Raw genomic sequence first — 144,179 nt, 5'->3', positions numbered from 1 at the left:
ATCCTTCCATTTGGCAAATAATTATTAAGGATCTAGTATATCACAGATACTGTTCTAGATGTTAGGGATAAATAACAAACAAAAAATTCCCTACAGTCATGGAGTAACATTGTAGTGGGTAGAGCAGAAAGTAAACAAATTAATAAGGAAAATATTTAGTATATCATATGGTGATAAGTACATGGAGAAAACTAAACAGGTGAGGGGAATGGAGAATACAGAGATGGGGGTGGAGGGGGGATTGTATTAGTTTCCCAGAGCTGCTGTAACACCTTACAATAGACTAGGTGGCTTAAAATAACACAAATTGGTTATCTTACAGCTCTGGAAGGCAGAAGTCCAAAATGGGTTCCACTGGGCTAAAATCAAGATGTCGTTCCTTCTGAAGGCTCTAAGGGAGAATCTGTTTCCTTGCCTTTTCCAGCACCTAGAGGCCGTGTACATTCCTTGGCTTGTGGCCCCCCTCCAGCAATCACGTCACTCCAACCTCTGCTCCTGTCATTTACCCTTCTCTAACTCTCACCCTCCTGCTCCATTTTTAAACATGGGATTACATTGTGTCCACCCAAATAATCAAGGAAAATCTCCCCATTGTACAATTACAATGGGGAGATTACATTGCGTCCACCCAAATGATCAAGGGATTACATTGGGATTACATTGTGTCCACCCAAATAATCAAGGAAAATCTCCCCATTGTAAAATTCTTAACAGGCCATGGATGCTAGGTGACTAGCATTGACTGATCAACATTTGGCAAAGCTAGAACCAGGATTTTCATCTACTCCTCTTTCTGCAGACAATCCAAGTCTTTGTAATGCTCTTTGGCAACACTAAATACTCAGCTCTGGGTACACTATCTTGCTGGAGATGACTGCTTTAGGGATTGGGGTGTTATCTTGTTTCTAAAAATGATGGATGTGAAGCCAGTGCTATGGAAATCTTGTGTGTCCTATTGACTTTTGGGGTTTTTTAGAGAGTGAGAGATTTGACATTAAACTAATACAACTTCTGAGGTCCTAGAAGAATCATACTCTTTCCTGAAAACATAGCCCAGGCTGCACATGCTCAAAGAACCTCACCTCTCCCAAGTTACCTGGAGCCCCACACACCAAGACTAATATGCTGAATAATAAATCAGTGAGGATGGCTTTTGAGCTTCAATTTATGTAAGAATCTTGAAATTTGGGCTTTTAGTTCACAAGGATAATGACATTTATTGTAGAATTCAATGTCTCTAGATTTAATATCTAAGGATTTTCATTTAAAAGAAAACTTTGTTTATGGGCTTTAAAACTTCTTCCTAGGATTGTGATCATTGAAAGGATATTATATTTACATTTGGGAAATCTTTAAATGGTTGGAATTGTACTAGCAGAATTTCTAAACATTTAATTAGTGGAATATGTTTATGATATTGTTTGATCTCTGAAAGACTATTTTGGATGACCCCAGATATCCATGTGGGTTTGGAAGGAGAATAATTGAACATTCAGCCTTGGATACAAACTGGCTTTGGAGTTAACTGAATTAATGCATTGTTCTGACCCACTTCAGAGCTTTCTGGGCAAATTAACCTGCCCAGTGGAGGTCCCAAATGGCTTTTCAACGGAAGGATGATTGGTATAGGGTATGGCCTATAAAGGAGAAAGCAGGACTGTCCCCAGAGGGAAGCAGCCACACTCCTGGCTGCCCATGGGTTTAATGGTTAAGAGAACTAAGAACCAGAAAACATGAGGTAGGAACTTTTTCCACATCCATGACATTTCCTTCCAGATGGAAGTTGTTCCACTAGCTAGGACAGTCCTGGCCTTTCTTCCTCCCCCTCCCCAGGTCCTCAGGGGAAGAGTGACTTACCTAATTGGTAAATTTGAAAAGAATATATTGGGTACATTCACTGGGGAAACCTACTCACAGAGACCCCTTTGGGAGGCCTAGCCCAGTGCAGCACCGCCTGGACCCGGGACTGGGTACAAAAGTTTGCCCGATTCTATGGTTCATTTTAGGAAATCCATCTGACTCTAATGCCAACTGACCTCTAATGCCAACTGGTAGCCTTCATCAGTAATAAAGGTGATAGCTGCCTCCCTTATTATTTGTCTTATTTCTCAATTGGTTCAGAAAATGAAAGAATGAATAATATTTACTAGGCCCCCGAAAGATCACATCAATGGAGAAAGAGGCATTCTTTCTGCTGGAGTTTCCAAATTATTAGATTAGAAGTCTGGAGCTGCTGGTAGACATCTTATCACTGTATCTGGGGTGGGGTGGGTCGGGGGGAGTCCTTCCTGAAAACAAGCCAATGAGAAGAAGGAAGAGCCAGGAGTATTGGAAAGAGACTATGTCCTGATGACACACATTAATCAACTGGATCCAGCTGTATCTGATGCCCGTGAACTTTACAGTTATAAGAGCCAACACATTCCCTCTTTTGCTCAGGCCAGTTACAGTTAACTTTTGGACTCTTGCATTGAAAGAGATCTGACCAATATTGTTTAAGGATGGGCTGTTTTTCTTGAATCTCAGTCACGAAAACATCTGCTTCTTAGTCTGTTTCTGAACTGGATAAAATGTAAATTTCAGAGTTGCAAACCATTAGCTTGAGCTGAAGATCCTGGTAGACATAGTTAGTAGCTGCTCCCAGCCCTACCCCTTTCAGAGATGTTCTTATGGGGTACCTGGAGGGCGCAGGTGGCCAGTGTGGCTGAGGAATATAATGTTCCTTTCCCAAATAACAAAAAGGCTGCTTGCTGGGTAACTATATAATGTTATACTTTCTCTTTGGGTTTTTTGTTGTTGTGGGGTTTTTGGTGGGTTTTTTTCATTTGTTGTTTTTTAGCTTTTGTAGTAAGTTAATTTTCTTCACACATGAATATATATTTGATTTTAAAATGTCTCATGACAGTAGCTTTAGTAGCTCATACTTGAAAGTTTAGAAAGAGTAGCACTTCTCATCTGGGGAATGTTAATGAGAATTTAAAGAAATGTGATAAATTAAATATGCTTCCTTCAAGAGGGTATCAGAAGAAAAGGCACATTAATTAGAAATTAACAGCGCTAGGAGTTTAAAACTGATTTCATGTTTGTCTTACATTTTAGGAGTACAAATATGCCTGTCATCATAAAAGAATTTCCTCAAGCCTCCCTTATCAAGACTCAATGGCAAAGCTGAGAAAATTTGCTCTCGGGCAAAAAAAAAAAAAAAAATCATGTGGAACAGCAGGTGGTGGGAATTCTACTAGAAATGTTCTCCACTAGGATCAGAGCCACTGGATCATATATCTGAAACGAGATACTCACTGTGGTGTATAATGTGGCGATCACAAGGGAAGAAGACAATAGGGTTTAAGAGACCAAAAGGAAATCTAAACACAGACAATTCACTTCACTATGAAACTGGTTGCTTAATGGTTGGTATGTCTAGACTGAATCCACACATAATCATGCGTCAGGACAGGAAGAATTTACCAACAAATGGGGGTGAGGAACAGGTTACATTTATGGCTGAATTTATGAAAAGAAGCCATGTGTAAACTAGGCAACTCCTACTGTGCATAATTCTTTTATGTGCTTTTCTTTCTCTCTTTTAAGTCCAACGGGTTATTTACACGTTGTTGAATCTACCTCTGAAAATCACTGTCAAAACTGAATGGCTTCTCCTTCAATCCCAGCTCCTGGTGCTTTTTCTACTGACCAGTCAAATGCCCTTGTGGGCCACACCTCTGTGCCATGTTTCCTGTTGTCTCCTCTGTCAGGCTGCAGAGACCTCTTCCCACACCTGCGTTCAGACTTCAAATCCTGCCTGTACTTCAACACCAGTCGCTCGGGACACAACCCCTGCCTCCGGATTACCCATCGCATTCTGCCTGCTCACTGACTGTTTCCATGTGGTCCATCACCACCATACATACTTTATTGATTACTGTGGCTTTATACACAGTTTGGAAGTAGAGTAGTATTTGTCCTCAGACTATGTTCTTCGTCAATATTGTGTTGTCTTTTTAAGTCTGAGGTCTTGCATATAAACTGTAAAATTAGTTTGTCTATATCCAAATAACAACATATTGGGATTTTAAACAAAATTGTCTTGGATCTGCAGACCATGTTGAGAAGAATGGCTATCTTAAAAATAATAGCTCTGCTTATTAATAAATGTGGAATATGCCTGCATTTAAAGAAAAAATGAATGGCTTCACTTTCTTAATTTTGCCAAAACCTCTTCATAAATATGTGTAGTAAGAGATTTTTCATAGAAATGATACCATCTCAATCTTGAAGTGGACAAAATGGAAAATTAATCTACCAAAGTAATACAAGTTGAGAAGAAATTCATCTCTTATCAAAAAGAAAAAAAAACTGGAAAAACTCAGATAAAACAGAAAAACAGCTAAATAAAATGACATAATTTACTTCTGGGGAAAAGTATAGCTAATTTGTGCTCATCCATACTTACCAAATGTTAACTGAGGTAAAACTTTAAATGTTAAATAACTTTAAAAGTTAGCTTCCCAGCATACTCAGAAAAAAAAAGGCTTTTAATGACTGTAAAAATGAGACAAGTTTGATAACTTTTTAGCTTTTTAACTTTATATCTAATATATGTGACTTGATATGTTGTAGTAGATATTTCTTTAATAAAATTCATGCACAGTGCTGACACTGGAACTTTTTTCCTACACGATCCTTAATTTTTACAACTTTTATTCTTAATTACAACTAATATGATCTATTTTAAAGAGAATGTTTTACATTTCTTTCCCCCTGAAGAAAACGCAAGTGTAATCTTTCACTGGTCGCAGAGGCCTTGCAGGCCAGGCAGCTCAACACACTCCCATGAGGGATGCAGTATTTAGTAAACACTAGGCATTTTGTTCTGTTTCTTTATTCAATAAATTAAACTGAACCGTCCATTTTGTGTAAATCAGTGCCATCTTCATTGTTACTTCCATACTATTTTATTAGAGTTTCTTCATTGTAAACAACAGAAATCAACTTGGCTATTGTAGACAGAAAGGAATGTTTGGGAAGAATATCAGAGTTTCCTAGAATCAGCATGAAACTGGAGAACTGGGTTTGGGGTCAGACTCTTTTCTGAGCTCCAGACCTGTATCACCTACAACTAGATTTCTTAAAGTCATCTTAGGATCACTTCCTCCCCTTTATAGACAAACTTCTCTCCTTCTGTGGCTCTCCATTGTCCTTAATATCATCAAGTATCCTCAACAAGGCCTCTGTGACCTTAGACAAGTTAAATGTGTCACCTGTTCTAACTTCCCCTTTCCTACCTCTCACTCACGTCCCAATCCTCTCCAATCTGGCTCCTGTCTACCTCATTAGCATCCTTTCATGCCAAGTGGTAGCTTGAATGCCAGGCTGGAGCTTCCCAACTGGTTAGCCAAAGCTCAAAATACTTCTGTAGACTGATGGCAGATATACCAAGATATTGAGCCCTTTGGGATGGCCAAAGGCACAGGCTGGCCCGTTAATTTACCCTTAGGTGTGACGATGTGAAAAATAGCAGGAAGCACTGCTCTACTCCAGCCGTGCTGATCCCCTTCCAATTCCACAAATGCATCAGCCTCTCCTCCATTTCAGGGCTTTTATCCATGATGTTTCCATTGCCTGGGATACTATTCACCAACTCTTCACTCAGCTCAGCCTTTGAGACTCAACTTTTGCTTCTGTTCTTCTAGGAGGTCTCCCCTGACTGCCAACATTTGGTTAGCACACCCTATCATTCAGTCCCACAGAGCTCTCTACTCCACCTTTTGAAATATTTGTGGCACTTAAAATTACTCTCATCAATGTCTCCCACTCGCCGCCCAGTGGAGCAGGGACTCAGTCTGGTTCACTACTAGATCCCCAGCAGCAAGAACAATTTATTGAATGGACATTCAATAAATTTCTGTGGCTGAATGATTGTTAGCAATCTTGATTTTCCAGATTTAGTTAATACAAATAATAGCAATTACTATCTTATATGCATGTGTTCTTTTAAAACTGTTTTTATAATTAAAATCCTTTCTTATTCGGAAATTTTTAAAAAGTGAATCACTGAAAGCAAGAAAATCAACAGCATGCCTAAGGCAGCCCAACCCTCCTGTGGGAGCTAAGTAGTGAGAACTCAGGTTTCCTGCCTTTCTCCTGTGTTAATGAGAAGATGTTTGAGAAAGCTGTGGGCACATCTCTATAAGGCTGAAATCCTGTAGGGCAACTAGAATTCTTTTTTTCAGAAAACATGCGTGACTGCCACAGTCAAAGACAGACTTTTTGGTAGGATGATGTATTGGCCTGACCCATTTTAACAATCCCCACATGCTCATATCACTTCTTACTGGTCTGTTGGAAATTTCAAGCATTAGGAGAGATTTGGCTATGAAAATTCTTGATTATCTGTCATCTATCAACTTTGTGTTTTGATTTGCAAACACATGCCAAAATGTGTTAATTAACTAGATGGGGGGAATTCTTTCACAATGTATACAGATATCAAATCACCATGATGCACACTTCAAATATCTTAAAATTTTGTCAGTTATACCTTGATAAAGCTGAAATTTTAAAAAAAAATGTGATTGGAAAAATTTCTTTGGAAAAAAGAAGAAAGGAAAGGATAGAAGGAAGGAAGGTAGGGAAAAGGAAAAAAAAAGAGAGAAAGAAAGAAAAAAAAACATCCAAAAAGATAAGGAAAAGGTTAAAAGATGCTTTACTATTGTGATGGTCAAACAAAGAATTTTTACAATTTTGTGAAGTTGCTGGCTCTCCACGTGGGTTTTTCTGTAATGATTCCTCACAATTTACAGAGGCAACTAGCAGAAGAGAAACACTTCTGGTAAGAAATACAAGGAAGCAAATATAGCAGCCATGTGTAATTCTGATTTCTTTTCAATACATCATGTGACATTTCTGATTATAAATTGATCATGATGAGCCTTGGTATGAAAAATTTACTATTATGTAATGTAGACATGTTATTCATAGCAATATGCCAAATGGAAAATGTGAGTGCTTTAATTGGAAAGTGAGTTATTTGGCCTTTCCATTTTGTGTAAATCTTTAAAGCATAAATTAAAAACAGAAGATATATTGTATGGATTCAGGATCTGAAGACCTCTACTGTACTCCATAAATCTTTCAGCAGCATGGAAGACAGCATATTCAACTGGCCAGACATACACTCTTATCTCTTCCCTAATATTGTTGTTCTTTTTTGAGATGATGAGGTTAAAGAAAAATGTACCCTGAAATGGGTATTTCCCACTCTAAATATTCAATATGAATCTTATGTCCAGACAGGCCTTATTTTTTTTTCTGTTCACAATGCCCTGTGTGTTGCATCATCTTGAAACATTTTTCATTCAGAAAATATTTCAGTCTTTTATGGTTTTGCAGTGTCTGTATGAAAGAGGACTCAGTACTCAGAGAAATGATCTCTTAAATGGCCACTTGAAATGTATTTATTTTCATACCACCTGAATAATTTATGCGGTATATTTTGCTACTCACAGAGAAGAGGAACTCAGAAGGTGATTTTTTAGAGCTAAGAAAACTGTTTTCCCCCATAAACATCAAGCTAGTACTCAGAATGTCTTGATAAGCAATATAATAAATTAAAAGATGAATATTTAATACATAAGTAGAAATATAAAAATTCACACTTACATTATTGCCATCTACCTTAATGAATAAAAGAACTACAGAGCATGAAACTGAAATGTCAAGATGACAAAACATCCAAAAGGGAAGTAGCTCCATTGGCCTAGAATGTATAAATTATTTCCACCCTAAATATCAGTACAGGAAACCATACAGCTATTTTAAAATTGAAAGGAGGAATAATTTTCACATAGCATATGTGACAGTAACAGTGGCGAATATTAAGTGTTTGTGCTGCACTCTCCCACCCTGTCCCATCCTACCGGTAATTGCCAGAATCACCTTCCAAAAAGCACAATTCTGAACATGTTGAGCCCCAGGTTAAAAATATTAAAATAGTTAAAAACCTTTTTTTTAAGAGATATATACTGAAATCCTTATAGATAAATTGATATTATGACCTAGCTTTGCTTTAAAATAATCTGGGGGCTTGGAAAGGAGGGAGGTAGTGGAGGCATAAATGGAATAAGACTGGCCATGAGTTGGTCATTGTGGAAGATGGGTTCAAGGGGTTTGTTATCAGATTTTCTCTACTTTTGTTTGTTTTATAAAGTTTTTTAAAAAAAAGACTCAGCATTGGCATTCAAATCCTCCTATAAGTTGGGCCTAGTGATTTACCTTTCAGTTTACAGTCAATTTCTCAAGCACCCAAAGCCACGTCAAATCATTGTCGAAATTTTGTCCCTGGGCATATCTTTTCTTAAACCACTGTTTTTATTCAAGTTGTTTTTCCTTCCTGGAGTGTTCTTCCCTCTTAGCTTTACTTTTTGGACTCCATTTTCTAAGCCTGAGTTCCTTCTTCTGTAAAATGATGGGGTTGGGCCAGATAACTTCCAAGGTCTCTCCCACCCTATAATTATTGATCTAGGTGGACCACTCGCTTCTAAGGAAAAAGATCTACTTAGGAATAAAGTCTAATAAGCAGAGGACTCGACTAGACGTAGACTGAGCTGAAACTTAAGTACAGCAAGATCAAGTTATTGAGGGAATTTTGATAAAATTAAGTTTCCCCCCTTTTGTGTATTTTGCTATTCCTGATTTCTTAGAAACATGATCCCAAAAGAAAGCTGTTCTAAATAATCTCTAAGTTCTACTTAGCAATAGATTAGATGATTTCTTGGAGCGAGTTGTGCCTTAGGAAGAAGGGGTAGTTAGAGACTGAGAATAGATCTTATAACAGGTTGTAGGAATTTGACTAAAGAGTGTGAGACTATGAGACATAAAAAGGAAGAATGACTCCAGTGGTTTGGCTTTCCCTGTACCATATGAGCACTGTTCTCCTTATTTAAAATGACTTGGAGGAAACATTTTTGTTTCATGCATTTCCATTATTAAATATTACCTAAAATTATTCGAAGAATAAAAACTCCTAGCAGTCAGTGAATTTAACAAAAGAGGAATTTTGTTTCTTTCTTTAATAAATTGTTCTTATTCTGATGATAAAAGTTACACACATTTTAATTGTGGTAGTTTATAATAATTAGAGCAAATTCCCTTTATAATTACTCTTTTCCAAAATGTCCTTAGTGATTAAACCAAATGCCTTTTTGGCATGTACCTCTGCCCTTCTTTGTGAGAGCTACCTCTCCTTACCCACCACCAGGGTGAGCCCCAATGACAGGCCTGTTTATGCACTGTGAGCCTGTCTGATGCTAAACACAGTTGATTGGACCAGGAGGTAGAGATTCTCTCCACCAGGATTCTGTAATTGGTACTAAAATTAAATAATCAATCTGGACGGTTAATATGGCAATATTAAATCTGTGTTAGAACTCTTTTTGTTGATAGTGACAGAAATGAAAATGTGCTTAAACAAAATATAAATAATATATTGGGCTCATTAACTTAGAAGTCCAGAGGGATGATGTTACTGCATGGCTGTTTATAGGTGCTCAAATGACATATACAGGGCTGAGTCTCACCATTTCTGAGTTCATTTTCTTTGGGTTGTTCTCATTCCCAGGAAGCCTCTTCCCCTATAGAGGAAGTCATCCACCAGTAACTTCACACCTATGTTCTACCACTTTAGTAATCCCAAAAGGAAGCACAATTATTACTTAATTCTACAAAAATTCTTAGGAAAGATTTTCACTGGCCTAGTTTGGATTGTGAGTCCATGAACCAATAGCAAAGGCTAGAACATGTCCATGCTCTCATTACCCAGACCCAAGTCAAAATCCTACCCTTGAGGTCAGCCATGCCCAAAGACCATGGGCTGAAAGTGGAGAAGGAATGGTTCTTTAGAGGAAAATTGAGGTGCTTTATTTCATTACAAGGTCATATTAGAAAAAAAAAAAAGGTGATCACTGATTGGTTAATTGGCTGATGCTTAAATGATCTGTGGATTGACCATCTAGGACCAGTCTTGGATAAGTCAGCTCTTGGATAGGAAATATATAAATGGAAAGTTGTTTGCAGAATGGACTGACTGGGTGGCTATACACCCAGGCTTTCTTGGTCTCAATGACTGTGATGTTTTCCCTTTCTTTTGACTGAAGGTTGAGCCTTAATCATTTGTTGTTGTTCATCTTAGCTTGGGCTGTTTTGGAAAAGAATGACTAAGGCACTTAGGTCAATCCAATGATGGTGAAGAAGCATACACAGGGTTCCTTCCTAGTCAAGGTGAATATTCAAACTCAGTTTACCAAGTTCCCCAGGGTGAGCCTCATGTATCAGGAACAATCCTGCTTCTCCAATGTAGCATGTTGGCCTAGAGGTCTAGTGGACCTTGTTGGTTTGTTCGCTTGTTGCTGTGGTCTGAATGTTTATGTTCCCCCAAAATTCATATGTTGACATACCAATGCCAAATGTGATGGTATGGGGCCTTTGAGAGGTGATTAGGTCATTAATGCCCTAATAAATGAAACCTGAGAGAGTTCCCTAGCCCCTTCTACCATGTAAGGACACAACAAAGAGATAGCAGTCTGCATTCCAGAAGGGGGCCTTCAACAGAATCCAACCATGCTGCCACCTGATCTTGACTTGCAGCCTCCAGAACTGTGAGAAATAAATTCTTTTGTTTATAAGTCATCCAGGCTGTGGTATTTTGTTATAGCAGCCTGAATGGACTAGACACTTGTTTACGTATCTTTGAAGAAAATGAAATTTACACAGATGTGGGATTTGCCAACAGGCAGAATATATGGATTGTCTCTAGTCCCAGTCACTGTCCAAAGAAGCAGATATAATCAGTTTCTCACTTCTACAAAATAAAAACTTTTTATTGGCAAATTTGAAATAATTTAGAATGAATAGACTTCCCCTCTTTACCAATTATAAAAATTCAATTTAATTCATTCCAAGTGAAGCTTCATCTATAAATCTTTTCTTGATCACTTTGCCTAGTTCAATTTCCCTATGTTTCTTTTTTCTTCCATCTTCCTTTCCTCCAATAATAATAATAATAATAATAATAATAATAATAATGTGTTACTCATTGAGCAATTACTTTGCACCAGGCACTGTGCTAGATGTCTTTCATGGATTATCTCATTTAATCCACTCAATAAGGTAGGCTATTGAAGACAATGCTTGTTTTGCAAAAGCACAGAGAGGATAAGAAACTTTGTCCAATGTCATATAATTCATGATTAAGCATGGCATTGAACCTAAACAGTTTGATTCTCAAGACCACACCTTTGGCCATGGCACCACACAAGTTCTCACAGCATTTTTCATCTATGACACTTATCCACAGCACAGTGCCTGGCATGTAGTAAGCACAATGATAAACACTGTGTAAGTGTAAGGCATACAGTGTAATGACTTGATACATGTATATATTGCAAAACAAGATTGATTTTATTTTATCATAACATTTCCCAACTATTTTTAATACTAATTCATAAAATAATGGGTGTTATTTAATAATTTAAAATAAAACTAAGATTCAAATTGAAGTGTTTTAGAACATTAAGTACATTTAATGCATAGAAAAATCCTTTAAGGCTTTGCAAATACACCCCATCCTTTCATGGGCATCTTGTACCTAAAACTATTTGAAATGTCCCAGGTCATGGATAACACAATTCGACAGTTGAGGATTTTCCAACCAAGACATTTGTGGTCATGTTTAATACACATGGTAGACAGAATTCTAAAATGTCCCCACCCCCATATTTCCCACTCTAATATGATGAGCTATCAAGACCTGATTAGTTATGTTTAGACGGCAAAAGGGAGTTTGCAGATGTAATTAAGGTTATTGATCAACTGACTTGGAGTTAATCAAAAAGAAGATATCTGGGCAGGTCTAATTGATCACATGAGTCCTTAAAAGAGAGTTTTCTCAGGCTGGTGGCAGAAGAAGTCAGAAAGATTGGAAGCACAAGGATTCAACACACCACTGCTGGCTTGAAGATGAAGAGGGTAACATCCAAGGACTCGGGAGCATCTTCTAGTTTTTGAGAACAACCCCTGGTAACAACCACAAGGAACTGAATTCTTTCAACAATCTGACTGGACTTGGAAGCAGATTCTCCTCCAGAACATCCAGAAAAGATCCCCACCCCATGGTGATTTGGGGCTTGTGAGATCCTAATCAGAGAATCCAGTTGAGCCCACCCAGACTTCTGATCTACTGAACTGTGAGATAATAAATAAGTGTAATTTTAAGCTGCTAAATCTGGGGCAGTTTGTGACATAGAAATAGAAAACTAATGCAGATTTTTATTGATTGACCCACATGAAATTGCCAATATTCAGTTTTTGCTCTATAATGATTTCATTTGGTTCAGCCTAATATTATTTGGATGCGTTCCATTTAGTATTATTTGGTTGATAGGTTCTTACAGCCTTGACATCTTAGGAAGACAGCAAAAACTAATGTTCACAAACTTTACTCACTCCCTTGTTCTTTACTCCCCCAAATGCACACACCAAAGAATGTATTAATATATACGTTGATCATTTTATGAGTCCTATACCAGAGAAAATGTCTCCTACCTTTAATCAAGTTGTTTCTAACTGCTTCTGTTACCAATTATGAGCCATATTATACCTCGTATCTGTTCTCAGATGTGATCTAAAGTGTTTTGAGGTCAGAAAGTATGTCTTTATTTCCTATACAATTTTTTGTACATACTCTCTTAACAAATAAGCAATGCAATGTTCAGGTTTACAATGATGGCTCTTTGACATGTAAAGATTGTCTGATTCAGTTATGCAGAGTGATATGCAGGGTTTTGTTTTGGCATGACCACTGGGGAGAAAAGATGTTTTACAGTTTACACCATAGATTGAGACTTTTAACGTTTTTTTTCTTCAAAGTAAAAGAGCAGTTGAGGAGTGTAGAAGTTCCCACCCATGCACAGAAACAGAATCCCGAGGGGAGAGCTGATGATTGAGCTGAGAATTCAACTAGCCATCCTTTCAAAACAGCTCATGAAAGCATTTGAGAACAAAAATGGACAGAGGAATTTTCAGAGGGATAAAGAAGCCAGCAATCGTGTTTTCATTACAAAACAAGTATTTTCCTTTATGAGTTATATGTGTAGCCCAAAAGACACAACAGTGAACTCAGTGCAAGTAGGTGCAATGTTTCTCTTTTTCTTTTTTGTAATTTCATGATTGTAAAGGGCAGAGATCAAGGGGTCACGTTTTGAGGTAGGTATCACACTGTTTGGTTGTTGTTTTTTTTAAATAAATTCATTTATTTTTGGCTGTGTTGGGTCTTCGTTTCTGTGCCTGGGCTTTCTCTAGTTGTGGCGAGCAGGGGCCACTCTTCATCGTGGTGTGCGGGCCTCTCACTATGGCGGCCTCTCTTGTTGTGGAGCACAGGCCCCAGACGTGCAGGCTCAGTAGTTGTGGCTCACAGGCCCAGTTGGTCCGCGGCATGTGGGATCTTCCCAGACCAGGGCTCAAACCCGTGTCCCCTGCATTGGCAGGCAGATTCTCAACCACTGTGCCACCAGGGAAGCCCCAGGTGCAATGTTTTGATTCCACCCAGAGGGTGTTGAGACAGAGTAAAGACTGAACAGCTCCTCCTAGTTGTCATTGAGTGTGGCATTTATTATCGAATCAGGAAATACGTTTCTAGTGAAGCCCAGCTTGAAGATGGAATAAAGAACTTAGTCATGCGTCCTGACCATTGTGTAACTCAATGTTGCTTCATCCATCCAGATAAAAAGAAGCTGTGATTAATTTATAAATTATGGCCAATTCACTAGAATCTGTGCTTCTAAATCCTCAAATTCTTAGGACCATGCTTCCAAATCAATACTGTCCATTCTGTGGGCAGCATTTTTTTTTTTTTTTACTGAGTTTCCTCTTATAAATTTTAGAATGAGCCAAGTAATTTTACCAAGATCACTTACAATATTGCTTCAGGAGTAATATTTTCAGAAGCAAAGGAACACTAATACAATAAGACCCTTCATACACAAAAGGATCCTTTCAAAATATCTTTAGAAAATAGATATGGTTCTCAACACCTTAATTTGTAAAGAAATTATTTCACATGGTCCCCTTCTTCCTTATTTTAAATGTTTCTGTTCTTTTCTATTATTATAAGCAGAGATATGCTGAGTAGTTTTAGTGTATTTTATTAACTAATATAAAAGAAAAAGAAACTTTGAAAGGGCTTAGCTCTTATAGAATATAACTGAAAGAGAACTTAGAAATCAAGTTCAATAAAACCCAGTACAATACAACCATGAATGAGTCTCCTACAAGTACCATAATCAAGTGACTGTACAGCCTTTGTTTGATTACTGCAGCCCATTTCAGTCTTGGATAGCTTTTACTATTAGAAAGTTTGTCTTTGTGTTGAAATAAAATCTATCTCCCTATAATTTCCATTTATTGCCATAAAACTCAAACTGTACTTAAGATTGTAGCTATTCTGTTCTTATCTTACTAGTTATTATTTAATTATACGTCTTTATCTGGTCACCGTGAAAATTCTGCTAACATACTCATTGAATCAAACTACATTCTACACTGTACATCAGTATATATTTCCACTGAAGCAATTTCCACAAGTAAGATTTTAAGTTCCAAGTGTCATGGTCCTAAACTTTGTCTCAGAAGGCATTTCATTACTGAAATTCATTCAAATCCATTTCTGAAGTGTCTTCTAAAACACTCACATGAACTCATATTATGGCAATGAATTAAAGCTCCTTTGAGGTCATGTTTTTTTTTAATTCCTCCAAATAGAAATGTTAAAGCTCAAATGTCAAAGTAAGCAATAGTAATACTAACACAGTTAATATCAAAGATAAATGTTAAACACATGCATACCTTTCTTTGCAAAGAACATCTGCAAATGTATAACCAAGAGTGGTTTCATTACAGACAAATCTGCTTGCAAAGTTGTATCAAATTATTTTACATGCCATATCTTGGCATTTTCTAAGATCTAAAGAATTTCACAAAGGTTTATTTCTAGAGAATATAGCTAATAATGGTTATGACTGTAGATTAAGAAAGGGGACATCTTTACTCTGTACCTAATGATTTTCCACAAGCACAGTCCTGGTATAACTCTCTTTGACATTTTTCTCATTTTGTCTCTCCTCTGGAGAAATGAAGTGACTTACTGAATTTGTAAATTTGGTAAGAAGAACCAGACAAGCCTGCGTTCCTTTTTTCTCCCCTAGGCATGGAGCCTGGCCATTGAAATCTTTATTGCTTCTCTGCTCTTCCATGCAGTTGACCTTGCTGGGGCTGTCACATGCCCTGTGTGGATCACTCCAGTCCCACGGGACTTACAACAGGCAAATGAGACTCCCTAATTCTGGGCACAGTTAGCAGACTTACCTGACTCTCATACTGAATCGCTTCCTTCATCTTTGCTCCCATCATTCATCTGTTTAGAACTCAGGCAGGGAAGAGATAGCTACTTTAGGAGCTGTACTTCCCACCTCCAGGGATTCCAAATGTGGGACATCATGAAGTAAAGTAACAAAGATCCTTGGATTACTTAAACAGAAAGGAGAAACAGTATTTTTATTCTTGCAAGATGTAAAACTTCAGCTCTTTGTCTTTTCTTTTACTTAGAAACAAAAGCAAGTTGAGGATATATAGTATTCCAGGCCAAAATGTATATTCTAATATTCTGACATATGTAAAATACGTGCATGAATACTTAGCAGGTGGAATTTTGTCATTATTTTATATTCAGATATTTTTAAGTGACATTTAAAAATTGTAAATTGGCAAGAGCTATTTTATAATCATAAAAGTTTTCACCCAAGAAGTAATCTAATTCAACATTTCTGTTTTACAAATAAGAAAACTGAGGCACAAAGAGATAGCAAGGTCACACAAATATATGACCAGAGTGTAATTACATAACAATGCGAATTGATAAATATCATGAAACCAAAAGTCATAAATGCTACTCTGTAGACCACTTATGCATCTTTGCAATATGCTAATGACATAGGCAGATAGAATTTTATCCAGTTTTTATAAAAGAGGATGATTAAGTTATAAAAATAAATACTTTTCCTGCAATCATAAGGCAAATCAAGAATAAAAGTAATAAATAACCTAATTTGTATCAGTGCTTCCTACACCAGATTATACATATTTAGCATTTGACAGTAATTATACACTGAGATGTTACAAAATGTCGGGTTAATTTTCAATACAAAATCATATTTTTCTTAGAATAAAAAGGAAAGTTGACTAGACTGTAGTACTACACATTCTTAATCATATTTCTGTGTAGCTAAAAATGAAAATAGTTAAAGCAAGAATCTATAAATTATGTATAATAATTGCCCTGCTAAGAGTTATTTTTTGTTGTAATGTTAATGGCAGCTTGTAACTTGATTTTTGCACAGTGCAGTAAGCTCTCCCATCTCACTTTCCACTGCATCCTCATTTTTGTCGTGAACGCCAAACAGTGTCCACATTTTCTCTCATATTGTTTTATGCGCCAAGTGGTCATTTGACCCTTTAGGTCTTCTTTCATATCAGCAATTCTGACAGGAGAGCTTTCTTTGAAGTTTGCTGCTTAGGCAAAAGTTCAATAATGAACCCATAGAAAGCATAAAAATGAATCATGGGGCTTCCCTGGTGGTGCAGTGGTTGAGAATCCGCCTGCCGATGCAGGGGATCCAGGTTCGTGCCCCGGTCTGGGAAGATCCCACGTGCCGCGGAGCGGCTGGGCCTGTGAGCCAAGGCCGCTGCGCCTGCGCGTCCAGAGCCTGTGCTCCGCAACGGGAGAGGCCACAGCAGTGAGAGGCCCGCGTACCGCAAAAAAAAAAAAAGAAAAGACGAATCATGAAAACGGACAAGTCATTTGGCAGAATGGCCGAAAAGAATACAGCTTCACAAATCAAAACAGATTGAGGTTCTAAAATCCCTGGTTGAACAAAGCCTTCTATGTGGCCATGAGAACTGACTTACCCCAGGAATTGTCACCTCTGGCTTGTGGGTACTTCATCATCTAACCTCCCAACAGGTATTGTTTGAGCATCTGTCATGTGCTCCATGCAGTGTTCTATGCCTGGAAGGTGAATATACAAAAGAAATGTAAGGATGATCCCTGCCCTTAGGGGGCTTATACTTTAGTTCGGGAAAGAGAAAACCAAACAGCTGAAACAAGCAGACTACAATTTCAATGGAAATTGAAACCCCTATACCAGGGGTCAGCAAACCTTTCCCTAAAGGGACAAACAGTAAATATTTTCAGTTTTGTGATCCATATTGTCTCTGTCACTACATAACTCTGCCGAAAGTGGAAGCAGCCATAGACAATATGTAAAAATATGGGTATGGAAGTATTACAAAATAATTTCATTTATGAACACTGAAAGTTGAATTTCATATAATTTTCTCCTATCATAAAATATTATACTTTTGACTTGTTTCAACGATTAAAAAAAAAAAATCTAAAAACAGTTCTTTCTCACAGCCTACCCCAAAACAAAACATAGGCTCGATTTGGCTCCTAGGTTTGCTGATCTCTGGGTGAGGGTTATCTTAAAAAATAGAGGAATTTAGAATTGATGCATTGCAAGGCATGCACATTTTGTTTCTAGTGTCCATTTAGTTTTATTTAATGTAATATATCTGAAGTATAATTTTGTACATTTTTAATAGATGCACATTAGACCATTAACACATTCTGGAAATAACTGCTAGTCCTCCTTTCTGATTTCTGATCTAGAAATAGAGCTCTAGGCTCACGTGCTTCAGTAGTTGTGGCATGTGGGCTCAGTAGTTGTGGTGCACGGGCTTAGTTGCTACACGGCATGTGGGATCTTCCCAGACCAGGGATCAAACCCGTGTTCCCTGCACTGGCAGGTGGATTCTTAACAACTGCTCTACCAGGGAAGCCCCTCTACCATAATTTTTAATAACATCAATATTCAGAATTTCTTCCTGTAACCTTCTTTTTTTTTTTTATTTCTGAGAGTTATTTCTTGCTCTCTGAATACCCACACACATATAGATGACTACTCTTGTTTTATCCTTGCGGTATCTTCTTTTCTCTCTATAGTCACTGATTTGCCAGATTTAATTTGCTTTAGTTTTTCATTTTCTTCTATTCTCTGTATTGTCCTTATTCAAATCTTTCTGTTCTGTTTTCTGTAAGTCCATTTTGATCTTTCTTCAAGACAGAGGCTTTCATCAACTGCTTGATGATTGTAAGCTGTCCATTCATATCTGGAGTGGAGGCACCGATCTCAAAGTCTGATTGGAAATTCTGTGCACCTGGTAAAGCTTATTGACTGAGTGGCATCAGTGTAGGTGCTTGGGTTTGGGATCCAGCTATTTCATTACACTACAGATCATTCTCTCCAAAGAGACTAAATCCAGAAGGAAATTCTCCAATCTGCCACATGGACATTAAACATGTAGATTTTCACTCAATCCTCCTGTTTTCAGCTGTGCTTCACCTCTACACCTTCTTACAATATGATTAGGATTTGTCTGGTTCCATCTATCCAGACAGTAAAATTCCTGGCTCTTACCTGGACAAAGTGAGGGAGGGGTGGACCAGTCCTTGGCTGGGTAGAACAGGGGAGGGATTAGAGATGGTGTCTGGTTGCTTCTTATATAGAGACTTTCAAACACTTCTCAGCCCCACTTTTCTTTCCCATCGTCAGAGGTACCTGGTACCTCCCACTGTTGTGCTTTTTAAGGTTTCTAGAATGTGAATCAACTTGCTTCTTATTGGCTTCTTCTGTGACCTCAGTTATTACTTCTCTGTCTGCTTTCCTTCTTCCAAAGTTTTGTTGATATTTCTTACCTTCTGTCTTCTTTCTTATTCTCTTCATTCTTGTGGTTTTTTACTGTTGTTATCTCTGAACTATCATATTAGTGTGGTTTCAGGAGAGTGTAGAGGAAATGCATGTGCTTTGTTTTCTTTGTTTTAGTAATGTGCCTTTTGAGTGTTACCAAAATGCCCTTTGAAGACAATGCATCAATTTACATTTCTAAAATCTATGCACATGCATACCTTTTTGCAATGAACACACTTGCCAATAGTATGTAAATCAAATTGTTTCATCTCTGCCAATTTGGCTAAATTTTACATTCTTTAAGAGTGAGACCTCTGTCTTACCTGTCTTTGTTTCCTACATGCAATGTTTGGCACAGAAACCTCTGCAGGAAAGAGCATGGACTGAAGAGTCAACCCTCTCAGCCCTTCAACTGACTAGGAGTTTGCCTTTGGTTATGTTATGTTATGGCTCTAGGGCTCCATATATTAATCTGAATTCATTGCTACACTCTTCTTAGCATTAATACTCTAGCTGCATGCATTAGTGTGCCAGGGCTGCAGTAACAAAGCACAACTAACTGGGGGGCCTAAACAACAGATACGTATCATCTCACAGTTCTGGAGGATAGAAGTCTGAGATAAAGGTGTCAGCAGGGTTGGTTCCTTCTGATGGCTGTGAGGGAAGGATCTGTTCCTTGCCCCTCCTCTAGCTTCTGGTAGGTTGATGGCAATCGTTGGCATTCCTTGGATTGTACATACATCGCCCTGATCGTTGCCTTTATTTCCACATGGCATTCTCCTGTGCATGTCTGTCTTAATTTTCCCCTTTTTACAAAGACACCAATCATATTGGATTACAGCCCACCCTAATGATCATGTTTTAACTTGGTTGCCTCTGTAAAGGTTCTATCTTCAAATAAGGGCACATTCTGAGTAACTTGGGGCTAGGACTTCAACATATGAATTTGGTGGTGGGGGGGGACACAATTCTACCCATAACAGAGCTCTTAACAGATGCCCAAAATATCTGATGGATAACGTGAATTTATTATTTCTTAATAAATGGTGAGTACCAGGAGAATTTAGCATAGAAGCTGAATTCTGTGTGTGTATATGGAGGGCCAGGAAAAGAAATAAAAATGGAAGCAGACTTAAAAATAGCAGGGCAAAACCGATAAACAAAACCCATGCAGTCACTAGGAACAGAGTAGTTCAACAACTGGGCATCTAAGGAAGACAGTGACAGGTCTTGTATATTGGTTAATGTGACAGATAGGCCTGCTGTCACAAAGATGATCAATAGCTCAGGGGCTTAAAGAATAAAGGAGTGCATTTCTTTCTCTTTAAAAATTTATTTATTTATTTATTTATTTTTGGCTGTGTTGGGTCTTCATTGTTCTGTATGGGCTTTCTCGATGCTGCGCGTGGGCTTTCTCTAGTTGTCGCAAGCAGGGGCTACTCTTCCTGGCGGTGCACAGGCTTCTCATTGTGGTGCTTCTCTTGTTGCAGAGCATGGGCTCTAGGCGCAAGGGCTGCAGTAGTTGTGGCACACAGGCTCAGTAGTTGTGGCACACGGGCTTAGTTGCTCCATGGCATGTGGGATCTTCCCAGACCAGGGCTCGAACCCGTGTCCCCTGCATTGACAGGCAGATTCTTAACCACTGTGTCACCAGGGAAGTCCAGGAGTGTACTTCTTTCTCATGCAACAGTCCCAGGGTCAAAGGTCTAGGTCAGTGGAGAAGCTCTGTTCTTCATGATGATTCAGGACCCGGGCTTTTTCTAAGACATTTTTATCATTTTCTTGGTAAAAGCTGGGTGCTTTCCATGTCTGCATTTCAGCTGGTGGGAAGGAATAAAACAATCTGGAGCAGACATGCTGATTGAATTAAGTCCCAGACCCAGAGCAGGGAGACATCACTTCTCACATTCCACTGTTGAGAACTGTTTCCACTGCGATGCCTAACAGCAAAGGGGCCTGTAAAATGTGGTCTAGTTATGCACAATGGGACTAACTGTGGAAGAAAAGCATGGATCTTGGTGGATAACCAGCAGTCTCCACCATACTCCTTAAAGAACTTCAAAGGATAGAAAAAAAATGTCTTCCTTCTAGGGCTAAATTCAGTGCTTACTGTCAAAGAGTATATAGTGCTATTGGGGAGAAAAGAATCAGTGTAAATTTCTTTCAATGGGCTATAATAATATGCCAGTTGCTGTGGAAAAGAATATAAGTGTAATCAAAATGAGGAGGAGGAAATATCAGAATGGGTCAAAATAATCAGAGACCTATAATCATTACTACCGTCACTAATAACCATCAACTTTCTGTTGGCTTTCTCACTTGCACGTGAGAAAGGGGGATAGCCATCATCATCAGTAACAGCTTCACACAGAACACAATTTATGTCACCTTAGTTAGGTACTACTTATGTAAAATGATAACAGATCCCACAATTACCTACCAATTAACTTAATAAACATTTAGTTCAACACCTGGAGAAGCTGTGGTTCTAGCGTTTGTTTCCTGCGGTGTCTTTTTTCCCTTGAGGATTCAAGCTTGAACTTTCCTCCAGCTTCATTCTTTGACATCATGTTCCAAGAGAAATAAAATTTATTCTCAAAGAGCAGACAGGTAGAAAAGGGTATAATAAACTAAAAGGAAATATTACAACAATAGTCAAAAAGTTATGTAACAAAAAGCTGTCAAAAGTAATACTTTTATCGGGCACAAAATAAGAGACACAAAACCGGCTGTCTAAAATATATACAGAAATTCCAAGTTGTATTTGATGTAAGGTGTCAGAGGATAGGATTTTTTTCGAATTGTTGGTTAGTATATTTAAAACCTCTGAAAACTGAAAGGGATTCTTGCTTCCAGCCAAGACAGAGTAATAGGGAGCAAACTTATTGTCTCACTTGAAACAACCAAAGAGAGGGGGAGAGAGAGAGAGAGAGAGAGAGAGAAACCTCTGGAAAAAGTATATAAAAACCATGGTCTTCAAGACACTGGATATCAGGCAACAAGGGACGGTGATCTTTGAGAGACACAAGACAAATGAGGTAAGAAAAATTTGATAAACTGTACTTAATCAAAATAGAAAACTTTGCACTTCAGAAGAAGATACCATCGGGGCAAAAAGACAAGCTACACACTGGGAGAAATATTTTCAAAGCAAGTATCTGATAAACAACTTGTATCTATCAACAGAATATATAGCATTTTCAAAAAACTCTATAGAAAACAAATAGCCAACTAAAAAACAAGCCAAAGACTTGAACAGCCACTTCGTAAAAGGAGATACACAAAAGGCAAAAGGCACATGAAAAGATGTTTAACATCACTAGTCACTAAGTCATTGCTAATGAAAACCACAAAGAGAAGTCACTATACACCTAACAGTATGGCTAAAATTAAAAACACTGATCGAACTAAGTGTTGACAGGATGTTAAGTGACTGGACTCCTCATACATTGCTGGTGGGGAAGTAAAACGGTACAACTTTTTAGGAAAACCGTTCTGCATTTTCTTAAAAATGTTAAAAATATATATACCTACTATTTTATGATCCCTATTCCATTCCTAGACATTTACCCAAGAGAAAAGAAGGTATATGTCCATACAAAGACTTGTACACAATTTTTATTGTAGCTTTGTTTCTAGTCACCAAAAACTGGAAACTACTCAAATCAGCAGATGAATGGATAAACGTACTGTGGTATAGCCAATGGAATACTATTCAGTAACAAAAAGAATGAACTATGGATACTAGCAACAGTGTAGGTGAATCTTAAAATAATTATTCTGAGTGAAAGTCAGTACAAATCAGTATATACTGTGTGGTTCCAATTATATAAAGCTCTAGAAAATGCAAACAAATCCATAGTGACAGTAAACAGATGAGTGGTTGCCTGGAGATAGGCAAATCAGGAGGGAGGGATTACCAAAGGGTGCAAAGAAACTTTGGGGAGCAATGGATATTTCACTCTCTTAATAGTGGTGATCATTTCTTGAGTGTGTGTGTGTGTGTGTATATATATATATATATATATATATATATATATATATATATATCTCAACATGTATCAAATTGCATACTTTAAGTTTGTGCAGTCTATTATATGTCAACTATACCTCAATGAAGCTGCTTAAAAAAATTGGAAGAAGACAATATATCCATGTTTTTAAATTTTTTAAATTGTCTGTTATAATTTGGGAACAAACAGAATCACAATTTGTCAAAATTTTCAAATCAGTTCTCTAAGTTGTAACTTTCAACAATTCTCATTAGCCTCTAATTAAAAACCAAATTTTGAAAAGAAGAGACAATTAAAGGACAAAGATTTTCTTGAGTAAAGGAAAATACTTTTGAATTTGGTATATAGTGTACCTATGTTGAAAAACTCGGTTCTGGAGTTTTTCAGAACTGGAGCTTCAGAAAACTGCCTGGCAAGAGCTGTTCATCCAAAACAGTATTCCTCCCCATTCTTTTTAGTTATTATTCCCACGTCCAAGAAAAACTAAATATAATTTAAATTCTACCTGATGAGATAAATTAACAACTAAGGAATAAGATTTTATCAGGTGGGGTTGGTAGGCGTTTTTTTTTTTTTTTACTCCCCACTCCCCACCACCCCCAACAACCAATTTTCCCCCTCTTGTGGGCAATATGGCTCCCACTGAGCATGCATGTTTTACGCAGAGGCAGCTGCCACCAGAACTGTGGCCCTAAAGACAGGCTTCAGAAGAAACACCCTGCCCTCTTTGTCCTCTTCCCCTGCAGCAGGGAGAGGAGTCTGCCAAACGGTCCAAGGGGTCAGCCCCAGATGCAGAGCAAGGCAGTGAAGAACACAGCAGGAAGGTCTGGGGGAAGAAAACAAGTAACCACCAGAGAATTTGTTCAGATTTCTTATAACTTAAATGGGGCAAAATCTTGAGGGGAAGCCTTGTATGTCTTGGTAAAGAACATAAATTTTGTGTCTAGACTTTAAGTTCCAGCTTTGTCCCTCTTTCACTGAAAAAGCTTAAGGATAAGGACCATCTTTAAGCTTTCTGAGTCTCAGAGAGTAAAATGGGGCTATGGATATTTATTTTTGGCAGTTGCTTTGAGGATAAACTAAAATAACATATGCAGAGCGCTTAGTGATATGCCTGGCTGGATAAATAATCATTAACTGTACATTTGAGCGTTTATCATCTGTCCTTCTTTCCTTTCATTCAAAAGTGTCAAGACAGAGACTCTGCCCCATCAAGCTTGTGGTCTAGTAGAGGGTCAGAGGTAGCAATCAAGGTACCAAAACAAAACAGGTTGTTTGAAGGACGTTGTTTCGCAAAAGAATGGCGAATACAACAGGGGAAAACTGGTAACATGTCAGTTAGCGGAGTTCTGTGTGAACATCTTCTGAATACATTAGTCTCATGTTGAAAAAGTCATTCACAAAGTCCTTTAGCCAAATGCTTTGTTCATATTTTTCTTCCAGAGGGAGATCATTAAGTGATACTACAATTTCTACAAGTCTGGTGATTCAGAAAGCTTCATTCTAGCTATTTTTCTAAGCCTTGTAGCCTCATCTGTAAGAGTGCGAGGATAGTAGTACTTACCTCAGAGGGTGGTTGTTGGTTGGATGAAAAACTGAATATAAAGTACTTGGTACTGGGTCTGGCTCAGAGAAAGTGCTTAATAAAATCTAGCTGTTTAGATGTATTTCTCCGCAGGTACTGAAACCTTTATGACCTTGTTCAGGTGCTTATGCATGCCTTAATTTTTCATGTTTAACATAGTAATGATTTGAAATATCCATTCCATCTCAGTAAAATTTTCACGGCTAATGAGAGACTATATCAAATTTATTAAGAAAATGGTTTGGCATAAATTTAGGGATAGTTGTAATTATGCTTTTATTGCTATAATTCAGTTGAATATGTCCTTAATTTTTAATAACTAATTAATCAACAGAAAGAGTGTCTATTGGCCACCTATATCACAGTAGTCTATTGTTGGTATAAAAGTTTATTTAAGAGATAATGTTTATGGTTGTTTTTAAGCACCTGATGCAACCTTCAAAGTTAGCTGCATATAACATGCTTAAAGTATGTGAATGTAAAAAGATAGAAAATAATTTAAATCCCAAAAATCTTTTAAGTTTTTTTTTGGTACGTGGGCCTCTCACTGTTGTGGCCTCTCCCGTTGAGGAACACAGGCTCCGGACGCGCAGGCTCAGCGGCCATGGCTCACGGGCCCGGCCGCCGTGCGGCCCGGCCCGTGACTGTGGGATCTTCCCGGACCGCGGCACGAACCCGCGTCCGCTGCATCGGCAGGTGGACTCTCAACCACTGTGCCACCAGGGAAGCCCATCTTTTAAGTTTAAAAAAATTTTTTTTCAGCCTTTCAAAATAAACTTTTAAGGCCACCTACATAAAATAAAGCAAGATTGGAAAAAGGAGCAACAGCACACAGAAATAAAACTTTTCTAAGAAACTACTACCTATCTTGGAAAGCTGAAATATTCTATAATACAGTTCTGGGTGAGGGGTCCAGCTACCCAGTAGTTTGTTCCACTTTACTGGATGAATAAGATTCCTTTGCAAAGCGTTTTGGGAGTTACATCACTCTAATGAGAAAAAGAGCACTTCTGTTAAAAAACAAAGGACACCGATTAAGGCTTTTAAAAGTGCTGATTAAATAATAAAGTAACTTAAACTATAAACGAAATGCTGATGAAGTGAAAACTGGCTAGCTTTCAAGGCATAATTTAAAGCCCTTATCAAGTATTTTTTTTCCCCTGGTTGCAAGGCCCCGTCAATTCTAGACAACTGTCCAGACATTCCACCCATGAGGGCTGTCCATGGGGCAGTTTATTTTTCCTTTTCGCACCTGTGCTTAATGAATAGCAGTTTTGCAAGCTTGGCTGTTTTCAAGGGAAGATAGGAAGGATTTCATGCCCCCCAAATAAAATCAAGATAAGGAAACAAAACTACTGTAATTTATCTCCATTCAACCTAGCCACAGAAGACCATGAAATAGTAAAAGACACTACTGCAGGCTCTTAAGGCAGAAAGTTCTAAAGGTCACCTAATCAATGGCCTCCCCTCTAACAGAACTGAAAGAGATTAAGAACAGGATAAAAGCCAAAGGTTTCCAGGAAAAACAGCCCACCTTCATTTAAATGTAACCCTTGGGGTCAAGAAGTTACTTTGTATCAGGGATAAGATTTCTTTTTCAATAGGCAAGGGATTTGACTAGGACAGTTATTGTCTCTCATGTGTGTATTCCTCTTAAAGAAAAGCCATTCTTCATTTAGAAACAAAACTGGCTTTTAAAACTTATCCCTTAGGTTGTTTTGATTTCAATCCTTTCTAAATGACTGGCTCTGATAAATTTGTTTCGTGCTTAACCATAATTTCAACAAATGAAGTCAATTCACATTTAGATTTCCATAACTGCACATGTTCCTCATTAACCTTCTCCAATAACAAAACATCCAAAGAACACCCCAAAACTCACAAATATATGTGCTCCTTTTTGTTACTGAGCATTTAAGTTTACCTGAGTTCTGAGAAAATTCTATCTGGATGGCAAGTCCAAGAAGAAACAAGGCACAGTCGTAAATGAAGATTTGTTCTGTCTCTACCACATGCCTGGCGTCACACAAATAGTAGGTTTTGTAAGAGGTTACTGGTGTAGAAGAAAGAATCCACTACCGTTTTAAAGGCAAACTTCCTCTTAGAAAAATGAAGAAATGAGGGCGCCCTGCATATGCTGCAGCCACTTGAGTGCATGCCACTGAAACAAAATCAGAAGATGGTACAAGTGAAAAAAGAATAAAGAAATCCTATGCTTCAATGTTTTAAAAACTTTTTTGGAGTGTAATTTACATACTGTAAAATTCACCCATTTTAAGTGTACAACTCGGTGATTTTCAGTAACTTTACCAAGTTGAGCAGCCACCACGACGATCTAGTTTTAGCACATGTATTTTCATCACCCCAGTAACATACCCTGTGCCCACTGACAGCTAATTCCCATGCCCAGCGCCAGCCCCAGGCACCTACGAATCTGCTTTCTGTATCTTTTGTCACATTTCCTTCTCCAAGTTGAGATGAGAAAAAGGAATCCAATGATATATCCTACAAACAGGAGGATACCGTTTGCTGAAGAACCCAACCTGTCAAAATAGTCTTCAGATTTCTTAAGGGAGTGCAAGGGAATCTTGGACACAGGCATTCCTAGTTTGAACAGGGTCAGAGTAGAGAGATTTAATTATCTCTCCAGTTAGAGATAAAGACTTACACAATTACAAGGGACTCTGATAATGAAAGAATACTGTGACAACCTTGCTATCTAAGAAAATGTTTGTTTCCAAAGTTTAAGAAAAAAGAAGAGCCACTTTCAAGTAAAAGGGTGAACTCTCAAGCATTTCTATAAAATTCAGTCAGTATATTGTTATATTTTTGCTTCTGAGACATTAGAAATTTACCATATCCTTAAGCAAATTATATTTCAATGGATTGTAATATCAGTTTCTTCTGAAATGTAAGTCACTTGGGCTTTTTTCCTCCAAGCTCTCTTGTGTATATTATTCTAATGTATTTTGAGTACAGTAAATATATCAAACTATCATGGTTTTGGTTGACAAAATACATTTCTAACCACTTATTTCCTTCCCCCAGAATCTATGTATTTTAAGAAAGCATTAGCTTCAGGTTTACCTTGCTTACATCCTGATTTCCAGGTACCAGTTCCCTCTGGAAGGAACACCCAGCTTCCCAGAAATTTACTAAGACTTTTACAAGGGGCCCTTTTATATTTGAAAAAGAAAACTGCTTTGTCAAGTGATGATGAGAAATCAGGGGGAAAAAAAAAAACAACAGAAAAAACCTCTAACCCAGACGGGATTCTAAATTTGGGGAAATCTGTGTCACTCTTTCTACTTGCAAAATTGGTCACAAAGATGTCTCAAGAAGTTATTTTACACTACTTGTAGGAAACTGATATTTGCTGTGTGCTTCCCCCCTCCTTTAATTCCCTGTGTTAATAAAAGCAAATGTTAGTTTTGTGTCTTTGATGTGTTCAGCATTTTATAGACCACAGTTCAGATTACCCCATGGCAGTTGCTGAAGGCAGAACTTTTGGAGAAAAGTAATCGCAGAAACAAACATATTTGGCTAGCAGCTTTCACAGATTCTCCAAGCAAACGGGAGGTCTGCACTAGGAACCTAACTAGGAGGCAAAGCTTTGAGTTTAGATCTCTCAGAAGTTACTGAAGAAAGTTGAGGACCCCTTTTGAAGATCTTTAAAAAGCACGTGTGACTTGTATTTGTCTGGAAAAAGGTCTGACGTGATGAGTTGCTAAATGCTAGAGACTTCTCAGATTCCCTTTCTACCCTGTGCCTTTAGAGGGAAAGAAAGGGAAATCTTAAATGGTAACTTTCCATATTCTTGGAGTAAGTAACATTTGGAAAAAAAAAAAAAGTCTGGCAGCGGGGCTGGGGGAGGGGAATCCTGTGATGAGACCGATGTCCACCAAACGAAAATGCCGAATAAAATCAAGGAAGGGACTGTAGGAAGGAAAGACTGGAAATGGTCTTTTCTCAGCTTTTAAGGACTCAAGGATCTCTGCTTTGTGTAATGAGCGCGGTGAACATGGGCAAGGACACCATGATCTTTCTCCGAGGTCGGTCCAACTTTTCAGTTTTCAGTGGTAACAGGCATCCCACCCCCGGGAAAAGAAGACTTTCTTGCATATTTGGAAAAAAGCAAACTGCTGCTCTGTCGTTTCAAAAGAAACCTCGTTCTCTTTTGAAATTACCCCCGGATCCGTCAAGCGCCCCGCAGAACTCCTGGTACTAAGTAAAAGCTCATTAAAAGGATCGTTTCTCCCTCCTGCCCCCCAGCTAAAACGTCCTCAGAACCGGGCAGGCACAGCATTTAGAAGGGGAGAAGTCTTGAACAGGAAGCTGTGAAGGCAAAGAAAGTGAGTCTCCAGTCAGTGCACAGTAAACCAAAGAAAGGGAACAGAAGGAAAGCCAGCCGCGCCCTGGGACAGCAAAGTCTACATTCCTACAGCTGCAAGGTGGTGGCTACTTTATGGTTTTACCCTCCCCCTCGAACTACACTCCAGTGAGCAGAGACTTTTTTTCCAGAGGAGACGCAATGTCCTCGACCACCCCCACTCCCCGCCGCCAACCCCAATAAAATAGAAAAAGGAAGCGGGGTTGGGGTGGGGGATGGACTTGCGACCCCTTTGCTACACATGACTCCGGCCCCTCCCTTTCCTCCCAGTCAACCCCTTTCTAGCCGCTTCCCAGTCCCTCCCCCTTTGCTCCCCAAAAGTTTGATGACCGCAAAGGAAACAGAAAAAAGTTCTCTTGCCCAATCCTGGCGGGCGATCAGCATCTCTTTTGTTCGAGGAGAACCCACAGCCCCCCTGACGTCACCCGGAGCCCGGGCCAATCCGCGCGCGGTCGGCGGCGGCGGCGGCGAGAGGAGGGTCTGGGGAGTCCAGCCGGTCCCTCCTCCCCCGCGCCCAGGGCCTCGCGGGGGGCGGGAAGGGACAGTCCCATATAAGCCCCGGCCCTCGGGGCTCGGCCGCCCGCGCCGGCTGCGCTTTGCAGGGGAGGAGAGAGAGCCCTAGGCGCGAGCGGGGGAGGGGGGGATCTGCAGCCACAACTTCTTTCGTCCTCTCCTTACCCTGTGTACCTCTACCCTTCCCTTTCCCCATCCTCCAGCCCTTACCTGCTTGGCGGCACTGAAAGGGACCCCGCCCGCAGGTTGCGAAGGGAACCAAACTTGGTGGCAGGTTGCCTCACCGTCTGAAGATGCTCGGGGGTCCGGGGCCCCGGCTGCTGCTGCTGCTGACCGTCCTGTCCCTGGGGACAGCGGTGCCCTCCGCTGGAGTCTCGAAGAGCAAGAGGCAGGCTCAGCAGATCATTCAGCCCCAGTCCTCGTTGGCTGTCAGCCAAAGCAAGCGTGAGTACTGACCGCGGGCTGAAACAGGCTGTTGCAGGGATGGGACCCGTAAAGCCAACCGAAGTTGTGGCTGAAGTTTTGCGCGCGCGCGCGTGTGGAGAGTGTGCACTCCTTAATGAGAGAAACTGGCTGGAGAACCAAAAGACTTGCTTTGAGCAGGCTGGTTCTGAGGGCCTAGGATAAGATAATGCCTTGGAGGACAGGGGCTCTGCGAGGTCCCGCAGTGCTCTTACCAACTCAGGTCTAACTCCTATGAATTCATCAAAACTTGCTTTTAAAGAGAAAATGATGTATGCCTTTAAACTTTCCATTTGGGATTACTGGGGGGTTAAACGTTTTCAAAATGGGGGTGAGGAGACAGTAGCTAAATAACTGTGTTGTTCCTACTTTGAATGAGATGTTACTGGTTCAGATTGCTTTAGAGGCCCTCAGGATGCTTCTCCAAGAAGAGAGATCAGAAATCCTTTTCCAGTTTTTCAGACACACTCTCTCTTTTCCTTGGCTAAAGGAAACTGCTGAACGTTGCCCTTCTTGACTTATTACCCCCAAAGAGCACTGAAATTCCTTGCACGTTTAAAAATGTAGTTCCCAGTTATCTGCTTTTCAAAATGTTTCCATGCCTTTGATGCAGACCCCTGGCCAGACGGAAATGACATCATTGTATAACATTTAACTAAGTCAAAAGAAAAACAAAAGGAATAACCAGATATCTATGTGTGCAAATTTGCCGTTAACTCTTTAGATATCTAGTTGCTTTTAATTCTCCTGATGCTCTGATGGTTAACTTTTTTCCTTACTTCTGTTGCTTAGGCTCATCAGTTTAGTTGTGCAAGAAAATTCCATCATTTGGAAAAAGGAAGGATGCAAATTTAGTGACTTTTTCCTTTAATTCTTTATAGCTGGTTGTTATGACAATGGGAAACACTATCAGATAAACCAGCAATGGGAGCGCACCTACCTGGGCAGTGCCTTGGTCTGTACCTGTTATGGAGGGAGCCGGGGCTTTAACTGCGAGAGCAAGCCTGAACGTAAGTGGGGGGGGAGCCTGCATTGTCCTTAATAGCTTCTCATAGATGGAGAAGTAGTGCCTGTTAATTAAAGTCAGCATTACTAATAAAATTACATTCACCATTTCCCCAATAGAATTATTTGTCATTTTCTCTTGAAAAATGTTTAATAATTGCTTATATTTGCTTTTCACATGTTCTTTTTACCTGTAAAACAAAAGAACAAATGTATCCCCAAGTCGACCCCAGAGTCTTCTTTTGGGGTTTTACTTTCCCAAAGCCTTTAATGAAGAAAAAAAAAAAAAAAAAAAAAGAAAGAAAAATGTTGTGTGTTCCTGCTTCCTCCAAAAAAAAAAATGATTATAACATTTTAATTTATTAGAAAGTAATTTCAAATCTTAAACTGTAAAATTATGGGACAGAAAGCCCTGTGGGCGGTACATTGTGAAGCGATTTGTCCCCTGCAGTTCAACATAAAATCACTAACCACTTCAAAGTTCTCCTTCCTTTATGACCCTTGATATATTTCTTGTAAATTATGGCAACTCCTACAGAGAAGCACTGATGAGGCTAAAATGGAAATAGTAGGATTAATAACTGACAGTGCCTGGGGAGGGGCGGGAGGAGGGGCTCTTTGGATTGTTTATTTTTATGTGGACCTTGGTTTGACTTTCTGAGCCAGAGAGGTGAATCCAAAGCCCTTCCTTCACGATCTAGCCGGTCCTAAGGTCGTACGTTATGGCTTTTTCCCAAGGGCCTGAGAATCCTTTCCAATGGCTATTCATTTCCAGAAAATTAGAGAACTTGTCAAAGATTGAAAACTGAGGCTTTATTAGAGCCTAGGGTAAAATCGAGATCTCCCATGTCAATTTTTTTAAAAACTTTCCGTTTGCCCTTTGCTACTCATAGAATGGAAAAGTGAGTTTTCCTTTGGATGGGAGTAGTGGAAGAGAAAAGCTTTGACATATGTGAGGCTCACGTGGACTTTCCTTCTCCCCTCAGCTGAAGAGACTTGCTTTGACAAGTACACCGGCAACACTTACCGGGTGGGTGACACTTACGAACGCCCTAAAGACTCCATGATCTGGGACTGCACCTGCATTGGAGCTGGGCGAGGGAGAATAAGCTGCACCATTGCAAGTAAGAATGGCCTTCTGTCAAGTGATGCTAAAATAGCACGATAGGAATTTTTCCATTACCATCACTGTCACTTTCTGTTATCCATGACTGGATATTCCTAATTTGGGGATTACCCCCAGGTGACCAGGCAGTCTTCTGTGGCCACCCAACTGGTTCCTGTGCTTCTGGAAGATGGCTCTGAGCATAGGTGGAGTCAGTGTTTAGTCTGTGTGCATTTATGAGTGTGTGTGTGTGTGTGTGTGTGTGTGTGTGTGTGTGTGTGTGTGTGTACACATGTACGTACATAACATAACCACGTGGATTTCTTGGGTTCCATTCCATTCTTAGAGGAGTTGCCCATTTTATGTTATCTGGGCATCTTCAAGCCAGACTGACCATGTGGTGATCTGCAGCGATTGGGAAGATGGTCACGAAGAGTGAATTAACCATTGTGTGGTCTGCTCTTCTTGTTTGCAATGCCCAGACCTCTTTGATCTCACAGAAACAGTCCGGTTTCTTTGTAACCAATAGTTTATGCCCGGGAAGCAGATCTCTCTATTCCCAGAAATAATATGGAATGATTAGCCTATAGTGTTTCCAGGGTACTCTGGGATCTGGACTGACTCTCAGCAATTCTAGTTTAGCTAAGTCACACTTTCCAGTATGCTTCATTGGGTTACCAATAGATTCTATTAACAGAGCATTTAGATTTTTTTAATCCATCGTTGTATAAGTCACTTGATGGCTCTGTCCAAAAGACAAATCAGTCTCTTGTGAATAAGTCCAGTCAGGCTTTCCCATATTTAATGTTAGGCTTTATCCAAGTATACTGGTAAACCTTGAGAGTCAGTGTCCCATAGTGTTTACAGTCTAGAGGACAGTTTAACCTTTGCATGTGCCCTTGTGTTTAACAGCCTAGAAGAGTGCCCAGATTTCCACACTTGCTATAGATACATCTATTTCTTTCCATCAAAATGACATTTCTAGGGTGAAATACAGACTCTCCGCCTCCTGAAAGCTGGAATGCTAGGCCTGATGTGGCTTTTTTCATTGAATTAGTCTCAGGCTCAACCTGATGTGTATGTGTAGAGGCCATGCCTGGCAACCTTTCTTTTCTGCTTTAGAACCCAGTTTCCTGTGATCTCTCTGGGGAACCAGGATTTATGTCTCCTTTCTTTGCCATTCAAATTTTCTCTGTGGTTTCCCACTGTGCTTAAACAAGACATTTAATTGAATGACCCAAAGTGACCAGACCTGTTAACTCTTCCCCTGTCTCTGATGGGAAAGCTGTTCTCTTACTTTGGCTAACCTAAGTGCCTATCCTGGTTGGAACATGAGACTTTTTGTTCTTAAACATATTTTCTGTACCAGTCTCTCTAACATTGGCTTTTTATCTTGAACAGACCGCTGCCATGAAGGGGGTCAGTCCTACAAGATTGGTGACACCTGGAGGAGACCACACGAGACTGGTGGTTACATGTTGGAGTGTGTGTGTCTCGGTAACGGGAAAGGAGAATGGACCTGCAAACCCATAGGTAGGTGACTCCTGGGGATGAATGAAGGGTGGGGATATGCACAGTTAAAATATTGGGTTGAGCCAGAATCTACTTGGACAAGATATATGAATTCCAATAAAAAAGATAACAGACTGAGAATTCTATTTCAAATAACGAAATGTTATTAATTCGTAGTCTTCTTAAAGGAATCAGATCAAAAAGTACTAACCATGTATAGAAGTCTTAATTTTGTTTCAAAAACACAAGATAGGGTTGAAAGATTTAGGAAGAAGTCATTTGTTTTCTCTAAGATCTGATTTCAGATTTCTCCTTGGTCAAGATGACAGTTATTTAAAAGAAAAACAAAATGACCCTTTTGACATATTTCTTTATTGGAACGCACTGGACCCAAACACGATATGGTGTGTGCTCTGTCATCCCCTTGGTCATTTTTTGTCAGAATAAAAATTGCTGAGTTTCTTTTGGTGTCAGTCCTCAGCCGAACTCTATTGATACAAATCTAAAAGTTTTTGACTATAAATTTTATTCTGATTGTTCTCTAATTCAAAGGCTTTTATTTTTCTTTGCATTGTCTTTGTTTTTACAGAAATCCAAACTTTAAATAGCTTTCTTGTCATTTTATTTAGGCATTAATAATTGGTCTTTCATAATTAAGATTGGAATTTTGCATATTTACTCTCCCTCTGGATACATACATAGATCTTTTTCACTCAAAATACTGGTGTGAATAATGGTACTAGCGGAAAATATACAGTCCATGTACTTATTAGGAGAACAGAATTTCTGCCTGCCAACTTGGCTCGAGCTTTCTTTCGCTTTGGTTACACTATGTGCTTAGTTACAGGGCGTGCCTTTCTTTTTGAACAGAGTAGCACTTAAAAAAATGTGGCTGGATTTTTACTTACACAGTACAATTTAAATTACAGGGAAACTGCCCAATTCAAAATAACCCCCTTTTTTTCCCGTTTTTCTTTCAAATTTCCCTACAGCTGAGAAATGTTTTGATCACGCTGCTGGGACTTCCTACGTTGTCGGGGAGACCTGGGAAAAGCCTTATCAAGGCTGGATGATGGTGGATTGTACTTGTCTGGGAGAAGGCAGTGGACGCATCACCTGTACCTCCAGAAGTATGTTTTAGATCTTTATGTTAAAGATGAGACCAGGCATTGTGTTCTGGATTCCTAGAGAGAATTGTCATGTGATGTCACTTAGAACAACACATCCATTCCACCAACGTGGTAATGTTTGGATGTCAAGAAAAATTCCATAAGCAACTTATTTTGCTTCTTCAAAGAAGACTAAATTTAAAAAAAACAAAACAAAACTTAGTTCAATAAGGTCTTAGGTTATCAGCTACTGAGAAAAAACCTTAATATGCATTTAAATGCCAAATGTGTTGTGGACCTGAAGGTTAGTTGCAAATGTTTCATCTAAAGTATCACAGATATTTTCTAAGTAGCAAAGAAGTCATTAAAATAACATGCAAATGCATGTTTGGGCATGTGGGTGCTCTTGACATAGAAAGGAGCTAAAGCTCTAAAGTTTTTGGTTTCCTTCTATGTTTGAAATTTAAATAAGGCATATTCATTGACAAAATTGATGAAAATAAAAAGTACTTACCCCATAAGTTAAAATTATGTGTTTATTCTAGGGTTAAGGATGGTGTCTCTTTAGGTTTACTAGTGCTGTGAAGAAGCTACCCTCTGGTACCTCTACTGCTCTAAGATTGCCCTGGGGCCTTACTTGTTGCCTTAGGGGTTCAAGGCTCCTTTTTTGAAATTTCAAACCAATAGTGATTATAGAGTTTGCTGAAGCAAAACAGCCCTTAACTCTCGATGTTATAAATAAATTTAAAATCAAATCTAAATAATTTTGAACATATTTTATTTATCTAGCTTAAAGTACTTAACCATCTTAACATGTTCATCATCCAAAGTTGAATTCTTTGCAAGCAAAAAATAATCTCTCCTGAAAAGTGATAACAATTCTAACCAAATCATTCCCAGGACCTTCCAGTTCATTAAATCTTTTGCATTTAAAATTTTATTATGATTCTCAGACTTCCAACACCTTGGAGGCAACGTTTTAGCTTAAGACGCATTAGATGTTTGACTTAAATTCTTATCTATTATTTAAAACTCTTCTAATAGCAAGTTGGGAAAAGTTTCTCAAAGAAAAGTCATTTATTCCATGAAATTGTATAAGCCCCTACTTTATACAAGATGGTATAGGGATGCAAAAATGAATTGGACATTAACCCAGCTTTCAAAGAGCCCTTAGTAAGTAAGTCAGGGTGATGAGAAAGGCTTACACATATTCACATTCTACAAAGCACAATATTAAAGACTTCAAGACAAATACTGAAACAGTGCAATGGAAGTTCAGGGGAAGACAACACTTTTAGCCGGGGATTTGGGGAAAAGTGTAACCAGCAATGATATCTTTATCCAGACTTCTGCTGTGGTGGGAGATCAATGTGTGTGTGTATTTGTGTGAACTCACATTAACTAATTATTTTTTCTCTAACCCAGTGCAATGATTTTCTGATTCACAAATAAGTCAAATCCTCTCTACTCACATTGTAGCTTATGGGCAAAGCTGGATTAGAAGTGAAACAATCTATTTGCCAGATAACTGAACACATAGATGAATAGTAATTTAGTTACAAATTATCATTTTATATTAATAATCCCACTTTTCCATCAGAGAGTTAACACCGAGCAATTCAAAGGAAGCCATTTTGTTAGTGATGTTAAATAGATGTGTTTGTGGAGGTGGGGTGGGACCAGGGGAGAGAATATTTTAGTTGGTAGAAGAAGTTGGTAGTCCCCTGAATTGTTTTACATAACAAATGAAGAAAGAGATGCTGCTATCTTTTAATTGCTCCTTTGGGGCAGTGTGGGGAGACCCTTTGAGACCTACTTGCCTCCCTATTATTCCTAGTTTTCTAAAGAGAGTCCCCTATGGAAAGGCAGGCTGTATACAATAATGACTATGAGAAAGCCCGGAGAGCCTGAGAAGGAAAGAGAGGGGAGACTAGAAAGCCACAGGATGAATTTGGTCCAATGAACAATGTGAAAAACAATGTAATGAGTGAAAGATTTGACTTTTACCAAATGTAATGAGTCGAATGAATGAATGAAGATTTAATGAATGAAAAAAATTGTTTTGGCAGACGGAGAAGTGGAACTAGACTAAACCATACAGCTCCCTTCACACTGTTTCAAATGCAATCCCATCTTTCAGAAGTTAGCACCCATGGCAACACAGCTGAATATAAATGTATCATCCAAAAACAGCTCACCAAGCTTGAAACAACTCATTTTTATTGGAGTACAGTTGACTTATACAATGTTGTGTTACTTTCAGGTATACAGCAAAGTAACATACCTATACATGTATCCACTCTTTTTCAGATTCTTTCCCCATATAGGTTATCACAGAATATTGAATAGAGTTCCCTGTGCTCTACAGTAGGTCATTATTAGAAACAACTCTGTTCTTTTTAGGTTTGCACTGAGCACTTGCCAAAGCTCGACCTGATTTACATGTTTCAATGCTTCTTTTCTGACACAGACAGATGCAACGATCAGGACAGTAGGACATCCTATAGAATTGGGGATACCTGGCGCAAGAAGGACAATCGGGGGAACCTGCTCCAGTGCATCTGCACCGGCAACGGCCGTGGCGAGTGGAAGTGCGAGAGGCACACGACCCTGCAGACCACGTCTGCCGGTGAGGCTCGGGGACAGTGGGACCCAAATGGGGGTGCCTTGCATAAAGCATTTCTGCAGATCCATCTTTCCCTTGACATGCCGTTGAAGGATGATTTGCAGTGTTTTGGCTAGTAAGCGGAGTTCATTTGCAGACGGTTAGTTGTTAAAAGTTTGTTTGATGTCAAGTGTTAAACTTAAATCAAAATGAAATGAAAATGGATCTTAGGGGGAACAAATCAGTTTTAGCCCCAAGAGGTAAAACTGATGTCTAAGAAAATTCTAACCTATATAATTTATACATAAAGGTATAGATAGATGAATATATAGAGATCTATAGATGTATATGCATATGGATACACACACATTTATATGTATTTTGAATATCTAAAGTGCATTTTAATGGAAATGCGAGATTTTTGATGAGTTACATGATCACTTGATTCTTCTGCTAGGAAAAGGGGAAAAGTACATTTGTTCTTTTTCAGAATCGAATATATCTCCTCGTCCTGACATTCTGCTTTGTTTTGTAGCAGACACAATCCTTGATGTGTGGTTTCCATGCTCCAGCAAACTTTGTTGCATTCCATAAAATAATGCACAATCATTTTTTCCATGTCTTAGCATTCACAATTTGAGAAAATCAGAGGGGGTGTAGAGATGGGAAGGAATGACACAATATCTAAGCATTTTTTTAATAAAAGAAGTTTTAATTATTTCTAGTACAAGAACAAGATCTTTGCATTGTAGCTTGTTTTGTAAGAATCTAAAGAAAGAAATAGGGCAATCAAGAGTGTGTACTTCTTTATTATTCTTGCTCTGTTTTGATCAAGTTTTCACTACACAGTGTGCTAGCATTGTTGTTTAGTCTTTTATCAATTGGTCATCTAGCTAAAACTATTAATTACTTGTTTGGACTTTTTTCCTTTTGATGAGTTTTCATCTTGCTGTGAGCACTTGTGAAGGTGAACAAGATTAGATTTGATAATATCTTTGAGTTATTTGATTATTTTCAGTAAGATTGCTGCTAACCAAAAAAAGAAACAATTACAAATCTCAGTCTGCTGAAGTAGTTCAAATTCGAAGGGTAGTTGGGGTTAAATGCGGTAAGCATTCAATAATTGTTATCTATTTTTATTAATATTACTAATATTATACTGAAATGGCTCCATTGTTCAAAAATGTTTGAGCAACATTGGATTAAATCAAATGGAACCTTCTACAGGATCTTAATGCTCCTTTGCACTGTGACTCTGCCAGGTGGGGTGTATGAATACAGATGCCATGTTCCCCCAACATGTGTGACTTTGGGACTGTGGTCTGTGACGTTATTTGGGTTCTAGTGTTTAGCTTACGGAGATGCTGAATTCAGTCTATCAGTCATTCTAGCTTCAGTTCTGATTCCACTCTTCCTGGGGCCTTGCCCTCGGGAGAACAAATTTCTATAAGTTTAAAGAAAAGATCAACATATTCTATTGTCTTACTCTGAAAGGAAAGCAGTATTAAGAGAATTGATTGGTCTTAGAAAACACCACAGCAGAATTCCCAACTAATCCCGGGGAGAAACAAACCGTGGAAGGAGGGGCAGCGAATAGAGACTCCAGTATGGCCCCCTGGGGCATCTTCTGAGGAGCTCAGAGTTACACACATGGCAATAGGTCTGCTGCAGAGGGGCAGGGGCTTCTCAAAACAGTATCAGGAAGAGAGATGCCCAGATATATTGGGCAAATGGGAGATGCTAAGAGAGGAAGGGTGAGACAGACCATTCCAGGCCAAGGGAAAAGCCTGAGGACAGCACAGGGTACAGAAGGGAATGATCAGCAGCTCAGTGAGGTAAGAGATAGAGCAAGGACGGAAGTGGTCAGAAGCGAGCTGAAAGGTTAGGTGTGGAGGATTGTGAAGGCGTGAACTTTGAGCTCGCTGGAGTGAGTGAGGAGTTGTTGAAGGTATTTGCTCTTTTGAGTGGCGGAATGAAGTTGGTGATTTAGAAATATACTCTCGGTAGCTCCAGATAAGCTAGAAGATGGAAACCCCTGGGTAAACTCTTGTGGATTTCTAATGCAGAAAGGGACGGGCATTTCTTTCCAGTCCCAGCTCAGTAACAACACAGATTGCAGAGTCATCTGTATGGGACCATGAAGATCCGAGAAAACGACTGCAGAAGTAGTTTTCTCTAAATCAGCTCTGTGCCTTGCCTTTCCTGTGCCCTTAGGATCTGGCTCCTTCACAGACGTCCGACCGGCCATTTACCAGCCACAGCCTCACCCCCAGCCGGCTTCATACGGTCACTGTGTCACAGACAGCGGTGTGGTTTACTCCGTGGGCATGCAGTGGCTGAAGACACAAGGAAATAAGCAAATGCTTTGCACTTGCCTGGGCAATGGAGTCAGCTGCCAAGAGACAGGTCTGCGTCATCTTTTTATTTTTATTTATTATTTTTTTTGCGGTACGCGGGCCTCTCACTGTTGTGGGTTCTACCGTTGCGGAGCCCAGGCTCCGGACGCGCAGGCTCAGCGGCCATGGCTCACGGGCCCAGCCGCTCCGCGACATGTGGGATCTTCCCGGACCGGGGCACGAACCCATGTCCTCTGCATCAGCAAGCGGACTCTCAACCACTGCGCCACCAGGGAAGCCCTGCGTCATCTTTTTAAAAGAGAGTACTGATAACGTTTTTATTATTTAGATTTTGAAAGGCAATACATTCATTTACCAAAAAATGTAAAACAATAAAACAAACAAGAAAAGCTTGTAATCTTACCACCCTGTGATAACAACCAGGGTTAGCATTTGATATATTTTCTTCCTGTATTTTCTTTCCTGTAGTGAGTACTAAACTACTATGTACTGTCTCTGTTTGTCTAAAATGTTGTTACAAGAGGTTACTTTCTGAATAGCTAATCCATCCCTACTTGGTACTCTAAGTCTCAAAGTTCTGAAACTCTGTGATGTAAACTTCTTTCAACAACCTAATGCGTCTCTTCCGCGCTCTAAAAGTGGTAGTAATTATAGCGATAATAATTGGCGCATGACTTTTCCCCTGGTACAGCCTCATGTGTTAATTCTTATAGCACCAACAGAGTTGTATATACACCTGCAGTATCCCTTGAGCAGCATCTTTAATTAAACCTGTAGTAATATAGCTTTGCAAATGGGAAACTGAGGCATGGTAGCAGAGGTGGTAACAAAGGATGTCAGAAGGAGAACTCAGGTGTTTCCCTACGCACAAAAAAACGTGGCTTCATGAATAAGGCATTTTGACAATATTATGATCTGGTTAATACTTACAGCTGGTCATACTCAGTTGTTGTTTTTTTTTTTTTTCTCCTTTGAGGACATATGCTCAGTCTCAGTTAAGTATAAATAAGGAGCTACTGGTGGGAGATAAATGCTGCTGTATTTACTGAGACCCTTTTGGTTATGCTTGTAGCTATAACCCAGACTTATGGAGGCAATTCAAATGGGGAGCCTTGCGTCCTACCATTCACCTACAATGGCAGGACTTTCTACTCCTGCACCACAGAAGGGCGACAGGATGGACATCTCTGGTGCAGCACAACTTCCAATTATGAGCAAGACCAGAAATATTCTTTCTGTACAGACCATACTGGTGAGTATCCCAAGGGAAAAACAAAACAATGAGAAAACCCCATTTCTTATGCCCTATTTTTATTGGCCAGCGAGCTAGCCATTTATTTTGAGGCTACACTTGAGAAGTATCACTTTTGTGCGGTCTGGACCCAAGAGACATGGAACTAACTTCGCAGCTAAAGATCCTTCCAAGTTTCCCAGTAATCTTGAGAAATGACACCAAGGGAAAAGCCCTCCAGTGCATTTATTTTTGACACACTGGGATTGTTATGTGATTAAAGATACTTGTATGGTAAAATCAGTAGACACTCCCACAGGGCTGAAGAATATACAGGAGGCAGGCCTGAGTGCTTTTGGTTTTCTTTTGGTTAAAACTATGTCAGTGGTCAAAGTGACCATTTAATCTTTTTTCTTTTCTTTTTTTGTCTGGGAAAATGAGAGTGAAAATTGGATTTAAATCTGTTTGAAAGGTGAAGGTGAATAATATAGTTATAAGCCTCCTACACTAAGGAGGCTTAGAACTATCTTATCAGACATCTTTTATTCTGAGACAGACTCTCTGTGAATTAGTTGCAGAAACTTGGCTCTCTCAGAACCTTTCTGTAGTAATTCCCCGCTGTACATTGGAAAGCTCAGTTGTTATCTTTTTCTTCCTATTTGCATGTTGTTCTGGACAGTTTTGGTTCAAACTCGAGGTGGAAATTCCAATGGTGCCTTGTGCCACTTTCCCTTCCTGTTCAACAACCGAAACTACACCGACTGTACATCCGAGGGCAGGAGGGACAACATGAAATGGTGTGGAACCACACAGGACTATGATGCTGACCAGAAGTTTGGATTTTGCCCCATGGCTGGTAAGATCAAGTCCTTGTAGACAATCATTTGTGGAATAGGACAGAAGAATAATGTCCAGTTTACTCCTTTTTCACCCATTAAGACAATTTTGAGACAGCAGAAAACTTTGTGATATATGTATAATCAAATATATAGGAATTATATAATTCGTTATATGATTTAAAAATCCCATTCATATAATTTAATGTCCAAAAATATGTAAATATGATAAAAATACTTTATTTAAAGTCTGGAAATATACATGTTTTCAGAGGTTTGTCTTTGTAATAAGCACACAACTGAGTAGCTTAAAGCATCTAAGTGACTGCTCTAGTCACAGACCTTCAATATTTACATGCCATTTTGGAATAAGGTCTATTACTTAATAAATACCAAAATGACTCAAAATCTGTGTTTTCCGACCTTTAGGGATCTTTTTTTTTAAAGGGGGACTCTAGTTTGTGTGAATGGAGAAAGGGGAACCAATACCTTTTATTTGTTTTCAAATTTCAAGAGTTGCTAGACTACGTTTGATTTTCCGATTATAGAACCAAGAACCCGTGCACTGTCAAGTGTTAATATTGAAGCAATGAAACATCACAAGAAAACTACTTACACTAACTTTTATTCCTCTCATTTCAGCAAAAGAGAATGTTGGATTTAGAAGGAAAATACAAGTTAGCTTACAATTCTATACCCATATACATTGTTTCCCTTTGATCTAGAATAAACTGAGACTAGAAAAAGTTATGGGACAGTAGTCAAATCCAGGCTTCTAGAACACTGCAAATCCTTTGAGTGGGTAGGCATTATTGTGGTTTACATCCCCTAACCATTCTGTAATTTTTCCGTACAACAAACCTTATCTCTGGACTATGTTTTCTCTCTTTGGTACTCAAAACTCTACACACCCACAGAGCAGCGCTGATTTTTTTTGAGGCACACAAGACTTCTTTCCAAGTGAGAGCTCTTAGGATCACCAAACCAGACTGATAATATTGCATACGTTTTAGTCCTTTTGATCATTTATCCAGTATCATGTTTCTCATCTGTTTCCAAACAGCCCACGAGGAAATCTGTACAACCAATGAAGGGATCATGTATCGCATTGGAGACCAGTGGGACAAACAGCATGATATGGGCCACATGATGAGATGCACATGTGTTGGGAACGGTCGTGGAGAATGGACATGTGTCGCCTACTCCCAGCTCCGAGGTATGCTCGCTTGTTAATGAAAATAGTTGAGAGGACAAAGAATACAGAGAGGCAGACTTGTACATGAAAACTTGTACTGTACCAAAAGCAGGAGAAGAAATATGCAATGCCACTCCATTAGTCTACTGTGCTGGATAAATTTTGCATGTTAGACAGCCACTTAAGAAAATCTGGCTGAGCAATTCTAAGCTTCTGAAACATTCCCAGGATGTAAGTACTTAGGCTGAGCCAAAAGTATGACTTCAAAGGCTAGAACACAATCACTTGATCCTTTTAGCTTGTAGGTGTGCTGTTGGATTCTTACATAGAAAGGACAGGGTGATTTTTGTAAAGAAAAGAGACCATGCTATTCTTTTTATTTTATTTTTTTTACATCTGTTCCTAATACTTTATTAGTCACCTCTAGGCCTGTTCCCAGGTATGTGGGCTCCAAGGAGGGGGTCACCATTCACCAGCTCTCAGCTGGGAGCTTGAGAAGGCCTTGGCCTATCTCTCTGGGGTCATGGACTGTAGAGTCTAAAGGGGGCTTTCCCGGGTCAGTATGGTGCACCCAGGTAGGGGCACAGATGTGGGCTAAGACCCCAAACTTGCCACCCCTCTGCCAGCTTAGTTGTGTTTGGATCCAAATTTAAGGAGACGAAGACATAGAGACCAATTTCTTTTGTTCACTTAGTTTTTTTCCCTTTTGGACCCAGGTATAGGATATAAGGATGTTGAACTATTAAAACTTTTTATTTTAGTTTTTTTATTTCTTTGATTTGAAAAGGAGGATTTAGGTAGAACTCTGAGCTAATAAATAGTCCATGTAGCCTCTGTGTTGACAGTGGCCTGAACTTGTTCTCCATTTATGGTGCCCAATGGGTAACACAATCCAGGACTAAAATAATTACATATGATGTTGCAGAGCTGAAAAGGACACTAGAAAGACATACAGACCAACTCCTCATTTTACAGAGGAAGGAGCTGAGTCCCAAAGAGGGAAGTAATTTTCTCAGGATCTCAGCGAGTTAGCAACAGACTTGGCCTAGTTTTTTTTTTTTTAACTTTCCAGATGCCTTTTATGGTATTTTATTTCCCAAATCCCAAATATCTCCCCACCCTTGCTAATCCATAGATGAGACCATCACATCATGCTAGGCGTCCTATAAGTATGTTTGATCTCCCTTCTATTTATTGCAATAAGCAGAGACCTAAAGGTCATTATCAACCCAGCAAGAACTTTTCTGAAAGTTAAAATTTGTTGTGTAGACTTTGATTTCTAATCTTTACAAGTCTATAAGAAAGAGAATTTTTTTTTTGCAAAAATTGTAGTACTGACTAAGCTTTGAAAAAAATGTTTATTCTATGCCAATAGAAGAGTTACTTTAGTGGGAGGTGTTGATAATTACGTGGAAGGAAGTGTATGCTTCACAAAGCATAGCTTCTTTTATTTCATCAGTGAAACTTAAAAATTCTCCACCCATCCCACTGTTTCTAAACAGATCAGTGCATCGTCGATGACATCACATACAATGTGAATGACACATTTCACAAACGTCACGAAGAGGGACACATGCTGAATTGTACCTGCTTCGGTCAGGGCAGGGGCCGGTGGAAGTGTGATCCCATTGGTAAGTAGCCTCGTGTCTCTAGCTGGATTTGGACACTGAATATAGCTAGCAAGTTTCAGATAAGGAGAGTTATTTGATATTACTTGATTGAAGCTGGCTGTAGACTTTGATCATGGCCTGCAGAGGGCTTGGCAATGTCTCTTCTCTAATCATGGACCAATATATAATCTTGATAGTGGTAGTCATTTATTTTTGCTGAATTTGGTAACACATGAAGGTTTATTTTAATTGAAACAAATTTGTTTTGGGGTTCTGAATCATAAAGATAATTATTGTTGTGAAAGAGAACTTTCCTTTGCTGGACTGTGCAATAATGTGGACAAATGATTATGCCAGTAAATACCTCCCTCCAAATACTTTATTTTTCTTGGCTGCCCTTTTTAATAGATCTAAGCAAGTAGTGAAGGTTAAGCCTTAAAAGAGCTGTGTTACCAGCTTTAATGTAATCCATTAATATTCCTTTACTCAAAGAGACATGTTGCTCACCCAGAAAACAAACTGATCAGATGAGTTTGTTTGACCTGAGATTGCCAAAGTAGAGAGAGGCCTGAGAGGGTTTCTTAGAAGCTGCTCAGTAAGTGTTCATTAGTTGAAATTTAGTTCAATTCATTTATATATAAAATTAAGTCCTCCACATTTTGAAGAAATGTATAAAGTGGTATTTTATCCTTGCTATTCAAATGGTAAGTCATTTGCATTAAAATGGATAAAATATAATATCTAATTTATTTTCCTCAAATTAATATTCAGAATGTCAATATATACTGAAATCTAAATCTTAACATTTTTATTTAGAAATGATATTCTTTTAGAAATCAGAAATATCAGAAATATCTAAATATCTTTTAGAAAGCTAATTACTCCTCCCAATGGGTACTTTTTGACCATTAACTGTCTAGTAAGATAAAAGATATGAACAAAATATTTTTAAACCACATATATTTGTAAGGACAGTTGCAAGTTTTTATTAAAACTAAGAATATGTGCTCTAGCACACCAAATTTAAATTTGTAGCTTTGTCTTGAAGGCTGCTTATCTTTTACTTGTATATATTTTAGATCAATGCCAGGATTCAGAATCCCGTACCTTTTATCAAATTGGAGAATCATGGGAGAAGTTTTTGCATGGAGTCAGGTACCAGTGCTACTGCTATGGCCGTGGCATTGGGGAGTGGGGCTGCCAGCCCATACAGACCTATCCAGGTAAGTAGCTCTATTACCGCAAATTGAGAACTGTCCACTGGGTTATAAAAACAGGGCAGCATTAGTGTTTGTTAACACTGATGCCTAACTTGGTGTCCCCTCCCTTTCCCATCCTTTTCTCATATCACTGTCTAATCATCAGTCGATTTTTTTTTTTTTTTTTTTTTTTTTTTTTTTTGTGCTACACGGGCCTCTCACCGTTATGGCCTTCTCCCGTTGCGGAGCACAGGCTCCAGACGCGCAGGCTCAGCGGCCATGGCTCACGGGCCCAGCCGCTCCGCGGCATGTGGGATCTTCCCGGACCAGGGCACGAACCCGTGTCCCCTGCATCGGCAGGCGGACTCTCAACCACTGCGCCACCAGGGAAGCCCATCAGTCGAATTTTTTACTAAAATGGTTTTCCTTTCTCCCTAATCAAGTAGAAGGAGTAGAAGGCTGTGAAAATGTGCCTGTATGTAAACTTGTTTCTTAACTTTGTAGAACACTCCATTAGGTTAAAACATGACCTAATTTCATTTCTCATCTGTACATGAAAATAGAAACCATGAAGTGAGCAATTCTGGGAGTAAAGGTCAGGGATTTATGTTATGGTTCTTAACAGAGAAGATGCATGGAGACATTGCATGAAATACAACATAGCGTATGTGTCCATTTAGCATTTCATCCAGGCCCTCTTTTTGTCAAAATGTTCACCTGTTTGATCAGTTGGAGCCTGGAACAAAGTATACTGGGTCAAGAGTTGAGTAACTTGGTCAGTTCTCTGCCCATTCAGTTCAAATACTCGAAAATGTTTATTGCTGGATTTCTTTCAGGTCACAGGACATAGTGCCTAGCTGGAGGTGTTATTCATTTTAGAAAAAATTTTTGAATTTAATTTTCACTGAGTGATTAATTACAATAAGATGGGTTGAATTATGAAACTCTAATTTTTAGGCATCAGTTATTTGAGCAATTACTGAGGTCAAAGCGTCCTGAATCTCTGTTAACTTAAGACATGGGGCCTATATTCAGAAACAAAAAGAGAGATCTTCAGGACTTTGGAATCTGCCTATGACAGAAATCAAGATTCAGTTAACTAAGTCCCTTTATAACATGATAAGAGGTTCACTGTCATAGAGAACAAGATATGAAACAACTTGGCCAAAGACAGTGTTTGCCAAGACATGGGTCCCAGCTCTGTACATGCTGCTAAGGAGATACAAGTCAAGCTTCATTCATTATTTCCTCATCTGTAAAATGGGGAGATGGTAGCTGATTACCAGCACTAACAAACTAACAATCTGTGATCCTAGAAACCAACCACCCAGATATACCCTTTCTGAACTTTGAAGAAACCTTCCTGTCCCCAATCTTCAGATACTATCCGGGCTGCAGAAGATGATTTGGCTTTAACAGGCTCTCAGCACAGATTGACCTGGCTCTTAAATTGTATTTCATGGTGGATTTGTGTGTAGGAATCACTTAAAATAATTTTTTTGTGTAATAATTTTTAAAAATCTGATTGCAGAATTACTGTAAGTTCAGAAAGTATATAAATGAGGTGGGTTTTTTCTTTTTTTTCTTTAATGATGCAACCAAAGGATAGAAACTTCTAAAGAAATGCTCTTAATGTCTGCGTTTATGGTTGTTATTGGCGTGGTGTGGCAATCTTGAAAGTGATTTCCTTCTCAGTGAATTGGAGAGAACTTTTTTCTCTCTCTCTTTTAAAGTAAGCCTGTTCACGTAGCAGCTTGCAGGAAGCCTTTAGGTGGACATGCCAGAGATGAAATCTAGATGGGAGGGAATCTTCCTGTGTTGGAGTTTCATGTGTTGACCTTGTTCCTACTCTTTAAAAAGGGTAACAGTAGAGCGCATTGAGCGTAGAGGAGATTTAGGGGAGAGGAGATTGGCCTCCGTATGCAGTCTGGGTCTTATCTGTGTGTTTGGTTTGCTCAGTGGTTCCTGCCTGGCTTCTGGGGCTTTCAGAGTGTGGGAAGGATAACGGAACAACAGATTACCAGTAGGTTGTCTCTGAGCCTTGCCCTGTTTGTTCCTCCAACAGAGGACTCGGTAGAGATGTTCAAACTAACAGAAGATAAGAAGTTTTCGGTTTGTCGATAAACAACCAGGAAAGCACAGATCTCAGCAAAATAAATAAAGAAAAAAGGGCTGAGTTGCAAACTCATAAATGTTTAACTTCTCCTGGCTCACCATTACTGGAAATTATTTATTTGGGCCTTATTTCAAACTGTTTTTAAAAGTATAGACATTGTATCATATCTCTCTACTTAACTATTTTATTGTCAGTCTGATCATATCGAATAAGAGAGGGAGTAAAGTTTTCCCAGTGGTGAGTCATTGCTCAGTTAATTTAAAAAGTTTTACCAATTAACCAATATCAAAAGGATTATCAAAATTTTAAATCTAAATAATGTAAATGATGTCAAAATTTTCAGATTTCTTGTCTTCAAATCATATGTAGCGAAAACAAAATAGAGTGATAACTGGAATTTAATTGACCTTACAAATAATGGACAGCTTCTTTTCTTTCTGGACAAAAATGTGCTAAATGCAAGACATCCCATTACTGTTTAATGCAGTTCCCTTAAAGGTGAGCTATGGCACAAGCCTGCAATTGAAAACATAGGATTTCAAACCAGTCCTTGAAATTTGAGAAAGAAAACTTCTATTCTTTTGCTCCATCACTGAGTAAAAACCACTGCTCCTGTTTCTTTTCCCTCCCTTCTCTTTTACTCTCCTCGTCCTGTGGACATAGCAGCAAGATTACGCTTAGCAGTAGGCAGTAAAAGTCATTTGTGTTATCCTTCTAAAACTTAATCTTGATAGACATTTAACCATCATAATTTTCTTAAAGACTATTTTTTAAGAGCAGTTTTACATTCACAGCAAGGTTGAAAGGAAGGTACAGAGATTTCCGTGTTCCCCCTGCACCAACACATGCACAAGTTCCCCTAATTCAACATCCCCGCCAGAGTGGTACATTTGTTACAATCGAGAACCTACATTGACACTTTATCACCCAAAGTCCATGGTTTGCATTAGGGATGACTCTTGGTGCTGTACATTCACGGCATCATAAACTGTTTCCCCTCAAAATCATGGTTGCTAAATTAAATAAAATACATAGCAGGTGTCTCTTAACATGAGGAAACTATGGTAGGGTTTCTTTAAAGGATCAATATTTAAACAATGTTATACCAATTATTGTAAATTATTTAAGGATGTGATATTCCTATATTTACTGGTATGTATGGGAGTACTTTAAATAATCACATTTCTAAAATTTTGCCTCAGTGTTCATTTTTAAAAACTTATTTACATTCATAAGGATCTTCCAAAGGGGTGATTTAAAGAGCGTCATGCAACTGACTTCTGCCAATTAACAAACACCCTGCCATGTTCTGTGAAATATATACAACTTTAGAATTAAACATTGAGAATTTTATATATTAATTTTGGTTTTCATATAGCTTACAAATATGTGCATTAGGTGAAATTAAGATTCAAAGAATGTTTGTTAGTCTTCAGCCAACCTTGAATTATTCTCAGTGTGGAAGTGAGTATATTATTCTAGAACTTTTGAGTCTACCCAGATATACAAGTTGTATATTTGTTCTGCTAGAAAAAACTTTGTTTTCAAAGAGAATTTAATAGCAAAGATAATAATTTTGAAAATCAGTATTTTTTTCTATGATGTTACAGAAAATTTAAAACCGTTTATAATCTGCTGAGCTGCTTTATTAAACATGCAAAGTTTTGCTCTGTTTGACAAAGTGACAGTTAGAAATTCTTGGAAAGGTTATTACAAGGAACTTTATTTTTATTTCTGAGTTCAACATTGATTGAACTCATTAAAAAAACAGTGTTTAGGGAAAAGATAGTGTTCTGTTCTACAAGCGTAAATTTTCCATCTATTTCATTATTATCCTAAATGGAGTCTACCCTATTAAGAAATTGATTCCACTTCTCTTATTTTGCCTTTTTAAAAAAAATTATTTGTTTTATTTATTTATTTTTGCCTGTGTTGGGTCTTTGTTGCTGTTCGCAGGCTTTCTCTAGTTGTGGCGAGCGGGGACCACTCTTCATTGCGGTGCGCAGGCTTCTCATTGCAGTGGTTTGTTTTGTTGCAGAGCATGGGTTCTAGGCGCGCGAGCTTCAGTAGCTGTGGCTCGCGGGCTCAGTAGCTGTGGCTCGTGGGCTCTAGAGCACAGGCTCAGTAGTTGTGGTGCACGGGCTTAGTTGCTCCCTTTCCAGACCAGGGCTCAAACTCGTGTCTCCTGCATTGGCAGGCAGATTCTTAACCACTGTGCCACGAGGGAAGCCCTGCCTTTTAAAAAAAAAAAAACAAAAGATACATACCACACTTTAAATTTTGTTGGTAATAGTTATACACATTAAGATGTGGAAATATTGAATTTAGTATATACTACAAAATGTCATTTTGTTGATAAATATTTTTGAAAAAATATGTTTGATCTCTTAATAATTTGACCAATCAATGGAATGATTTTAGAGTAAACTTCCTGAATAAAAATAAAACTAAAACTTTTTTCCAAACTGATAGGATGCTTAGACTGATGGGATGAGAAATAAAAACTGAGTCTTTAATTATTACCTTTGTCTGTTTGTCTAAGATTCTACCCCATTTAGAAATGTGTTTGTTTTACATCATGTCATATGGCCTTTGGAATGTTTTTTCCTTCTTGATGAAAGGCTCCACAAACTAGAATTTCCTCAAAGAAGTTTAGTATAATAAGTAAATGAAGTTTGTATTCTGTATTACATTATTTGTGTTAGGGTAGTTCCACAATTTTCTTACAATTCTTTGAAAATGGAAAAGAAAGCAAACTAAAAAACTAAAAAAAAAAACTAAAAAACTAAAAAAAAAAATTTTTTTTTAAATCATTTTATTTGCTTATAAATAAGTTCTATTTGCATTTCTCATGTGAAGGACAATAACTTATCTGCTAAAGAAGGATTTGTCTCAGAGAACAGACTTGTGGTTGCCAAGGGGAAGGGGCGTGGGGGAGGGAAGGATTGGGAGTTTGGGGTCAGCAGATGCAAACTATTATATATAGAATGCATAAACAACAAGGTCCTACTGTATAGCACAGGGAACTGTAGTCAATGTCCTGTGATAAACCATATTGGAAAAGAATATAAAAAAGAATGTATATATATGTATAACTGAATCACTTTGCTGTACAGCAGAAATTAACACAACATTGTAAATCAACTATATTTCAATTAAAAATAAGGATTTGTCTCATTGATTTCCAGTATCAATGTGTAAAAAATTAATCTCAGATAATTTTTATTGTGCTCCCATTTATGGAAAAGCAAAACTGTCTTTAATGATGACCATCCATGTGCACTAAATTTTAAGTTGAAGTGAGGGAATACTCAAGATCACCAAATCTCACATTTTCATTTTCAGGTTCAACTGGTCCTGTCCAAGTAATAATCACTGAGACCCCCAGTCAGCCCAACTCTCACCCCATCCAGTGGAATGCACCAGAACCATCTCACATTTCCAAGTACATTCTCAGATGGAAACCTGTGAGTATCCTACTCGGAAACCTTGGATATTGCGGCTCTTGAAATTAACAGATTCTGAAAATGTTTTCCAGCTTTTGAGCCAATAGATCTGATGAACTGTATCCACACTGTGTTTGTTTAGCGACCAAACAATATGTGGTCAATCTAATTGACATATTGATTTAGCTTTTTTTGGTATTTTAAACCAAATAATTCTTCATGTTAGAAAGATCTTCTTTGTGAAGACTTCAAAATGATAAGGCTTAAAATTACTCTTATCTAGTATGGAAAGAGAATCTAAAGTTTTTCTGTCTTGCAACTCCATCAAAGGGAAAAAAAAAATTACTGGCATAATTTTCCATGATTTGAAAAACAAAAAAGCTAAATTAATATTTTTCTTTTTCGGTTCACTTTTTAAATGATCATTTCTTTTCTTTTTCTTTTTTTTTGGCTTCACCACACATCTTGCGGGATCGTGGTTCCCTGACCAGGGACTGAACCCCGGACATGGCAGTGAAAGCGCCAAGTCCTAAACAATAGACCGCCAGGGAATTTCCAGGATCATTTCTTAAACCTTACTTTCTGTCCTATGAAGTTATTTTGATAGAAGGGAGAGAGATGATGAGAGGGAAGTACAGATGGGGGATAGTTAGTGTATTTAATGAGTGACCTTGTGATTTCCTAATAATCATCTAGAAATTGAAGAAATCACACTAAGGAGGATATTGGTCTATTAAATTGTAGTTTCTCTTACCCTCTCAAACCCACCCTGCTAGCTTTCCAAAATTCATGACTCATAATTTGAGAAACACTATTTTAAACACAGGAGAAAAATGCACACTTTTAATCACAGCTATTGGTTTCTAGGAACTGAAAACAAAACAAAACAAAACATTTGACCAACTCATGCAGTTGTATTAAATTCTTTTTGAAAAAGTCAAGCTGTTGAAATCATTCTTTTTCTTCTCTCACCCTCTTTTGTTAATGTCTGCAGTATATGGAGTAGCTGTTTGCAGAGCTGTGTGTCTAATGATGTTAATTGATGGAATCGATACATTTCCCCTCCAACACTTTATTGCCTCTCATTTTTGCATATTATCACCGGTTTTATTTACTTTAAACTTAACTCTGAAGTATTATGTGAGACCACAGTAATAAGGGATACACATAGGTATACAAAGTATATTAAGTTGGAAAGTCTTCAAAGAGTGGAGGTTATTAATTTCTTTGAAATTTTTAACAATGTCAGGATCTTCCTTAATGTTTGTCACCTGAGAGTTTATTGTTTAGTATTTTCTTCTGATAGCAAACCAACAAAGTTCACATTGCATAAAAGGCTTATTGTTAAAGCTGAGCTAATTATAATGACTAATTTAATTTTTTCACAACATTTAAATTTAAAGAGTACTAGGATCACTTTCATTTATTTCAAAAATATAAAAGGACACTTCAGTGTTTGAATGATTGAGGAACTGGTTGGATAATTTTTAAAAGTCACTGGGTATTAAAAATGTATTTTGACTTATATTAGTTTGGAACATGCACTTAAAAGGATCTCAACTTGTTTGAAGTAAGGATGTTTCTTTTCTACACATTTTAATGCAAAGAATTTTGTGCCATGATATATTAATGAAGTTGGACAGGATGTGAAAGTATAAACTGGAGACAAAGATTAAGTAAACTGAGATCACATTCTTCTGCAGATCGCATTCTTTTGCCCAAAGTTGGCTAGCCACTTTTGAGGGGTGGTTTATATCCAAGAATGAGTCATAAAACCAGAGCAGTTAAACCTTGTATGTGATTGTCCCAGGCACTGAGTCATGAAGGAATGTTATACATTTGACTGCTCTGCAAGAAACTTGGTTTGTAGCCCACCAAGTGAAAGATAGAATATATGTCCTTTACCCACTGCAGAGAGGAATATATCTCTGTTCATTATAGAAATTTAAAAGCTGGGAAAGGCAAAACTTGGGGTCTACATATTATGTTGCTGATATTAAATTGAATAATTAATCTGGCAAAAGGAAGGTGCCTAGGACCTCCCACTGTATAATCTTGGCCATGTCACATAATTCTGTTTCTTCACCTACAAAATCAGGGTGATAATACCAGTAACTTGGAGGACGGGAGAGATGAAGATTAAATGAGAGTATTTCAGGAAAGCAGCACAGAGCATGGCACGTAGTAAACTATCAGTAAATATTAGCTTTAATAATCATTATTATTAATGTTAACAAATTCTGCTACAGGTTTCTATTCTGATTCCCATTTCCAAGATTTTCCTCCAAAATGGAGCTGCATAGACCCCTCATTCTTCTTTGAAGGAATACTCCACATCGTCTCTGAGTGTTCATCTTTGTGAATACTTGTGTGATTTTATTTTATTTTTTTAACTTAAATTTTTAGAAAAATTCTCCAGACCGTTGGAAGGAAGCCACCATTCCGGGCCACTTAAACTCCTACACCATCAAAGGCCTGAGGCCAGGTGTGGTATACGAGGGCCAGCTCATCAGCGTCCAGCACTACGGCCAAAGAGAGATGACACGCTTTGACTTCACCACCATCAGCACAAGCCCAGTGGTGACCAGTACGTACCCCAGCTGCCAGCCCATCTATGCCCGCGTTTCTCAGAGCTGGGCTCCCCACAGGAAGTGCCTTCCATCTCGATTCATATTATTCCATGGATGGCACCCACATTTTTTTAAAACCTGATGATCTCCAGACGATGCTAGTAAATTTCCTCAATGGCTGAAGGCTCTCTCCCCTCTTTGTATGACTCTAGGCAACACCGTGACGGGAGAGACAACACCCTTTTCTCCCCTTGTGGCCACCTCCGAATCCGTGACTGAAATCACAGCCAGCAGCTTCGTGGTCTCCTGGGTCTCGGCTTCCGACACTGTGTCCGGATTCCGGGTGGAGTATGAACTGAGTGAAGAGGGAGATGAACCACAGTACCTGGGTGAGCTCAGCGTGTTGCTGACCAACTGCTGGGCAACCCTGCTTGGGGTGGGGCTGGGGGCATCCACGCAGGTGGCCTGGGGAGTTCGGAAGTAGTTGACAGCTCAGACTGCACAAAGGGCCCTCCAGTGTGAGTCTGGAAAACAACGGATCCTCTTTAGAACCGAGCTGGGTTCTTCCTGAGCCATGCTCACTTTCCCGGTCCCTGATGGGAGCTGTGTTATGCGTTAGCCTGGGCATAGGTCCACAAAACAAAAGTGTTTTCTTCCTGGAAGTAATTGCCAGCATGAGGACTGCAGTGGAGAAAACGTTAGCTTTGGGAGAGGAACAGGACCCTCATTCATGCTTTTCAGATTCTCATGTTTGGGGGACTTTTAAAAACTTTATCATGGAGAAATAAATATACATACTGAAAAGTACACAGAACATAAACATAGAGCTCAGTGAATTTTTGTAAAGTGAGCACACTGTGTGACTACGACCCAGATCAAGAAAAAGAACATCCTTCCTACCCCACTCTCCATCATCCCCCACCTATAACCACTATGCGGACTTCTAACTACAGAGGACTGACTATGTTTCCAAATGTGGGGGTGGATTAAAATGATATATCCTTAGAGAAAATATTTGGGAAAAGGGGGAAAGAAAGAAAAGTTATCTCATAGTGCATTGATAATGATTGACTATCCATGGCACATTTCCTTCTAGTTTTCCCTCACCCCTGTCCCCATGAATACGTAGTTTTAAAAATATCCTTCTCATAGGTTATGGAGTCATTAGAGGGATCGGTACACTCTGATAGTAACCTTTCCCTTTTATTTCAAAGATCTTCCCAGCACAGCCACTTCCGTGAACATCCCTGACCTGCTTCCTGGCCGAAAATACATTGTGAATGTCTATCAGATATCCGAAGAAGGAGAACAGAGTTTGATCCTGTCCACCTCACAGACGACAGGTACACGTGTACTGTGTAGTGTGAAAAGACTTTTTTTTTCCTATCCTATGAAACAGACCTATAGCAATATTTCCTGACTGTTTTTCTCATTTATTCCTTTCTTTGTTAGCACCTGATGCCCCCCCTGACCCTACCGTGGACCAGGTTGATGACACCTCGATTGTTGTTCGCTGGAGCAGACCCCAGGCGCCCATCACAGGTCAGCTTAGCTGCCTCTTCTTGGCTCCCATGTTAATCTTGATGCCATAAAAGGTGAGGGAGAGGATTCTGATCTATGAGCAGGCAAATCACTTAAATCTCCTATTAATTATTGGACCAGGGTGGAGATGTGTGTGTGTGTGTGTGTGTGTGTGTGTGTGTGTGTGTGTGAGAGACAGAGAGAGAGAGAGAGAGAGAGAGAGAGAGATTGTCTTACAGCCTTACCTTCTTATGGATCATTTCCTCTTAAATCTGTTTTATTGACCTACTTCACACACAAAACACACCCACACACAATCACACACATAAACCTCTAAAGCCAGCTCATGGACTTACCACACCAGGCATTCCTGTGGTAGAAGAGGGGTAATTTTTCTGAAAACCTCACTCTAAAACTTATTCTTAAAGAGGCAGCCAAGCTGCCTTCTTAGCTCATTAGGTGACTCAACTGTCTCTGAAGTTCCTAAAAGACACAGACGTGCTAGACAACTCCGGGCTCCGAGTGGTTCCTTAATTGCTTCCTTCATCCAGGGCTTGAAGAAAAGAAATTGGTTTAACATGAATATTTTCACCCTCTAGCTTCTCTAAGAGAGATTTATTAAGGATCTCGGGTCTTCAAGGATGATATTTAATATTAAAAAGTTTTGCATGACTGTTCTTATTTTATCTTAGGACTGAATAGTCCTTATAAGAAGTAGCACCATTGAACGAGTCAAAAAGAATCACTCATTCTGAACTAATCCAGCAAGATGCTAAGGGCTGTTAGGAAAGGGGGCCTTTTGAAACCTCTGTTTCATCAAACAGTGTATCGTACTTTTTTCTCCTGAATCCGCAGGCTACAGAATCGTCTATTCCCCGTCAGTAGAGGGTAGTAGCACAGAACTCAACCTTCCTGAAACTGCCAGCTCCGTCACTCTCAGTGACTTGCAGCCCGGGGTTCAGTATAACATCACTATCTATGCTGTGGAAGAAAATCAAGAGAGTACTCCTGTCTTCATCCAACAAGAAACCACTGGTGTCCCACGTTCAGGTAACCTGAAGACGCTTCCTGTAGTATCTTATTTCTTAAGGCTGAAGAAGGTAACATCTTTAACCTCCCTTTTGCTGGAGGAACAAAACCAGCCTTGGCTTGTGTTCATTCCATGAGCCTGCTGGGGACGACCGGACGTGTAAGATGAAAGAATTGCATCTGTGGGAGGGTTGCTTTGTCTCTGTCAACAGTTCCTATATGCAAGTTGTCTTATGGATTAGTATATCCTTAAACTTATGAAATTTAGCTGAAATGTCTTCACTATGAGATAACTTATCAGAACTGGCTATTGGCCTTCCTGATTGAAACCTGACAGCATACAGTCTTCATATTTTTCCCCAGAAACTTAAGGGACACCTCATCTGTTGCTCTTAAGTATTACAAAATGATTTAGTAAAATTAAAACCACCACATTTTTTTTCAGTTGTTGCAAGAGTTTGCTTTGGGTTTGTTTTTTTTTTTTTTCGTATGTTTATCTTAAACCCCTCAATAAGATACTTCATATGTTGGAAACTCATCTGATTACCAACATATTTTACACAAAAGCTTTAAATGTCACATGTAAGCAGTGTGACTGAACTACAAAAATATAACCCAAAAGAGCATATTCTCTGATTAAGAGAGAAAACTTAGCTCTGGAATGAGAGGCTCTATGAATTGCCTTATACCTTAAAAACCCAGGAAACTGGCTTTTTAAAAACAATCCTCAGCAGGAATTGAAAATAACCGGTTGGCTCTTGTCTGTTAGATGAAGTTCCCCCTCCCAGGGACCTGCAGTTTGTGGAGGTAACGGACGTGAAGATCACCATCATGTGGACACCCCCCGAGAGCGCGGTGACCGGTTACCGAGTGGACGTGATCCCCGTCAACCTGCCCGGGGAACATGGGCAGAGGCTGCCCATCAGCAGGAACACATTTGCAGAAGTCACTGGGCTGTCCCCTGGGGTCACCTATCACTTCAAGGTCTTCGCCGTGAACCACGGGAGGGAGAGCAAGCCTCTGACCGCACAACAGATGACCAGTACGTTTGGGGTCCTTTACCTCCACCCCAGACCCTCCACCCTCACTTCCAGCCTCTGCTGGGTGGGCAGCATATGCCGTCACTTGTAGGTTCACAGTTAGAAATAGGAAAATACTCGGGATAGGGAATGTATACTGGACATAAAGCACATTTAAGCTTGAAAACAAACTTAGACAAGCTCCGTAGAGGCTAAATGGTAACCCATTTCCCAAATACACGTACCAGGGAAATGGCACTGAGAGAGGAGAACTTAACCTAATTTTCCTTGCTAATGGAGACATGGAGTGAAAATTTGAGTACATTTTTTTTTGAGTACATTTTTGTATGACTGAATATACCTAGATCAAACTTTAAATGTAGTATCTTTATCCTTTTATAGTAGAATTATTTGCAAATAGTAATTGCTAAAACATTTAGTGCATAGTAGGCACCGGGTCATATGCTCAGTTCTTTACAAGCCTCATCCTCATATCTAATCCTTGTTTTGAGTTAATGAGGAAGGTCTTATTATTATCCCTAGGGGATACACGAAGAAACTGAAGCTTGTAAAAAATTCTGCATCTTGTAAAGTCACAAAGCTGGGAAATGATTGAGTTGGAACCACACAGACCTATATGTCTTTTTGACTCCAAAGCCCATGTTTTCAGTGATTATACTTGACTACCTCTTAAACATTTCCTCCCTCTGAAATGTGTTTTAAATTATTGTAGGGAGGCTGCCAGTTACACACTCAAGAAGAAAACTCACAATTTCTATGGTTCTTTCTGATAGTGCAGACTCACCAGGGTCTTGCTATAAATATAAATCTGAGGTTCTGAGTATGTGTTATAATTATTTTCTAATCTGAATCATGTGAAAATAACTTTTATTATGCCAGCAAAGGACTAGTCATTGAATAAATGCAGAGGATATCACTTTTGTTCCATGTGGAGCTTTCCTCTTGCCCTCATTTTCGTGGGCTTATTTCTCTTTTCTTAACCTGTTTGGCTCAGAGCAGAGCAAATTGTGGCTTCACAAGTATTTTTTGTTTGTTTTTAAATACCATCTCTGTAATGTTAGTATAATTTCTGAGGATGATAGGAAAGTCATGCTGGAAAATTAGCCTTCCCACAGGATCAAAGTCAAGCAAAAACAGTGAGCAATTTCTCGTGACTGACACAGAGTTTTGCAGAGTGCTCTGTAGCACTCAATCTCTTCATGGCTAAATATTTCCGAGGTTTTGATCTTAGTTTCAACCTGGAGAAGAAAGAACTTGGAAAATTCAGTCAAGCTTTAGGATTTCAGTATGATAATTTTGAGGTGCAAATATTTCTCAACGTGTTTCATCTTTTTTTTTCTAGAATTGGATGCTCCCACCAACCTCCAGTTTATCAATGAAACTGACACCACCGTCATAGTGACCTGGACTCCACCTCGTGCCCGGATAGCCGGGTACCGACTGACCGTGGGCCTGACCCGTGGAGGGCAGCCCAAGCAGTACAACGTGGGTCCCTCGGCCACGCAGTATCCACTGAGGAACCTGCAGCCTGGCTCTGAGTACTCTGCAACCCTCGTGGCCGTGAAAGGCGGCCAGCAGAGCCCCAGAGTCACTGGAATCTTCACCACTCGTAAGTCAAAGGTTAAATGTCTTTTCTTAGTGATATCATAGGTTCTTATCTGTATTTACATTCTCTCTCCTTCATCCATTTTTTTAAAAAGTTAACTTAGGTAATTCGCTGGCTGTCCAGTGGTTAGGACTCTGCACTTTCACTGCCCAGGGCCCAGGTTCAATCCCTGGGGATCCCGAAAGCCCCACGACACAGCCAAAAAAAAAAAAAAAAGTTAAGAAACTTTGTACAAGATTAAATAATTTTTTTAATTAAAAAAAAAGATTTAGGGCCTCCCCGGGGGCGCAGTGGTTGAGAGTCCGCCTGCCGATGCGGAGCCTGTGCTCCTCAATGGGAGAGGCCACAACAGTGGGAGGCCCGCGTACAGCAAAAAAAAAAAAAAAAAAAAAAAGATTTAAAGCAGTACTACTCAAAGTGTGACCCATGAACCCATTGCTGGTCTGCGAACTGTTTGTTTCATGGACTAAGGAGCTTATGCCAGAATGTAGATGATGGAGCACACCGTTTAGTTCAGTTGATACTTTTTTGAAACAAGGTTTTCTTAATGAAGGAAGCAGTGCATTACCTGACATATGTTGCCAAGATCCTTATTTTCTCTGGGACCAGCACTTTGAGTAACATTGTTTAAAACACCCAGTTATTTGAAAATTGAAGGCTACCGTATTAAATGAATTTACCAAATACTAGTTAAGGCAAGAAAAAAAATCAGCACCTATGTCTACATCTCATATGATAGCAGTAAATGTGGCACAAAAACGTCTACCAGTTGAATAGAAACCAACAGGACAAGAAGCTAAGGAAATGATTTCTTTACAAGTGTTGACTGCAGCAGATTAAAGTACCTTCTGCAGAACAGAATAGCTTTTTTTTTTTTTTTTTTTTTAATTACTCTTGAAATTCCACAGAAGGAAAAATACTGACAGTAATGTTTGGTCCTGTCTGTCTTTTGCTCAACACTTTACAGGAAGTGGCCTTAAATCTCTTACATATCTACATCACAATAGAGGACTGTATTCATAAACTGATTTCTATCAAATGCAACTCATTTACATTACAAAGAAATATGACACCCATCATTTCTAGATAAGCATTGATATTTATTTTTAACTCACTTTGAATTCCAGAAGGACCTAACTTAATACTTTTTCAGCATATATTGCAACTATGAACTAGCTTGCAATTTCCTAAAAGCTTTCCACAAATCTTACTCTTTGACTACTTTGAAAAGTAGCCATTAAAAAGCATTCAAAAAGTGAATATAAGTTTAGTTTTTACATTACTATGGAATTTATTTCACAAAGAAAATTCTCTATAAAATTATCCCTGTAAGAATTCATAATTTACTAAAAATTTATTTCCATTTAAATTTCGTGTATGAAGTTTAGCTAGTAAAGGTTTTTTCTTAAGTAACTGCTAATCATAGGCAGTTTTTATCTGTTTTTATCTCTAAGTTAACCTTTAAATTTTGCTTTTTTATGTTACATGTTACTAAGATACTCTAAAATCTATTAACATGAAATCAGTATCTTTGTATCTCTTATAAATGTCTGCTTCTCACAGATGACCTTCTTTTCATTAGAATGGAAATTTCAGTAGATTTAGTCTTTTACTGACCATGTATACTTCTGTATATTATCTAGTTTACTTTTTAATGAGACATATTTTACGTAGTTTCTTTTGTTGGATAGAGTGCCTATAAAAGAAAGAGGATTTTATTTATTTATTTATCATTTTATTGAACTATAGTTGAATTACAATGTTGTGTTAATTTCTGCTGTACAGCAAAGTGATTCAGTCATACATATATATATTCTTTTCCATTATGGTTTATCACAGGATATTGACTATAGTTCCCTGAGCTATACAGTAGGAACTTGTTGTTTATCCATCCTATATAAGCTAGTTTGCCTCTGCTAATCCCAGACTCCCAATTCTTTCCTCCCTTACCTCCCCTTCCCCTTGGCAACCACAGGTTTATTCTCTATATTTGTGAGTCTGTATTTGTTTCATAGATATGTTCATTTGTGTCATATTTTAGATTCCACATATAAGTGATATCATGTAGTATTTGCTTTCTCTTTCTGACTTACTTCACTTAGTATGATAATCTTTAGGTCCATCCATGCTGCTGCAAATGGCATTATTTCATTCTTTTTTTATGGCTGAGTAGTATTCCATTGTGTATATATACCACATCTTCTTTATCCATTGATCTGTCTATTGACATTTAGGTTGTTTCCATGTCTTGGCTGTTGTAAATAGTGTTGCTATGGACATAGGGGTTCATGTATCTTTTCGAGTTATAGTTTTGTCTGGGTATATGCCCAGGAGTGGGATTGCTGGATCATATAGCAACTCTATTTTTAGTTCTTTGAGGAACCTCCATACTGTTCTCCATAGTGACTGAACCAATTTACATTCCCACCAACAGTGTAAGAGGGTTCCCTTTTCTTCACACCCTCTCCAGCATTTATCATTTGTAGACTTTTAAATCATGGTCATTCTGACTGATGTGAGGTGGTACCTCATTGTAGGTTTGATTTGCATCTCTCTAAGAAAAAGCATTTTTAATGCTACTAAAAATAATTAAATGGAGTGGGTGGGGCAATATTGACTATTTTAAGTACTTTTGGAGACTTTGATATATTGGACATGTTATTTTATTGTCTGCACAATACACTTATTGAAAGATATAATTTTATTTGAGTTATAACTGATAGAACTACTTTTATTAGATAAAGGTCAATGTCGTGCCTTGCACACAGTATACTTAAAAAAATTTTTTTTTTCCATTATGGTTTATCACAGGATAGTGAATATAGTTCCATGTGTTATACATTAGGACCTTGTTGTTTATCCATTCTAAATGTCATAGTTTGCATCTACCCACCCCAAACTCCCAGTCCATCCCTCTCCCTCTCTCAAAAAATATTTGTTGAATAGATGATTGAGAAAATAGCTCAACCAAGCTTAGATTTAAATAAACCTCTATAAGCAGTGAGTTCTACGACTTCATTTGAACTTCAAGTACTCTCTGAGGCTGTAAACCTCAGCAGGGCTTGCATATTTTTGAAATTGCTTTAAGTTTCTGTAGCTTTTTACTGTTAAGAAGCTGAATTCTGGGAATAACCTTTCTGGGTTTTATAACTTGTGTTAAATTGTTAAGAGCACATGGCAGGGGGTGGAGGAGCTGTTTCTGGGGAAAATCAGCTTACTCTTTATAAATAGGGCAAATTTTATTTTTTTAACATCCAGGCTGTCCTTCACCTAGCAAGACCTGCCAGAATCCATAGCTCATATTTACAGTCACATTCTTTGTTTGCCATCAGTTTGTGGGTTTGTGGTTTGGAGAGTTTCCTGTAATGGTCTTCCCAGGCAGAGAGCATTGTCTTAAACTTGAGAAAGTTCTAGCTGGCTGGCTCAAGCAATAGAAAACACCCAACCTTAAAGCTTCCAAGACAGTTGAGGAGAATGTTTTTGTGAAAAAAATTGTGGCTTTCACAGATGTTCAGTGAAAGAAGCTGACTGTTCTCTGAATTGTTTCTGTGGGCATTAACATGGTCACCCAGGGCTGGCCATGGCATTTGGGCAAAGTCAGTGGCCATCAAGTGGTGTATGATTTCAGAGACTCTGGAGAGGCATCACAGGTCACCCATCCTAATTCCACTGAGAATACCATCAAAACAATAACGTACTCATGAAACATCTCTCCAAACCAGTAGAATTTCAGTGCACCCAGTAAAGCAGCCATTACAAAGTATGCCCACATGTATTTTATTTTTTCAGACAGTGGTATTTTAAAAATACTTTTTAAAAAATTGCACATGAAAATCCAGATTGGAAAACACTGGAAGAAGTGCAGCGCTGGGCCTGAATTTTCCCATGACTGGAGCTGAGTAGTAACGGAGTACTACCTAAAGACTTAAAAAAAAAAAAGTTTTATTTATTTATATATTTTTATTGGGGTATAGTTGTTTTACAATGTTGTGTTAGTTTCTACTTTACAGCGAAGTGCAGTAGGGTTCTCTGTGCTGTACAGCAGGTTCTCATTAGTTACCTATTTTATACATATTAGCATGTACATGTCAATCCCAATCTCCCAATTCATCACACCCCCTTCTTTGCCCCCTTGGCGTCCACATGTTTGTTCTCTGTGTCTCAATTTCTGCCTTGCAAACCGGGTCATCTGTACCATTTTTCTAGATTCCGCATATATGTGTTAATATACGATATTTGTTTTTCTCTTTCTCAGAGTAGGCTTAAAGACTCTTAATGTTCATTTGTCTAAGTCTGGAACATAAGTCTTTGTCTCACCAGCCATTCATAATTTAGTATAAATGCGTTTACTAGTGTTTTGTCCCCAGTGGGCACAAAAATTTGGTTGAGACGTAAAGAGGAAGGAATTATGAAGGCACTAAACATGTGACCAAGGCCATCCACACGCTTGAAAGCCCTGAATTTGACTCACCAGACACAAATGTCTTGCCTTCTGAGACCTCACCTTTCCCATAGCAGCCAGTTACCGAAATGCTTATTACAAGATTTAGTTGTTCTGCCAATTATATTTTAGAGATTCTAAATTTATGAAAAGATTTGTAAGATTGTTGAAAATGTCTATTTCAGCTTTATGTACACATACTCTTTTTTCTTCCTCTTTTTCTTGTTTTATTTTAATTTAAACATTTTTTAAAATTAATTTATTAATTTATTTATTTTTGGCTGCGTTGGGTCTTCATTGCTGCATGTGGGCTATCTCTAGTCACAACGAGCAGGGACTACTCTTCATTGTGGTGTGTGGGCTTCTTATTGTGGTGGCTTCTCTTGTTGCAGAGCACAGACTCTAGGCGCGCGAGCTCAGTAGTTGTGGCACACGGGCTTAGTTGCTCCGTAGCATGTGGCATCTTCCCAGACCAGGGCTCCAACCCGTGTGCCCTGCACTGGCAGGCGGATTCTTAACTACTGCACCACCAGGGAAGTCCCTCTTGTTTTTTTTAAAGTATTATTTTCGCTAAGAAATAGCAGTGATGTCAGGATGCTAGGAGATTTGAAATAAACTTTTATTATAATTCCTAATTCCAGTGGCAGAATACTAAATTTCTGCAGTGTGATTATTCTGAGTGAATAATCATATATTTAAGGAAAGTATCTTTAGAATTTATAAGTGCAGCCATGGCAGATTTCATTAACCTTTCACTGGCATCTCTTTCTGCAACCAAAAATAATTGGCCACCATTATGGAGTGATTCAGCATATAGCCATTTTTAGATAATCATCTATAATTTAACCATTGTTCTCAAAATAATGGTTGAGAAGCAGAGTGATAATCAGTTTGTGGTGACCAGTTTTACATTTTATATGGGATTCTGTACTGATGATATAGGGAAAGTTATTGTCATCAAACTCAAATCCCAAACATGATGAAAAGACACAAATTTCAGAATCCAAGCAGTTGAAAGGGTCCTCTGTGGTCATCCAGCTACTTGTTATTTAAATGTGATTCCCAGACTGACAACACTGGCATAACAGAAATGTAAACTACCTAGCCCCATGTGGACCTACAGAATCAGAACCTGCATTTTAGCCAGGTCTCAGATGATTCGTGTGGCACATGAAAGGTTGAGAGGCATTGACCTACTCCAGATTTTCACATATGTCACATTCTGGATCCATTAGCTGACTAAAACTGAGGTTCTCGATAAAAATATTTGTTATCGGGACTTCCCTGGTGGTCCAGTGGTTAAGACTCCACACTTCCATTGCAGGGGTTGCGGGTTCGATCCCTGGTTGGGGAATTAAGATCCCACATGCCGCAAGGTGCGGCCAAAAGATTAAAAAAAAAAATTGTTATCTGCATTCTCTGTTGTTCTAAGCCTTGAACACATGCTTTGATTCCATTTCACAGTGCAGCCTCTGGGCTCCATCCCACCTTACAACGCAGAAGTGACTGAAACCACCATTGTGATTACATGGACACCTGCTCCAAGGATTGGTTTTAAGGTAAATTGCAGATGTTCCTAATCCCTTGTAATACAGCCCTGGGTTGCCCTCATGTTTCTGGATGTAGTTGAAACAGGATGCTCAGGAGTCAGGAGACTTGGGTTTCGTCCTGTCTGTGTTCATACCTCTCTGACCACTTTGTCAGGGCATCACAATACTTCTGCCTCCCTGAATTGCTGGAAAGATGGACTGAGGCAGTGAAAGTGCTTTGCAAAGAGGAAAACATTAGTATGGAACTGTTAGTTGTTATCTTGTTTTCTCTATTCTTTCTCCCAGGGAGTTAGATTTAAAGATATACAGGGAAACAGCTCTTGTTGTGTTGTTCTAAATAGGTATCAACAAGTTCACAAAAACCAATTTAAGGAGAGCAATGAAACTCAGAGTCAGTCAAAAATCACGTTTTTATCCAATCAGTTTCATCTCAACTTGTTCAAAGCCCCTTAGGTGAATCTCTTAATAGACATTAAGATTAAGGTCTTCCCTATAGATATCTGGATACATGTTCTTTAAAGTAATAGTATTAGGGAAGTGATGAATACAAATGAACGTGTTTAAAAGAATTCCTTTTTTTGGCATTTAGAGTGTGGAGAGAGAAATATTTATTATAATTGGAAATCAAGACTGATTCCCCATGATTGTTTGTTTAAAAAAATATACCAAAGATCATTTCTTTTTCGAAATACGCAAATGGCGTATTGATGATTCTGCTACTTAAATATAAAGAAACCCTTTCTGAAGATTGTCAGTATACCTTTCAAATTTCCCTTATAGTGTCATTTAGACTTTCAGGAGCCTTATCAAGTACTAAGCATGTCTGTAGAGCTGAACACTGATGACATGATATCACCTAGGCTTTTCAAATAAAATCTAAAAGGATTGAAAATTAAGGGCACATTAGTCTTAATTCTTCTTTTGTAACATATCAGCCTGCAGTTGAAGCTGTCCTTCTTTAAAAGGAGTGTTTTTGAAGTACAAAGTGTTACAGGGACTGGTACATTTAAGTTGAATGCTGATAACTCATTAAAGAGAGAACTAGAGGATTTCTTCCAGCAAAAAGAAAATAAGAAATGAACGAGCATGTGGCCCAAAGCCCTTGTGTACTTCTGGTTTGTACCAGGAGATTATTTATCAAGCAAAACAGTATATAATGATGTTTCTCTGGAACCTTCCATTACAAGCTACCTTAACTTAGTTTTGGAAGATACTTCCCCTAAGTGGCACCCTCCCCACCCAGTTCCAGGGAATTTCCAGCTACATTATTTAATAGAGCTAAAGTAAGGTGCCAACTCATTCCCAACTAAAAGCAGAATGCAGTTCCTGAGGAGTCCACATTATGCAAAGCATAACCACAATCTCTCAGCAGTAACCCAGCTCTGGAAATATTTGTCCTTGGTGTTTATTTTGCTTTCTTTTTCCTAGCTGGGTGTACGACCAAGCCAGGGAGGGGAAGCACCACGAGAAGTGACCTCAGACTCAGGAAGCATCGTTGTGTCTGGCCTGACCCCAGGCATGGAATACATTTACACCATCTCAGTCCTGAAAGATGGACAAGAGAGAGATACACCAATTGTGAAGAAAGTGGTGACACGTAAGAGGAGTTTTTTGCCTCTTTTCTTTTCTTTTCGTTTTTTAAATTGTTCCACTTTTTTAAAGTAGCTGATAGCAATATCACTTTTTACTTATGATAATGACACAAGGGAAAGATTTCATCCCTACTTATATTATTAGCTATTTCTAAGTTTGGAATAGCAAGTTCAATTCATGTCATATAATCTATGGCATCGGAAGTGTTCTTTCCATGTCAAAAATGTTTATGAACTGGCAAGACAGAAAAAAATTTCAGTAGTGTTGCAAAATCAAAAATTGTAAAAAAAAAAAAAATTCTCTCAGAGAATTGCTGTCCAGCATGGACATAAATAAATAACTTCTTTATTTTTACTGATTGTGGAAGGAAGAAAGGAAGGGAGGGAGGAAAAGAGAGAGAGGTATTCCACAGCTCAAGTGCTTTGTGCTAGCTTTAACTTATAATTAAAATTTTTTTTTCTGCATAGCACTGGCTCCACCAAAGAACTTGCACCTGGAAACAAACCCCGACACTGGCGTGCTTACTGTCTCCTGGGAGAGGAGTACCACCCCAGGTAAGCCTGGGATGTATCATAGGGCAAGTATATGCAATGCCTTCCCAAGACAAAGTTTAGAAACTGTGTTCCCTTCAGAGAGAGGGTCAAAATTATAAGCACCTAGCTCTCCATAAAAAAATACAGGCGCATGTCATGGAGTGACATATAGGGTGTTTTACTGCATGTTTATTTAAATTACAGGAAAGAGAGCAAGGCAGACCCTTATTGAGCTATAGGAGGGAATCATGAGAGCTGAGGAAAAGCATTCTGAGCAGTCCTTTTTGCTCAGTGGCATTCCAAACTGCCAAACAAATGGCTGAAGTTATACTTCCTAATTTTCCATTTGTGGGTTATCATAGATTCTAAGTATATTACTCAGTAAACTTAGATTATTTCACAAATATTTTATCATGAGTTGCACAACAAAAATCTCAGGGTAGAAATGACCTCCATTTTACAGAATGAAAAAACTGAGACTCAGAAAAAAATCAACTTACCCATAGTCACAAATTTTAAATGTTACAGAACTGGGATTGCAACTCAAGTGCTCAGACTCATTCTTACACCAGACTTCACGAATTTGGATTTTTAATTGTTAGTTTGTTTTACTTATACTCAAGAATGAGAAATTTGGCTAACTGGCATTCCATGACTGTTTTTCAAGCTTTACATAAAGCTTCTGTCTACCCTCGTTCACACATATTAAAAATTATTTACAGAATCCTAAAATGTGTAAAGATACCTATGGCAATATTCAAGTATCATGATGTACCAGCGCAATGGCAAGCGAAATTTCAGACATTCCCAATCTTTGCCAAGTGCATGTGAAAGTCTCTTTCAATGAGAAATGTAAACTAAAATATTTAATATTGGGTATATTGGGGGAATCAATATTGAGATATCAGGATACTCATTATTGAGAAAATTCTAAATGAAACAAAATTCAAAATTAAACAAAAACAGAAACGCCAACTAATGTTTATGGTATCTATAACTCCTGTACTTTTTCATTAATGGCTATATTTAGTTTATTATTTCACTCTTTTCTGTTTTGTACTCTAATCTTTTAAACAGTTCTTCCCTTTGCTTGGGCACACAGCTAAAGCAATTATTTATAAATCAGATCAATATGTGCAGTCACATGCAATAAAGCTAGCTTAAAATATCCTTTTTAATTCCCCTCTGAAGTAAAGTGACTTTAGTGAAGTTTTCATTGTCTGTGGAAACTTCATTTAAGCCAAAACTACACTATTTCCAGCTGAATTACTCTAAATTTGAAACTTTTAGGTTGGCAAGTTTCATGCCTGTCAGAAGCTAGATCATTAATATTTAGTCTTAATGGATGGCTTAGCCTGTCCATCTGAATGGACTAGCCAGTGTAATGACCCAAACATTGATTTCCCATCCACTTGGATTTCCTTGTATATACCACTTTAGTGGTCACCCTATTCCTAATTATAAAATGTGCCATCATTTTCTCTCCCTTTAGTAAGCTTAACTTAAATATACTTCCTCGCTTTACATTTAGTCTTTCCCCATGGATCTCAGTTCATCACTATTTTAATTTGAATGTCTCTCTCCTCCCCTAAACCCTCTCACTGACCCACTTCCATGATTCCTGAAGTCTTCAGCAGTGAATATACTTCTTCTAGAACAAGTAGAGCCACTTTTGCTTTTTACTTTTTCTCCTTTCCTATTCCCTTCCTGTAAATCCCATAGGTTTAGACCTTGTAAATTAGGAGAGCCCACTTTGGGGAATGTGCTTAAGGGTGAGAGCCATTCCATCCTAGCAGGTAAAATAGAATGGTCTTCAGCTGTCCTGCAAATGATCCATTAAGAAAAACAGGGTAGAGTGGTAGAAGGACCATGGAATTTAGAGACAGAAAAGCTTTTGGTAATCATTTCCCCTCTCCAAGAGTTTCTTAAACTGAGGATATTAATACCTCCCTCAACGGCTTGTTGTAAGCCCTGAATGACAATAGGTAGAGTCTTCAATACATAAATGCTGAGTCCTCTCTCCATTCCCCTTCGACGGTACATCATTGGAGTTGAGTTTAATAGGCTCTGGGTCACAAATGTTCTGGGCAGTAACTTCCTCCTTTCTGTTTTCTCCAGACATTACTGGCTATAGAATTACCACCACCCCTACAGATGGCCAGCAGGGATATTCTTTGGAAGAAGTGGTCCATGCTGATCAGAGTTCTTGCACTTTTGAAAACCTGAGTCCTGGCCTGGAGTACAATGTCAGTGTTTACACTGTCAAAGATGACAAGGAAAGTGTCCCTATCTCTGATATCATCATGCCAGGTAATGGAAAAATAAGCTATTATCCTCAGAGTGGCAGTTCCAGTAAGAGTGGGGATTAAGATGTTAATCTTAATGGTTGAGTGTGTCAAATATGTTTGGGATTTAATTCTGACCTCCGAACCATACTCTCTAGAACCATGAAGTCAAAGCAACTATTTGGACAAATGCTTGCTGTTAACACTGCTTAACTGTCTGTGCTTCACTGGGATGCTCTTTGTCTCGATGGGTATGCAATGGAGTGGCAACCATGGCATTAACTCTGTACTGTCCGCTCACGTGGAACTATCACTAAAATGATGTCATGTGTCTGTACTCAGTACTGACAGGCAAAAAGTAATATGGTAAATGCATCCCATCCGTACATTTGTGCCTGATCTTACAGGCTCCATATGTGAGCACTGAAATAGCTCTTGGTTGACACATTCATTTCTTCATCGTGCCATTTCAAATTCTTTTTTTTTTAATTGAAAAAAAAAAAATAGAAAGGCCATACCTTTAGGGTGTTCTTTCTTGTGGATTGAATGACAACATTGAAAAGACCTATCTAGGGATAGGTTTGTTGTTTGTCCAGAATTGAATCGTGACAGATGAAAGCGTTGGACAGATTGTGTTCTTTGCATTATTTGGTGGAATGCTTTTACTAATGCTACTTAAATAATTTTGATTATGAAATGAATAAAATATTAACAGTAGCCTTGGACTCAGGCCTATCTGTCTTTTCCCTGAATGTGCTTTGGAGTGGCACATTTTATACCATACATTCATAATGCATTAGCATCATGACTGTGATGTTGTCACGAGTTTTTCTATTGGGAAAATAAAGAAAAACTCATCAATCAATTTTTTTTAACCCTCTTCATGAAAGTTTTATTTTCCGACTAAAATAGTTTTGGATTTTTTTTTAAACTTTGCTGATACTTACTACAGGTATTATGTCTAGGTTCTAAGAATGGTTTCAACATCCTAAACAGGACTATAATTTTTAGAGCCTGAGAGATTTAAATTTTACTGTTTGGGGGATTTTCAAAAAACAAACAAAAATCCCTAAAGTAATATTGTAGCCTGTTTTGTTCTCCCAGGGAAACTATTCATGGTGCTTAAAAAGTCTTTTCAGATAATTTGGAGCAGATTGCATATTACCATCATTGCTTTAACACTATCAGTTTTACCACTAGTAACCTGATGTACACTGCTTTATTTTTGCCTCTGTTTTCCTTTGCCCTCCTTTGCTTTGTAACTCAATAGAGGTGCCCCAACTCACTGACCTAAGCTTTGTTGATATAACCGATTCAAGCATCGGCCTGAGGTGGACCCCGCTAAACTCTTCCACCATTATTGGGTACCGCATCACAGTAGTTGCGGCAGGAGAAGGTATCCCTATTTTTGAAGATTTTGTGGACTCCTCAGTAGGATACTACACAGTTACAGGGCTGGAGCCTGGCATTGACTATGACATCAGCGTTATCACTCTCATTAATGGCGGAGAGAGTGCCCCTACTACACTGACACAACAAACCGGTGAATTTTGAAAACTTCTGTTTTTGAGACATGGATGGTGTTGCATGCTGCCCCCAGTCACTCTGGTTAAATGTGGATGTTTCAAGGGAAAAGCCAGCAATTTGCCAAAGAGTAAGAGAGGGTGGGTCGACTGGTAAGGAGTGGAATGCATATGCCAAACTGATTGGATGAAGATATATGCAATATTAAGTACATTTTCATTTAAACCGTGAAGATGTGTAAAACCAGAAATAGATATCTGATCTCTCAAATACAAAATGGAAAAAGTTAATTGAATTTGCCGACCTAGAATTATTTTTTTTAAATCTGACATTAATACCAAATTGTATCATGAGCACCAGTTAATAAGAAGAAATGTACTTCCAAAATGTAACAGTAGACCCTTCTTTCTATCATTTGATAAACCCTACCATGTTCCTTCTTTGTGACTGTCTAAAAAACGATTGAAATTTAGGGTAGAGTGGAAGGAGGTTTTTTTTTTTTGCGGTAGGAGCAAAAGAGACTTTGGAACATTCTAGATTTCATTGCCATGGTGAGGTAAAGAAACTCCTCTTTAACCACAGTCTGGGGACCAGCATGCAACATTATAAAGGTTCTCTGCCCTGCATGGTAAGAAACATGCTGAGAACCAATTTGCATGAACCCCTTTCACTTGTAAGTAGAATTCACTGAATGGAATTGTAGCTATGGCAGTAGCTGTAGTCCCTCCTGTCAGGGGGAAAGTGAAGACCCTCTTGTGTTTTTGTCTGTGTGCATGTGTATCTTTGGAAAGTATTGCTATGTTTCTCTTTGCTGTGTAGCAACCTAAGCCTCTTCAGCCTAGGATCAAATAATCATCAGTGGTATTAATCATGTACATGGATTTTATGTATTTGAAAGTGAATTAAACTGACCCTTTAAAATATACTGATGGCAGAAAGGTTAAAGGGGCCTAACAGTACTGGGTGTAGTGTTTCATTTTTAACAGTAGTTCACTATATTTTAGATTAGACTATTTGCATGATGATGACTCGTTTCCTTTATGCATGAAATACTGGTTTTACCTTTCCAGCTATTCTTGTTAGCTTTAATTTTTAAGTGACATTAACTTAGTCTTCCTTCTTATTTGAAACCAGCTGTCCCTCCTCCCACTGACCTGCGATTTACCAATGTTGGTCCTGACACGATGCGTGTCACCTGGGCCCCACCTCCATCCATTGAACTGACCAACTTACTGGTGCGCTACTCGCCCGTGAAAAATGAGGAAGATGTTGCAGAATTGTCAGTTTCCCCTTCAGACAATGCAGTGGTCTTAACAAGTAAGCGGTCAAGTATATTTGTTCAATAAATACTAAGCTAGCACATAAGGAAGAGATTCTGTGTCCTCAGGTAGGAGCAAGAAAGATTAAGACAGTTACAACAGAACTACAGGCTAGACTCCAGATCTAACGTGCAGCTCTATAAATTTTGAAAGATGTCATGTTTGTTGTTATTTTACTATATCTTTGATATCTACAACTTTTTAAAAATCAGAGTGGAAAAACACGAACAGTGAAGTTCAAAGACTTCAAACAAGTTCTGCTTCCAAATAAGTACATAAAAATAAATGTGGGCCCAGAGAAATTATATGACTAAATCTTACTGTTTAACGAGAGAAAAAAATGAGGATTGAAACTAGTGTCATGGTATCTGTCTTATTCTCATTTAAGTGTCAGCAGGTAATCTATTTGGCATTTGAAAACTTAGAAACAGTGACTGGTCACTCAGGGTACGTCAGGATTCTAATTTGAAGAAAGAGCCAGAAGTGTAATTTGTACTTCAGAAAGAATCTGTTAGTAGGATTTCTCTGAAGGCTGAGGACTTAGAAAATAACTGAAACTAAAATACACAACAACAATTTATGGAAATTGTTTCTAGTTTCTACCCTTTGAAATTGATATATTTTATTAAAGAAAATAAAAGGAGGCTGCAGCATGGTGCTGTTTCACATAAATGTTGCATCTCATTATTTTCACTGTAATAGTAAAATACACATATAAGAACAAAAAGCAAAAGCTTCTACATAAGGGAAAAACAGCTCACATTTAGGTACATTACCAAATGATGGTCTGAAAACATCCTCTATCTTTCAAACATATTTTAGAGAGTGAAATACAAAGAAAGGCAGCTCAGCACGACCACAGTCTTTGGTTTCCAGTTCTGTGGCTGAGGGCGAGAAATCCTCATGTCTGCCTATCAGTGGGGCTATGATTCTGTTCTGGAGCATGCTGGAATCAGTAGCTACAGCATTACCCAATACACAAGGCTCTGTTTCAGGACCTCTGTCTGCCCCGCCTTAGCCATAGACCTGTCACATGTTATTCATATGCTCTAAGATCTTATTCCAGATTCTATTCTAGATCTCAAGGTAGCCATTTCCCCCCCGAGAAGCCATTATTATCTTGTTTTACAGGTGAAGCAACTGAGGTCTCCAGTGGCTAAGTAAATTGCCCCTGGCCAAGCAGGAAGGAGGAAAGGGGAGTCCAAGCATCCGATCTCCTAGTCTGGTGCTTCAGGGGCCCCTGCAGAAGGGGAGGTGGTGTAGAGGGGAATGGGGGTCTTTTGAGTAGGAGTTCAATGGTTAGAAACCTTACTCTGTAGCTTTTTTGGTACCTCAGAATGAGAGAAGAGGAGACCCAGGAATATATATTCAACTCTTAAGTATTCTGTTCTTACCTTAATAGGGCAGAACCCATCACTCCCGATGAGTATGACCCTTTTTCAGTAAGGGTTAATTGTTAAGACCACTGGTCTTGGCTTAGGCTCAACTCCTGTGTGATCCTGGGCAAATATATCGAAAAAATAACTTCTCTGTGCCTTAGTTTTGTCATTAGGAACTGGGGATAATTGTAAACCAAACTTTTGGAGGTAATAGATATGTTCATTATCTTGAATGTGGTGATGGTTTCACAAGTGTATACCTTTGTCAAAATCTGTCAAATTAGACACTTTAAATATTTTCAGTCTATTGTTTGGCAATAAAGCAGCTTTAAAAAGTAGCAAACTAAAAAAGAAAAAAAAAAGGTAGCAAACTACCTGCTAGGGTGATTGTGAGAGGTAAATGATATTCACAGTGCCACGGTCATTATCACATGCCCTCAACAGATGTGCCGTTAAGTGAATGATAGAAATATTACTGTGCTGCAGCAACTCCATCTTATTTCGGATGCAGCTGAGTCATACCCACACAGGTGGAGCTGCGGGCAGGGCTTAAGAGATGCTACAGGGCAAGGTGACCCTTCCTAATCACCTACTGACAGCCCCTCTCCAGGCAGCAACATTCACTTAGGTGTAAATAGGCTCTAGGACAGGACTCTCGGATATTTTATCCATTGAAATAGTCCTAAGGGTGCTTTGGTTTTTCATTCTTTCAAGCACTTTTATTTATTTATTTATTTTTTTGCGGTACGCGGGCCTCTCTCTGTTGTGGCCTCTCCCGTTGCGGAGCACAGGCCCCGGACGCGCGCTCAGCGGCCATGGCTCATGGGCCCAGCCGCTCCGCGGCATGTGGGATCTTCCCGGACCGGGGCACGAACCTGCGTCCTCTGCATCGGCAGGTGGACTCTCAACCACTGCGCCACCAGGGAAGCCCTCAAGCACATTTTAAAAATGATTCCAACTTGCCTCTTCAGATCTCCTGCCTGGCACAGAGTATTTAGTCAGCGTCTCCAGTGTTTACGAGCAGCACGAGAGCATACCTCTTAGAGGAAGACAGAAAACTGGTGAGTCATGTGGGCAACATGCTTATTGAGTAGCTTTCACCTACCAATTTTAAAGAGCAAAATTCCATGCTACTTGTAAAAATACATCTCCATTTTTGTGGGAGTGCTTGTCGCCTTGTCATTACCTTTGATCACTGGTCTTAAAAATTAAGACATCTTATGGGAATGTAGTTGGTGCAGCCACTGTGGAAAACAGTATGGAGGTTCCTCAGAAAACTAACAATAGAATTACCATATGATCCAGAAATCCCACTCCTGGGCATACATCCAGTCAAAACTATAATTCAAAAAGATACATGCATTCCTATGCTCATAGCAGCTGGAAACAACCTAAAAGTGTATTATCAGCAGATGAATGGATAAAGAAGATGTGGTGTGTGTGTGTGTGTGTGTGTGTATACACACACACACACACACACACAATGGATACTACTCAGCCATAAAAAAGAACAAAATAATGCCATTTGCAGCAACATGGATGGACCTAGAGATTATCATACTAACTGAAGTAACTCAGAAAGAGAAAGACAAATACCATATGATATCACATATGTGGAATCTAAAATATGACACAAATGAACACATCTACAAAACAAAAACAGACTTACAGATACAGAGAACAGATTTGTGGTTGCCAAGGGGGAGGAGTGGTAGGGGAGGGAAGGACTGGGAGTTTGGGAATAGCAGATGCAAACTATTATATATAGAATGGATGAACAACAAGGTCCTACTGTATTCCCTAGCACAGGGACTATTCAATAACCTATGACAAACCATAGTGGAAAAGAATATGAAAAAAGAGAATGTATGTATATGTATAACTGAATCACTTTGCTGTACAGCAGAAATTAACACAACATTGTAAATCAACTATACTTCAGTTAAAAAAGTATTGATAGATTAAAAGAAATTAAGACACCTTATTCAACTGTTACACTGACTTCCAGTCACTAAGATTATACCCTCTGCTTCCAGGGAGGACTGAAATTAGTCCAGAAACTTTGCTGTCTATCTTTTTAAAAAGTATCTCCCAAGAATAATATCTCATAACCTCTATTATTATAGAGAGGTGATGAAATCCCTTCTCATGAGGCAGCTCTGTCTAATGGCTGACGCAACACTGTCATTGTCACCTAAGTATTTTCCCTGTTTACTAAGCCAACGAGTTTATCTCTTTTTTCTACTTGATGAAATATTCATTTACTATAAAAAGAAGTTGAATAGAATCCCATAATATTATGTCCCTTCTTAAATATGAGTGCTTCTATTAATTTTTTTCCTTTCAAAAAAGTGTAATTTAATATAGCCATTTATTTATTTCTTATGGTCCACTTGCTTCCAAAAAGAAGCTGTGGTATCTCAATGTGGTTTGAGTACATTATTGAATAGAGTAAGTAAATGTTATAACGAAAATGAAAATTGCTGGAAGTCCCAGAGAGGTTAAGTGATTTGAATTTGAGATCAACTCTAAATTTTTGTTAATTTTTCTGCAACGCACTAAATTCTCAATTCATGAGGAATTACTTGCATTGTAATTTGTCCAGGATGATGTCTTATTTTCATTTTAGAAAGTTTTTGTTTGGCATTCTTACCACCCTGTTGACATAGCAGTTCCCTCTTGAGTGTAGAAAGCTTCTTTGAGAGCCAAACACTTAACCTGAGAGTGGGCAGATCTTGCCTTACTTTGAGAGGTACACTTATAAGATAGAAATAGAATACTTGAACACTGAAGCCTTTGAAAATATCAGTTCCCAGAATATCTCACACACCTGTCTTCAAATGTGATGTGGAAATCACTTGGATTACTTAGCAAAAGAAAAAAGAAAAGAATGCTTTTGGACATTTTGAACAGTCAGTTTATGATTTTGAAATGTATCTGTGGCTTAGAATCAGTGCGTCATAACCTGAGGTTCATGGCAATTCATTGTGTTAGTGGAAAAGGATGGAAACACTGGATGGATGTTACTTTCCCTTACATTCTTCCTCACTTCCTAAGTTGGTGGTGTCTTTTTTTTCCCTTTTATCTCTTCCTCCCCTGGGTGGCAAAAACAGGTCTCGATTCCCCAACTGGCATTGACTTTTCTGATATCACTGCCAACTCTTTCACTGTCCACTGGATTGCTCCTCGAGCTACCATCACCGGCTACAAGATCCGCCATCATCCTGAGCACATGACTGGAAGACCTCGGGAGGATCGAGTGCCCCCCTCTCGGAATTCCATCACTCTCACCAATCTCAATCCAGGCACAGATTATGTGGTCAGCATTGTCGCTCTTAATGGCAAAGAGGAAAGTCCTTCCTTGGTTGGCCAGCAAACAACAGGTAACTTGTTTTCTGGTCTGCAAAGAAACTCAGAGGACTTTTCTATGCAGGTGAAAGCTTCTGTGACATAGCTTTGTGTTGTCTGAGTCATCATCTCTCTCTCTCTTTTATTTAAAATTAATTTATTTATTTTGACTCTGCTGGGTCTTAGCTGCGGCACATGGGATCTTCATTGCGGCACGTGGGATATTTTAGTTGCGGCATGTGGGATCTTTTAGTTGCGGCGTGCGGACTCTGAGCTGCGGCGTGTGAATGCTTAGTTTGCGGTATGCATGCAAGATCTAGTTCCCCTACCAGGGGTCGAAGCTGGGTCCCCCGCATTGGGAGTGCAGAGTCTTACCCACTGGACCACCAGGGAAGTCCCTGAGTCATCATCTCTTAAAAAAAATAGATCATGGTTACGAGAATACATTAAAGAAGATAATTTCTTTATCTCAAGAAATTTCCCACCTGAGTTAGGTATTTATGCATTTTTAAGAACTAAAGTTTTATTCAAAATGTAGAAAACACTGTGTTTCAAAATCCTCATAAAAATTATTTTAATATAATAGTGTACTTGTTCTTAAAAGATAGATGCTTAAGTACTTAGGGGAGGAGTATCATCATATCTGTACTTTAGTCTCAAATGGATTAACAAAAAGATAGAGAGAGACAAGGAAATGTGGCAAATTCCCCAAGGGAAGGGAGTATGGGTGTCCATTATATAATTTTTATCACTTTTACGTGGTTTTAAAATTTTTTTAAATAAGAAGTTGAGGGCCCAAACTCTCCAATACACTTGAACTAATCATCTTACCATGATTTGAATTGTCTCCTTCACCCCTTACTTGCATTGTTCATAATTTTTAATTTTGAGTAGTACTTATATTATTATAATATGAAGGAACCCTAAAGGCAGTGATCCAGAAAATGAACAAAAGGTGGATCTGGGCATCCTTTGAAAGTTACGGATGTGAAAACTTTCCCATGTTTTTCTAGTTTCTGATGTTCCGAGGGACCTGGAAGTCATTGCTGCAACCCCCACTAGCCTGTTGATCAGCTGGGATGCTCCTGCCGTCACAGTGAGATATTACAGGATCACCTATGGAGAAACAGGTGTGTTAGTGAAGTGTTACTTCACACTCTGATGGAGTATTCTGTCATGGGTAACACGAAAGCCCAGCAATAGATACATAATTAAAGAAGCTTTGACAAGTCCATTCGCTGGAGCCTTGACTTCTTTCTAAGAGTATGTGGGAAATATGTATGACGTAACTGGGGGCAAAATCAAGATAAAAAGTTGTTTGTACAATACTAGAGGGGAGCAACAGAGCTGAGGAGGAAGGATTTTAAATTCACAAGTATATTATCAGTGGTGAAATGATAAGTGAGTTGTATTTATCTTCCTTTTACTTTCCTATATTTTCAAAATTTTATTTAACATGAATGTATTCCATTAAGATTTTGAAAAAGGACCACAATATATGCAACCTTGGGTTGAGGACTTACCTTCTCTCCCTTTCTAACTTTAATCTACCACACGTTAAAGCTGGAATGTTAAAATAGCATGAGCTGCAATTTTCTCTCAATTTTTACACACTCATCGAGGCTTACTACATGCACAAATAAATAGACCTTTCTGTTCAGGCCCTATTTAATAGCACTTTTTTTTTTTTTTTTTTGGTGGTACGCGGGCCTCTCACTGTTGTGGCCTCTCCCGTTGCGGAGCACAGGCTCCGGACGCGCAGGCTCAGCGGCCATGGCTCACGGGCCCAGCTGCTCCGCGGTATGTGGGATCTTCCCGGACCGGGGCACGAACCCGTGTCCCCTGCATCGGCAGGCGGATTCTCAACCACTGCGCCACCAGGGAAGCCCTAATAGCACTTTTTTAAAGGGAATAAGCACATGTGTAACTTACAAGCTGCTCTCAATACGTTAATTCAGTTACTCAGCAATCCCTAAGTGTCTTTCAGCCCCTCACACTCTAAATTAATCTCTTTTCAAACAGGAGGAAACAGCCCTGTCCAGGAGTTCACTGTGCCTGGGAGCAAGTCTACAGCTACCATCAGTGGTCTTAAACCTGGAGCAGACTACACCATCACCGTTTATGCTGTCACTGGCCGTGGGGACAGCCCGGCAAGCAGCAAGCCCATTTCCATTGATTACCGAACAGGTACCGACTCCTCCTCTGGGATGACACAGGCTCATTTACTCAGATAGCTTTTACTATGTTCTCCCAAAGTATTTTCTTCATTGTGGAATTGATTTTCTTTTTTAATAAGATGAAGCAACAGCTGCACAGTTTTGAGCCAGATATATAAGGAAGCACCCCCAAGGGCAAGGATTTTTGTCTGTTTTGTTGATTGATGTATTCCATGAGCCTATAATAGAGACAGGGACAGAGGATGTTCAGTAAATATTTGTTAATGAATGAATAGATGCGCTAATAAGGTAAGGAGGCAAACATCTACAGGAAATGTAATTTCTTTGTGAATGAAGCAGCCATCTTGAAAATAAGCAGTAGTATCAAGATGCAGGCACCACCTCCCAAAATTCTCTGTGTTTCTGCAAAAGAAACACCTGAGGGTCATTAATAGTAGTAAGAGATTATTCTATCTGTATCAGAACTGGAGATGAGGACTTGTCTAGTCTTGTCCCCGTGGACTGGGGCTTCATTGGTTTCTCCTGGTTTTTATTTGTAGAAATTGACAAACCATCCCAGATGCAAGTGACTGATGTCCAGGACAACAGCATTAGTGTCAGGTGGCTGCCTTCAAGTTCCCCTGTTACCGGTTACAGAGTGACCACTACTCCTAAAAATGGCCCAGGACCATCGAAAACAATGACTGCAGGTCCAGGTAAGAATAGCCAGCACCTCACATACATCAGGATAAACAGAGTAGGACCGCACAATATGCTTTTTAAAATAAATGACTGCCTGGCTCTGAGTACTATACAGTTTCGTATCACGTGTCAGAGTTTCCCCATTTGTGAATTCGGGGCTCAAGGCTGTTAACAACTCCCTCCAGGGTAGAATTTTGAGGATGAGTGCATTTCTGTTTTTACATGTGTAGTAGTGTTTGATGGTGTGGACATCTTTATTTTATTTTTGGGGGGTACGTGGGCCTCCCACTGTTGTGGCCTCTCCCGTTGTGTAGCACAGGCTCCGGACGTGCAGGCTCAGCGGCCATGGCTCACGGGCCCAGCCGCTCCGCGGCATGTGGGATCTTCCCGGACCGGGGCACGAACCCGTGTCCCCTGAATCGGCAGGAGGACTCTCCACCACTGCGCCACCAGGGAAGCCCTGGACATCTTAAATTATTAGGTTCATCTTTGTGGTTTTGTTTATCATGCACACTAAGAAGACAGAGATGGGCCTAACTGACTTTTAAAGATTCTTTTAGCTCTTGTTTTTGTTTTCATATAAAATAATTGTGAAATTAGGATTCTAAGCCAATATTTTAAAGTCCAGTTAATTTTCGTTTTTTCAAGAGCAGCATCATTTATTGTTGGTGGCATCATATTCAATTTTAGAGCTTATCCTTTAGTGTGGCTTCACTCCGATATGGTAATTTGTGTTAGCAATGAACGTGTCTGTCCAAGAGGAAATCCATGTGTGACTCCTCCATATTTTCATGCTAATTCTGCAAATGAAAATCCCAGGCCACCACGCATTTACTACCGAACTCTGAAAGTCACTTGGTTGTCATAGTGAATGACATAGATGCTGCCTTTTCTTTTCACTCCCTTTGCAGATCAAACAGAAATGACAATTGAAGGCTTGCAGCCCACAGTGGAGTATGTGGTTAGTGTCTACGCTCAGAATCGAAACGGAGAGAGTCAGCCTCTGGTTCAGACAGCAGTAACCAGTATGTAACCAGTGCCTGTTTTCCATGTTCAAAGTCAAATTTTGTGCTTAGGTGTCTGGATACCTAGTTTGTATCTTGAGCTGAGCTCTTTGCAAACATTTTTCCTTCTCAGTGCCAAGGAATGAACATATAGGGAGAGAAGTTGTGGAACTACCATCGTTAGTTGCTGTGCTTTGAATTTCTCCTGCTCAAATCGCCTCAGCAAAATCTTATTAGCCTATAGCAAATCTACAAAATATTTTGCTAGCACCTTCTTTTCTACAACTGGATGGTAAAGTTGATTGAAGTGTGCCTCATGAAACTATTATGTTTCGAGCATTTGTGGCTGGACCAGACTTTGGCTGGACCAACGTTTGATGTAAATATTATACTTATATTAAATATACATACATTACAATATTCAGTGGGGGGGAGGGGGAGAGTTAAAGAAAGAATATAACAATCTGAATCTAACATTGAAAATCAACTTTGCCATTTCCAAGGTATAAAAAATCCAGGTCTGTGAGACTAACATCACATCGCAAAAACAAATCTTGGTAGAATATCTTAAAATGAATATCAATAAATCCTCATTTGGGGACATTTGGCAGGGTATCTCCGCATCTCAGGTACACCTATGTTTTACTGAGTGATGCGACATTAAATAATTTCTGAACCCAAAAACCTTAAGCAAGGGTCAAGTAATTTTCCATTTAGTAGTGGGTTAATTGGAATTTAATTCATCAAAGAAAAATGGTATCTGCAGAACTGCTTTGCATGTTATAAAAATGCTTATTTCGCAACTTGCTTTTCACATAACCTCTTACCATTAATTTGCCTAACAGACATTGATCGCCCTAAAGGACTGGCATTCACTGATGTGGATGTCGATTCCATCAAAATTGCTTGGGAAAGCCCACAGGGGCAAGTTTCCAGGTACAGGGTGACCTACTCGAGCCCTGAGGATGGAATCCATGAGCTATTCCCTGCACCTGATGGTGAAGAAGAGACTGCAGAGCTGCAAGGCCTCAGGCCGGGTTCTGAGTACACAGTCAGTGTGGTTGCCTTGCACGATGATATGGAGAGCCAGCCCCTGATTGGAACCCAGTCCACAGGTATATCGTTAATTGCACTGCTGGGTGCTCATGGGAGCAGCGGCTTTATGCCCTGCTGAATGCATTATACTTTATCAGGCTATCGATTCCCGTGCAAATGGGTACCCCCCAAATCCACCTCTCTATTAGGAAAGACCCTCTTTAAAGAAGAATAGTAATAAGCAATAAAATGTAGGTGACGTTTAGATAAAGTCTAATAAAAGGAAATTTTGGAGTAGCTTGGTTTACAAACAAGGTCATAAAGCAAGACATTTGAAGAGAACACGAAAATTGTGGATTATTTCCTAAGCCTTGACTCCCTGTGGTTACTTATGCTCATTGTATATAAAGGAAAGAAATTTGGCATCCTAAGGAACCCAAACTGGGCCATTTCATAGCAGCAAGATTCTGAGAACACGTGGGTAAGACCTTCCTTTTCTGGTTAGAGATCATGTACTAGATGTATAATTTGCTTAAAGGATTGAGAATCAGACACATAGGAAACAGTTGTTAGGGCAAATGCTTTCCACCTTCTTTATCCTCTCATGCTTTATTTCTAAAGCAGAGTGGAATGCTAAAGATGTCTCCTCGTGACAGCATAAACCCTGGAGGTGACAATCCGTATTATTGCTCTTTGCTTCTCTTTTCTGCTTCTGTTGTGAGCCAATTTTCTTCTGCTGCTGCACCACAGAGAATACTTGAAATTTAGCAGTGATATCTTCCATGAGGTCCAAACAAAGAGAATAAAATCATAATTCTGTCTTTGGAGGGATGAAATACTCTGTGAGATGGTTTTCCGTACAAAGATAATTTCTATCAGAAAGGGGCTACTGCTCTTCTTTCCATAGAAATGGAAAGATCAATCCTAATGGCCAATAAGCCAATTTGACTTTAATTTATTAAGGGAAAGCAAAAAAAAACCAACTGCTAGAACCTTAAGTCTCTTAGAGTTTTGGCATTTACCCAAGCGCTTCCAGTGATTCTGAGCATTGCTGAATAAAAAACACATTTTTTTCAGCAAACATTTTCTTCATTTTGCACCCCCTTTTGTCCTTTCTTGTACTGAATCTTTGCGTGACTAGGGTACCCACCCAACCAAACAAGTACAACCTATCTACTTCTTGGAATTCACTTTACTTTCCCCCTTTCCCCGTTTACTGTAAGATAACCTCTAACCAATGACCATCCTGACAGCCATTCCTGCACCAACCAACCTGAAGTTCACTCAGGTTTCACCAACCAGCCTGGCTGCCCAGTGGACGGCACCCAATGTTCAGCTCACTGGATATCGAGTGCGGGTGACCCCTAAGGAGAAGACCGGACCAATGAAAGAAATCAACCTTGCTCCCGATAGCTCATCTGTGGTTGTATCAGGACTCATGGTAAGAAGTGTCCTTTTTCTCATTGGACTAAAGAAGTAGGTTATTTCTTACACAGTTGAAGCTGGTGGAAATATAATATAATAAATCTGTGTTCGTTGCCTTCAAATTAAATTGATCATAATTTTGTACCAAGTAGAACTTGGTACAAGTTTGTGTTGACCTAAGCTATCAGGGACAGAATTTTATGAGCAGCACTGGATGTTGCTTAGCTCTTTAAGTGTATTCTTAAATGTTGTATTGTGTGTGCAGGGTGGGGGCAATTTATATATCCATAGGCTGAATGCATAAATTTACTTTAGTTATGCTTTTTCTCAGCACTGTTACCTCTGCAAGGAATATTCTCCAGTTTTCACCAACCCAGCCTGATCCTACCTTCCTTAAGTCATTTTTAATCCTTCTAGATGTGCATGCAGAAAGCTAGCCAGGAACCTAGGAAATTGTTCTACTTCTTAACATAAGGCCAATTCCAGGAGAAACTACAGAAAGAGGTTTCAGAGATGGACTATTCTCTTTGCCTCTCTGGGATCAGAAAAATTCATGATTTGCACCTGTCAGATCGTAAAAGAGAAAAACCGGCTAATACCATTTTCCTCATTTTGTATCAGCTTAGCATAAACGTGTAAGTTATGGCTTACTTGGGCTCAACCCCAGGTGCATTTTTAAATTCATGTAATTAAATATGTTGTCAGTGTAGGAAGGAAATTAATACAGGAACTTACAGTTCTGCGGGTTTTGCTAGCTTACTTTTTCTTTTCTAACCATTGCATTTTTTCTAATGCTAGAGTGAAAATGCCTGGGCTTCAGAAGATCGCATTGCTAAAACTTACTGCGCCCTTTTTCTAGGTGGCCACTAAATATGAAGTGAGCGTCTATGCTCTTAAGGACACTCTGACAAGCAGACCAGCTCAGGGAGTCGTCACGACTCTGGAGAGTGAGTAATCAAACTTTTTAGTGTCAACACACGTTCTGGATAAACAAAAATTAAAGAATGGCAAATGCCTTTCTAGATCACTGAGTGAACAATAGAATGATTCCCCATATGGAAATTGATTTGCTTTCCCAGTTACTACTGTTTCCTTCTGTGCCTCTCCAGAAAGTGGTCTACTGGCGTGTACGTGGAATCACTTCATGATGTGTTAGTGCTGGTGCAGTGAACTAGGACTCACACCTAGGTTATGTTCTACTGGTTAGAATTCGTTTTCATAGAGTGAAGTTTGAGGAGGACATGCTGGCTTCTGTTGTATCTAACAGTGCAGTAAGGACTGGACGATTCTGGGCCCAGGTCCTAGTTTTCTGCCATATCAATAACCCACAGTTATTCTTTTTCAGAAATCACATGAAGTGTCAAAGTCCTCTCATCTATGAAATAGGGATGGCATTGCACCTGTTGAGAAAAAAGATGAATCTATATAAGAATGACAAAATACTAGCAATACATTATTATATATGTGAATATATATACCTTCCTTATATTTATTACACATATTTTATATTATAATAACAATGATTTTAACACTTACTGAGGTATTTGTAGATATGTAAAGCCAGCCTTGGGAACCACTGACAGTACTTGTAAAGCTTTTCAGTTCTTAAAAAAGAAGTACACGAGGTGAATATTTTCATTTTTCCTAATAACTGTCTGCTCTTTCTCTCTGGATGCCACAGGAGAAAAATCTATACATTATTAGTCATGTGTAGAAATTGATGTATTTGTATATAATAAAGAAACATTTTAAAATATCGAAACCTTACCTATATGAGCCAGCCAGGCACTAACCTCTGGCTGTCATCCCGTGCAGATGTCAGCCCTCCAAGAAGGGCCCGTGTGACAGATGCTACTGAGACCACCATCACCATTAGCTGGAGAACCAAGACTGAGACGATCACCGGCTTCCAAGTCGATGCCATCCCAGCCAACGGCCAGACTCCAGTTCAGAGAACCATCAAGCCAGATGTCAGAAGCTACACCATTACAGGTCCGGGAGCTCACTCTACTGACCACATTTGATAACTGCCATCCATTCCCAACATAAATTAGCTTATTAGTCTTTCTACCACTTACACTGATTAAATTTATCTTCAGTGTTTTATGATAACCCAGCTCTATTTTTTTACAACGTATTTTCATCCCACGATCAAAACATTTTGTCCTGTGAACGCCTGGTTTTGTGTAATGTTTGCCAGAGGAATGGCATAAGTCCCATTCACCAGAGTTCTTTCATCAATGAACCCTCTCTTACAGGAAAAAAAAAAATTATACATAATGCTTGAGAGCCAAAAGAAACTCAGTGATCGTGTCTAGTTCTTAACATTCACATAGACTATAAAGCAGAATTAAATTTGAAAAAGCAAATGGCACTACTTCATAGAGATCAAAGTTGTTGTCAGAGAACGTTCAATATCTGGGTCAATTTAGGTCTTTTTGAGATTGAAAATTCTGATTCCAGTTCCCAACCAGTGACCATCTGATAAAACACAGTCAGTAGGTGCTCACCCCTATCACCAAGATAGTCACTTCTAACAGCATTTTTGGATTTTAAAATTTATTTTAGCCAATGTCTTTTTGTGCATCTGTGCCTTTCTTTTGAGATGTCCTCCCCATGAGCAGTTAACACCCATACCATGCTCTAAGTTATTGTTCAAGTGTGAACCACTTCCGTGGTCTGTATAAACAGGCAGTGATAGGAGGAACCATGAAAATTGCAGATGAGTTTGAAAATTTTCCTAGTAAATGAAGATAAAAATCATCTCTTCACCAATCCCAGGTTTACAACCCGGCACTGACTACAAGATCTACTTGTACACCTTGAATGACAATGCCCGGAGCTCCCCTGTGGTCATCGACGCCTCTACTGGTAACTACACTTTCTACTGAAGAAATGCCACTGACTTATATGTTTGTGTCATCAGTCACATGAACTTGAGCAACAAAAATGAGGCTGATACTTTTGTATTCCAGATCACATGAAGCATTATTACTGTTTACAGAACTCTCAGATTCTCTCAAGTCTGTTTTTAAGGGCTGGGAAAAGAATGTGGGAATAATTTTCTTGGTTATTCATTTCCTTAAAGAGATGCAACTTTGTTTTCTTTTAGCCATTGATGCACCATCCAACCTGCATTTCCTGGCCACCACACCCAACTCCCTGCTGTTCTCATGGCTGCCACCTCGTGCCAGGATTACTGGTTACATCATCAAGTATGAGAAGCCTGGGTCCCCTCCCAGAGAAGTGGTCCCTCGGCCCCGCCCTGGTGTCACAGAAGCTACTATTACTGGTATTGCTGCTTCCATGCTGCCGTTTTCCTCTTTACTCTCTAGGACACACAAAGTGCTTAGCGGACTCCAACTGTGTCTTTGGTGCTGTACCATGAGAACAAGAAGCCCCCTTTCTTACAACTTCAAAAAGCATTCTCTATGGAGGAGCTGTCAAGCTTGATACATCTCAGAATTCACAACAAAGCAATAATTTCAATACTGTCATAATGGCATAACTAGAATCTTCTTATCTGCTGTACATTTGCCAGACAGCTATCAGTTCTTCCTAGAAAAAGATATTTTTCAAAGCAAACTAGCAAATTTTGATACTGTTCTCTCACTCAGCAACCTAAAGAATGATAAGTCTACAGGATTTGCCAGACTGCCACCTGCGATGGCCCTCATTATCTGGTTTCACAGGATAGGTCTTGAGGCAAAGTGATTCCCAGTGACCCATACTGGAGAGAGTGCTTGGGATGGGGAATAAGAGATCATAGGCCTCTGGTATTGTTTTTGTCCAAGAGATTATACGGTAAACTGTGTATATAGGCTATCATCTAGACTTAAAAATCCTATAGAACACACAGGTACCGGAAGGAGACACTGCTTCTTTAGAAACTTTGGAGACAGGAAAACAGAATCAGATATGGAAGGCGTTGAATTGGATACTTCCTACAGGGACCACACAAGAGTGGTTACTCTTGCCTGCAGAGCTCTTTTTTTGTAGTCTAACTTTTTCATTGATCCTGCCACTGAGAGCCATCTGTTTGTTAGGCCTAAGTAGATTCATGTATACAGTCTGCACTGATCTCTCCCAAGTGTGTATTTCGCTGGCAGTGTACAACGCTGATAGATTTTCTTGAATTCAAAAGGGCAGATGAGACCACGTGTTAACAGAATACCCAGGAAAAGTAAAGTGCTTATTCAGGTGTCAGACTTGACAGGAAGATAATTAATTTGCTAAGTGGCTAGTGTATACAGAGTATTTGAGTGTTTGCAGAAGCAAAACGAAGTCAGTTTTGCCATTCAAGAGGCCAATGGCCAGCTGGAGAGAGGATGCTTGCTTCCCAGTAGTATCTCCTGGTGAGATCAACTTGCATTTGACTAGCTGAGCCCACAGACATAATGGGATGATCTGTCCTTCCATCAGGTCTGGAACCAGGAATCGAGTACACAATCCACGTCTTTGCCCTCAAGAATAATCAGAAGAGTGAGCCTCTGATTGGGAGGAAAAAGACAGGTAAAGAGCACCTTTCTCAGTGGTTAACAGGGAGATGGCCAAGACAAAACTAATTATGAATGATTCATTTTGCAGGGAAAAAGTGCTCCAGGTTTCGATGCATTTCTCATGAACCTTTTTTTTTTCTCTAACAGCATAGCATGTATGCTGTGCTCTTTGATAGCAAGAATAAGCTAACCATCTGCAGAACTGTTTTATTTTTTTCCTAGCCAGTCCATATAAAAGCCTTTTATTCATCTTTAAAAAAATTCAAACCGGATATTAAAATGTAAAAACCAAGCTGCGATTGTTGCTGTTCTTCTATACATTCTTTTGAAGTTAAAAATGTTTTTAAAAGAAGGGGGAGGGGAGGGAAAAATCTTTCTCATTTGTCTTTATTTATTATTTGGTTTTTAAAACTTCGAACTAAATATTGTCTTACTTTTTTATCCAATTTCAGTTTAATTTGAAGAAAATGCTTTATTTATGCTGATAGGAGAATTTTTAAATAAATTTTATGTGTGTATCTTAATCTATTCTTAGCATTTCAAACTATGAAAAACTACTGCACCAAACCTCTGGAATTCTCATACTTCAGACGCTAATATAATTAGTCTGGATTCTAGTCCTCATAACATGATTCTCAAGTGAAAAAGAGAAAAAAGGCTGCATATTTCAGTTCCATTAGGCTTAATTTGAGCAGAGGCAGCTTCTATGGGGCTCAGCGGTTCAAAGCTTTGTGTGTATGATAAATTCATACTAACACTTTTTGAGTTCCAAACTATAAAGAAAACTTTGAGAAAAATCATAAAGATTTCTTTCTGGAAAAAAAGTGTTTTGTGACCTAAGAACTGCTAATTTTCCAGGAGCTTTGATCTGATTGAAAAATAGTCGTTGTTGCCTGAACTGATAATGGCTCCCGAGGCTACTTCTGGGAGCTTAACACGCTTTGCTTTTTTTGGCTCTAACCTCTCTTGGCTAGATGAGCTTCCCCAACTGGTAACCCTTCCACACCCCAATCTTCATGGACCAGAGATCCTGGATGTTCCCTCCACAGTTCAAAAGACCCCTTTCATCACCAACCCTGGGTATGACACTGGAAACGGTATTCAGCTTCCTGGCACTTCTGGTCAGCAGCCCAGTCTTGGGCAACAAATGATCTTTGAGGAGCATGGTTTTAGGCGAACCACACCGCCCACAATGGCCAGCCCCGTAAGGCATAGGCCAAGACCGTATCCACCGAATATAAATGAGGAGATCCAAATTGGTCCTGTCCCCAGGGGAGACGTAGACCATCATCTCTACCCTCACGTTCTGGGACTCAATCCAAATGCTTCTACAGGACAAGAAGCTCTCTCTCAGACAACCATCTCATGGACCCCATTCCAGGAAAGCTCTGAGTATATCATTTCATGTCATCCAGTTGGCATTGATGAAGAACCCTTGCAGGTAATTCATATTTCTCTTTACTTCTGGGCAGCCTGGGAAAAAAAAGTAAGCTAGGCTACTGAAGTGACCAGAGCTCTGATGTCCAGTGGCGTACTTCTAGAACCTCTTAGAAAGGTGGCGTGCTTAAGTCCTGATTTTCTTTTTGAATCTCAGTACGGCTCTACTTTAGGGGATGTTCCAAAGAGTGTCATTAGCTTTCGTTTAGTAGATAATAAAATCATTTCTATTATCATCAATCATTTGAGGCTCCATGGTCATACAGACAAAGAAATGATCTTAGAAAAGAGAGAGAGAGAGAGTCTGCCTGAATTGACTTTTGTCCAGGAAGGGCTAAAATGCCATCGTTATGGTTTGTCCTTGAAGAATCCCATTATCTACAATATGTCAAAGGAGAAAGAACTTGGCTGAAGCTGTGCCTATAAGTGATTGATTCTCTGACTAAAACTTCTATGCTTTAGTTTGTCTTGCTGATATCAATGTTCCCTGTTTTCTTATTTTTAGAAAGTGGCAAACTTTTAAAAACTGACTACACTGTGGAGGATTTATAGGCTTAGAAACATGAGTTTGAGGATTTGCCAAAGGGTTTGAAGGACCCCATGTCTACCACGTAGGGTAGACTTTTGGCAGGAAAATCTGTCACGTAGAAACGATAGCCCCTCACTCAAGCTCCATTTCTCTCCTTCTCTGGTTGGGACCTTACACTTCATCTTTGTCTCCCTTTACTTTGTTTACACAGTTAAGAGTTACTGAGAAGAGAATAGGAAAAGTCATATCGATTCCTCACTATAATGCTTTCTCCCTTACTTTGGATGTGCTAATAATTGCAGTTCCGAGTTCCTGGAACTTCTGCTAGTGCCACCTTGACGGGTCTCACCAGAGGGGCCACCTACAACATCATAGTGGAGGCAATAAAAGACCAGAAGAGGCATAAGGTTCGGGAGCAAATAGTTACCGTGGGCAATTCTGGTATGTGAACATTGGGGTTATTTGGGCAAAAGCTCTGGACTACCCCAGAGATGCTTCTTCAAGTGACTGTTCCTTTCTTGCTGTTGTCTTTTGATTTTAGGAAATAATTCCATGAAGTAACTGAGCATCTTTAAATTCAATTATTTTCCCCTCAGAATATTGTAGTATCTTGTAAAACACAGACCTAGAGTCTCAAACAGTGATATGATGATACACCTGGAAGGGACTTCAAATATTGTTTAGTCCAACACTGTGAGTCCCGGCTAGTGAGTATCTGGGTTGATATAAGACACGAGTCTCCTGATCTCTGTTCCCAGACCCTCTTCATCTTACCAGGTTGCTGTCCTCCTGAGTAAGTTTTAAGTACTGAAAGTGATTACCTGTAAAGGAAATTCCTTATCTGCCGACATCAATGCCTGCTGAGTTTTGGTCCTGATATAAAATGCTAGCAACATAGCCCATTTCTGTCCAAAGAGCTCCCTTATTCCCACGTTATTTCATGATTATATAGGCCTAAAACCACAATGAGGTTAAATGGTCATTGACTTTTTGTAGCACCTGGAAAGTTCCATTAAACCAGTAGTGTATCACCCGGCTTTTCAAACTCCAGCAAGCTGGAGAGTCACCAAGAAACATGAGGTAGAGAATAATCAAAATCATGAATCTCAAATTTTCCAACTGGAGGGTACTCCATTCCCCATCAGCAGGGAGTGCTGAATTCTGTCTGCCAAGTGACAGGCTTTATTCCTAGGGCCAGTTACTTAACCTCAGCCTCCTTTCTCATTCGATAGGTGACTGTGTTCTTTTACATGTATAAAAGCCTGTGAATTAAGCAGTTTATTTTTTTTTTGGCGGGGGGATTATTTTGTGCTTATTGTGTTATATATCCATGGTAATGCACACTTTATGCTTCGTGTGGTTTTGCTAGTAGAATGCCATGTGAAAGGAATTTTCAAGAGCAAAAAGGTCTTTGTGCTTTATCCACATCATTTTTTTAAAAAGATTCCATCTCCAGAACTTTGGTCAGGTGGAATTTTAACTCCTGGCTATCTTTAGGAAGGTTACTGAAACCCCTCATAGCAGTTTAAGTTCCTTCCTTCTTTCCGACTCCTTATTTGCAGCAGCAATATTCTGCATTCTAGCCAGGTTCTCCCAGCTTTGAGATATTTCAGACATCTTAGTTTCAACAAAACTCTATTTTCTTCCACTGTGATGCCTTTCAAAATATTAGACACTTCAAATATCTGTTGCTTTTGAGCTTTTGATTTTTGCACTGTGAAAAGAAATATACACAGTGGGATTCAAAGTCACAGAAGTTAGTTTACTTAATTTTTAGAGAATAATTTGAAGCATGCTTTGTTTGCATAGATTATTTTAAAATAAGCTTTCCCAAAACATAAAGACCAGATCTTAGGCAACATGAAGAGATTCCATTACTTAATTTCTAAGCCATCGATATCCCATTGCTTTCTCTTATTTGGAACAGTTGGTTTTATTGATAGAGTAAAGCGGTCTGACCATTATGAAAAGACTGTACAAAATCTAGGCTTTTTGCACTATTATACAAAAAATGCAATAAAATAAATGCGATCACATTTTAATGGCATATAAAACTGTGACAACGTTTGCATTAAAAGCAAAAGATGCCCTCTAATAATTATTCTTTATTTGGTGAGCACCTTCTGTTGGTAATAGGCCAGTGCTTTGAATTCATGATCCCATGTAATCGTCACAAGATCCTGAGTAGGTGGAGATATTTTTATTTTTATCCCCACATTACAGAGGAGGGAAATAAGGCAGAGACATGTTAAATAACTAGCTTAGGGTCACTCAGGTACTGATGGAGAGGAATTTCCAGCCTTCGCATCCCACTGAAGTTCTTAATTGCCTCATGATCTGTTCCATGTTATATAGACTAGATTACTAGAAATGATTTTTTTTTTTTTTTTTAGCACTGAGGGCAAAAGTGAAAGATGGGCTCCTTTTAAGAGGCTTGTGGCAATTGTTCACTAGCAAAATCTAAGCATTGTTTATTAGAGCAGTTGATGCACTGATAGAACAGATGAGTGTTTAGTGCTACTAGGATTTTTGTTTTCAAATAAGTCATTATATACAATAATTCAGTTCTCTTCTTATGGTCCAAAACCATAATAAGATGTCTTTTTTTTTTTTTTGCCTTTTCCTCCTTTTCTTCATGTAGTTGACCAAGGCCTAAACCAACCCGCGGATGACTCGTGCTTCGACCCTTACACGGTTTCCCATTACGCCACTGGAGAAGAGTGGGAGCGATTGTCTGAATCTGGCTTTAAACTCTCATGCCAGTGCTTAGGCTTTGGCAGTGGTCATTTCAGATGTGATTCATCTAGTGAGTAGCTTGCTTTGTCCACCTCTTGCAGTTCTATGCATTCGCACACTGTTCCAAAGGAGGAAGCATGTTTGGCAGATGCAACCTCTTCCAAACATGAAGCAAACAAGGAGAGACTGCTTGACTCAAAGTAACATTTTGCATCATATGAAAATGATGGGAAATTTTACTTGTTGAATATTGCTTCATCTCAAAGGTTGTATTTCAATATGACTATTAATTAAGAATAAATTTGTGATGGTAATATGATTTAAAAAATTTTTTTGTTAAAATAAATGAATAAAGTCAAACTCGTTGGAGCCAGGTCTAATGAAGGGTATCAGAGACACAATGGAACCTCAAGTCTCTTTTAATCTGTAGTGTTGAGTGAGCTCAGAGGTGAACATTTATACTTACAAATACTCTATCTCTTTCAACACAAACCAGATATACACATATCATAGTATATATACACTCACACCCACACACACACACTTTCATATCTCATATACACACTCATATCATACATACACATACACATATTGGGTAGCTTGAACCTTGCCAAGTAATGTGGAGAGTACAGATAATCCATTTGTAGATAATTAAGAATCAACTTCAATTGAAAAATATTTGATTTTCAAATTATAAAAGGATTTTATTATTTAAAATTATTTTTTAGTTAAAATAATCCTAGGAATGACTTATCATGCTTTGACGTATTAGTATTTAGTATTTGATGTATTTAGTATTAGAATTTTTAAATCCTTCATTTCTGCTTTGTTTTTAGGGGATGTGATTATTATTGAAAATTGGTTCATTTTCATAGATGTTAATCATTATGCCTTATAACAAGCCTCCTATAGACATATCCAGGAATTGTACTGGGTGAAATATGACATAATGATTTTTAAAAGATCTTAAGAGTAATTTACTTAACTTGTATACATGAACAGACTGAAATATAAAAACAACTAATTTTTTCAATGCAGACTACTGTGCTTGACCATCTGAAAATAGAAGTGTCATATGCTGTTTAGGAGTTGGAAGTTTTAACATTTGGCATCAATTAGGTGGTTTTTAATTTCTGAAACTGAGCTGTTTTTAAGTCTGTATATTTATTACCTATGTAAGTACTTAGGTGCAACTGTGGGAGCAGAGCTGTAAGTTGATTTATGTGATTCTTTGGTTCAACTTACATATTCTTCACTTAGATGTCATAATTATTGACTAACTTTTTTAAAGTTTTAGGAATGACTGACTTGTTGATAAAATAGAAGTTGTGTGTATTATATAAACTTCCAAAGTTTGTTTTGCTTTAGTATAAACTTTGAAGATTAAAAAGTCATCTTTTATGTAGGTAAAGATATATAACTGAATTTTAGGTATTCCTTGGAACCAGTCTTATTTGTAGGATGATAACCATTGATTTATCATTTTGTTTTTGTTTTGATACATAGGTTTATTCTTTCACTTTTCCCATTTACAAGAAACAGGTTGTAGTGTGTAGAAACCAGCTGCTCTTTGCTTTTTGGTTAATTGAACTTTGTATCCACGATCTCTGCAAATCCAAAAGTGGCTTTTCACCTATTATCTATTTGTAGCCTTCCCAATTTTAAACCTTAATAGGGAGAATTCAAATGAAGGTCATTGACTATTCTTGTGAAATGATTATGATGGAATAGACTGGATCTTAAAATAGCCGAGAAAATGTTAAGTGGTAAAGATAATATTTTCAAATCCAACCAAAAACGTGGCTTGTCAGAGGGATCATGACCTTCATCTTTCCTTGCGCCACTCCTTCCAGATACCTGGCTTTGAAAGTCTGGTGACATGTCCTGGTACGCTCACCATCTTGTGAGTCAGAACACGCCAATAACTCCCTGCCTCTGATCTTCCCCACCCCCCAGAATGGTGCCATGATAATGGTGTGAACTACAAGATTGGAGAGAAATGGGATCGTCAGGGAGAAAATGGCCAGATGATGAGCTGCACGTGTCTCGGAAATGGAAAAGGAGAATTCAAGTGCGATCCCCGTACGTTGCCACAAATCATTTTTAGTGCCTTCTTGAGCACTCCCACCTTCATTACTGAGCTGTAACTCTCAACCCCAGAAATGATTGGAGACTTTAGGTCTTCTTGAGGAGTGAACGGTGGGTTTGTTAATCTTTTGATTTGGGACAGCAGAGACAAGCTTCAAAAATGAGCCATAATTTAATGTTGTTATAGGGCACTTTAGCACTTTTCCGACCTGAGTATTTTGACCATAATCTGCAGTGAAATGTAACAAGAAAGCCTTACGGGTCTTTAGATTCAACTTTTAAAATATGATCTCTATCTCTGCATTGAACCTTTTCCAGTGTATTAGATCTAGTCTTTGGAAATGCTGCCCTAAGATCTATACAGCAGTACCTCTCTTATGGATGATTCCCATTAACATGTGGGACGTGGGCTGTGATGACATAAATTTAGAAGAGAAACAAACCCACCCCCACAGAGGGGTCAAGTCTGTATTATTGTTCTCAGTCTTACATGCGCTTATGATTTGTGTGTCCACGTAGACGAGGCAACGTGTTATGACGATGGGAAGACGTACCACGTGGGAGAACAGTGGCAGAAAGAATATCTTGGCGCCATTTGCTCCTGCACGTGCTTTGGAGGCCAGCGGGTAAGACCAGATAGGCCAGGCTCTGTGCAATTTAGACAAGGGGGGGAGGTTCCTGTATGGACGATTAAGAGTTATGCTTCCTGTGTGTGTGCTGTGCACACAGGTGTGGTAGTGCCCCTTATGAAGTGGGGAAATACTTCATCTCCTGTTGGAACATAAGGCTACTGACTACCCCTTTCCAGTTCTCCCCCTTTGTGGCAGCCTCCCCCATACCTACTATTCTCAGACTGCCTCCGTTCTTCAGCAACTGAAGTGTTAAACGCCGGGTAGCACTGGGCTTCTTGCTCCATTCTGTTGGGCAGGTGCCCCTGTGATACTCCTGTTAAATATCTTGAATACCCAGATCTAAGAAAATACCACTTCTTTGTACCCTCTCTCAATCCCCAAATAGATTCCTACCATAGGTCTAGTGCTATGCTCAGGAATATGGGACACACAGAGAGAGTGAGAAATGGTCCTGGCTCTTAATGATATAGTTGGCGACATTAAATTAGCATACATCGAAAGTCCAGCTAATTAAGTCAGGTTCTGAATGGACTTGACAAACCCAGTTCCCACGTAGGCCGATGTCAGCAGGAAAGGTTTGGTGGAAAAGAGAAGCATGAACTGGCTGGGTTTTGGGGTTTTTAAAAAAGTTATTTATTTATTTTTGGCTGCGTTGGGTCTTCGTTGCTGCGCGTGGGCTCTTTCTAGTTGTGCCGAGCAGGGGCTACTCTTCATGGTGGTGCGCAGCTTCTCAGTGCAGTGGCTTCTCTTATTGCAGAGCACGGGCTCTAGGTGCACAAGCTTCAGTAGTTGTGGCATGTGGGCTCAGTAGTTGTGGCTCGTGGGCTCTAGAGCACAGGCTCGGTAGTTGTGGCACACGGGGCTTAGTTGCTCCGTGGCATGTGGGATCTTCCCGGACCAGGGCTCGAACCCATGTCCCCTGCACTGGCAGGTGGGTTCTTAACTACTGCGCCACCAGCGTAGTCCCCTGGCTGGGGTTTAGGATGATTAGTTTGGCTGAGGGATGGGGGATGCAGAGAGAGCTGAGTGAGCACAGCCCCCCTGGAATGGGAAGGAGCTGGCACGTGTGGGCTCCAGTGAAACAATCCTCTGCCTGCTGTCCGGTGGTAAGACATTAAATGGGAAGAAGTGGGGGCCACTTATGAAGGGCCTCGGAAGTCCATTATTCATGCCAGTACTTCTCAACCATTTCTAATCTCTGTCCTACTTCAATATAACAGAAAAGTGCTGTGCTTTCCTCTCGTCTTTGAAATTACAAAATAAAATGCCTTATAACTCAAATAAAAGCAATGAAACATAACATTCCTTTGTTTTCAATGAAAACATACCCTCCCCAACAGCTTTTCAAATTCTGGTCCTTGACGAGCATGCTCCCTACTCCAGGGTAAGGCTCACTGGTTGATGCCTTTGGCATTAGCCAGTTGCAGGTGCCCAAGAGAAAGGGAACATGATGGAAGACGCTTTTTAGGAAGATTAAACTGGCAGCAGAGAAGGGTCTTCAGGGGTCTGGCTGAGGGCAGCCCCTGGAAGCTACTCTGATCTTATTCCACCACTCGCGGTTGGGTGGGGAAAGAATCTCTCTCTCTGTCTCTCTTTAACACACATAAAGACCGTGATCACAGAACTCGGTCATCTCTGGTCATGTGCTCAGTGTAGAAAAGTGTGATGGAAAGTGAATTTGTTGAGAAGTCGGTTTTGGTCTCACTTCAGCCTCTGTGCCTCATGATTTCACGTGTGACACCTGTTCTGTTCTAAAGCAAAGTGAGAAATGAAACACTTTAGACAGGAGTGGGAACTGTTAACGTTTATATGAAAGCAAGATTCACTGATTCTGTAAGTAGGTATTTACCTGTACTGTCTTAGGTATTATGGGGAATATACTTTTAAATGGACAAATATGTCTTAAATATTCCACTGACAATATAAGAAAGAAAGTGATCGTATTATTTAGGGTTCTTCTAGCTGTAAGAGAAAAGCCCAACTCAGGTTAATTTAGGCAGAAGAAGGCGCAAATGACTGGAAAGTCCCAGGATCCCTCAGTAGAAAGGACATGACCAGGAGTCACCCAGCTGGGTGGCAGTCCCACTCAACTCACAGGTCACTGTGTGACTTCCCCGCCCCCCAGTCATTCTTCTGGGTCTCCTTTCCCTTACCTGTAAAATGCGGGTGTCTGTCTATGTGATCTCACGTTCCTTTTAAAAGCTCTAGGATTCCAGGAAAACCTCCTCCCCATCATGTAGTGTGGAAAAGTTATTAAGGAAGTCAGGACTGGAATCAGCCTTAGCAGATGGGTGGCGTTTGTAAGACATTTCAGGAAGAAGGAAAAGCATAAATAGAGGCAGCTATAAAATATGAGTAATCAGCCAACATATATTCTGCAAGTTATAAATGCATGAAATCATCCTCAAAGCTTCCTTTGTGACTAACTGCGTATATTTTGCCAACTCGTATAAGAGGTGAAATTCTTTGACACAAGCTCTAAGTTGCGATGTTCTTGTGTTCCCCTCTCTCAGGGCTGGCGCTGTGACAACTGCCGCAGACCAGGGGCTGAACCCGGTCACGAAGGTTCAACTGCCCACTCCTACAACCAGTATTCGCAGAGATACCATCAGAGAACAAACACTGTAAGTGCATTTGCACCCTGTGTATTTCTCCCCCAAATGCAATTAGGCACATAGTAGGGAGTCTCTTTCTGTAGGTACCTGTTTTTCTGAATGAACCAATTTTTAAAAAACTCTTTTAAAAGACTTAAGAGCAGAAAGAATATTGTATGCTGTAACATAATTTGGGTTCTCTTGAGCATCTCCCATTGCCCAGTATATAGCTAAGCTCTTAAAGCTAGACATATTTTCCTATGCGTCAGTAATTATCAGAGAAGCCACCCTCCCCTTTTTCCTTCTGTAGGCTTTACAGTATTGCTGTTAATTTTTCTTCTTCTTTTTTAACAGAATGTCAACTGCCCAATTGAGTGCTTCATGCCTTTGGATGTACAGGCTGACAGAGAAGATTCCCGAGAGTAATATTTCCAACCCAGAGAAACAAGCACGGATCTCTGTCAAGGTCCATCCAAACGGGAGTGATGTTAGCAGACCCCAGCTTAGTTTGTTTCTTTCTTAAGCCCTCTGCTCTGGAGTAACTTCTCCAGCTTCAGCTCAATCCACAGCTTCTCCAAGCATCACCCTGGGAGTGTTTTCAGATTTTCTCACAAATGGGGCAGTATGTTGCCAGTTCTCCAAAGTATTCAATACTGCTCAGTATTTTAAATGAAATGATTCTAACTTGTGGTTTGGATTGGGATCAATAGGGAAGCACATGCACCAACCAAGATACAAAATGTCTTGAAATGATATTACCAAAATTTTCAAAAGGAAAGTTACCCAAACACTTCTGCTTCCACTTAACTATCTGGCCCACAATATTGTAGGAATGGCATGTCCTTGTTGCTGTGATATTTGAAATATCCACAGTACTATTTCCAAATGATTCTAGTAATTGCCTAGAAATCTTTCTCTTACCTGTTATTTATCAATTTTTCCCTGTATTTTTATATGGAAAAAATTGTATTGAAGACACTTAGTATGCAGTTAATAAGAAGAATTTGGTCTAATTATGGTTGGTGATTATTTTTTATACTGTACATGCCAAAGCTTTACTACTGTGGAAAGACAACTGTTTAATAAAAGATTTACGTTCCACAACTTGAACATCATGGCTGCTTTTTTACATACAGAAATTTGGGGGAAAATAAGAATCTTCCTGAATGTTTTTTTCTTTGCTATTCAGCAAACATTTGAAAACCCATGATGGGCACGGCTCTCTAAATTTTGGTGATTTATGTACAAGCTTTTTTCTAAGTCTGTCACTCCCCAAACCCAGATTCAGTCTTGTCATTTTATCTCTTCAGTAATGGAGATAACTTTATATTTTCCGCTTTAGCAGATTTAGGTGGATTCAGATACTTAACTTGCTAGCTCTTCAGAAGTATAATCGAAACAACCTTTTCATTGTTCTTTTCTAACCATTATAATTCTCTCCTCCCTCCCACTTCCTTTCCGTCCTTCATTAAATAAACATCTATTCAAAGAGATTACCTGCAAGGAAAATAAAAAGATGTTAAAACTACTTAAATCCCTGGTGGTCCAGTGGTTAGGACTCCTCACTTCCACTTCAGGGGGAGCGGGTTTAATCCCTGGTCAGGGAACTAAGATCCTGCACGCTGCACAGTAAAGCCAAACAAAACAAAACAAAACAAAACAAAAAAACCACCAAAAAACTACTTAAATCGCATGGCATAGAGGGGTTCTGTCTCAAGGAATCGCTGTGGTATGATAACGTCAATCCAAGTTGTTTAAATGCCAGCTGACCCTGGAGTGCCCCAGATGAACAGAGTGTGTGTAGTCCTGGTCTACAAAGGCCCTTTTTTTTTTTCAATTTAACTTCGGGGAACCAACAAATCTAAAACTTTGAGATTAAATCTGGCATCCAAAATAGTAAAACAGGGCTTCCCTGGTGGCGCAGTGGTTGAGAATCCGCCTGCCGATGCAGGGGACACGGGTTCGTGCCCCGGTCCGGGAAGATCCCACATGCCGCGGAGCGGCTGGGCCCGTGAGCCATGGCCGCTGAGCCTGCGCGTCCAGAGCCTGTGCTCCGCAACGGGAGAGGCCACAACAGTGAGAGGCCCGCGTACCGCAAAAAAATAAATAAACAAAATAGTAAAACAGCGGCACTGGAAATAGTCAATTATTAATTAGTAAAAGATTAGTAATTCATAATATACAAGACATGAAAAACACTTTTATACACCACTGTAACAAAATATTTCACTGAATACCTGGCAATAAATATTAAGACTAAATACAAAAAGAGATTTCCTCAGGGTTCATTTGTTTTTAAAAAAGAAACAAAAAACAAAACTCATGTTGGAATGGATTTAGTTTATAACATACCTTGCCATTTAGCATCTCATTAGGGAGATATTTTTTTTTTTTAACATCTTTATTGGAGTATAATTGCTCTACAATGGTGTGTTAGTTTCTGCTGTAAAACAAAGTGAATCAGCCATACATATACATATATCCCCATACCCCCCTGCTCTTGCGTCTCCCTCCCACCTTCCCTATCCCACCCAGGGAGAGGTTCCACAGTCTAATTTGACAGGACTGCAGCTCAGATGAGTTTTCCTTAGCAGGACACAGACTCACACCCCGGACTTCTGTTAACATCACTAAACTTTCAGCTTTGTCAAGCCAGTAGTTACCAAGAGAGCTGCTCTGTACATGTGAAAAAAAGGACAAATCACAGGAAGAACAGATCATGATGATATTAAATGACTGTTCCACATACGTGGGTCATCATTGTTCATGGAGAGAGAATACGACCCAATACAAATTCACACATGTGTAAGGGGAAGCCCCACTGTAGACACACACCAAAGAGAAAGAGGGCTCCTGCTTCCATCTTTCATGTGAAGAGGAAGCCCAGGTACTGCACTTGTGAAAGTCTGCACCTCAGCTCCATCCTAGTGAAAGGTCTTTACATTTAAAAACGTAATGAAAGAACACCTTTGGGTTGAGACTGACTTTGCTTCAAACCACTTATCTAGAGACAAACCTAAAACTATTTTCTCCAACATGAGTTTAAGTAAATCCAGTTGGACTACATTAATTAAATGGATGGTGACCCCATCAAAAACTTGCACACTGAAATGTAAAATCTGCAAGTTCCACATTTAAGATTTTAAAAAGTACCACTTCTTCCAGAACGTCTGCTAGATTCTCAAAAGAAATATATTAAATTTACAAATGAAACTCTTTCAATAGTGAGTCAGTAACTACATGTAGATAATCAGAACAAATTAAATTTCAATGGTCTTTTACGTTTTGGCATCACAAGGCAAAATGGTAAAACTTTCTTTTTTACTTTTTCTCAGCAAAATCATTCAAACACAAGGATTTCCAAAGATCTTTTACACTTTTTACTGACTCATGTTACTGTTGTTCCTGAGAATTGTCTTAAGCAGGCCAGACTGAAAAGGCATAATTAAAAGACCAATCTGGATTCAGGCAAGAAACTGGCAATTCAAGCAAGGTCAGATAAAAGTAGTAAATATATGAGTTTAAAAAGAAAAATCATAATTTTGAAGCTATACCTTATCTTGCTGGACGTGATTTGTAATAAAATTTATGGCTGAGTATTTTTGTTGTTTTCAGCTCTAATGACCAGAGTGAATTAATTATGCAAGTTAGTCAGCATAACATCACTTTAAGCCTGTAAGGCACACGTTCTGCGGAGGTGAATAAAGAAATGCTCAGGTGGGGCTTCCCTGGTGGCGCAGTGGTTGAGAATCCGCCTGCCGATGCAGGGGACACGGGTTCGTGCCCCGGTCCGGGAAGATCCCACATGCCGCGGAGCGGCTGGGCCCATGAGCCATGGCCACTGAGCCTGGGCGTCCGGAGCCTGTGCTCCGCAACGGGAGAGGCCACAACAGTGAGAGGCCCGCGTACCGCAAAAAAAAAATGCTCAGGTGGAAATTACAAGTATAGGAAATGACTTTTCCATTTAATTATATTTCCATTGAAAATTCTATTCCATTTCTAGTTGTATGAAACTCATTAAAGTGATTAAGAAACACACGTCAGCACATTTAAGTGCTGAAATTGCTTCCTATTCAGTAAGTTCCCATCACTGTGACAGGGAAAGTGGCAGACTCCAATTTTAAAAAAATCACATTTTCAGGAGATACATTTCAACCATTAAAAAAAAGACGTCTCATGGGATGTCTCATGTTTGGGGACATTTAATGATTACCACAAAGGCTGATAAAGCAGACGCAGCACAAAGCAGGGCAGCACCTTGCCCTGCCCTGGATTTTTCGGACTAAGAAAGTTATTTTTAAAGAGTTATATATGGCAGTCATATTTGAGATGCAGGTTATTATCGTTGCCACATCATCCCATTTCATAGTCTCATTAAAATAAGAGATTCAATTTGAATTGCAAACAAAAATCTATATAAATTACAGCGGAAGAGAAGAAAATACTGTAAGTAATAAAAGAGCAAGAGAAACGATGCTTCAGCTGCAAGCCCCAAACGGGAAATTCCTTTTTTAACATTCCTCAGCAGAGTTAGGTATGAAATATTAAAGCATGTTTTACATTTCCCTGAATTCCTCTTTAGAGACGTAAAAGTTCTAACAATCTGAGGAGCCAGATTTATCCTATTAATGGCTCTTGTGTGGAGCCTCCAAAGGCTTGAAGTTATTAGCTTTGCTTGGAGGTGGCCAGCATGGGGGTGATTGTCAGCACCCAGTGCTGGCTAGGGCTTCAATCACCCATCCTGCGGGCAGCCCGTCCCAGCGGACTGCCCTTACGGAAAACACACTGCGGGCCAAGGATGCTCCCAGGGAGCTCTTTGCATCACGGTACCTCAGAAACCCCCATTTCGTTCCAGAAGGAAACCTTGCCTCTGCCAGGAGACTGCTGGTCAGGACTGTACAGCGAAACCTGCTGATCCGTAAAATTCAGCATTAGTTGTAAGATGCCGAGCCAAGCGGTGAACATGCCACTTTGGTGGAGAAACTGGAACCCTTTCATACACTGCTGGTGGAAAAGTAAAATAGTGCAGCTGCTGTGGAAAACAGTTTGGTGGTTCCACAAAAAGCTAACCATTGAGTTACCATATGACCCAGCAATTTCACTCCCAGGTATATATATACCCAAGAGAACTGAAAACGTATGTTCACATAAAAACTTGTACAAAAACGTTCACAGCACCATTTTTCGTTAACAGCCAAAAAGTGGAAACAACCCAAATGTCCATCAGCTGATGAATGAATAAACAACATGTGGTCTGTTCATACAATGGAATATTATTTGATCATAAAAAGGAATGAAGTATTCATACATGCTACACCATGAACCTTGAAAACACACTAAGTGAAAGAAGTTAGGTACAAAAGGTCACATAATGTATGGTTCCATTTATACACAATGTCCAGGATAGTCAAACTAATAGAGACAGAAAGTAGATTAATGGTTACCAGAGGGAGAGAAGAATAGAGAATAACTGCTAATCAGAATGTGGCTTCTTCTTGGGGTGATGGAAATGTTCTGGAACTGAACAGTGGTGACAGCCCTACAACTTTGTGAATATACTAAAAAATCACTGACTTGCATTTTATAATTTCAACTGAAAAAAATGGCACTTTAGTTACAGAAAACCTCAATATCCTTTTGCTTACTGGTAATGTCACCAAGGTTGTTGCCCCATAATCACACCCCTGCCCCTCCCTCGAAAGGAAACCAGTTACTCTTATCTAAGTTTCAGGAGGAAACTGCAAAGAGAAAAAAAATAAGAACTGGTTAGAATCAACTAGATCCAAGACGGTGGAAGATTTGACTTCCAGTACACTTTGAGCCTCATTTCTATGCTCCTTGTAATACATTAACATGCTGACACGCCCACCAGCGCCACAACAGCAACTGTAAAAGCCCATACAAAGACTGAAAAGCAGTGTCGCATCAGTCTCCAGGTCCAAACCACACCCCTATTCTCGGATAACTCGTGGATATTCCTTCCCCTCTTTCCAATTCCCTCCCTTTTACCTTGACCCTCCTATATATTTGGTGTCTCTGCTCTAATTGGGTTAGGAAGTTGATTTGTGAACTAGGTTCCTGCTTCTCCATTCTTTGACCATTAAATAAAGTTTGTGCTGCTCCAGTCTCAACATAGGTTTTGCTATTGGCAAAAATGGAAAAAAATAGGAAAAAGAACCTCCCTGGCCGAGACAAGGGGTCCCGGCCCGGGCTAGGACCCTGGTATGGGTCTAGTCGACCAATTCAGTAGCAGTAAGAAGCGGTTTGGGAAAACAGAGTAGATGAAAGATTGAAGAGAGACTTCCCTGGTGGTGCAGTGGGTAAGACCGTGAGCTCTCGATGCAGGGGGCCTGGGTTTGATCCCTCATTGGGGAACCAGATCCCACATGCATTCCTCAACTAAGACATGGTACAGCCCAAATAATAATAAAAAAAAAGATTGAAGGAACTCAAACTTTCTGGCTACCTATTCAAAAACTAAGGCAAAATCCAACTTCCACACATTAGTATCATCTTCCACTACCTTCCATGCCCCATATACACAAAAGCATTATGAAATAATAAGTAGCATTTTTTTAACATCTTTATTAGAGTATAACTTTTACAATAGTGTGTTAGTTTCTGCTTTACAACAAAGTGAATCCGTTATACATATACATATGTTCCCATATCTTCCCTCTTGTCACCCTCCCTCCCACCCTCCCTATCCCACCCCTCTAGGTGGTCACAAAGCACAGATGTGATCTCCCTGTGCTAAGTAGCATTTTTTTTTGAGCAGTATTTATCATGTCTGAGGTGTTGTTAAATATTTTGTTTCATTTACTCCTCAGAGCAACCCGAAGAGGTAGGTACTGCAATATCAGTTTATAAGTAGAAAGTGAGGAAAGGCTAAGTGAATCACCTACCATCACACAGTTTGTTAGTAGCAGAACTGGAACTTGAACCTGACAAACTGGCCCTGGGTTGTATGCTTTTAACCAGGAGCTATTCAGCCCCCTTGGGAGCAAATACATCTCCATTTTATAGATGAGAAAACAAATTCCAAGAGGTTAAGGCATGTGCCCAAGATCACCAAACTGGTGAGTGACAAAACAAGGGAGAGATAATCAAAAACGGCCCAAACGTGGTTTCCTAGAAGGAAAGAGGGGGCCATAATCAAGAACAGGTATGGGGGGACATGGAAGGGGAGCTGCTGGCAAGATCCTTTTTCTTTACCGAGTTGGTGGTGAAATATGTTTATTTAAAAAATGATTCTTGGGAATTCCCTGGTTGTCCAGTGGTTAGGACTCGGTGCTTTCATTATCTAGAGGAACCCATTTCTCCAAGGAGTCCTGGATCATTTTATTAGATAATGCTATTAGAAACCAAGATCTTAGCATTAGGTATGCTCATTGCCACTGGGGTGTCACACTTCTTGGCACTTTCAGTTGATAGATGCAGTCATGCATTTTAAAGTATAAGAATATTCATTTAAAAAATTATTTTTTAAGTTACTTTTAGATTAACCGATTGAAATATTTACAGATGAAATATCTATAGACTTTGCTTCAAAATAATGTGTTGAGGCATGAGAAGTGGGGAAACAGATAAAACTAAAGTAGTCATGAGGCTATTATAGTTGGATGATAGATACATAGAATTTTACTTTTTTTGTGTTTATCCCAAACTATCCATAATAAAGACCTTTTAAAAACTGAGAAAACTACTTATAACTACATACTAACAATTTTGAAAACTTAGAAAAAATGGTCAAATTCCTAGGGGAAAAATATACCTTGCTAGAACTAACTTAGAAATAAAATTATTTAAGAAGCTAAAGCAATTACTAGAAAACATCCTATGATATTTATTGGTGTTTTTTTATCTTTTTTTTTTTTTTTTTTTTTTTTTTGCGGTATGCAGGCCTCTCACTGTTGTGGCCTCTCCCGTTGTGGAACACAGGCTCCGAACGCGCAGGCCCAGCGGCCATGGCTCACGGGCTCAATTGCTCCGCGGCATGTGGGATCTTCCCGGACCAGGGCACGAACCCGTGTCTCCTGCATCGGCAGGCGGATTCTCAACCACTGCGCCACCAGGGAAGCCCTGTTTTTTTATCTTCTTAATGGCAGAGTAGATTATATTGGACTAACCCTCCTGCAGGTAATTATGAACACTTGACAGAAATGTTTAAAAATCTATTTAAAACCCCTGGAAGGCAACCAAAAGCTGGTGGAAACCAGAAGGGATCAACCTTCAAAGGGGATCAACATCAATTCTCCACAAACTGATCTACAGATTCAATGCAATTCCAATTAAAATCTCGAGAGGGTTTTTGGAAAAATGGACTAGTTGATTCTAAAATTTACATGGAAATGCCAAGGACCTGGAATAGCCAAGAAATCTTTAAAAAGACTATTATGAAGGACTCACACTACCCAATTTCAAAATTTACTATTAAGCTACAATAATCAAGACAGTGTGGTGTTGGTATTAGGACAAACATAACAGTAGAACAGAAAAAGAGTCAAGACATGACACACAAGTATGGTTGAGGCAACAAGGCAATTCAACAGGAAGAGTTGTCTCAACAAACGATGCTAGAACAACTGGATGAATGTATGGAAAGAAATGAAACTTGACCCATGCATCACTTTAACACCGGAATAGATAACAAGACCTAACTGTAAGAGTGAAAACTATAATTGCCTAAAGGAAAACATAAGAGAAAAATCTTCACAATCTTTGGATAGGTAAGCGAAGGTCTCTAGTTTTGGGTTTTTTTTTTTTGTGGTACGTGGGTCTCTCACTGTTGTGGTCTCTCCCGTTGTGGAGCACAGGCTCCGGACACACAGGCTCAGCGGCCACGGCTCACGGGCCCAGCCGCTCCATGGCATGTGGGATCTTCCCGGACCGGGGCACAAACCCATGTCCCCTGCATCGGCAGGCGGACTCTCAACCACTGTGCCACCAGGGAAGCCCAGGTCTCTAGTTTTTAGATGCATAAAGATGCAAAGATGAAAATGGGATACAGGATGAGATTTTCTTGGAGGAAACCCTGCGATGGGATGGGGTAGAGAAGTTGGGGGCACCAAATGTTTAGAATAAGTTACTGCTCAGATTCTAGCTTCTGTTTTGGGAGATGAGGTCACATTACTATTACATTCCTAAAAATATACACATAGACCAGTCTGTCACGAACTACGGACTATGATTATTCCAATTCTTTATGTCTGAGGTCCAAAATTTAAAAATTACCTCAGAAAGTATTAAAAGGAAATACTCTCAAAAGCATTTTGAGGGGATTCCCTGATGGCACAGTGGTTAAGGATCCACCTGCCAATGCAGGGGACACGGGTTTGAGCCCTGGTCCGGGAGGATCCCACATGCTGTGGGGCAACTAAGCCTGTGCGCCACCACTACTGAGCCTGTGCTCTAAAGCCTGCGAGCCACAACTGCTGAGCCCATGCACCACAACTACTGAGGCTGCGAGTCACAACTACTGAGCCCATGCACCACAACTACTGAGCCTGCGCTCTAGAGCCTGCGAGCCACAACTACTGATCCCATGCACCACAACCACTGAGCCTGCGCGTCACAACTACAGACCCATGAGCCACAACTACTGAAGCCCACGCGCGTAGAGCTTGAGAAGCCCGCACACTGCAACAAAGAGTAGCCCCCGCTCACTGCAACTAGAGAAAGCCCGCGCGCAGCAACCAGGACCCAATGCAGCCAAAAATAAATAAATGTAAAAAATATTTTTAGAAAAAAGCATTTTGAGTCTTTAAAAATTAATATTGTGCCTGTATATCTGGGCGGTAATGGTGGGTGGAATTTCAGCTCTCACACAGTCCTCTTTTCTGCAAATGTACAACAGTGATTAGAGAATGAATTAATTTGATAAATCTGGACATAAGTATTTATATCTAATTGAGATAGTTTGTAGTACCATTCTTTAAAATATTTATGTAAATGTGTTCAAACCGTACAGTGTTAAATGGAGAAACAATTCTTCCAATAATTATACCCTCAGTGTTAACCTTTGGTCAAGGGGAGATAGAATGCACACTTAACAAGTTGCAAGCCAAAATATGTATCAGCTGTTTATTGCTACCTAACAAAGCACCCCAAAACTTTATGGCTTAAAGCAATACATAATCTGTTTCTGTGTACCAGGAATTCATGAGAAGCTCCTTTGAACAGTTCTGGCTCAGGTCTCTCAACAGGTGGCAGCAAGATGTCGCCTTGAGACTGGAGCTCCACTTCCAAGGCAGGTCACGCACGTGGCGGGCAGGTAGTGTTGGCAAGATAGTTTCTCTTTCAGCAGGGCTGCTTCAAGGTACCTACAGCATGGCACTGGCTAACTCCAAGAAACTAAGGCTGAAGTTGTAATGCCTTTTACGGCCTAGCCTCAGCAGTCACACATTGTTCCTACAGTATTTTATTGGTCACACAAGTCATCCTTGTTTTCAGTGTGGGAGGGTACTAACTATACAAGGGCCGGAAGATTAGTCAATATAGTAATGACTAGAAGGATAACCTTTAAAAAACCCATCAGAAATCTTTTAATTTAGGGAAAGTGGGTTAAGGACATGGGAAGAGGGCAGGACACAACTTTTAAGGTGAAAGATGACAAAAGGTTTCCGTTGGCCTTCGGTGTAATACCTGAACAATCAGGACCACACGGGCAGGGCACATACACGCACAATTACGTCCTGATGCAGGAAGGCACTGCCATCCACTGCACCCTACTTGCGGTAGTAAACCTGGGAGGATACCGGGTCCATTTCTGGGCACCGAACATTGAATACATTTTTTAGGTAGCTCCAGAGCGGACATCAAGGACTGCTTTAAATTATGGGAAACATTTCACTTCACACAGGAAGGAGGAAGTACTGGCAGTATCCTAATGTCAGGCCAACAGAAGATTTAATCCCCCCTAAGTTTCGAGTCCACAATCTGCTGTTTGTTTAGAAGGCAGTCCACCACACTTTTTAGAACTATGATTACAGGAAACTCCTGAGCAGAATCCCCTATGAGTAAACTAGTGGGACTTGAAGATGCCTGTGCTACCTGCTATGGTGGCTGCTCAGTTTCTTTGGCTTACCTAACGATTTTCAGATGTTCACACAGGTAACATTTGGGGATGAGCTGAGCCCCAGGAGGCAGGGATGCTCCTGTATTTCTTACAAATAACCATGTGTAATGTCTGTCAAACTAAAGAGCCTATAACTAAGACAAAATAAATACAACTACCAGATACCATGGCTCCAAGAGTATTAAAATTTAACGCTTTATTTTTTTAAAAAGGTTATTTTCAAAATTCCATATGTGATTTTTCACCTACACATAGGCAGGGTATAAAGTAAAGTGTGAAGAAGTCAGTGATGGAAGAGCCGGAGATTTGTGTGAGCGAGGATTATTCCCAGCTCATCACAAGCCTCGATCACAACTTTGTCAGCAGTGGAACCGGAAGGGGCAGCGATGTACGCCACGCCACTCTGAGGGGGAGACAGAGATGGACTCTCGAAACACAGCTTCATGCCAAAACACGTCCAGAATCAACCCCTCACACCCAATATCAAGTGCAAGCTAACAACGATTCACATTGCACACTGATTCGGTCAAGAGGCAAAATGACGGGATTTGGGTTGTCCATACAACAAAAGAAGTCAAAATAATACTGTAGATGTTACTGATATATCACATCATCATAGCCTGGATACATAATATAACTCATAGAACTGAAAAATCAGAAGCAGCATCTCTGAAATGGTTGCTGCATAATGACCAAATCCATACCCACACCAATTCCATACTTACCCTTTTAGCTCTGTCTACATTATCCCGGAAAGGAAAGAAGGCATCAGAGCTGATGGACACTTCACTAAGTTTGTCAACCCATTCCTTCTTCTCTGCCTCAGTTAATAACTCGGGGACCTGCTCAAACAGTGCCTTCCACTTGATCAAATCTTCACCCTATGAGTGGGGGCAGAGGGGAAAGACAGGTTTTTACACCTTCTTCAGTACTATTTGATACAAATCAGAATGCCAGAAAATCATTTGGGCATTTTTGCTAGGACTTAATTATAAATAATGACTCATTTATATCCAAGTCCATATTTCTAGAACCTTTTTTTGATGCTGTATAACATTTCATTAAGGAAGAAAATTAAACTTACGTGTACCAGATAAAGACTGTACCATTTACAAGCCAGTTTATTCCAAATATATTTTGTTCTTTAATCTCTAAGTTAAATCTACTGCTTTATATCCCTGTGTCAAAGCAAGCAAGGAAACAGATAATTTCTAGAAGTACATTTCTACAATAATTAGTCTTAAGTACAGAGTCAGTCTAATAGACCAACCAGAACATGGCTCAACAGTATTCATTTTATAAAAGTACTTCTATTTGGGGTTTAAGCCAAAATGCTTAAACAATATACTTTTATTCTTATTCACATATGTTAAGTTCTCTTCCAGGACTTACAGCACGATTTGTTGTGTAATAAGCAGAAAAAGCAAATATTAAAGTAATTTTTTTAAAAAGCTGTTTGAAGCATTTCCTGGTTACAAAGCACACTCTCCGATGACACCTGTTGATCATGTCATGGATACCTGTCCCTGAATGGACAACCCAGTGGCGTTGACTCAGCCCCTCAGAAGACCACTGAGTTTTTGATTACCAAGCTTCTCTTTGTGTTTTGCATCCAGTACCTGTTAAGCATTTCTATTTCCAGAAACTGGGCTAAATCCTATTCTTTTAGCAGGCTACCTAATACTTGCAATTTTAATGCTCCCATATACCTGCTTCAAAGTAGAAAACATTAAAGAAATATAACACAAGTACACTGAGTTGTTAATGGAGCTTGTAGAAATTGTAGAGGGACATTTGTTACCTGCTATCAAGTAATTTGTATGCAATGTTAAATACACACCTATCACGTAGTAAGCATCATGACTGGCACTGTGACAGACACCCAAGATGGGTGAAAAACAGCCCCTGCCACCAAAACTTATAATCAGGGACTTCCCTCGTGGTCCAGTGGTTAAGAATCCGCCTTCCAATGCAGGGGACGTGGCTTCGATTCCTGGTCAGGGAACTAAGAACCCACACGCCACAGGCAACTAAGCTCGCATGCCACAAGTACTGAGCAAGCGCGCTCTAGAGCCCGCACGCCGCAGCTACAGAGTCCACACGCCACAGCTAGAGAGAAGCCTGCATGCTGCAACTAAGACCCGACACAGCCAAATAAATAATAAACAAAAAAACAAACAAATAAATCTTTAAAAAAAAAAAAAGCTTATAGGAACTTCCCTGGTGGTGCAGTGGTTAAGAATCCACCTGCCAATGCAGGGGACATGGGTTCGAAGAGCCCTGGTCCAGGAAGATCCCACATGCCGCGGAGCAACTAAGCCCGTGCACCACAACTAGCGAGCCTGTGTGCTACAACTACTGAAGCCTGTGCTCCTAGAGCCCACACACTGCAACAAGAGAAGCCACTGCAATGAGAAGCCTGCGCACCTCAATGAAGAGCAGCCCCTGCCTGCCACAACTAGAAAAAGCCCACGCGCAGCAACGAAGACCCAACGCAGCCCAAAATGAATAAATATATAGGGAAAAAAAAGCTTATAATCAACAGGGGAGGTACAAACATAAAAATCTAAACCAGTGGTTATAATCTAAAAAGACAGGGCTTCCCTGGTGGCGCAGTGGTTGAGAGTCCACCTGCCGATGCAGGGGACACGGGTTCGTGCCCCGGTCTGGGAAGATCCCACATGCCACGGAGCGGCTGGGCCCGTGAGCCATGGCCGCTGAGCCTGCACGTCCGGAGCCTGTGCTCCGCAACGGGAGAGGCCACAACAGTGAGAGGCCCGCGTATCACACACACAAAAAAGACAGATGAGCTGTAATGTCAGGGATAAAGAACGCCAAAGAAAGGTAAATGAGACAGAAGTTTAGATTAGTAAACTTAGATAATACAGAACTTCAAGAAAAATATCTTTTCTCTTTGTAGTGATGAAGATAGCCTGTTACACAGAAAAGGGTTAACATACTAATACACTCCACCCATACTCAACGACAGCCTTTTTACCTCTCCGATGGTTCCAGTAACATATTGATCGATGGCGTTGGAGATTTCTGCTCTCTTCACTCCAGTTTTAAACTTCATAGAAAGCACTTGTGGGTGATGTCTAAGCCACCAATAGTTTGCCTTATCCCCTGCAAGGCGTGTGCAGTGTATCCGAGACTGCTGTCCAGCTCCAATGCCAATAACCTGAAGAATGAAGAACATGGACGTTAAAAACGCTTCTCAATGGATCTTTTGTGCATATTCCCCCAAATCCATCAATTGTGTGGGGGGGAAAAGAAAATCAGGCTGAAATAAGAGAAATACAAATAATTTTAAAGTCATTAAAAAGGTTAAGTGTAACATGTTTTAACTATTATTTATATGTTTCACCTCTTCAGTGAAATTTGAGGTATGGCTATTAATTAATATCTGGAAGTTTCTAGAGCTCCTGGACATCAGAGGTGAAGCGTGGTCTTGCTGGAACTTATTAGACAAGTAGCCACAGTCTCCCAGGTTTTTGGTATTACAGATTAGCAATCTTGCAACAGTAGGCAATCACCTAAATTCCGAATTTGAAAGGATCCTGCAGGTCACATGTCAATTAACATCCACCCTCCCCTCCCACTTATGGGCCAAATAATTTAACAAATGGCTAGAGAGGAGCTCAAGACACTATGAGAAGAAACAGTGCTAAAGCCACAGCAAAACCAGGTTTATCCTAGAGCTAGGAGAGGCCCAGTGATGAGCTGGCTCAGTCCTGCATCCTATGGCTTTTAACTAGGAAAAGTTAAATACCTAGCTTAACGTCAGATAGTAAAAGATGTTCAATGTTTTGACTGTGGTAGTGGTCACGGTCAAACAACTATATAATCTGTGCAAACTGGTCAAACTCTACACTTAAAAAGGGTGAATTTTACTGTATATAAATTATGCCTCAGTAAACCAGATTTTTCATCATGTTAACTCTTAGTCTACAGATTCTTGGTAAAATAACGTTAGAAGTATAAATAAAAATACCCTTTATGCTGCAAAACGATGGGCTAGGGGGTGGCAGTACGTTCTACTCCCTCTTCACTGGAAATGCTACTGACAGGGACGAGGGGAGCAAAAAAACTAGTTCCCTAGCAGCCATTGTCCCCTAACCCAAAACGTGCCAACTCGTTCCAGGCAAGAAGCAATAAGAACAATTTTACTACTTAGTTCCAAAGATACTTTGTAATCATTACTGAGTAACTACTGACAAACCGAGAAGAGAAAAAACTTGGCAAATTTTCCTTTGCAAGCAGTCTAGTTCCCAGGACAGATGGATTTTTGAACGTCATCTTGTAAAACAACAGTCCTCCCAAGGTGAGTCTGACAGCTTGGTTACCTGCCCATGCCTGGCATAGCACACGGAGTTAGACTGAGTATACTTGACAGCAATGGTGGCCACAGTGAGGTCTCTGAGCGCAGATTCCGGCAACTAAAAAAACACAAAATGGTAAATGGGGCTTTAAAAAAAAAAAAAAAAAAAAAAAAACCTTCATTTAACTTTTAGCATATTATGTGTCTCCTATAACAGACCTATAATACAGTTCTATCCCTCAAATGAGGGTGTGAAATTAACTGTTCGTAGGAGACACTATCATGTTTTACTGAAAGAATCATATTTAACATATTTGTCATGGAACTCTGTGCGATGCCTAATGCATCACAAACTCAAATTGATGCCATTTTGCAACAAACTTTGGCTTAAGCCTCTTTACGTATCACACCAGATATGAAATACCATAACCACTCCCAAACTGACAAACAGTGTTTTCTCTATCACAGTAGCACCGAATAACTGGAGATGTGATAAAATTTATGTTCAAATAAACACTGAGAGTAATTTTCACAGACACTACAAATAACTGTGATGCACATAAAGCCAAGACTGCTCAGGAAAAACCAAATTAGGATCATTTTTTGGTTTGCCTAGAATATTCTACATAGAAAGTATTCAAAAATGTATTAAGTACGGTTCAAACAGAATGAAACAACTACTATAACTAAAAATGTCACTATCTTTACTATAAAGAGCAAATACAAACTGAAAAGAAGACTAATGATCTATGTTGGTATGCTAAGCGGACAAAAGATATAAGCACAGCTCATTGATAAATCATCTAACTGAAAAACTGTTAAGTCAGACTTCATCAAAACTAAAGCTTCGGCTCTTAGAAAAGATCCTGTGTTAAGAGGATAAAAAGACAAGTTACAGACCATGAGAAAACATTTTGCAAACCACATACCCAACAAAGAACTAGTATTCACAATATATAAAGACCTCTCAAAATTCAGCTACAAGAATAAAACTATAATTAGAAAATGGGCAAAAGACATGAAGAGACATTTCAAGAAAAAGGATATACAGATGGCAAATAAACACATGAAAAAATGTCCATCACTAGGCATTAGGGAAGGCAAATGAAAATTATGAGATATTGTTACACACCTATCTAATAAGAAAGCGGCAACACCGAAACCTGGTAAAGGATGCAGAGAAACTGGGATCATGCATACGTTGCTGGTGTGAAATATAAAACGATACAGCCTCTTTGGAAAACAGTTTGGCAGTTTCTTAAACTAAATATGCAACTCTGATGCCAGCCAGCAAATACACTCCTGGGCCTTTGGAACAGAGAAATGAAAACTATGTTCATACAGAAACCTGTTCATGAATGTACCGTGAATGAAAGTTACAGAAAGGGGAACAGATTAGTAGTTGCCTGAGGTTACAGAGGAGGCAGAGGCAGGAGAGAAGTGAGTGTGGCTATAAAAGGCAACAGAAGCCTCCTTGTAGTGAGGGGCATGTTCTGTGTCTTGACTGCATCAGTGTCAATTATCAAGGTTGTGATGCTGTATTAATAGTTTTGCAAGACATTGTCCATTCGGGGAAATGGAGTAAAAGATTTATGGGAACTCTTAAAACTGCATGTGTATCTATAATTTTTACTTTTTAAACTCAAAATTAAAAGCTTAAAAACCGCTGTTAGAATTTTAAGAATTTATTATACTAAGGTACTATTTGATGTATTGGTAGTATATCCTTTTCTATCCGTATTTGCTCTTTGCCAACTATACATTTTATTCCTTTGGTTCTACGAAAGATTAATAACAAAAGCCAGCCTTCCTAGCTGCCTACCTTCAAATACAACCCTAGTATCCTGAGTTAGGATCAAGGACTATGAGACATGTCAAGGGGTGGGAGTGAGAGGGTCCAGTGTAATAAACATGGCACATACAGTTAAAACAAATTGAAGCACTATTCAAGAAAAATGGGAGAAGAGAGAAAAATTCAAGCATGTTCGTTAATACTTAACACACACTCATTACACTTCTCCGGCTTTCTCAGGACTGAAACCATTCTAGACCTAATAGTATAATCTGATGATTTTGAGGCTGGAATATTAATAAAAACCTGTTTTAAAAGAAGGGAGGGGAATATAAAGGAGGATAATACTATTATTCTCATCCTTAGTTAGGTTTCCAAATTTCCATTAAAAATACATATGAACAGGTACAAAAGAATGTAGATAAAAGATTAAAATCAAACCCTTGTACAAATATCCACGCTAGCACAGCCAGAGGCACAAAACCTATCAAGTGCTACTAAATTAATCAGTCCAATACCTATAAAACTACAAGGAAAACTTATAAAAGTAAGGGTCTCAATAGGTAGACACAGTTGTCAGCATGGGTACCATGGAATCTAGCTCAATACCCTTTTGGTATTTTAAAAAATACATTAACCAGCCAGATTAATAAAGTTAAAAAAAAAAAAAAAAAACCAAAAAGAGCCTCATTTTACTGTGAGCTGCTTAAAAACATTGCTACCCCCGTACCTCGGGGCGTTGACCAAAGGAGTGGATTCCAAAGGACTGAAAGATCTTTCTATATATGATTCCTACATGTTCCTTCACTTCAGGGCACCATTAAGTTTCAAAGATAAAAATGAAAGAATAACCAATAAACCAACAAAGATCATGTCTTAATCACTATATGTTTATTAAAAAAACTATCCTGATAAAGATTTTAAAGTCTATTTTCAACATTCTACTTAAAGTCTCAGGATTCAGACCTGGAAACAATAGCCAACTCGGCCACTTGTTACAAAATGACTTCTTAAGAGACTAATCCTTTTCTAAGAACAAATAGAAAAACTGAATACAGAGCTCATAAAATATCAAGTACTGAGAGGCAAGGGGCAAAGACCCCAGAGATAAAGGAAGCAGGAAGAAATGAATGTGACTATGTTTTTCCCCTCAAGGCATTTTCCAAGTTGGAAGGCAGTAACTAAGAGGTAAATGAGCTAAGCCCCACATAAGTCAACTCTATGAAGGGAAAAAAACACCATCCAGACCCTCAAAATATTGCGGACCAAAAAACTGATCAAATAGTCAACCTACAAAAGATATGGAAAATTTTATTTGAGACAACCTGAGGAACCCAGGAGACAGTCTCTCAGAGAGCTCTGAGAACTGTTCCAAATAGGTAAGCGGGGGAGGCCAGTATATACGTGATTTCGATGAAGGGGCACTTGCAATCAGGCACACACTTCTCCGCAGAAGGTTACTGCTATTGTCCAGGGAACAGACAGCTTAATTGTTTTAAGTGCTTTTCTAAGTATGGGAAGATACAAGAAACTGGGTTCACAAAATCTCCTGAGAATACATAACTATCTGAGGGCCAGTTTTGTGAGTTTTCCCAGAGCACAAAGTACCTCATCTTGAATTCCTTTCAGTGACTGCAGTGGCTAAAGACGTGATTCTTGCAAAACTGGATGGTGGGCGACATTCTTTATTTTATGATTCCCCTCCCTTTTGGTCTTAATTTCAATCAAAGTTTGGGAGGCATTTTGTGACTAATTTGTCCCATGGTGCTAGGAATGCTTTCGTTGATAAGCCACTCGATGTGCTATTACTGGACTAGGTCCTCTTGGCAGTAACCAAAAGCCTATTGCCCACCTGACTCACTAGTCTATTATGGTCCAGGAAATGGTTCCCTCTTGTTGCTTCTTTCCATATCTATAGTTACACTATTATAATCATTGATCTTATAGAAAGATGTATTTGGCCAATCATTTCAACTCCCCTAGTTATCATTATTTTTAGCAAACGCTCAGTCACATATTTGGAAGAAACAATAATCTTGTAAAATAGGCAGAATAGAAATACAATAGCTAGTAATATTAATAAGGTCATAAGCAAGTATTTAAGCTAAGAACTTCCATTAGGTGCAGCCCAGAATCTCCCCACAATGTCTGACCAGTCTGCTCTGTACCAATCACTATCTTTAAGGGAAGTGATATATTGGCACTGTACATAAAGTTCATCAAAGATGTCTGCATGCACAAGGCAGAGTGGTGGGTCATCGTGACCCATCCAAGGATTGAGAAAGGAATGTTATCTTCTAAGGAGTTACGTGGCTGGCAGCAGAAGAAGAAAAATTGAGCTTTATGATTGAGCAGGTATTTCTGCCACAATACAGATGCACTATGCACGCTAGAGGGGAAGGAGGAGGCCAAAGGGCAGAGAAAAAGTTTCATGTTTAAATTTTTCTTGCCTTGCCTTAAAATATGAATTTTTATTTCATCAATATCCAATGCCCAGCGTGCAATCAAAAACACCAGGCATACCAACAGGTAAGACCAGAAAACAATGAAGTCAGTTACACATCTGAAGTACTGAAAAGAAAGTACAGCCAACATCAGACCCAGCAAAAATATCCTTTAGAACTGAAGGCCCAATTAAGGGATTTCAGAAAAACAAGTACTACTAGCTCATCCATTTCCTTATAGTATAACCTTGGGCAAATGTCTTAACTGTCCTCTCTGTCACAATTTTGTGATCTTTACAATACAGTTGACAGTAGTCACACCCTGCCCAGAGGGAGCTGTGCATATTAATTGATATAATACATGTAAATACAAAAAGAAAAGCATTTTTATCCTAGGAATATGTCCTTCTAAAAGATGACAACAGGACAAGAGCAAAATCATGACTATGTGAAAACATCAATCATAGCACTGAAAATGGAAACAACTTAAATATCCATCATAGTACATGGATTGCCACATGGCCTTTCAGATGAAGATGTGGATCTATGTTTCTTGATATAAAAACACATTTGTAGCTCAGTGCATAGAAAAAAAGGCAAGTTACAGAACAGATTTAGAAAATATATGATCCCATATATGTAGAATTGAAGGTAAATAACTACATATATACATCTGCACAGAAGTTTCTAATATGGTCTTCTGTTCAATTTTTAAGTTCTCAAACTTACTTGACAACTCAGAGATGAGCTAGCTCTTTGCATATCGACCAGTTTTAAATATGGGCCTTAATAAATGCACAAGCATATAAATATTAAAAACAGATCTACTGAATTACTAGTGTTCAGTTCAGAGATTTTCAGACTTACATCTTTATTCTTGGTAACAATGTTGCTAAATAATGACCTGTTGACGACACTATTATTTCTCTTCTGGCTTAAACGAAGACCAAAGAGAGTTCGAACTTCGTTTTCATCTGGATGGTAAGACTGGTCCATCTAAATTAAACAAATTTAAAGAGTTAAAAGACTAAAAAATATGTCTACAACCCTCAAAATTTTTCACTTAATTTATGTTCAAGATATTTCATTATAAGCAAGGCTATATGCATTTTTTCTAACTTAAGCAGGTATAAGATCATTTCAGGATGGGTGTAATAGAACGGCCAGGCACCAATATTTTGCTCCAAAATTTTTTATAGGTTTTATAATCTTATAGGGCTTTGTAACTTATACCAGACATTAGAACCAATGATTCCAACAGAGCATTTCTGGTTTCAGTAACTGAAAGCACCGTACATATGTTTTTTTATATAAAAAACAAACTAAAACAGATATGCTAACAAACAGGCAGTGGCACAAAAACTAACCTCTAATTTTTTTCTAAAAATCTATTACAAATACTTAATTAAGACTTATATTAAAAAGTTAAAAGAGTGGGCTTCCGTGGTGGCGCAGTGGTTAAGAATCCTCCTGCCAATGCAAGGGACAAGGGTTCAAGCCCTGGTCTGGGAAGTTCCCACATGCCGCGGAGCAACGAAGCCCATGTGCCACAACTACTGAGCCTGTGCTCTAGAGCCCACTAGCCACAACTACGGAAGCCCACGTGCCTAGAGCCCATGCTCCGCAACAAGAAAAGCCAACGCAATGAGAAGCCCACACACGGCAACAAAGAGTCCCCGCTCACTGCAACTAGAGAAAGCACGCATGCAGCAAGGAAGACCCAACGCAGCCAAAACTAAAAAAAAAAAAATAGTTAAAAGAGAGAGAAAGAGAACAGCATTTGTAGTCTGTGTCTTTGTTATTTGAAAAGGAATACATCATTCATTGCTTTCTTCCTCTAAATTTTTAACTGAAATGATAGTAAGACATGGGAATAATCTGCATAAGACCACTCTCTCCCTAGACATTTTTCCAAATTTGACAGTATTTCTTCATTTAACCTTTGGATGATCTTTGACTTAGAAAGCACTGATATCTATAACTTATAAGCAAGCCCTCATATTAATTCTGCTTAATCTTCATTTTCCTGAATTCTAAAATGGTCCTTTTCCTTTCACATTATAAAATTTCTAAAACTGAGACGTGCCCGCCTATTAACTGATGTCATAAAAAAAACCTCTCAAATAAACAAAATATTGAGGAAGCCCTGGTGTTCTTTTGACACCCTGAAACATGATACTGTCCGGTGCTAAAGAGGTCGTGATCAGGGTCAGGCTCAGGATTTGGAAAACAATCTCCATGATGCTACAAGTAACTGCTAATAGCCAGAAGTACTTACTACTCTTAATGACAAAAACAACAAAAAACAGTTAAGAGTGAAAATACAGTGGCAGCTAACTGAATGATTAAGTAGCTTTTAAAAAAGTATTACATTTAATGTGGTATTTTTGTTTTCTTTCCTTGAAAAGCTGACATGGAGTCTATGGTGAACCATGTAATTATTGGCTTCTTAAAATGAAGAATAATAACTTTCAATATATGGAATTTGGATTCCACAAATTTTATTTTTTACATTAATACCTTCTGAAAAACAGTATTACGAATTTTAACTTTCAATTCAAATAACTTTTTGCTTTATCCATTTATGATCAGACTATGGGCTAATTTCCCTAATGTATAAGAGCTTGTAAAAATCAGTAAGGAAAAAAACTCAACAATCTATTAGAAAGACAGGCAAAGAACATGGGCAGACAGTTCATAAAAGGGAAGTAAAAACACTCTTAAATGTGAAAAGATGTTCACCCACACACAATGAGAAACTAAAACTGCAATGAGATGCCATTTTCATCTATCTAACTGCTAAGATAAAAATGTTTAAAAACTTGATGCTAGCAAAGGTGTTAGGAAATAGGCACCCTTACATATTCCCATTAAGACATAAAATTGGTTGTACAACCTTAAAATGAGCAGCCTCTATCTAAGTCATCAATACAGATTGTCTGCAACCTAGTCCTAATTTTATTCTCAGGACTTTTCCTCTAGCTTATTCATTGCAGGGTGTGTGTAATAGCTAAAGACTGGTGACTGGCTAGATAAGATACACAGATACGGGACAAACTTCCAAGATGATGAAGCTGTGTGCATATGTGTCAGTGGGGAGAAAAACAAGAAATGCAAATGCAAATATCTGCTGAATATGTATAGACTACATATTTCAGGAAAGGTGACCAAGAAATTGAGACTATTACTTTTTTTTTTTTTTTTTTTGTGGTACGCGGGCCTCTCACTGTTGTGGCCTCTCCCGTTGCGGGGCACAGGCTCCGGACGCGCAGGCTCAGCGGCCATGGCTCACGGGCCCAGCCGCTCCGCGGCATGTGGGATCTTCCCGGACCGGGGCACGAACCCATATCCCCTGCATCGGCAGGCGGATTCTCAACCACTGCGCCACCAGGGAAGCCCCGAGACTATTACTTTTAAAAAAGGTAACAGAGTGGCATAAGGGAAGGATGAGGAGACTTCATCAAATAACCTTCAATACCTTTTGAATAGGAAACCACATTAAATATATTATTTTTAAAGAAATGAAAAGTAAGGGTGAGAAAGCTATCTAGATCTTAAGCCCCAAAAATTAATAGGAAGAAAAAATTTGCAGGGTTAAGGATAAAAAAACCATAGTAAAGAAGGATAAATTATAAGGGTGCCAGTATAAAGGAAGGATTAAATATGGGGAAAAAGAGACAAAATAGAAGAGCAAATTACTGTTTCAAACATGAATTGCACTAACCTGAAGAACACAGTAGTTCCCATTTTTCTTTTTAGAAAGTAATTTCAAAGCTTCATCTTCATATCCCGGGGCAATAATACCATCAGATACCTATATGTGTATTAAATATTAATTTCTATTTTAAAAAATTAGAGAACACCTCTTAAACGATCTAGAGATAATTATCTGTTGTAAATAATGCAGTAGCAGTTTCTGGTTTCTGCCTCCACCAGATAATACTACTATACTTGGAAAAGGTAAGTCTATGCTAGAATACAACTTTCTACAGCTGATCTTATCTCATTGGCTGTCCTTTTGGTTGTCTGTTTCAATTTTAACCAAGAATATATGAATGATTCACTGTAATACACGTATCTTAGGAAGAAAAATGATTTTTTAACTCTTCTGTTCACGGGGAGGTTTTGTACTAGAAAGAGCATGTTCTTCTAATTCTGGCTCTGCCAAAACCTGGCTAAATGACCCGAGGCAAGGCAGGCTCCTCAACAGCAAGAAAAGAGGTCAGAGGAAATCAGATTTACCACATTATAAAGATACGAAAGTCACAGCTCACACCCCAAAGCCTCGTGCTGTAACCTATAACGCAGCATGCCAGCTCCACGGCAGCTGGGGATGGTAGGGGTGATGGTAAGGATCCCTAAAGCAAGTCACATATTGTCAAGTCACAGGCCATGTGAGCCTTAACTGCTAACTGTTTGTTTCCCTCCGAGGCATCTGAGCTCCTTCATTCTTCTTCTCTATCTCCCCAGCCCCACCCCCACCTTTCTGGAATGCCTGTTTGGTACTCTATTGACGGGGGTTAGTTTTTTAGAGTAGTTTATAATTCCCCTCACTATACAGTCTCTTTCATTACAGACCTAATGAAAGTTTACAGCCAGGTTCATTATTACATCACCATCCAAGATAGCATCCTCTATTCTTCAGAAACAGTAACTGGCATTAAGACAATGACTACTAGAAAATTTTAAAGAATTAAATATATAAAACTTGATCACAATAGCCAAAAACAAATATTATAGGTTATGGTTTCAATAAACACTAGGAACAAATTAAGCTCTACTTAGTTATGCATGGGACAAGATACAGAATGTCCACTAACCTCTCTAGAGATAATTTTGGCAGTAGGGACATCACAAATATCAGATAATGCAACAAAATCACCAAAGGAGGACATCCTATCAGCCCCTGTAAATAAAAATTAAAATGTAGTATTTATCACAGATTATCCATCCTTATACAGAAAAAGGTAATGTTCAACAAACCCCAATGTGACCATATAAAATCTAACTTGACTAAGATTTAAACAATAGATTAATAAGTCATTTAACTGAAATAATCAATAAGAAATATTCTTTCATTTTACCTCCTAGAGCAACATTCAGCAAACTTTTTCTGTAAAGGGCCTGATAGTATATATTTTTTTAAGCTTTGCGACCACGTGATCCCTGTTCCACCTCCAAGATTGTGGTCAGCAATCAGCCACCAACATATGTGGCCCTATTCCAACCAGACTACATTTACAAAGCTAGGTGGTGGGCTGGATTTAGCCAATGAGCCACACTTTGCTAACCCCTGTTGTAGAAAGTAAACCATGAGAAAGTGTCTCAGTAATCTCCCATTAATTTTACAATAATATTCACAGGTTATTAAGCTCATGCATTAGATACTTGTGAATTATATAAAATATAACTTTAACCAAATTCAGTGTACTTAAATAACGATACAACTTAAATTTAGCAATACAAATACATTCAATAGCCTAATCTGAAACTTCACACACCAAATTCCAATTGTGCTTCCCTTTATTACATTAAATACTAAAACTAACACATACTTTTACAAACAAATTTATTCCAAGGCTCTCATATAGTCATTCTGAAGTATTAATGAAAAACATATTAAGGTAATTTGAAATCCTGTAACGAAACAAAGGATATTACTACTTTAAGATAAAATACTGCTTTTCCTCTCAAAAAAAAAAAAAGAACAGAAAAAGTGCTATTATTCTTCTGACCTCTTGCTCTTGCATATGCAGTGGAAATGGGTGTGAGGGTTTCGTACATATCATAGACCATGCAGACTTTGGCTTCATCTTCACTGAGTGGAATTCCAACAGCAGCACCTGGTATAGAAAGCCATAAATAAACCCAAAATCTCAAGTTACTACTTATCAATTCCTAAATCAGGACATTTTTCTAAACATCTAGTCTATATAGCATAATTTCTAGTGCTTGGGCCAAATTAAACAAAAACCTGTTAGGTCAGATAATTAAATGCCAAAAACGTAACTGCAGGGGAGGGTGAGGTGGGGGGAATCTCTTCTCCAGCCTCTGAAAACAGAGCCACTGTCTTGAGTCTGCCAAAGCTAGGCGTGTGTACGAAGCTGCTTTAATTCATTACTGACTCTCTGTCCTGCTTGATATCACACACCGTTTATTTCTCTGCCACTCCCATTGTTTTCATATCCAAAAACTATCTGAGAACTAATTATGTGTTGAATTGTCAGTAGGTGATACAAATAACTAAGCTGTAAAGCTGACTCAAACATAGAAGAAAAAAGGTCTCTCATACAATGGCTGTAAAAAGTTAAAGTGCCATAAGAACAACTTCTTTATGTCTATTCGGTTAAATTTTCAACCATGTGGGGCTTCCCCGGTGGCGCAGCGGTTGAGAGTCCGCCTGCCGATGCAGGGGACGCGGGTTCGTGCCCCGGTCCGGGAAGATCTCACGTGCCGCGGAGCGGCTGGGCCCGTGAGCCGTGGCCGCTGAGCCTGCGCGTCCAGAGCCTGTGCTCCGCAACGGGAGAGGCCGCAGAGGCCGCAACAGTGAGAGGCCGGCGTACCGCAAAAGAAAAAAAAAATTTCAACCATGTGGAAAAATGTTTAGTTTAGTCATACTGCATTAAGCAACATCACTTTTATTTTCTAAAACATGTTTCCACTACAAATAAAACTATTATCTCACCTTCCTATCTCATAATAGTGTTACATATCATATATATGTAAAAGATATGTGCACATGGTATTGTTTTCAGATTTTATCCAGTTACTACATTGATATTGTTATTAACAAAAGTGGTTTCGGACTTCACAGAATGTATATATTGGCTTTTGAGTCTTGTCAAACTTCCAAAAAATTTTTTTTAAGTGTATTTTAAACAGTTCCAGAGAATCCCACAGTGCAGTGCTTTACCTGCTGGGCTGACATGTTTGAAAGAGGCAGCAGCTGGAATGCCTAAAGCTTCTTTGAGTTCCTTCACCAGCTGCCAGGCATTCAAAGCATCACACAAGTTTATAAATCCAGGGGCTCCATTCAAAACTACATATAAAAATATTAATACACATTAATAAGCCAGGTCAATAAGATCAGATATGTGTACATTTCCTAGAAAAATTTTAAAAACACACATATAAAGACTGCACAAGTATGTCTCAAATAAAGTATAACGAAGAGGCAAACAGATATACATGAACATACAAGAACTTGGTGAGACTGAATAAAGCACCCGAGTCTGAGCCCATCTTAACAAACACACACACACCCCACAGAGGTACATGAACACACACGTGTGCACACACCACTGGTGGACCAAAGCCAGCAAATCCATAAATAAATCAACAAAGAATTCAGAAAAAGGAAAAAAGTACGACTAGACTAGTGATCATCAGGGATCCACTTCAGTACAGAAATAAGATCAAACAACTGTGGCAACTTTACTGTACAATTTATAGTATAAAATTTAAATTGTAAGTCCTGTCAGTTTAAGAAATAATGTTACAAACTAAAGCAAGAGTTTAGTGGGTGGGAGAGCTGGAGGGAAAAACCTGTGTTGGGTTTCTCTTCTTTTATACCAGACTCAGTAGACTCAGTCGAAAGTTGAAATGCAGTTAACAAGGAAACTACAACTTTTCCACTGCCTATTTTCTTAACAGTGGCAGGATTTTTAAAAGCCAAAATCTTGTGAATAAACATTTATAAGAAGTTCAGCGCACACACAAAACTAGTGGGCCACTAATTAAAAACAACATTATAATTTCATTTCCTTGGTGTTATTTTGGATGGCAGACACTTTTAAAATCAAAACCTTGCCAAACATCTACTGAGTGCCTACTACAATGTTAGGCACTGTTCTAGGAACTTGGGATATTATCAGTGAATAAAACAGTCCCTCCCAAATTACTGTCATTAACAACCCTTTTAGATAGCCTCATCCAAGAGGGCAGACAGCAGAAGCAAGAAGAACTACACTTCTGCAGCCAGTGGAATGAAAACCACATTCACAGAAAGACAGACAAAATGAAGTCAGAGGAGTTTGTACCAGATGAAGGAACAAGATCAAACCCCAGAAAAACAACTAAATGAAGTAGAGATAGGCAACCTTCCAGAAAAAGAATTCAGAATAATGATCATGAAGATGATCCAGGACCCTGGAAAAAAAAATAGAGTCAAAGATCGAGAAGATGCAAGAAATGCTTAACAAAGACCTAGAGAATTAAAGAACAAACAACCATAGACAAACAATACAATAACTGAAATGAAAACTACACTAGAAGGAATCAATAGCAGAATAACTGAGGCAGAAAAACGGATAACTGACCTGGAAGACTGAATGGTGGAATTCACTATCGCCGAATAAAGAAAGAAGAATGAAAAGAAATGAAGACAGCCTAAGAGACTTCTGGGACAATATTAAATGCAACAACATTCATACTATAGGGGTCCCAGAAGGAGAAGAGAGAGAGAAAGGACCTGAGAGAATATCTGAAGAGATTATAGTCGAAAACTTCCCTAACATGGGAAAGGCAATAGCCACCCAAGTCCAGGAAGCGCAGAGTCCCAGGCAGGATAAACCCAAGGAGAAACACACCGAGACACATAGTAATCAAATTGATAAAAATTAAAGACAAACAAAAATTATTATTGAAAGCAACAGGGAAAAAAGACAAATAACATACAAGGGAACTCCCATAAGGTTAACAGCTGATTTCTCAGCAGAAACTCTACAAGCCAGAAGGCAGTGGCATGATATACTTAAAGTGATGAAAGGGAAGAACCTAGAACCAAGATTACTCTACCCAGCAAGGATCTCATTCAGATTCAACAGAGAAATCAAAAGCTTTACAGACAAGCAAAGGCTAAGAAAATTCAGCACCACCAAACCAGCTCTTCAACAAGTGCTAAAGAACTTCCCTAAGCAGGAAACACAAGAGAAAAGGACCTACAAAAACAATTAAGAAAACAATTAAGAAAAAGGTCACAGGAACATACATATTGATAATTACCTTAAATGGGAATGGATTAAATGCTGCAACCAAAAGACACAGGCTCGCTGAATGGATACAAAAACAAGACCCACATACATGCTGTCTACAAAAGACCCACTTCAGACCTAGGAACACATACAGACTGAAAGTAAGGGGATGGAAAAAGATATCCCATGCAAATGGAAATCAAAAGAAAGCTGGAGTAGCAATTCTCATATAAGACAAAATAGACTTTAAAATAAAGACTATTACAAGAGACAAGAAGGACACTACATAATGATCAAGGGATCAATCCAAGAAGATATAACAATTGTAAATATTTATGCATCCAACAGAGGAGCACCTCAATACATAAGGCAAATGCTAACAGCCATAAAAAGGGAAACTGACAGTAACACAATAGTAGGGGACTTTAACACCCACTTTCACAACTGACAGATCATCCAAAATGAAAATAAATAAGGAAACACAAGCTTTAAATGATACATTAAACAAGATGGACTTAATTGATATTTACAGGACATTCCATCCAAAAACAACAGAATACACTTTCTTCTCAAGTGCACATGGAACATTCTCCAGGATAGATCACATCTTGGGTCACAAATCAAGCCTCAGTAAATTTAAGAAAATTGAAATCATATCAAGCATCTTTTCTCACCGTAACGCTATGAGATTAGAAATCAATTACAGGGGGAAAAACTTAAAAAACACAAACATGTGGAGGCTAAACAATACATTACTAAACAGCCAAGAGATCACTGAAGAAATCAAAGAGGAAATAAAGAAATATGTAGAAACAAATTACAAGGAAAACACAACGATCCAAAACCTATGGGACGCAGCAAAAGCAGTTCTAAGAGGGAAGTTTATACCAATACAAGCCTACTTCAAGAAACAAGAAAAATATCAAATAAACAATCTAACCTAACACCTAAAGGAATTAGAGAAAGAAGAACAAATAAAACCCAAAGTTAGTAGAAGGAAAGAAATCATAAAGATCAGAGAAGAAATAATGAAATAGAAAAGAAAACAAGAGCAAACATCAATAAAACTAAACGGTGGTTCTTTGAGAAGATAAACAAAATTGATAAACCATTAGCCAGACTCATCAAGAAAAAGAGGGAGAGGACTCAAATCAATAAAATTAGAAATGAAAATGGAGAACTGACAACAGATACTGCAGAAGTACAAAGCATCCTAAGAGTCTACCAGAAGCAACTCTATGCCAATAAAATGGACAACCTGGAAGAAATGGAAAAATTCTTAGAAAGGTATAATCTTCCAAGACTGAACCAGGAAGAAAAATAGATAATATGAACAGACCAATCACAAGTAATGAAATTGAAACTCTGATTAAAAATCTTCCAACAAACAAAAGTCCAGGACCAGATGTCTTCACAGATGAATTCTATCAAACGTTTAGAGAAGAGCTAAAACTCATCCTTCCCAAACTCCTCCAAAAAATTGTGGAAGAAGGAACACTCCCAAACTCGTTCTATGAGGCCACCATCACCCTGATACCAAAACCAGACAAAGACACTACAAAAAAAGGAAACTACAGACTAAATATCACTGATGAATATAGATGCAAAAATCCTCAGCAAAACACTAGCAAACAGAATCCAACAACAGATTAAAAGGATCATACACCATGATCAAGTGGAATTTATCCCAGGGATGCAATTCTTCAATATACACAAATCAATCAATGTGATACACCATATTAACAAACTGAAGAATATAAACCATATGATCATCTCAATAGATGCACAAAAAGCTTTTGACAAAATTCAACACCCATTTATGATAAAAACTCTTCAGAAAGTAGGCATAGAGGGAACCTACCTCAACATAATAAAAGCCATATACAACAAACCCACAGCAAACATCATTCTCAATGGTGAAAAACTGAAAGTATTTCCTCTAAGATCAGGAACAAGACAAGGATGTCCACTCTTACCACTATTATTCAACATAGATTTGGAAGTCCTAGCCACGGCAATCAGAGAAGAAAAAGAAATAAAAGGAATACAAATTGGAAAAGAAGTAAAACTGTCACTGTTTGCAGATAACATGATACTATGTATAGAGAATCCTAAAGATGCCACCAGAAAACTACTAATGCTAATCAATAAATGTGGTAAAGTTGCAGGATACAAAATTAATGCACAGAAATCTCTTGCATTCCTACACACTAATGATGAAAAATCTTAAAGAGAAATTAAGGAAACACCCCCATTTACCACTGCAACAAAAAGAATAAAATACCTAGGAATAAAACCTACCTAGGGAGACAAAAGACCTGTATGCAGAAAACTCTAAGACACTAATGAAAGAAATTAAAGATGATACAAACAGATGGAGAGATATACCATGTTCTTGGATTGGAAGAATCAATATTGTGAAAATGACTATACTACCCAAAGCAATCTACAGATTCAATGCAATCATATCAAATTACCAATGGCATTTTTTATGGAACTAGAACAAATCACCTGAAAATTTGTATGGAGACACCAATGACCCCAAATAGCCAAAGCAGTCTTGAGGGAAAAAAACAGAGCTGGAGGAAGACTCCCTGACTTCATATTACACTAAAAGCTACAGTAATCAAGACAACATGGTACTGGCACAAAAACAGAAATACAGACCAATGGAACAGTATAGAAAGCCCAGAGATAAACCCACACACCTATGGTCAACTAATCTATGACAAAGGAGGCAAGGATATATGTTGGAGAAAAGACAGTCTCTTCAATAAGTGGTGCTGGGAAAACTGGACAGCTACATGTAAAAGAATGAAATTAGAACACTCCCTAAAACCATACACAAAAATAAACTCAAAATGGATTAGAGACCTAAATGTAAGACCGGACACTATTAAACTCTTAGAGGAAAACATAGGAAGAACATTCTTTGACATAAATCACAGCAAAATCTTTTTTGATCCACCTCCTAGAATAATGGAAATAAAAACAAAAATAAACAAATGGGACCTAATGAAACTTCAAAGGTTTTGCACAGCAAAGGAAACCATAAACAAGATGAAAAGACAACCCTCAGAATGGGAGAAAATAGTTGCAAATGAATCAACGGACAAAGGATTAATCTCCAAAATATATAAACAGCTCGTGCAGCTCAATAACAAAAGAACAAACAACCCAATCCAAAAATGGGGAGAAGTCCTAAATAGATATTTCTCCAAAGACATACAGATGGCCACGAAGCACATGAAAAGCTGCTCAACATCACTAATTATCAGAGAAATGCAAATCAAAAGTATAATGAGGTATCACCTCACACCAGTTAGAATGGGCAACATCAGAAAATCTACAAACAACAAATGCTGGAGAGGGTGTGGAGAAAAGGGAACCCTCTTGCATTGTTGGTGGGAATGTAAACTGATACAGCCACTATGGAGAACAGTTTGGAAGTTCCTTAAAAAACTGAAAATAGAATTACCAAATGACCCAGTAATCCCACTACTGGGCATATACCTAAAGAAAACCATAATTCAAAAAGACACATGCACCCCAGTGTTCATTGCAGCACTATTTACAATAATCAGGTTATGGAAGCAACCTAAATGCCCATCGACAGATGAATGGACAAAGAAGTTGTGGTACATATATGCAATGGAATGTTACTCAGCCATAAAAAGGAACGAAATTGGGTCATCTGTAGACGTGGATGGATCTAGAGACTGTCATACAGAGTGAAGTAAGTCATAAAGAGAAAAACAAATATCATATATTAACGCATATATGTGGAACCTAGAAAATGGTACAGATGAACTGGTTTTCAGGACAGAAATAGAAACACAGATGTAGAGAACAAACGTATGGACACCAAGAGGGAAAAGTGAGCTGGGGGGGATGAACTGGGAGACTGGGATTGACATATATACACTAATATGTATAAAATGGATAACTAATAAGAACCTGCTGTATAAAAAAATAAATTAAATTAAAATTTAAAAAAATTCAAATATTAATCTGTTGCTCTATACTTCTTCCAAACAATAAAACGCTCTTTGAATTAAAAACAAACAAACCCAAATTACTGTCATCATGGAGCTTACAGGTAGAGTTAGAAAGGAAACAAAATGCGCAACAGAATTATAAAACAGAAAATAATAGGTATTTACCCAAATGAGTTGAAACCTTGTGTCTACACAAAAACATGTACACAAGTGTTTATAACAGCTTTATTCATAAACTGTCAAACAGCATCCTTACATTCTTGATGTCTTCAAAAGGTGAATGGATAAACTGTGGTACAGCCACACACAAGGAAATATTATTCAGCAATAAGAGGTAATAAGCTACCAAAAGATACAGGAGGAAACTTGAAACTTAAATGCATATTGCTGAAAAGCCTATATACTGTATGTTTCCAACTATATGATCCTGGAACACAGCAAAAGTATAGAGACAGTGAAAAGATCAGTGGTTGCTAGGGGTTAGGGGGGTGGAAGGGGAGGAGTTTTTAGGGTGGTAAAACTATTATGTAAGAAAATATCATGGTGAATACATTATACATTTGCCCAAACACGCAGAATGTACAACATATTCTGAATCTAAACTATGGATCTTAGTTAATAATAATGAACCAATACTGATTCATTAATTGTAACAGATGTACCGCACTAATGCAAAGTTGTTAACAGGGGAAACTGGGGGAAGGGGGACATATGAGAATTCTTTGTACTTCTGGGAAATTTTTCTGTAAATCTAAAACTGCTCTTTTTAGGGGACTTCCCTGATGGTTCAGTGGTTAAGCCTCTGCCCTTCCACTGCAGGGGCATGGGTTCGATCCCTGGCTGGAGAACCAAGATCCCACATGCCATGCGGTGTGGCCAAAAAAAAAAAAAAAAAAAAAATTAATTAAAAATAAACAAATAAACCTGCTCTTTTTAATAAGACTACTTGGAAATAAAGTTCCCTTGAGCCAAAAAAAAAAAAAAAAATTACTGTTCTCATGGAGCTTATGTGAGAGGCATAGAAGAAACAAAATAGGCAATAAACAGTAAACAACAAAGTAAAATATCCTACAGGACATACAACATGAAAAAAATTAAATGAGACATCTTTTATAAAACTCACGCATCTCCCTTTTTTTATAGTTTAGACTAATTGTGGTAAGTGGGAGAAAACTTGGCTTCTGAAACATTTCAGTTAGTTAGAATAACCCCTTTAAATTATTCAATTACCAAAGACAGTAACAACTCTTTAGACACAAGAGAAAGTGCTATAGAGAAATGTTTAAAGTTGTTTAATCTATTAAACAGTTGAAACAAAACAGAACTCTTCTCGTTTCCAATCACAAGAAAACCAGTCATTAACATCACTCCCTCTCTCTCTCTCTCTCTCTCTCTCTCTCTCTCTCTCACACACACACACACACACACACACACACACACACACAACTCTGGAGCTGAGTATACGGGCTTGGGCAGTATTAGAAAAGATTCAAAATATATCTGAAGCAAAGTAGTAATAGAACTTACCGACTGTCAAGAGCAAAAAAAGAGTATTTTAAATGCTCCTTAAACTTCCTGCACTGCTTCTCTCTCCTCCCCTCTCTCCGCTGGTAAGAGGGAGTAAACAGCACCAATCTACCAATGTGTGCTCTGAGCTTGTCTTCTCAGTGCCTGAAGGAAGCTGTCCGTGCTCTCACCCAGGGCAGCCCCCCACCAACTTCAACCCTCCGAAGTCTTCACACCTACAACTCTCTCCTCTGCCCGCTGGACCCACTCTTCCCTTCTACCAGGGAGTAGGACATGCTTGCTCATTAAATAGTCCATCTTAACAACAAAACAGAACCAAAAACTGTAAAACCCCTCTCATAACTTTACAAATACTTAAGCCCTAATTTCTCTGTTCAAAGAATTATCTTTATCATTCTTCTTTCCTAACCTCACATTCCTATTTTGGCCCATTTTAACTGGGCCTCCAGATCCATCATTCCAAGGAAACTGTGTGTTTGTAACATTCCCCAATCAAATAGCCACTGCTCTCAGCAGCATTCCGACTGGTTGAAACTCTATAGGTTCTTCTCTGATGGTTCTCCACTGCCACGTCAAGGTTTGGTCTTGACCGTCTTCTCCAAAATTCAGCCATCCCATCCTGTCCTACATCTTCAAAACCATCTACACACCAGACATTCAAATCTGTATCTTCAACTTGACTTCTCTCCAGAACCCTGGATTATCTCAATATTTTTTGTTCACAAGTCCCACTGTCAGCTCAAACTTCAGGCAGCTATAAGAGGTACTATGTAATTTACTTTATCTTCTAAAAAGTGAATCACCTCTGATACAATAGAGAGAAAGACACACACATCCAGACACGGCAAACTGTGCCACATAACGCTCAGCTTTTACCTGCGATTGGGAGCTTGGGCTTCAGGGTATATAACTGGGCAGGAGTTTGATGAGGGTTCATTCCATACCTCAACGGCATCTGAGATATTCCTTTACTATATTCTTTCCTGAAGTAATCTGAAATTGCTTCATCATATTGTGCCGTATGAGTGAAAGCCTAGAATAGGAGTCAAGATTTGTGAAAATACCCCCAGTATTTCTGAAAGTGAGGTAAAAATGGTTATAAGTAGTATATAGCAAACTACACCCCACAGCCCGCACACATGCCTGTGCAGGAAAGACACCAAATAATAACAAATAGCACAAAGAATTATTCCCTTTCCATTTCTCTTTCAATCTTTTGACAGACTACCTCTCTGATAGTTGGTCTCTGCATTTATAACAAAAGGATAGCAGCTCCAAGCAGAACCCTGGAGGGTGATGTAATCTGGTGAGAACTGAGTACTGTTGGTTTTGCAAACACCGCACTAGATAAAAGCGTGTCCACACCTTCAAGGCTAACTGGCGTCTTGTCTCCAAAGATGTGTCTTTGCTGTCGGAGCCCTGCATCTCTGAGGACACAGCCGCATAGTCCTCTGGTTCACACACTACTGTCACTCGAGTGTGGTTTTTGGCTGCCGCTCTCAGCAGGGTTACTCCCCCTTTAAAGAACAAAAGACGATTTGCATTTTCGTATCAGTTTCACCTCTTTCAAATCAAGTCACTGTACGCATACTTACTTCTACTATAATTCTTGCCTTAAAAATAAGAGAAAACTAAGCCAGAGGAATCTCTCAACAGAGAAAGAGCTCAGAAAATATCGATGAATCGGTCATCCCAGAACACAATCTGGGGGCAGTGACTATTTGCTAGGCCCTCAATAGGGTAACATCCAAGAATCATCTTGTTTACAGTGTAAAGAAGTGTCTCCTCCAGTAGTCTTCAAATATGGTTCTTCTGACTTACCAATATCAATTTGCTCAATAGCCACTTCAACAGTTACAGCCGGAGAAGCCACCGTCTTTGCAAAGGGATACAGATTACAAACAACAACTCTAAAAACAAAGAGGAATTCAGCTGTCACTAAAAACTCAAACTTCCGTGGTTTACATACCTCAGTCAGTAGCTGTTAACATGACCAAACCCCTTAAGACCCAAAATATCAACTGTGAGCCTGATGTTTTAAAGTTCTAAAGTTACTTTGAAACATCAGGACCTCCCACATTTTCAAGAGCATAGGTATACAGAAGGGGCTGTAGTCAGCAAATGTTCTCAATACACATTATTCCCTCCAAATCATATTGCAATGTTGCTGCTTGGGTAACCTTAGCTACCCACTGTCCTATCAAGCCATTAAAATTTAAAAACAAAATTTTAACTGAAATAAAATACAAGGCTACCGATAATATCCTCAATTTGGAATGTGATCACCATTATCTATGACATTGGATTTTACACTCTAATTCCAGTGGATTGTGTAAAATAATGAAAAATGATAGGTCATTCTAAAGGGGAAATATTTGTTTTGTCTTCAGAAATGTCATACACAATAATGGTAAAAGGACAAAAGAGTAATTTAAAGGACAGACCTGATCTAAAATTCACCACCAGTGAAACAGAGATCCACCCCTAGGGCTGCAATGTGCGGAGATATGTGGGCAGGTTCCCCAGTGAAATAAGCACAAGTGGTAAAAACTAACAAAAAAAGAAAAGCAGAAGGGCGGGTGGTGGGCAACACTTCCCAATGCCTGATACTAAAACCAGACAAAATGTCGCCAAAAAAAACCCAGAACAGTATCTTATGAATATGGACCAAAAAGTCCTTAACATAATACCAAATTGAATCCAGTAAAATATAAAAAGAAGTACACACCACAGCAAAGTATGGTTTATCCCACGACTGTAAGGTTGATTTAATAACTAAAAGTCAATTATTGTAATAGCTATGTCAATAAAATAAAGGACAAAAACCACCTGATTATCTCAATAGATGCACAGAAAGCATCTGATAAAACTGAACTCATTCATGATGAAAACACTCAAAAATTAAGACTAGAACTTGCCCAACACGATAAAGGATATTTTTAAAAAAACACCCACAGCTAACATACTTCAAGGTGAAAGACTGAAAGCTCTCCCCTAAGATCAGGAACAAGACAAGGATGTCCACTTTCACCACTTCCACTCAACCCTGTACTGAAGGTTCTAGCCTGGTCAATTAGCAAAGAAAATGAAATAAAAGGCACCAAGATTGGAAAAAAGTGATGCTATCTCTATTAGCAGGTGACATGATCTTGCATATAGAAAATCCTAAGGAATTCACACAGAAAAGTCAGCACTAATCAGTAAATGAGTTCAGCAGGAGGGTTGTGTAGGATATAATCAATTGAACTTATACACACTAGCGAGGAACAATCCAAAAGTAAAATTAAGAAAACAGTTCTACTTAACAATAGCATCAAAAACAAAAACAAACAAATTTAAGAACAAATTTAACAAAAGTATATGACTCGTATCTTAAAAAGTACAAAACAATGTTGAAAGAAATTTTTAAAAATCTTTAGAAAGAGATCCCATGTTTATGGACTGGAAGACTTAATATTGTTAGGATGGCAATATTCCCCCAATTGATCTACAGATTCAAGATAATCCCTACAAAAATTCCAATGCCCCTTTTTGCAGAAATGGGCAAGCTGACCCTAAAATTCATATGGAAATGCAAGGGACCCTGAATACCCAAAACAATCTTGAAAAAGAAGAACAAAGCTGGAAGACTCGCACTTATCACTTTCACAATTTACCGCAAAGATAATGGCGTGGTGCTGGCGTAAAGGACGTATAGATCAAGTGTACCAAGATCATTCAATGGGGAAAGAATAGTCTCTCCCACAAATGATGCTGAGACAACTGGATAGCCACATACTAAATAAAGCTGGACCCCTACCTCCCACCCACATATAAAAAAAGTAGTTTAAAAGGAATCAAAGACCTAAGCATAAAAGCTAAACCTAAAAAACTCTTAAAAGAAAACATAGGCATAAATCTTCATTGTTTTGAATTATGAAATGGTTTCTTAGAAATAACACCAAAGGCACAGGCAACAAAAGAAGAAATATAGGTAAGTTGGACATTACCAAAATTTAAAACTTTTATGATGGTCAAAGGATACCATTAAGAAAGTGAAAACAATCCACAGAATGGGATAAAATGAATTCTTACAACTCAATAATAAAAAATAAGTAACTCAATTAAAATGGGCATCTGAACAGACATTTCTCCAAAGGTATACAAATGGCTTATGCTCATGAAAAGATACGCAACCTCATTAGGAAATGCGAATCATAATCACAATGAGATGCCACATCATAGGGTGGTTAGAATCAAAAAAATCAATAACAAATGTTGCTGAGTATGTAGAAGAACTTTTGTACACTGCCACTGGGAATGTAAACCGATGAAGCACTTTGGAAAATAGTCTGGCAGCTCCTCAAAAGTTTAAACAGTTACCAGATGACCAAGAAATTCCATTCCCAGGTATATACCCAAGAGAAATGAAAATATATGTGCACACAAAAATTTGTACATGCATGTCCATAGCTGCATTATTCATAACATCCCAAAGTGCAAACAATCCAAATATCCATCAACTGATGAACTGATAAATGGGAGTATATCCACACAATAAATTACTTTTCAGCAATAAAAAAGTGAATTGATATATGCTGTAACATGGATGAACCTTGAAAACATGCTAAGAAGCTAGTCACAGAGGACCATATATTATACAATTACACTGATATGCAATGTTCGTGTAAATCCACAGACAGAAAATAGACTGGTGGTTGCCTAGGTTGTTGGAGGGAATGAAAGTTAACGGGTAGAGTTTTTTGGGGGGGAGGGTCAGGGTGGGAGGTGGGGTGATGAATATACTCTAACATTAACTGTGGTAATAATTGTACAACTCTAAAGATACTAAATTACTAAACTACTGAATTATCTACTTTAAATTGGGGAATTGTATGGTACATGAATTAAGCTGAATAAAGCTGTTATACATATGTATTAAAAAGAAACAGTGAATATCATTATGCAAATAACTAAGTTACTTATATGTACAATTTAGATCACAACTTCCTAAAAAAGCAAAGGTTGTTTAAGCATAATTATGTATTTTAGTAATATAAATTTGGCAAAATCAAAATGCTTACCCACATACAACGTCACAAAGGTCCTTAAAAAATGTTTATAGTTAGTGATCAGGAAACTAAACCTAATGCTAACCTTGATCTTTAAAAAGAGACACCAGATTTGGCTTCTTTGTCTTTGATCCCTAATGTATTAAAAGTTCAACTTTGAATTTTTACCTTATAAGACTGAAATCAAGTCTGGCCATGTCAGCACTATCTTCTGGGATATTACGAGCCAAGATGCCTAATTTAAACAAAAGTTAGAGTATTAGGTTCAAAAAACAAATAATAACATACTTCTTTCCAACATGATCCCATCAATCAAGTTAAAACCCCTAGCATTGCCTAATTAAGAATACCAGACAGTACAAATCTCAGATTAGTGGGTATACTTAAAAATTGTTTGCATCAGTTCCTGATTCCCTTTTCCTTGAGCAACAAAACATAAAAGGAATTTTCATATAACTGTTGTCAGTTCCATCACTCCATGTACTCCCATAAATAGTGAAGCATTTTGAAAGAACTCCTTTGAAAGTCAGTTACACTGTGATGCTTTATTCTAAGTTTGGAATCATCATACAAATTTTTTCACACTCTAAAATCTAAGTATTTTCATTAACTCCAGCAGGAAATATCACACTCTTACTTATTTATCAGGCCAAGACTAATAGCAGGCAGAGGAATCCATCAAGTAATAAAGCAAACCAGATTTTAAACAGGTTCTAATGTATTATGAACTTTAGCAGCACATGTGACAAAACCAGTATAACCTCACAGATAATTTTTTTTTGAGCTATGACCTGCCTTTTTCCTTATTCCTTTGTATATTCTACAAAGTAACTGAAAACCACTGATTTTTTTTTTTTTTTAACATCTTTATTGGAGTTTAATTGCTTTACAATGGTGTGTTAGTTTCTGCTTTACAACAAAGTGAATCAGTTATACATATACATGTGTTCCCATATCTCTTCCCACTTGTGTCTCCCTCCCTCCCACCCTCCCTATCCCACCCCTCTAGGTGGTCACAAACCACCTAGCTGATCTCCCAGTGCTATGCGGCTGCTTCCCACTCGCTATCCACCCTACGTTTGGTAGTGTATATATGTCCCTGCCACTCTCTCACTTCGTCACATCTTACCCTTCTCCCTCCCCATATGCTCAATGATTGTTTTAAACTGAAGATATCAACCACTTACCAGCATGGACTGCAGGATGCAAGGTTTTCACACGCCCCCCTAACATTTCAGGAAATCCAGTTACCTCAGAGACATCTCTGAAAACACATAAACAGAATATTGCTAGTGCTTCTGCTGAGTTGTCATTTTACATTTTACACCATTCCAAAGCATCTTCCAACATTTTTTCAGAGTCTGGATTTTCAGAATTCAGAAAATGAATCATAAGCCATACTAATGAAATATTAAGAAATAAATCCAACTCACAAGTAATTTGGCAATATACAACAAAGTATTAATATTCTTATCTCAGAAACAGACTAAAGAGAAAGCAAGGATTTATTTTTACGATTAAACAAGCATAAAGACAGCAAAGTAAATGAGTGGGGCAATAAAAGATTGTGTAGTAAAGTGGTGTTGGTATTAGAATAACTGGTTAACACTATGCAAATACAAATTCCAAGCAAAAGTTTGAGCACTTTAATAAAAGAAGTACCCAAATTAAGTATGTGAGGAATGCTTTCAAAACACTGAACAAAGGACTGATCTATGTAAATTTAAAAACATTTTACTCAATACATGAAAAGAAAAAGTAAGCTGGAAAAAGATAATCACAAAACATGACAAAGGGACACATAAAAGACAACATTTAAATATCGATCCATATCACCAAACTGACCTGAATCCTCTCTGCCAGAATTTACAAGCAAATTTTTAAAAACCCACAATATGTGAAAAAAGCAAGAAGAAAGACCATCTATCTTCTGTATGAGCTATGAAATAAAAAATATATATACTTATAAAAACACTGGAGGGAAACACATCAACATGTTGAACATGGTTACCAGAGATGCTAAGGGAAGAGAGACTGGATCTTCAGAGTTGAATTTTAATGATGTCAACAGTTTCACTAAAGAGCCGGTTAAAACAGAGCATATGCATCTTGCAAATCACAGCTTCCTTCTTGCCCAACAGACAGTCCACCTAAATTAATCTGTTGTGGCTAAGGAGGGCTCTGAAATGAGGACTTTGGGGGTCCCAACTCCTTACTCTGTAAATATGAACAGAAGTTACTAAATTTCTCTGGGCCTCATCTTCCTCTTCCACAAAGGTGGTTAGTAGTTTACCAATCTCACAGCCTGGCTGGGAGGAGGAAACAACGTTATTTTACTCAGTGCTTGGAATACATTACTTTCTGGTCAACGTCATCACACTACGTTCTGATTGGACTTAACTTAGAAAGCAAGTTGTGCCTTACCTGACTGCCAGACCAGCATCTCTCAGAGCTTTTGCAGTCCCTCCAGAAGCGATCAGATGCAAACCCACAGAAGATAGGTTCCTGGCAAATTCCACAAGGCCGGTTTTGTCAGAGACACTAAATAAAGCTGAAACAAAAAACATTTCTCATCACTCGCTGTACACATTATATTCCTCAAGGCCGGGGTGAGGGCGTGAGCAGTCGGGAATCTCAAGGCCCTCACTACCCAGACCTTGACCCGGGGCCGGGTCTGCCGCCAGCGAACCGCACTACCGCGGGCCGGGGCCTAGCAGACCGCGGCGCCGCCTCCCACCCTGCGGGGCCCCCGCAGCTCCCGCCCGGCCGCCGCCGCCGCCATTGCCGGGGTGAGGGCGCCGCGGGGCACGGATGCCGATGGCGCGGCACCTCCAGGGCGCCAAGGGGCTCACCGAGCTGGCCGGGTGCCATGGCTGCAGGCGGCGAGGCCCGGGGAGCGCGGGGCACAAAAGCAGAGACGCCACGTGCGGAGGGAGGGGAGGTGCGGCCAGAATTTATGCCGGAAGGAAGCGGGGCGGACCCAGTGGGCACCTGATCCGTCACGTGACCCAACCAGCCCCCTGTTCAATTTCAGTCGCGAAATTGGAGCCTCAGGGTTGTAAGGGAATGCGGGGTGGGGTGAGGTGAAGGGGGCTTCCTAAATCCAGAACTGGAAGGGATCACCGCCTACAGTCTCACACTCCGAGAGTGATTTGTCCCTGCCCTCAAAATGTGGTCGCCCCAAGCCTCAGGAGCTAACAACTCCCGTTGTCCAGGGCAGCCTGTCCCGGAGGCTGATCAAAGTGTCAGAAGCCCTGACTGAGGAATCAAGAAAAACACAAGGAAAAGTTCTTAGAGCAGCAAAGCTAGAAAGCATCTTGGCAATCATCTGCCTTCCTCCCGTTTCAATATATTAAAAAAAGTAAAACGAAGGCCTAAAGATTAAGTGACTCCACAGTTCCCAGAGGCAAAGTGAGGTGAAATTGACATTCATTTGAGTTTTGGATTCCACCTTATACAATAGCCTGAAATCTGCTTATGAAAGGTGGTGTCTTCTGGCAAATCGGTAAATATTTAACTCAAGGCTGGATGAGAGGAATGATAATGGTTGGGGTGGGGGCGAGGGGAATGCCATTTTTTATTTTGGCCGCGCCTTGAGGCTTGAGGGATCTTAGTTCCCCAACGGGGATTGAACTCGGCTTCCCGCAGTGAAAGCACCGAGTCCTAACCAGTGGACCGCCAGGGAATTCCGGGGGATGCTTTTCTTAATCCATGAAAAATAGGGAAAGCAAAACTGAACACATTCATTTCTTTTTTGAAATAACATCTTTGCCACAAAATATACACATGTTGCTGTATAAAGAAATCTTTTAAAAATGCTCCTTGTTAGAATTATATTACAAAATAATAGTGCTGTCTATCTTTTATACTCTGTCTTGGGCTCACAGCTGCAGAAATTAAAAAAAGTTTTCTCTTACCCACATGCAATTTATTTGTTTTTCCTCTTCCCCGATTCTTCCAGTCTCTTCTTTACTCCCCAAAGTGAATACCTATTGGCTAGAATCAAGGGCTGTATTTTATAACCTCTGAATATGTGAACACTTTGCTCTGAATATTTCTCACATTTCTAAGAGAAATATATTAAGATTATAATGGTGTCTTCAGAGTGTTTGCCAATTTTGAATTTAAAAAGACAAAGTTCATAGCTCGTAATAAAGGAAATTTCCCTGGCCAGTCACTGTAGGTGTTTATAGGATACAAAAAAGCAGAAAATAATGCAGAGATTTAGTGATAAGAGGAAAATAAACAGCACTTAGGCACTGGGCATTTTTCCTGCATGTGAATTTCAAACATTCAATGTAATAAATGTTTATTGAGCCCTGTCTGTCTGAATGGCAGAAATATAGTGTCAGAAAGACAAAGATGAATATCAACTAATCACTGTTCTCAAGGAGCTCATGATAGAATGTAAGTGTAGCAACATAGTTAGGTACAACTAGAAAATACTAATAGAAAGAGAAAACATGGGACTAAACTGATTTTTGTAGAGGTCCTTTGGAATGCTGCCATATATACTAAAAAAGAATGAACTGTGAGTTCCAGACCAAGACACAACTCTCTTCATTTAATGATGTTTGCTAAAATTAGTTATAACTAATCCTGCCATAGTATTAAAGTTCAGACTTGATAACTATCTCATATGTTAATGGCAAGAGGAGTAAATGAATTTTTTACTAGCTTTGTGATCCTGACCACATCACTACATCTTTGAGGACCTTAGTTGCCTTGTGTGTAGTAAGGGCATAATATTTGCTCTGTAAGCTTCAGATTGTAAGATGCAAATTAATTTATTGAAAGTACAAACCATAAAGTGACTAATAAGGGTAACAAAGAAGCATATTTCCTTCTTGGTTCATTCCCTTGATATAGTTGACTAAGTGTGTATCTCTTTGGAATTCATAGTATGCCCTACTTAAAAATGCTAGTCACAAGCAAGTGTGTCAGAAATGAAACAAGAGATATTTTCATAAAGATGTGGACTCACTTTCTAAGGGTCTATCACTAGCATTCCTGTTCCAGACAGACAGAAAAGAACATGCGTGCACTATAATGATTATATTTTCATTTCTTCTCTTCTTACTTCACACCCCTCCCAAAGGAAGTTTAAAGAACCTGAAATCATCTTTATATATCTAAAAACATTTGATATGTTTATAAGTAATTTCAATTTCTCAAGTGTACTATTATCTGTTTTTCTTCTATGTTTGTTTATTCTTTCTGTAAACTTATCATTTCCTCCAAAAAGCCTCCATTCTACTCCCAAATCTGTGAACTCCTACTAGACTCTAAGGATTAGTAAGGCTGCTCATTTGGGCTCATTTTGGGTTTACCACTCACATGGATATAGTCTGCCATATAAAGTGATTCCCAGGAGCTTGGATAATTGGATTAATGCATTAAGGATTATCAATAAAATTTCTCTCTAATCTAGAGGTTAAACTATCTTATGACATATTAATGAATTTGAACATTTTCCTTGAAGGTTCTAGTGAAACAGGAGGGAAGGGGGGCAGGGCACAACCTTTAAAGGAATGACATAGCTTGAGGACATGACATAAACTGATTAGAACCAAATAGATCCAAGATGGCTAGACCTTGAGCCTCAGTATATATGGCTAGAGCTTGAGCTCATTGTAACACATCAGCAAGCAAAATGACACACCCACAGGCGCCATGACAGTTCCAAGGCATACCGTAAAGGTCAAAAAGTGGGCGGTGGCCTAATTCCTAGAAATCCCCACTCCTTTCCCAAAATAGATGGAATACTCCTCCCACTCAGCCTGTGAAATTACCCACCCCTATAAAAGCTGACAACCCCCATACCCTGGTGCCATCTCTTGCCTTCTGAGATGTCCCACACTCTGTCTGCGGAGTGTGTTTCTCTCTAAATAAATCCACTTCTTAGGTAAGAAGTGGATCACTTTGTCTCTCACTGAATTCCTTCTGGGACAAGACATCAAGAACCTGAGCTTCATTAATTCCTGAGACCAGGTGTGTGATCTCAGTTAAAAGACCGTGGGTTCAAGTCCCAATCTGAGTTGCATGGTTTCACTAGGGGTGTTCTGAAATGTAAAGTTGGCAATAATACAAATAATGAATTAGAAGAGCTGTAATCAGAAAAACCACTTAAGAAATCACACAAACCCTAATCAAAGACCTGAAAACATGGAAAAGGAGAGATTTATTGGAGAGAAAATCAGGGGTAAAACCTACAGCACATGGAGATGAACTGCATAAGGGAAACATGAAGTGGAAAGAAATAAGGGAGGCTCCACCATTTCTAACCTGGCCATCTGAGTTGCTGGTGAAGCAAATCACTAACATTAAAAAAGAGAAAGAGAGAGAAAGAACAGTTTTGGTGTGTGTCAATTTTATTTGAGGTCAACATGAGCATTTGGGTAAATTTGCATTTCTGTTACCAAGGCTGTTGTGCCAGATCCTACCGTGGCCCCTCCCTCGAATAGAAACCAATTATTCTTATATTCTTATATAATTATATTCAATTATATTCTAAGTTTCAGGAGGAAGCTGCAAAAAGAAAAAAAAAAACAAGAACTAGTTAGAACCATCTATGCCCAAGATGGTGGAAGATTCGACTTTCAGTAGACCTTGAGGCTCATTATACGCTCATTGTAACACATTAGTATGCTAAATGACACATCCACCATTGCCATGACAACAACCCCAAAAGCCCATACAAAGACTGAAAAGGAGTGTTGCATCATTCCAAACCACACCCCTGTTCTTGGATAACTCATGAATATTCCTCCCATTTTTTTCCAATTCCCTTGCTTTTACCTCAACCTTCCCATATATTTGGTGTCTCCGCCCGAATTGCGTTGAGAAGTTGATTTGTGAACTAGGTCCCTGCTTCTCTATTCTTTGGCTATTGAATAAAGCTTGTACTGTTCCAGTCTCAGCATTTGTTGTTGGCTGCGTGAATCTGATTGGAAAAACAACTTCCCTGGCCGAGACAAGGGGTCTTGGCTTGGGGCTAGGACCCTGGCATGTGTCTAGTTGACCAATTCGGTAACATGTTGATTTTGAAGTATAAATAACAAAATGAAAATATACAGTAAGTTTTGGGGAATACAAATGCAAATCAGGAATGGACATGAGGCTAAAGATAAATAGATTTGGAAATTTAATGACACTGAAGTAGCAGTTGAAGTCTGAAAGATGATAAACTGGCTTACTTAGGCCCAGCAAATAGCTTAAGTCAGAAGGCCAAAGAAAGAAAATCTGCTCGAGCAAACACTTAATGCCCTAGAGTGCA

The 144,179-nt window shown here is 39.0% G+C and overlaps 2 protein-coding genes across 10 annotated transcripts; one reads left to right on the top strand and one right to left on the bottom strand.

The window, feature by feature from the left end:
* The first annotated feature begins 29,284 nt into the window (after positions 1-29,284).
* FN1 (fibronectin 1) lies at positions 29,285-98,825 on the top strand. 8 transcript variants are annotated; one of them, XM_059052777.2, is made up of 46 exons: positions 29,342-29,802; positions 30,702-30,830; positions 31,812-31,949; positions 33,332-33,463; positions 34,435-34,572; positions 37,022-37,180; positions 39,371-39,562; positions 40,586-40,765; positions 41,424-41,600; positions 42,644-42,796; positions 44,278-44,406; positions 45,465-45,608; positions 51,046-51,167; positions 53,553-53,733; positions 53,929-54,105; positions 54,931-55,059; positions 55,169-55,258; positions 56,093-56,287; positions 57,036-57,308; positions 58,649-58,915; positions 64,818-64,912; positions 66,332-66,500; positions 66,964-67,050; positions 69,148-69,339; positions 70,585-70,857; positions 71,973-72,155; positions 74,508-74,597; positions 76,650-76,919; positions 77,898-78,014; positions 78,907-79,071; positions 79,601-79,756; positions 80,654-80,767; positions 81,592-81,861; positions 83,035-83,222; positions 84,066-84,153; positions 85,022-85,198; positions 85,988-86,077; positions 86,319-86,498; positions 87,629-87,718; positions 89,040-89,146; positions 89,974-90,112; positions 92,313-92,477; positions 94,364-94,489; positions 95,015-95,121; positions 97,641-97,751; positions 98,076-98,825. In XM_059052777.2, exons 1-46 carry the CDS (start codon positions 29,652-29,654, stop codon positions 98,145-98,147), a joined length of 7,077 nt encoding a protein of 2,358 aa, XP_058908760.1. In that variant the 5' UTR covers positions 29,342-29,651; the 3' UTR covers positions 98,148-98,825. The 8 variants fall into 8 exon arrangements, with proteins under 8 accessions (XP_058908765.1, XP_058908761.1, XP_058908760.1 ...); XM_059052774.2 differs by having other exon boundaries at positions 88,680-89,146; XM_059052780.2 differs by lacking the exon at positions 70,585-70,857.
* A 1,217-nt stretch (positions 98,826-100,042) lies between these two features.
* ATIC (5-aminoimidazole-4-carboxamide ribonucleotide formyltransferase/IMP cyclohydrolase) lies at positions 100,043-140,126 on the bottom strand. 2 transcript variants are annotated; one of them, XM_067026825.1, is made up of 16 exons: positions 139,756-139,873; positions 139,328-139,454; positions 138,091-138,167; positions 137,072-137,138; positions 133,674-133,762; positions 133,218-133,369; positions 132,729-132,885; positions 124,269-124,394; positions 123,091-123,198; positions 122,176-122,261; positions 121,080-121,169; positions 118,223-118,351; positions 113,145-113,237; positions 111,797-111,979; positions 109,524-109,679; positions 100,043-100,397 (listed from the first exon to the last, which is right to left on the bottom strand). In XM_067026825.1, exons 1-16 carry the CDS (start codon positions 139,772-139,774, stop codon positions 100,182-100,184), a joined length of 1,875 nt encoding a protein of 624 aa, XP_066882926.1. In that variant the 5' UTR covers positions 139,775-139,873; the 3' UTR covers positions 100,043-100,181. The 2 variants fall into 2 exon arrangements, with proteins under 2 accessions (XP_066882926.1, XP_058908776.1); XM_059052793.2 differs by lacking the exon at positions 100,043-100,397 and adding an exon at positions 108,970-109,201 and having other exon boundaries at positions 139,756-140,126.
* Positions 140,127-144,179: the final 4,053 nt, after the last annotated feature.

This window comes from Kogia breviceps, chromosome 2 (genome assembly GCF_026419965.1).
Source record: "Kogia breviceps isolate mKogBre1 chromosome 2, mKogBre1 haplotype 1, whole genome shotgun sequence".
NCBI classification, from domain to species: Eukaryota; Metazoa; Chordata; class Mammalia; order Artiodactyla; family Physeteridae; genus Kogia; species Kogia breviceps.
The sequence above is the reverse complement of the archived record's forward strand: the minus strand, read 5'-3'. Positions and strand labels throughout refer to the sequence as shown.

Bases quoted from the DNA above. Each gene is read 5' to 3' on its own strand.
- FN1 (XM_059052774.2), top strand. From the start codon at position 29,652: ATGCTCGGGGGTCCGGGGCCCCGGCTGCTGCTGCTGCTGACCGTCCTG. The intron at 70,858-71,972 runs GTGAATTTTGAA...ATTTGAAACCAG, and splicing joins TACACTGACACAACAAACCG to CTGTCCCTCCTCCCACTGAC. The intron at 74,598-76,649 runs GTGAGTCATGTG...TGGCAAAAACAG, and splicing joins TAGAGGAAGACAGAAAACTG to GTCTCGATTCCCCAACTGGC.
- ATIC (XM_067026825.1), bottom strand. The intron at 138,168-139,327 runs GTAAGGCACAAC...ATGTGTTTTCAG, and splicing joins GATGCTGGTCTGGCAGTCAG to AGATGTCTCTGAGGTAACTG. The intron at 100,398-109,523 runs GTAAGTATGGAA...TCACATGTACAG, and splicing joins ATGTAGACAGAGCTAAAAGG to AGCAGCTCTCTTGGTAACTA.